Raw genomic sequence first — 144,179 nt, 5'->3', positions numbered from 1 at the left:
TTAATCCTGATCTTAGTTTGCAAGCTGCAAAAGATTATACTCCATTTAATGTCCAGGAAAGATGGAGGTCAGCAGCACTCACTGCAAGGGATGCACATCCATAATCCTCAAGGAACCCACTAGAGGAAAAGTAAAAATACAGCTTCCATGCCAGGGTGTTCAGTTGCAAAAGAGGTGTTTATAACTAGTGTTGAGCCACCCCCGTAGTGTTCGAGTTCGGTTCGGTTCGTCGAACACCCGTGTGTTCGCCGAACTGTTCGTCGAACTGTTCGTCGAACACCTTCGAACACCGTTAAAACCAATGGCAGGCAAACAAAAACACATAGAAACACATAGAAAACACCTTCAAAGGTGTCCAAAAGCTGACAAACTGCTCAGAAGACACAACTAACACATGGAAAAGTGACAAGTACATATAGTCATGCGAAAAGAAAAGAGGTGGAGGAGTAAAAGGAGGGGGAGACACAGATATAGGCATGTCATGCCCTTCTAAAATCCAAAAAGTGAGAAGCCGAGACGGCCAGTCCGCTCCTGCCCGTGCCACCTCCGTGTCGCCGGGTTTGTGCCAGAGCCGCGGTGAACCCTGACGGCCAGCCCCCCTCTCCCAATACTGGTGCCTGTCCGCTGGTGGGTCGAGAGAGCCCCCCTGTGGTGGAGGCAGCTCTAAGCTTTTTAATTTAAATTGTCCCTCTAATTTGAATGAATACACTTTAAATCCATTTACAAGGATCTATTGGAGGGCAAGTCTCATGCCAGCAGCCGCGTAATTCCAGCTCCAGTAGCGTCCACTAAAGCTGCTGCAGTTAAAAAGCTTTTATAAGGATCGAGCTCGGCTGTCCACCGCAAGGCATCCTAGTGCCAGTCCCAGCCCCTATGCCTTGGGGTGCCTCCTGATGCTCTTCACTAAGTATCCCGTGGTCCCGAAGCATTTCCTTTGAAAAAATTAAGTGTCCAAACTACAGGTGGTGTAGCTTGCTTAACAGCCGGGATAATTCGCTGACTAGCAGACACTGCTACTAGGCACAAAGTATTTCCTGGGCTAGATGCAGTTAAAAATTTGTAAGTAGATACTCTCGTTGGATGCTGAGAAAGCATTCCATAGAGTCTCCTGGCACGCCATATATGATTCTCTTAAAAAGCTTGGGGTAGGGGTCTAGGGGACCCTTTTATAGCCAAAATCACGGCCCTGTATCACAATACGTCACCTAGGCTGATGATAAATGTAGCACCGAGGGCTCGGTTGCTACAGACGTATTGCACCTCACCCAGAGGTGTGATATCTCACTCTCAGATAAGGATGGAGTGTGGATCAGGACCCGACACCTGCATGCATTACACCACATTGCCGTGGGGCAGGGCGACCAATATGCCCCTGAGATGGGCACGACAGTCCCTGTCCCTGGCTGGAGTGGGGGGAGGGAACACTGAGGAAGGGGAACCCTGCAGTGCAGGAGCAGGGAGGAAGCAGTTCTTGGGTGCATTGAGAAGGGAGTATAAAAGGTGGGCACCATCTTAGTTCAGTGCAGAGAAGTCTGAGCAGAAGTGGCAGGGAGCAGGGGCTCTGCATGAGCTCTGCTCCGGAGGCGGGCCTAGTAACAGAGGCCCAGGCCTGCAAGAGGGAGAAGGAAGGAAGAGGAGCGGAGAAGGCTCCAGGAACGAGGAATGAAGGGATCCCAGGGGTGCGGACGGGCGAGTCGCCACCGCACGCCCGAATCCACCTGCGTGGAGGGGTCAGGCCAAAGGGGGAGACCGGTCCCCGAACTAGTGGAGGCAGGAAACGACCCTCAGCTAGAAACCGGAGGCTCTGACATTTTATGTGGCGCAGCCCCTTGCTCCACCCGCTAGGAAGGCACCACATAGGGTCAGGGAAACTGGCACCAAGTTTACCAAGAGGAGGCCCGAGGCAGCCGGACAGAAGTGTTGGTAAGAAAGGCCAGACAAAGGACACACAAAGGGGGTCCTGTGAAGCGCTCCAAAGTTATCTGGGAGTTGTCTGAGCCCCTCACCTGGTGAGCACAGTACGACGTGGGCAGCCGTTACCTGCAGACGTGGTCTGGATAATAAGAACTGTGAGTAAAGGCCCTGAACTGCATCACTGACTCCGTGTCGTTACTGCTGCTGCCCTGCACCATCACCCCCATCCTCCGCATACACTGCCCTGAGGCTATACTCCTCCCGTGGGGAGTTATGCTACGCTCTGCTGCACCCACAACACCAGCCTTAGCGGTCTGCCCTGTAGCGGCGGTTCACTCTGACCGCAATCCACGGGTGGCGTAGTCGGACATTTAAACATCAAAACCACATAAATAGTTCCGCCACTGGTTTGACCGCCCTGAGCCACGGAACCGGATCGCCGCCACGAAGACTACAACCACCAGCATCCACCAAAAAGTGTCCGGCTCCGGGTGTCCCAAGGCCCAGGGGGTGCGTCAGAACATTTTCATCACCTTTCACAATCACCAATGGGACAAGGCAGGGATGTCCTCTGTCCCCTCTCTTATACATCCTAGTGACGGAGCACCTGCTCTCATCAATTCGCCATAACCCCAATATTAGGTGGATTGAGGTGGGAGGCACCGAGTACAAGTGCTCTCTATTTGCTGATGATGTCCTAGTATATATCACTCAATCACATATATCCATCCCTGCTGTTATGGCTGAAATAGATCACTTTGTTACATGGTAAAATTTTAAAATCAATGCAGCGAAGTCTGAGGCCCTCGATGTCTCCCTCCCTAAATCCATATAGGATTCCATCCAGTCCAACTTTCCCTTTGCCTGGCCCTCACAGGGTATCAAATACTTAGGAATTCCTATTCATAGAGACCTCTCCCATCTATGTTATCTTAATTTTGGGCCCTTTATTGAACAATTCCATACAGACCACGGTTGGCAAGTTAGAACTGTAAGATTCACTACGTGAACCACTGGTGTTTTGTGGAAAAGCACATGTACACCGCGTTCCAAATTATTATGCAAAAAGTGTTTAGGAGTGATAAGGGAAGAATTTGTTTGTTTGTCAGTTAAACTCATTGATGGTGATGTGTGTCAGGGCTCTTTATATCACTGTAAGCAATTGCAGACACCTGTGCTAATTAGTTTGGCAGGTGTGTCCAATGAAAGGCAAGACTACTTAAGAAGGCTCTCTCACATTATTAAGCAGCCTACATTTTCTGCCAAAATGGGAAAGAAAAAGGATGTGTCGGCTGCTGAGAAGCAACAAATTGTGGAGTGTTTAGGTCAAGGCATGACTACAATCAACATTGTGCGATGATCAGGATGAAGTGTCGTGGCAATCAAGAAGTATGTAGCTGATTCACAGTACACACGTGTGCGTGCTGATAAGGGCAAATTGAGGACTCTTTCCTACAGGCAATTACGTCAGGTTGAAACAGCAGCGGCAAAAAAGCCTTGTCATAGCAGCAGACAAGTTTTTGAAGCTGCTTGTGCCTCCAACGTCCCCCGAACAACAAGATGCAGGGTCCTTCAGAGGTTTGCAGCTGTGCATATGCCATCCTGTCGACCTCCTCTATCCACTTCACACAAGCAGAAACGGCTCCAGTGGGCCAAACATTACATGAAGACTGATTTCAAAACTGTTTTGTTCACGGATGAGTGCCGTGCAGTGCTCGATGGTCCAGATGAATGGAGTGGAGGATGGCTGGTTGATGGTCACCCCACGCAAACACGGCTACAGCGCCAACAAGGAGGAGGTGGAGTAATGTTTTGGGCTGGAATCATGGGGAGAGAGATTGTCGGCCCCTTTAGGATCCCTGAAGGCGCTAAAGATGAACTCCATAATGTATGTGGATTTTCTCAAACAGCACTTCCTGCCATGGTTCAAGAAGAAGAACCGTGTATTTCACAGCAAGATCATTTTTCTGCATGATAATGCACCATCTCATGCTGCACATAAAACATCTGCATCTCTGGCTGATATGGGCATAAAAGGGGACAAACTTATGGTGTGACCCCCATGCTCCCCTGACCTCTACCCCATTCAGAACCTTTGGAGCATCATTAAAAGGAGTGTCTATGATGGCGGGAGGCAGTTCACATCTAAGCAACAGCTCTGGGAGGGTATTCTGTCCTCATGCAAAACAATTGAAGCAGAAACCATCCAAAACCTGACAAATTCAATGGACGAGAGAGTTCAGAAGCTCCTTTCGAACAAGGGGTCCTATGTGAAAATGTAACATCACCTAGAATAAAGTTTTGAGTTGAAAACTGTTTGATTTCAGTTTCTAACAACCTGCTAATGCTTATAATTTCAAAAATGACCATTTTTTTGGTCTTTATTAAAATGAAAAGGTTGATCGAAAAGTTTGGGGGATCTAAGAGTGTGGCAACCCAGTAGTCATGATTACTTCGAATTCTGACAATATGAGGGTCATGCTGCAGGTAGTGCAGCAAGAAGGCACTTATGTGTCTTGCGCATCTCGGAGCCCCAAAATTATTTTCCGGGCTAGATGCAGCTAAAAATTATTTTTAATTTTAAATCTGGTGAAGCTTATTATAGATGGCCTAATAGGATCAGTGCTGCACACTGCTACAAAGCCCAAATTATTTTCCAGTCAAGATACAGATAAACATGATTAGTAATTTGAAAGCTTAAAACGGTTGGTAGGGTGATTTTAACCAATCATCAAGCTTTTACTCTCCCCAGGATGACACAGGGGTAGAAAAGTCGTTTCGGATCCATGATTTGTTCATCTTTATGAACGTGAGTCTGTCTACATTATCAGTGGAGAGCCGCGTGCGCTTATCTGTCAGCACACCACCAGCAGCGCTGAACACACGTTCAGACAGAACGCTGGCTGCGGGGCATGACAAGATCTCCAAGGCGTAAGTGGCTAGCTCCGGCCATTGATCCAGATTGGAAGCCCAAAAAGAGCAAGGGTCCAGTGACACAGTCGTGGCTTCAATGTTTACTTGGAGATACTCCTGTACCATCGTCTCTAGGCGTTGACTATGTGTCAGACTTCTTGTCTCCTGTGGCCTTGCAAAGGATGGGCTAAAAAAGTGGTGAAATGATTCCGCAAAATTGATGTTACCAGCAGATACTGTGGTTCTGTTACGGTTTGAGTGCTGAACACTTGACGGTCCCACGGTTGGCAAGTTGGAACTGTGAGATTCACTACGTGCACCACTGGTATTTTGTGGAAAAGCACATGTAAGATTCTGCAACAGTCTCTGCTGATACTCCTGCATGCGTGCATCCCTTTCTATGGCAGGAATAATTTCTGCAAATTTACTTTTGTACCGGGGATCTAACAGTGTGGCAACCCAGTAGTCAGGATTATTTCTAATTCTCACAATTCGAGGGTCATGTTGCAGGTAGTGCAGCAAGAAGGCACTCATGTGTGTTGCGCATCCAGGAGCACCAAGTCCCTGTTGTGTTGGTGGCGAGGTAGCAATCATGCTTCCTTCCTCTGTCCTCTCCCCCCAACCTCGCACAACAGAAATGTGATCAAGGTCTCCCTCATCTGATGAGTCTTCCATCAGTTCGTCCTCCACTTCTTCCTGGGCTCCTGCACCTTCCTCACTAGTTTGGCTGCTACCATGCGCCCTGGTAAAACCATCTCCCCCCACCCTCACATGCCTGCCGCCTTGGTGCTGCCGACCGTCTGGACCTTGCAGATGTTAGCCCTTCCGCATACAACTCATAGAATCATAGAATCATAGAATCATAGAATCATAGAATGGTAGAGTTGGAAGGGACCTCCTGGGTCATCTGGTCCAACCCCCTGCTCAAAGCAGGATTCACTAGATCATCTCAGACAGATGTCTGTCCAGCCTCTGTTTGAAGACGTCCATTGAAGGGGAACTCACCACCTCTCGTGGCAGCCTGTTCCACTCATTAATCACCCTAACTGTCAAAAAGTTTTTTCTAATATCTAATCTGTGTCTCCTCCCATTTAGTTTCATCCCATTGCTTCTAGTCTTTCCTTGTGCAAATGAGAATAAAGATGATCCTTCTACAATGTGACAGCCCTTGACATATTTGTAGACAGCTATTAAGTCTCCTCTCAGTCTTCTTTTTTGCAAGCTAAACATTCCCAAATCCTGCAACCGTTCCTCATAGGACATGGTTTGCAGACCAGTCACCATTCTGGTCGCTCTTCTCTGAACTTGCTCCAGTTTGTCTATGTCTTTTTTAAAATGTGGTGCCCAAAACTGTACACAGTATTCCAGATGAGGTCTGACCAAAGAGGAGTAAAGACCGATAATGACTTCACGTGATCTAGACTGTATGCTTCTGTTAATACATCCCAGAATTGTATTTGCCTTTTTTGCTGCTGCATCACACTGTTGACTCATGTTCAGTCTATGATCTATTAGTATACCTAAGTCTTTTTCACATGTACTGTTGCTTAGCTCTATTCCTCCCATTCTGTATATGCTTTTTTCATTTTTATTGCCCAGATGTAGTACTTTGCATTTTTCCCTGTTAAAAACCATTCTGTTGGTTGCTGCCCACTGCTCCAGTTTATTTAGGTCTTTTTGAATCCTCTCTCTCTCTTCTCTAGTATTAGCTATCCCTCCTAGCTTTGTGTCATCAGCAAATTTAATCAGTTTACCCTCAATTCCTTCATCTAAATCATTGATAAAGATGTTGAACAATACAGGTCCCAGGACGGAGCCCTGTGGTACCCCACTTGAGACATTCATCCAGCTGGATGTGAAGCCATTTACAACCACCCTTTGAGTCCGATCACTAAGCCAGTTATGAATCCACCTAACAGTTGCCTGGTCCATTGCATACTTGGTCATTTTTTCAATAAGGATGGTGTGAGATACTTTGTCAAATGCTTTGCTGAAGTCAAGATATACTATATCTACAGCATTTCCCTGATCCACCCAGTCAGTGATTCTGTCATAGAAGGAAATTAAGTTAGTCTGACATGACTTGTTAGTTACAAACCCATGCTGACTCTGGTTAATCACTTCATTCTTATCCATGTACTTACATACATGTTGTTTAATAATTTGTTCAAAGATCTTTCCTGGTATAGAAGTCAGACTCACCGGCCTATAGTTCCCTGGGTCCACCTTCTTCCCCTTTTTGAAGATAGGAACAACATTTGCTCTTCTCCAGTCTTCTGGGACTTCTCCTGTTCTCCAAGAATTTTCAAAGATTATGGAGAGTGGTTCTAAAATTTCTTCTACGATCTCCTTCAGTACTCTGGGGTGTAATTCATCTGGACCTGGAGACTTGAACTCATTTATGTTAGCTAAATATTCCCTCACAATCTTTCTGTTTACAGATAACTTGGATTCCTCTATTCCTTTAAAAGGACAGTGAAGATCAGTTGATGTTACATTTTCTTTCTGAGAGAAAACAGATGCAAAATAGGAATTAAAAAGTTCGGCCTTCTCAACATCCTCTCTTACCATTTCTCCATTTTCATCCTGTAAAAATCCTATAGCATCTTTGACTTTTCTTTTACTTTTGACATACCCCCAAAATCCTTTTTTATTGCTTTTGACATCTCTTGCAAGCCTTAATTCATTGTCAGCTTTAGCTAACCTGATACGTGCCCTGCAGGATCTGCAGACTGCATTATAATCTTCTTTAGATATGCCTCCCTCTTTCCATTTAATAAACATTTCTTTCTTTCTTTTTAGCATGTGTTTAAGTTCTGTGTTCATCCATCCTGGTTTCCTTAAATGCTTCCCATTCTTCCTACTTTTCGGGATTGTTAACGATTGTGCTTTGAGAATCTCATTTTTAAAAATTTCCCATCCTTCCTGGACATTTTTGTCCTTAAGGACATTCAGCCATTGGATCCCTCCTATTCTCTTTCTGAGCCTCTTAAAATCTGCCTTTCTAAAATCTAACCTTGAAGTCTGAGTCTTCACATGTCTTCCTCCTCTAGTTATCCAAAATTCTATAATAGCATGATCGCTGCCTCCTAGGGTCCCAGCCACCTTTACCTCCTCAACCATTTCCTCCCTGTTTATAAGGATTAGATCCAAAGTAGCAGATCCCCTTGTTTTCTCCCCTACCTTTTGGAAGATAAAGTTGTCAGCAAGAGAGGATAAGAATTTGCTTGACCTGTTAGTTTTACTTGAGAGAGATTCCCAACAAATGTCTGGATAGTTGAAATCTCCCATGACCACTACGTCATATTTTTTGGAGAACTTGGTCATTTGATACATAAAGAGTTCATCCATATCTTCAGCTTGCCCAGGTGGCCTGTAGTAAATGCCTACAATGGTGTCCTTTCCGTTGTTCTCTCCTTGTATTCTTACCCAAACAGTTTCCACAGAACTCCCAGTCTCTGAAGCTTCAATCTCTGTGCAGATATACGCTTTTCTAACATACAATGCAACACCTCCTCCTCGTTTATCAAGTCTGTTTCTTGCAAATAAGTTGTATCCTTTTAGCCTTTTATTCCAATCATGTGTATCGTCCCACCAAGTTTCAGTGATTCCAATGACATCATATTCCTTTTCCTGCATTAGTAGTTCCAATTCTCCTTGTTTGTTGCCCATGCTTTGTGCATTTGTATAAAAACATTTTAGTTTGTGATTGGTTTCTCTTCCTCCCATATTTTTATTATTTAAATTGTTTTGTCTTTGTTCTTCCTTTCCACTTCCAGTAGCAGAGATCTCAATAGTATTTGTCAGCTGTATGGCTTTTTCTGGCCTTTTGCTTCCCTTCCCACATTGTTCTAGTTTAAAGCTCTTCTGATGAGTGTAGCAAGGCGACTTCCAAATACATGTTTTCCAGTCTTCGTAAGGTGCACCCCATCTCTAGCAAGTAGTCCATCGTATAGGTAATTCATTCCGTGATCCAGAAATCCAAATCCTTGTTGACGGCACCATCGACGTAGCCAGTTGTTCACCTGTAGAATCTTATTCCACCTCATTGTTCCATGGCCATCCACTGGGAGGATGGATGAGAAGACCACCTGCGCTCCCAATTCTTTCACTTTCTTGCCTAAGTCTTCAAAGTCACTGCAGATGGTTTCCAGGTCCTTTCTTGCGGTGTCATTTGTCCCCACATGTATTAGCAGGAATGGGTAGTGATCTGTAGGTCTGAAGAGTCTTGATATCCTGTCAGACACATCTTTAATTTTTGCTCCTGGAAGACAGCACATTTCTCTTGAGGTTATGTCTGGTCTGCAGATAGCGGCCTCTGTTCCTCTTAACAGGGAATCCCCCATGACCACCACTCTCCGTTTTTTCTTCACAACATTCTTCTTTCTCCATCCAGGAGGATTCTGAGGGCTTACAAGGTTATTCATTGCTGGCAAAGTCTTATTTTGCTGTATTTCTTCATGGTTCTCCTGCGTGAGAGCCTGGTACTGGTTCCTGAGCAGTATGGGTGCTGACTGCCTCTCGATCCTCCTGCTTCTGTGGGTCACATGCTTCCATTCCTCTGTTTCGTCAGGTGCAGTTCGAATTTCTTCTCTTTCTGAATCATGAAGAGATAATTCTGCTCTGTCTAAGAACTCTTCACCTTCCTTAATGATTTTCAAGGTAGTTAACCTCTCTTCTAGATTTCGCAACTTTTCCTCCAACAGGGACACAAGCTTGCATTTCTGGCATGTGAAGTTTGGCTTTTCCACTGGCAAGTCTGTGAACATGTAGCAGGATATGCAGCTCACCAAATGGCTCCTGGACTCTTCCATGTTCTTATTGTTAATGTTCTGAAAACAGTGAAAAAAGCTTAAAAAAAAAAAGCTTCAAAATGCGCGCACCTACCGGCGCGCGGTTTACCGATGTCCTCTTTTCAGCTCCAACAGCCAAAATCCAGTGTTCTTTGAGCTCGCGGAGACTCTTCACTTACCCCAAAATGCAGTGGGAATATGCAAATTATCTCCTCAGGACTCCTCCCCTGGTTTACCGATGTCCTCTTTTCAGCTCCAACAGCCAAAATCCAGTGTTCTTTGAGCTCGCGGAGACTCTTCACTTACCCCAAAATGCAGTGGGAATATGCAAATTATCTCCTCAGGACTCCTCCCCTGGTTTACCGATGTCCTCTTTTCAGCTCCAACAGCCAAAATCCAGTGTTCTTTGAGCTCGCGGAGACTCTTCACTTACCCCAAAATGCAGTGGGAATATGCAAATTATCTCCTCAGGACTCCTCCCCTGGTTTACCGATGTCCTCTTTTCAGCTCCAACAGCCAAAATCCAGTGTTCTTTGAGCTCGCGGAGACTCTTCACTTACCCCAAAATGCAGTGGGAATATGCAAATTATCTCCTCAGGACTCCTCCCCTGGTTTACCGACGTCCTCTTTTCAGCTCCAACAGCCAAAATCCAGTGTTCTTTGAGCTCGCGGAGACTCTTCACTTACCCCAAAATGCAGTGGGAATATGCAAATTATCTCCTCAGGACTCCTCCCCTGGTTTACCGATGTCCTCTTTTCAGCTCCAACAGCCAAAATCCAGTGTTCTTTGAGCTCGCGGAGACTCTTCACTTACCCCAAAATGCAGTGGGAATATGCAAATTATCTCCTCAGGACTCCTCCCCTGGTTTACCGATGTCCTCTTTTCAGCTCCAACAGCCAAAATCCAGTGTTCTTTGAGCTCGCGGAGACTCTTCACTTACCCCAAAATGCAGTGGGAATATGCAAATTATCTCCTCAGGACTCCTCCCCTGGTTTACCGACGTCCTCTTTTCAGCTCCAACAGCCAAAATCCAGTGTTCTTTGAGCTCGCGGAGACTCTTCACTTACCCCAAAATGCAGTGGGAATATGCAAATTATCTCCTCAGGACTCCTCCCCTGGTTTACCGATGTCCTCTTTTCAGCTCCAACAGCCAAAATCCAGTGTTCTTTGAGCTCGCGGAGACTCTTCACTTACCCCAAAATGCAGTGGGAATATGCAAATTATCTCCTCAGGACTCCTCCCCTGGTTTACCGATGTCCTCTTTTCAGCTCCAACAGCCAAAATCCAGTGTTCTTTGAGCTCGCGGAGACTCTTCACTTACCCCAAAATGCAGTGGGAATATGCAAATTATCTTCTCAGGACTCCTCCCCTGGTTTACCGATGTCCTCTTTTCAGCTCCAACAGCCAAAATCCAGTGTTCTTTGAGCTCGCGGAGACTCTTCACTTACCCCAAAATGCAGTGGGAATATGCAAATTATCTCCTCAGGACTCCTCCCCTGGTTTACCGATGTCCTCTTTTCAGCTCCAACAGCCAAAATCCAGTGTTCTTTGAGCTCGCGGAGACTCTTCACTTACCCCAAAATGCAGTGGGAATATGCAAATTATCTCCTCAGGACTCCTCCCCTGGTTTACCGACGTCCTCTTTTCAGCTCCAACAGCCAAAATCCAGTGTTCTTTGAGCTCGCGGAGACTCTTCACTTACCCCAAAATGCAGTGGGAATATGCAAATTATCTCCTCAGGACTCCTCCCCTGGTTTACCGACGTCCTCTTTTCAGCTCCAACAGCCAAAATCCAGTGTTCTTTGAGCTCGCGGAGACTCTTCACTTACCCCAAAATGCAGTGGGAATATGCAAATTATCTCCTCAGGACTCCTCCCCTGGTTTACCGATGTCCTCTTTTCAGCTCCAACAGCCAAAATCCAGTGTTCTTTGAGCTCGCGGAGACTCTTCACTTACCCCAAAATGCAGTGGGAATATGCAAATTATCTCCTCAGGACTCCTCCCCTGGTTTACCGATGTCCTCTTTTCAGCTCCAACAGCCAAAATCCAGTGTTCTTTGAGCTCGCGTTCTTTGAACTCCTCCTCCTCTACTTCCTCCACCTCCTCTTGTGCCACCACCTGACTCCGAATTCTGTTTAACATGTGCTCCAGCATGTAAATCACCGGAATAGTCATGCTGATAATGGCATCGTCAGCACTAAACATCTTCGTCGCCATTTCAAAACTGTGCAGAAGGGTGCATAGGTTCCTGATCTGAGACCACTCCTCCAGCGTGATTTGCCCCACCTCTGAATCTCGTTGGCCCAGGCTATACGTCAGAACGTATTGCACCAGGGCTTGTCGGTGCTGCCACAGTCGCTGCAACATGTGCAGAGTTGAATTCCACCGGGTAGGCACATCGCATTTTAGCCGGTGAAGTGGCAGGCCCAACGACTTCTGTAGAGATGTAAGTCGCTGAGCTGCGGGATGCGAACGGCGGAAGTGAGCACACAGCGACCGTGCCCTCTGCAGAAGGCCATCTAGTCTGGGATAGTGGGCTAAAAATTGCTGGACAACCAGGTTCAACACGTGAGCCATACAAGGCACGTGTGTGACATTGCCCCGGCGAAGGGCCGCACCCAGGTTTGCAGCATTGTCGCACACGGCCTTCCCTGGTTTCAGGTCCAGTGGAGACAACCATTCATGAAATTGGTTCTCCAGAGCTGACCACAACTCCTCAGCTGTGTGACTCACATTTCCCAGACATTTCAATGTAAAAACCGCCTGATGACGTTGAGCCCTACTGCCAGCATAGTAAGGAGGTGTGAAGGATCCCTTCTGCGCAGTTAGAAAGCTTGTGGCATGACCAGACAGGCTTTGGGTGCAGGTGGAAGACCGAGAGAAGGTTGAGGAGGCAGAAGCAGTGGAGGAACTTTGACATAAAGAGGATTGACGCACAACTCGTGGGGACGGCAAGACTTGGACAGCAGCCCCTTGTCCTGCTGTCACCATAGTTACCCAGTGCCCAGTCAGCGACATGTAACGCCCCTGTCCATGCCTACTCGTCCAAGTGTCTGTGGTGAAATGCACCCTGTCACACACAGAGTTTCTCAAAGAAGCGGTGATGTTGTGTGCGACATGCTGGTGGAGCGCAGGCACACCTTTCTTTGAGAAGTAGTGCCGACTGGGCATCTGGTACTGGGGCACTGCGACGGACATAAGGTCTCGAAAATCCTCTGTGTCCACCAGGCGGAAAGGCAGCATTTCTGTAGCCAAGAGCTTGCAGATGGTGAAATTCAACCTCTTAGCTTTCTCATGGCTAGGAGGAAATGGTCTTTTACTTGTCCACATCTGAGGGACCGAGGGCTGGCTATTGTGCTTAGACGGGGTTGATAAGGGTGTCCCCGGCAAACTGCCGGTCTGTGAGGAAGATGCAGGCGGACATGTTAGGTTGCCTTGATCCAAAGGTGGTGCTATCGATGTCGGACAGCGCTCAACACCAGCTGGTGTTACCACCTCCAAAGAAAATGATGACCTGCCAATCACGCTGGCTGTTGCGGGTAAAGAGGTGGCAGGTCTGCGCCCCAAAACAGGTGTGACTGCTGTCCCCCCAGTCACAGAGGATGAAGAGGCCGCGGATGCACAAGATATGGCAGACGGTGATTGGCCCGGCCGGCTAGGCCGCATTGTAGCACACTGAGCTTCCCACTGCAACTTATGCTTCATGTCCATGTGCCGGTTCATGCATGAAGTACTCAAACTATGTATTTTTTGGCCTCTACTTAGCTTTTGCTGACAAATGTTACAGATAACACGAGTTGGGTCATCTTTATCGATCTGAAAAAATGCCCAGGCTATGCAAGGCTTAGCACCCATGCGACCTGAAGAGCCACCACGACTTGTGGTGAGAGGCAGAGTTGTGTTTGAGGATGCAGTTGTTGACGTGCTTCCAGTACTACGTCTCTGTCCAGGAAGGCGCAACCTGACCTCGTCGTCACTAGCATCTTCCTCCACCTCCTCTGCTGACCTCATCTCTTGGCTGACTGTGGGTTGACAGTAAGTGGGATCTCCGACCTCATCATCATCACCCTGTGCGTTATCACACCCGTCGTCCTCAGAGCCAACCTGTTCCTGCCCTGACAAAAAACTAAAGTTGTCGCTCCAATCAGGTATTTGAGTCTTATCATCGTCTTCCTCATTGTCTCCACCAACAGGAGTTACAGTTTGGGAATGAGGGTCTACATTATGGTCAGAACCTTCTGCGTCTGGCCCTGGATCCGACTCATAAAGATTCTGGGCATCAGTGCAGATCATTTCCTCGTCTGGATTCACAGAAGCGCTGGAGTCGACCTCTGATTCCCAGGCTATAGTATGAGTAAACAGCTCTGCAGACTCAACCATCTGTTCTACCTCATACTCAGACGGGCAGCTGGAGATTTGGGAGCTGTGAGGAAGCAAGTGCGATTTGGGTGACACCTTTGAGGACTGGAGTATTTGTGATGTTGAAGTTGATGTGGAGGAGAGCCCACTTAAAGGAGCACTTGATATCCGTTGAAGCACCTGCTGTTTTTGTGCCTCATCTGGAATTTGTAGCGATTGGCGTGGCCGTAAGAAAGGGATCTTATCACATTGTCCGCTAAAAAAAGTAGACATTTTAGTTTGGCTGGAAGATGGTCTTTCTTCTGCACCTACCCCACGGACACAACCTTTTTTCCCCTTCCCAACACGCCTATTCCCCTTTCCACCAGCAGCAGGCCTTTTTCCACTCATTTTGGTGGTTAACTAATTCACAACTCTGGAGTTGTTTGCACAAAAAAACAATGGATGGTAACCGAGCAGAGCTGAGTGGCCAAACTGTGGTATTAGGCCAAAACTATTGGCTGGGCTAGATGCAGAAAAAAATTATTTTTAATTTGCAACCTGATGGAGGTCAGTATAGATGGACTAATAGAACAAGTCCCACACGCTGCTAGAAGCCCAAATATTTTTTCAGAGATAAATGAAGAAAAAAATTATTTTTAATTTGCAACCTGATGGAGGTCAGTATAGATGGACTAATAGACCAAGTCCCACACACTGCTAGAAGCCCAAATATTTTTTCAGAGCTAGATGCAGAAAAAAATTATTTTTAATTTGCAACCTGATGGAGGTCAGTATAGATGGACTAATAGACCAAGTCCCACACACCGCTAGAAGCCCAAATATTTTTTCAGAGCTAGATGCAGAAATTTTTTTTATTCAATTTGCAACCTGATGGAGGTCAGTATAGATGGACTAATAGACCAAGTCCCACACACTGCTAGAAGCCCAAATATTTTTTCAGAGCTAGATGCAGAAAAAAATTATTTTTAATTTGCAACCTGATGGAGGTCAGTATAGATGGACTAATAGAACAAGTCCCACACGCTGCTAGAAGCCCAAATATTTTTTCAGAGATAAATGAAGAAAAAAATTATTTTTAATTTGCAACCTGATGGAGGTCAGTATAGATGGACTAATAGACCAAGTCCCACACACTGCTAGAAGCCCAAATATTTTTTCAGAGCTAGATGCAGAAAAAAATTATTTTTAATTTGCAACCTGATGGAGGTCAGTATAGATGGACTAATAGACCAAGTCCCACACACTGCTAGAAGCCCAAATATTTTTTCAGAGCTAGATGCAGAAAAAAATTATTTTTAATTTGCAACCTGATGGAGGTCAGTATAGATGGACTAATAGAACAAGTCCCACACGCTGCTAGAAGCCCAAATATTTTTTCAGAGATAAATGAAGAAAAAATTATTTTTAATTTGCAACCTGATGGAGGTCAGTATAGATGGACTAATAGACCAAGTCCCACACACTGCTAGAAGCCCAAATATTTTTTCAGAGCTAGATGCAGAAAAAAATTATTTTTAATTTGCAACCTGATGGAGGTCAGTATAGATGGACTAATAGACCAAGTCCCACACACTGCTAGAAGCCCAAATATTTTTTCAGAGCTAGATGCAGAAAAAAATTATTTTTAATTTGCAACCTGATGGAGGTCAGTATAGATGGACTAATAGAACAAGTCCCACACGCTGCTAGAAGCCCAAATATTTTTTCAGAGATAAATGAAGAAAAAAATTATTTTTAATTTGCAACCTGATGGAGGTCAGTATAGATGGACTAATAGACCAAGTCCCACACACTGCTAGAAGCCCAAATATTTTTTCAGAGCTAGATGCAGAAAAAAATTATTTTTAATTTGCAACCTGATGGAGGTCAGTATAGATGGACTAATAGACCAAGTCCCACACACTGCTAGAAGCCCAAATATTTTTTCAGAGCTAGATGCAGAAAAAAATTATTTTTAATTTGCAACCTGATGGAGGTCAGTATAGATGGACTAATAGACCAAGTCCCACACACCGCTAGAAGCCCAAATATTTTTTCAGAGCTAGATGCAGAAAAAAATTATATTCAATTTGCAACCTGATGGAGGTCAGTATAGATGGACTAATAGAATGATGCTATGCCCAAAAGATTTTACTTCACTAGGTGCAGTAAAAAAATTGGTATTCTATACACAGGTGGTATATCTTGCAACACAGATAGGCTACTCCACTGACTAACACACTCTGCAATAGGCCAAAAAGGATTAGCTTTGCTAGATTCAGCCAAATGCTGTGAAAAAAACTTGCACAGCACTGGCACAGACCTGCCTGGCAAAAACTGATAGGAACTGATGTAACCTAGTCCTGAAAAGGACTCCAATTACAATTAGTCTTTACTCCCACAATCTATCTATTTAAGAGCACAGACCTGCCTGATAAAAGTCGTAGGAAATGCTGTAACCTAGTCCTTAAAAGGACTGCAATCACAACTATTCCCTACTCCCAAGCTATCTGTATATTTGTGCGAAAATTGGCTTGAAATTAACAAGGTATAGCGCACACAGCAACAGCGGTGCCGTCTAACACGCAGCTGCAGCAGTGAGAAAATGGTGGCGACGGGGAAAATGGCTTGGTCTTATAGGGCAAGGACATGTGACATACACTGCCAATCACACATGCCCTTGCTTGTGTGAAAAAAAGCACTTCGCTCCGTGTGTGCGCTGCTGATAGGCTGACAGATTGCACCTCCCCACTGCAAATGCGGGAAAGAGAAAAAAAAATGGAGATCTTCATTGTTCCTGCAGAGATCCATCCCCTGCCCCTCCCCCCGCCCCGCTGTACACTCAAACTGCGTATTAACATTAATTTTCATCATTACTGAGAAAAAATCCAGTTATGATTTTGGTGCACGAACAGTTATCGAACATAACCTCGAACAGCCGAATTTTTCTCAAATTGTTCGTGTTCGCCGACCGGCTCGAACACCGCCCAAAACAGCTCGAATTTGAGATTGGCGAACAGTTCGAGTAGAACAACGCTCATCTCTATTTATAACGTTTCGACCCTGTGTGGGTCTTTGTCAAGTATAGGTGAAAAACACAGGGCCGTCCTTATGTAGTGTGGTTCACAATAGATCACCAATCACTGCAAAGGTTCAACCCCCACATCAATAATAATTAGAATATGGTAAAAAAATCATAGATCCATATATTAACACAGAGGTGGCATTTTGATATCTAAGCAACCACCCACCAATCACTTCATATGGGGTCATAAATATGCATGAACTCCAATCGGATCACACCAAAAGGACCTACCACATGACAGGAAAGCGATCAAATGACCGCACCCATGTGACCTGTGATCCCATCATGTTTGCACAAGCAGCGTGCATTATTGGTCTAAATGCACATTTTATTGCTAGAATAACCCCCACATTATGTGTATATACCTCTCCTAACTCCTTTTAATATAAACCTTGTAATGGAATGAATTGTAAGCGCACACTACCTGTCAGCTGCATCTGCAGAACCTGCCACATCATTAAAGGGCAGTCACATGACCGAGCCCACATGATCAAAGGTCATATGGGCTCAGCTATGGGCTCCCATTCAGCACTAGGGTAACTACCACAAGGAAAGGGGGTGGGAAAGGAGAGGGGGGAAAATCCAATTATCTAATTATTATTGATGTGGGAGTTGAACCTTTGCAGTTATTGGGGATCTATTGTGAACCACACTACATAAGGACGGCCCCATGTTTTTCCCCTATACTTGACAAAGACCCACACAGGGTCGAAACGTTATAAACACCTCTTTTGCAACTGAACACCCTGGCATAGACGCTGTCTTTTACTTTTGTATGCTGAGCGTTCCTCTAGTGGGTTCCTTGAGGATTATGGACGTGTGTCCCTTGCAGTGAGTGCTGCTGACCACCATCTTTCCTGGACGTTGTTGTGAACCCAGGTTAGCGTGCACCTGCTCTTCAAGATGGAGTTGAATTTGAATCTGGATATGAGTGAGCCATAAACCGCCATTTTTTCTTGTACCGATGATGATGCTACTAGGATTTTGTCAGGTCCAACCTCGGACATTACCTTCCTTAATAAACCGAGAGCTAAAATGCTGAGAAGGAAGTGGGAGAATGACCAGAGACTTATTTCACATGATTTGCATGTCACTACGCTTATTGAATATCATCGAGCACATAGGAAACCCACGGGGATTACGATCTCTATTAAGACTTACATTATTGCCGAACAATGTACAGTTCTGTGCAAAATTTGCAAAGTTTGCCTTTGAAATTACAGGTGCATCTGGGTGTACCAGGTGTACCTGGTTTACAAACAGTATCACTGTGCTTGATTGGCTTGATTGGCCAGCAAACTCGCCTGACCTTAACCCCATAGATTCTCTATGGGGTTAAGGTCAGGCGAGTTTGCTGGCCAAGAGAAAGATGAGAGACACCAGACCCAACAATGCAGACGAGCTGAAGGCTGCTATCAAAGCAACTTGGGCTTCCATAACACCTCAGCAGTGACACAGGCTGATCGCCTCCATGCCACGCCGCATTGATGCAGTAATTGATGAAAAAGGAGCCCCGACCAAGTATTGAATGCATTTACTGAACATACATTTCAGTAGGACAACATTTCGGATTTTAAAAACATTTTTCAAGTTGTTGTTATAAAGTATTCTAATTTACTGAGATAATGACTTTTGTGTTTTCATTGGCTGTAAGCCATAATCATCAACATTAACAGAAATAAACAATTGAAATAGAACACTCTGTTTGTAATGACTATATTTAATATATGAGTTTCACTTTTTGTATTGAAGAACTGAAATGAATTAACTTTTTGATGATATTCTAATTTAGTGAGATGCACCTGTATGTTACTAAACATTGAGTTTTTCAGTACAGAAATGGATACACTTAAAGTGAATCTCTCTGAACTGGAGAAACAGCTAATTGAACAGCTGACAGTCCAGGAATGGGACCCTTTCAAAATGAAAATTGAGGAGAGTCTCGCCAAGTACAGAGGAGAGATTGAACAGATCAAACGGACCAAATGGTTCAGGGATGTCGAGGACTATAAATCAGGTTGTATATTTAACTGGCAAACCGGAAATTCTTCCAACGCTAACAGAAAGGGTAATTTTACCCTGAATCAAAGGAGGCGCAGACCTCATGATAAACACCTCCATGAATTTGGCTTCACTACTGTGGATTCCGAGTCAACAGATGACTCTGGTGTGACACCCTCTACATCTAATCCGAATCGTTTTTTAGGAAAGAAAAAAATGGATAAAGGGGCACAATTTGGAGGCGCCGCAGAGGGGGCTGGAAACACAGGAGGAAGAGGTATGGCATGAGAACAGAGGACAATGAGACTGACTACATTGAAGACACGGACCATGGAAGAGAAACGGAAGGATGCATGAATGGCAGAGATCTGGTGGTAAATACAGTGCTCAAAAAATAAAGGGAACACTCAAATAACACATCCTAGATCTGAATGTATGAAATATTCTCATTGAATACTTTGTGCTGTACAAAGTTGAATATGCTGACAACAAAATCACACAAAAATCATCAATGGAAATCAAATTTATTAACCAATGGAGGCCTGGATTTGGAGTCACCCCCAAAATTAAAGTGGAAAAACACACTACAGGCTGATCCAACTTTGATGTAATGTTCTTAAAACAAGTCAAAATGAGGCTCAGTATTGTGTGTGGCCTCCACGTGCCTGTATGACCTCCCTACAAAGCCTGGGCATGCTCCTGATGAGGTTGCGGATGGTCTCCTGTGGGATCTCCTCCCAGACCTGGACTAAAGCATCCTCCAACTCCTGGACAGTCTGTGGTGCAACGTGACATTAGTGGATGGAGTGAGACATGATGTCTCAGATGTGCTCAATTGGATTCAGGTCTGGGGAACAGGCTGGTCAGTCCATAGCTTCAATGCCTTCATCTTTCAGGAACTGCTGACACACTCCAGCCACATGAGGTCTGGCATTGTCCTGCATTAGGAGGAACCCAGGGTCAACTGCACCAGCATATGGTCTCACAAGGGGTCTGAGGATCTCATCTCGGTAACTAATGGCAGTCAGGCTACCTCTGGCAAGCACATGGAGGGCTTCGCGGCTCTCCAAAGAAATGCCACCCCACACCATTACTGACCCACTGCCAAACCGGTCATGCTGAAGGATGTTGCAGGCAGCACATCGCTTTCCACGGCGTCTCCAGACTCTGTCATGTCTGTCACATGTGCTCAGTGTGAACCTGCTTTTATCTGTGAAGAGCATGTGACACCCCAGGGGTCTGGTTGCCACAGTAATAGAGATATTATGTTTGAGAGCAAGTGGGAGGTTTCTCTGGTCAGGAGCCCTAAGCATGCAACACTGCCCGCCCAGACCTGGGAGGGGAGGAATCTGCCCTTATAAACTGGGTCTGGGGCGAGATTAGGTTAGACAGAGACAGAGCCTGCAGAACAAGCAGAGCAGTCAGAGCCTAGAGTGAAGCTGCAGACACAGGAAAAGATAGATCAGTAGCTCTGTAGGAGCAGAGGCAGAAGGCCAGGGGCTGTGAGCAGAGATATAGCTCGCCCTGGCTGAAGTTACTAAAACCGGACACAGGAGTCCGAGGCTGTGGGGACTGATATATACCCAGCAGCAGAAACCAGCCGGCAGGGGATTCCAGGTCCTCTGGCCATAGAAGCCCGGAGGCTCAGTCACAAAGAAGGGACCAGCGCCGCCATCCAGGAGCGGAGGCTAGCAGAAGGCCCCAAGTCACCAGCCATACGGGTGAGCATCACACGGTATACTCAGGGACGTGGGCTACTTGTAACCGCTGACAGCAAGGTAGCCAGGAAGAGTGCAGATAAACGGGGAGGCCTACAACTCCACCTGGCCAGGGGAACTCCTGCTTGCTTGCAGACTGACCAGGCCCCTTATACTAGCCAGTACTCCCGGGAGGGTCTGCCTTGTACCATCAGTAAAGACCCTGAACTGCACCTCACGTCTCTGTGATTCCTTGCCGCACCAGCACCATTAGCACTGGGACCCTCACACCATCACTCCCATCTTCTCTCACATTAGCTGCCCTGAGGCAATACTTCTCCCGTGGGGAGTTATCCCATACTCGGCTGCGCAGACAACATCAGCCTCAGCGGTCGGCAGCGCAGTGGCGGTCCCCACTGACCGCAATCCACGGGTGGCGTAGTCGGACATTTGCTATACATTAAGACTGCCACTGGTTTGACCACCCTGGGCACGGACCGGGTCACCGCCACACGGAGACTACAACCCCCTGCATTCTACAACAGGCCCGGTTCCGGGTTCCCCTGCACAACACAGGCCCAGGGGGTGCGTCAAGCACAGGGCGCCAGAGGCAACTTTTCCAATCCTGGTGTTCTGTGGCATATGCCAAGCATCCTGCACAGTGTTGGGCTGTGAGCACAACCCCCATCTGTGGACGTCAGGCCCTCATACCACCCTCATGGAGTCGGTTTCTAATCATTTGTGCAGACACATGCACATTTGTGGCCTGCTGGAGGTCATTTTGCAGGGCTCTGGCAGTGCTCCTCCTGTTCCTCCTTGCACAAAGGAGGAGGTAACGGTCCTGCTGCTGGGTTGTTGCCCTCCTATGGCTCCCTCCACATCTCCTGGTATCTGCTGCATGCTCTGGACACTGTGCTGACAGACACAGCTACCCTTCTTGCCACAGCTCGCACTGATGTGCCATCCTGGATGAACTGCACTACCTAAGCAACTTCTGAGGGTTGTACTGTAGACACCACCTCATGCTACTGTACCTCTAGGAGGTGAGAGCAATGGCAAAATGAAAAAGTGACCAAAACAACAGGCAAAAAGGATGAGAACAGAGAAATGGTCTGTGGTTACCACCTGCAGAACCACTCCTTTATAGGGGGTATCTTGCTAATTGCCTATCATTTAGACCAGCTGTCTGTTCCATTTGCACAACAGCAGGAGAAGTTGATTCACCATCAGTGTTGCTTCATAACTGGACAGGTAGATTTCACAGAAGTGTTATTGACTTGTAGTTACATTGTGTTGTTTAAGTGTTCCCTTTATTTTTTTGAGCAGTGTATATCATCCACCATATTGACTGCTGCTCACTTAGATGTATTATCAAGGGGACTTTCATTTTGTCCATCAATTACTGTTGATTGGTTTCAGGTAGAGAGTGATCTATATGTGTATTATAGGAGATTGCGACTGTCATCTTATTTTTGTGATACGAGGATATCCAGACATCTATCGAGGGTCCCACTTCTGCTTTTACTTCGCGTGAAGTGGGCCTCTACAATAAAAGTAATTTTCAACCACGTTGCAGTAACCACTTTGTAGCGTCCTATATAGAACTGGTAAAAAAGGATATTGAGCTATTGAGGAATGGTTTGAGATCAGGACATATATGTCCAAACTTCAGAGACAAGTTCTTATTAATTTGACAAACAACAAATCAATAACAATCAAGCCAGCTGACAAAGGTGGGGCGGTGGTAATTATGGATAGTAAAAAGTATAAAATCGAAATATTAAGACAGCTGAGCGATGAATCGGTTTATGGGAAACTGTCTGCCAATCCTACAGTCCGATTTCAGACAGAATTACAGCTTCTTGTCAATGACTCCTTACATATTGGACTCATTGACCAGAAGCTGGCTGACTATTTTATCATTGATTCCCTCATGGTGCTAGTCCTATATACCCTTCCCAAGATACATAAGGATATGGATAACCCCCCTGGATGCCCTATTGTGTCGGGGAGGGGGCCTATATTCAATAGAGTTGGCATTTTTTTGGATCGTATCTTGCATGTTTTTGTTACGAATGTCATTTCCCTTGTCTGGGATGTGCTATAGTAATATGATTAAGGATGATACCTTTTATCACCCTCACATAGGTAAACGCTATACCTTCAAAGAAAGATATAGGTGATCCTCAAACTGTGATATACGTTTTGTCCTGCCCGTGTGGCCTATACTATGTAGGGGAGACCACAATGGAAATCCGGGCATGGATAAGTAGCGGTTGTGGTGCAGTGTAGTGCAGGGGGTGATGTCGCAGAAGTAATAATTCACAGAGACAGTGGGGTGCAGTCTTCCTGATTTATTCACAGTTCTTACTTTGCTCCTGCTTACAACTGCAGATCATAACTTCCCACGTTGCTCCTGCTCCCCTCATTGTCCTCCTCTGACTGAAACCCTTCTAGATGCTTCCATCCCTTCTTATACACCTGCTGAAGTGCTCCCCTAAACTCCTTCCTCCACCCACACCCACTACATGGTTCCCCCTCTCTTGGTTCCCCCCACTCCAGCCAGGGACAGGGCTCAGCAGAGGAGCAGCGCATCTTGCCCCTCCTGCTGGTCTGGAGTAGTGTAGTGTTGGATGCAGGTGTTTGGGTCCCGGGCAGCACTCTATCCTTACCCGAGAGTGAGATACCACACCTCTGGGTGAGATGCAGTACCTCTGTGGCGACTGAACCCGCAGGGGCGCCACATATATGTGATTTTAACACTTTTTTTTCTTTTTTTTCCTTTAGAACAGTTGTTGGGATAAATCTGGAGGTGGATCGAAGTACGGGGACGAAGACATCGGGCGTTTACACCTTTAGGGGATATGTTTTATTTTTATATAAATTTTATATGTTTATATGTAGGCTAAACTATGGCCCCCTCCCCGCACTTTGATCCTCCTATGATTGTCTCATTGTGGAGCTATTATTTTCTTTACTTGGCTTTTATGCATTTTTGGACATAGGCATATGTATTATTGCCATAATTATAATGATACTAGAGCCATTAGGTTGTGTCCCCCCCCACACTCCTTTCCCACCCCTTTTCCTTGTGGTATTTACCCTAGTGCTGAATGGGAGCCTGGGTGAATAGCTGAGCCCATATGACCTTTGATCATGTGGGCTTGGTCATGGGACTGCCCTTTAGTGATGTGGCAGGTCCTGCAAATGCAGCTGACAGGTAGTGTGCGCTTACAATTTATGCTATTACAAGGTTTATATTAAAAGGATTTAGGAGAGGTATATATACAGGTACATCTCACTAAATTAGAATATTATCAAAAAGTTAATTTATTTCAGTTCTTCAATACAAAAAGTGAAACTCGTATATTATATAGAGTCATTGCAAACAGATTGATTTATTTCAAGTGTTTATTTCTGTAAGGCTGCGTGCCCACTATGCGTTTTTCAAGCGTTTTTGCTGCGGAATTTCCGCAGCGTAAACGCTTAAAAACGCATGGTAATACGTGCCCCATGGTCCCCAATGATAATCCGCATGTGCTGTGCACATGCTGCGGAAATTTCATTGCAGAAAGATATGCAGCATGTCCATTAATTTTGCGGACATGCAGCGTAATCGCCGCCATTGACCTCCATTGGACCGCGTGACATCCGCATCTGCACAAGCGGATATCACACGGTTCAATGTGCGGATGGTACCCAGGTCTGGAGGAGAGGAGACTCTCTTCCAGACCTGGGTACCATAGAAACTGTAAAAAAAGAATTTAAAATAAAAAATAAAGATTATACTTACCTTCTTATATCCTTCTGATGTTTTCTCCCCTCCGTCTGGTCTGCTGTATGGGTCACGGTGTTGTGAAGGACCTGCCATGATGTCATTGAGTCATGTGACCTGTCACATGACTCAATGATGTCACCGCAGGTCCTTCACACCACCGCAAGCCGCCCAAGACACTGGACGCAGCAGAGAAAACACCGGGAGGACATCGGAAGGTGAGTATAATCTTTTTTTTTTATTTTTTACCATTCTTATTCTTTTTTTTTTTAACTAACTTGGTCATACTACTATAAATCCATGCCGGTTGCATGGATTTATATAGTGTGAACAAGTTGTCAAGCACTTTTCCAAGTGATGCTAAAATCTCTTGGAAAAGCGCTTGATAACCCGCATGCAGAAATGCATGCAAAAACATTTGACAAATGCTTCTACCTGGTGGGAAAATGCATGTAAAAACCGCATACGTTTTTCCTGCCAGGGAGAAGCGGAAAAAATATGCAGCATTTCTGCATCGTGGGCACATAGCCTTAATGTTGATGATTTTGGCTTACAGCCAATGAAAACACAAAAGTCATTATCTCACTAAATTAGAATACTTTATAACAACAGCTTGAAAAATGTTTTTAAAATCCGAAATGTTGGCCTACTGAAATGTATGTTCAGTAAATGCAGTCAATACTTGGTCGGGGCTCCTTTTGCATCAATTACTGCATCAATGCGGCTTGGCATGGAGGCAATAAGCCTGTGTCACTGCTGAGGTGTTATGGAAGCCCAGGTTGCTTTGATAGCAGCCTTCAGCTCGTCTGCATTGTTGGTTCTGGTGTCTCTCATCTTCCTCTTGACAATACCCCATAGATTTTTTATGGGGTTAAGGTCAGGCGAGTTTGCTGGCCAATCAAGCACAGTGATACTGTTTTTAAACCAGATATTGGTACTTTTGGCAGTGTGGACAGGTGCCAAGTCCTGCAGGAGAATGAAATTTCCATCTCCAAAAAGCTTGTCGGCAGAGGGAAGCATGAAGTGCTCTAAAATTTCCTGGTAGACGGCTGCGCTGACTTTGGTCTTGATAAAACACAGTGGACCTACACCAGCAGATGACATGGCTCCCCAAACCATCACTGATTGTGGAAATGTCACACTAGTCCTCAAGCAGCTTGGATTGTGTGCCTCATCACTCTTCCTCCAGACTCTGGGACCTTGATTTCCAATGAAAATTGGAACTCTGGGACCTTGTGGAGAGTGTCAATGACTGCCTTCTGGACATCTGTCAAGTCAGCAGTCTTCCCCATGATCCCCATGATTGTGGAGCCTACTGAAACAGACTAAGGGACCTTTTGAAATGCTTAGGAAGCCTTTGCAGGTGTTTTTTGTTAATTATTTTAATTTACCGAGATAATGACTTTTGTGTTTTCATTGGTTGTAAGCTATAATCATCAACATTGACTGAAATAAACACTTGAAATAGATCACTCTGTTTGTAATGACTCTATATAATATATGAGTTTCACTTTTTGTATTGAAGAACTGAAATTAATTAACTTTTTGATGATATTCTAATTTAATGAGATGCACCTGTACATAATGTGGGGGTTATTCTAGCAATAAAATGTGCGTTTAGATCAATAATGTACGCTGCTTGTGCAAACGTGATGGGATCACAGGTCACATGGGTGAGGTCATGTGATCACTTTCCTGTGATGTGGTAGTTCCTTTTGGTGTGATCCGATTGGAGTTCATGCATATGCTTGTGCAAATACTCCTTTGTCGCCTAACCATGGTGATTGGTCTGGAGAACCTCCATATTTATGACCCCATATGAAGTGATTGGTGGGTAGTTGCTTAGATATCGAAATGCCAAGCCTGATAGGCCAACTGAGGTACAATAATTATGAAAATAATGGTCTAATATATTTGTTTTGAGTAAGATTGCATTTTATGGATGTCGTATTTAAAATAACCTCTGTGTTAATATATGAATCTATGATTTTTGTATCATATTCTAATTATTATTGATGTGGGGGTTGAACCTTTGCAGCGATTGGTGATCTATTGTGAACCACACTACATAAGGACGGCCCCGTGTTTTTCACCTATACTTGACAAAGGCCCACACATGGTCGAAACGTTATAAACACCTCTTTTGCAACTATACTCGATTTAATGTCTGCTACTTTCATGTCAAAAATATATTCACACTTGTTTGCTGACAAATAGCATCGCTATTCCGTCAGAGGGCAAAAAAATTGGTCATTAGACGTGATCAAATACTGCGGTATTAATCCTGATCTTATTTTGCAAACTGCAAAATATTATACTTCATTTAAAGTCTGCTACTTCCATATCAAAAATATATTCACACTTTTTTACTTACCACTAACATCGGTATACCCTCACTGGACATCGTATTGTTCTTCAGACGTGATCAAATACTGCGGTATTCAGATTTTTTTTTTGCGAGCTGGAAAAGATTATACTCCATTTATAATGGGCAAGGCGCGTGGCAAAGGACATGGAAGTGGACATGATGGTGATGGCGCACACGGAGATCGAGGCCATTGGCAAGATGAAACTGTACCTGCGGAGGGAGCCCAACAAACACCCACATCATGTTGACCTACCTTCCAGTCCCAATTTCTAGGGGACCGCAGAACACCACTCTTGAAACCAGAGCAGTGTGAAAAGGTTGCTGGTTGGATAGCTGATAATGCTTTCAATCAGTTTTCCACCACCACCCTGTGTTCCACACGGTCCAATCTCAGTAGCCGTGAGTCTGGACCTCCCAACATGCCAAGCGCCCAGAGACAAGTGGTCCTACACTTGGACACTGAAGAGCTGCTCACATTTTTATTTATAGACTCTGGATGCTCGCTCGGTCCGCTTCAAGTGGGGCTAGAGGATATCGCATGAAGCGATGCCCAAATATTTGAGGAGCCACGGTCACATGAAGGTGACCATGGGAAAGTGCAATTACTGTTGCATGAGGTGGATGATGATGATGAGACACAATTGCCAGCAAGTCAGAAGGAGGCCCAGGGTGCGGACATGGAAGACAAGGTGGTGGACGATGAAGTCACTGACCCAACCTGGCAAGGTGACATGCTTAGCAAGGACAGCAGTGCAGAGGGTGAAGGATGTGTATTACCACAAAAGACAGGAAGAAGCAGTGGGGTGGCCACAGACACAAGGCGGGCAACTGTTCCCCAAAACATTAATACGAGGGAAGTTGCCAGTCCAACTGCTAGGTCTTCTCGAGTCGGGTTTTTTTTTTTGTAAAACTGTCCAGTTAACCCAAAAATCTCAATTGCAACATCGGCCATGCCAGAATCAGCAGGGGCAGCAAAACTACCAGCCTGACCACCACCCGCATGCTCAGGCGCATGACAGCAAAGCACCTGACTAGTTGAGCTGAACACAAGGGTCCATAAACAGTGTCTGCGGGTAACATCACAGCCTCTTCCCCTGTTGTACGTACACACCAAGCCTCTGTCCATGATGTAGGCAAAGATGCCTCCCACCCTGCACCTGTCATTGTACACTTGCAGCCATCACTGCCAGTAACCTCGTCCACGTCCTTGTCCCAGCGTCCCTACCCTAATCCTTTGAATGCAAGCGCAAATACGCAACCAACCACCCACAGTCCACAACACTTAACTGGAAATGTTGCCTTTAAGGCTCGTGGAGACGCAAGCTTCCGCAACCTCATGGCGGCAACCATCCCTCGGTGCTAGGTTCCCAGCTGACACTATTTCTCCCATTGTGCCATCCCCGCCTTACCCAAGTATGTGTCCCGGAACATTACCCGTGCCCTCAACAATGCAGTTACTGGGAAGGTCCACCTAACCTCAGACATGTGGACAAGTGCTCGTGGGCAGGGATGGTACATTTCACTGATTGCACACTGGGTTAATATTGTGGAAGCTGGGATCCAGTTGGACCCTGGGATGGAACACGTCCTCTCGACACTGAGCATTGCAGGCCCTGGGTCAATCGGAGTATCCCCCACATTCTACAGCTCCTGCACCTCCTCCTCCTCTTCAGTCTCCATCTCTGAAATGACCACATCAGTCGGAAGCTGGAAGCACTGCAGCACTGCCTTGGCCAAGCAGCAACAGGCTGTGCTGAAGCTAATAACCACACTCCGCTGCAGAGTTGTTGAAATCTGTAACAGAGCAGGCAGATCTGTGGCTCTCAATGCTGAACCTACAGCCAGGCATGGTTATGTGTGACAATGGCTGGAACCTGGTGCTGGCTCTGAAGCTTGGCAACCTCACACATGTACCATTCCTGGCCCATGTGCTCAATCTAGTAGTTCAGCGGTTTCTCAAAACCTACCCGGATCAGACTGAGATGCTTGTGAAAGTATGCCGCGTGTGTGCCCATTTCAGAAAGTCAGCCACAGCTTCCGCTGCCCTCATCATGCTTCAGCAGTGTTTGCAGCTTCCAGCTCACCGACTGGTGTGCGATGTACCCCACGTGTTGGAACTCAATGTTGCATATGTTGGGAAGGATTTGTGAGCAGCAGAGGGCAGTTATTGAGTACCAGCTTCAACACGCCTGCCGGTATTCAGGTCATCCTCCGCACATAAGAGCTGATGAGCAGGCATGGATGTCTGACATCTGTGCCGTCCTCCAAAACTTTGAGGACTCCACCAAGATGGGAAGCAGTGATGACGCCATAATTAGCATCACCATCCTGCTTCTCTGTCTACTGAAACTTGCGCTGCTCACAATTAAAGAGGAGGAATTGCATGTGGAGCATAATGAGATGGAGCAAGGAACTATACAGGGTGATGCTACACAGCCCAGTCTCATCTCATTTCAATGCGTATTGTGTGAAAATGAGGAGGAGGAGAAGGAGGAACTGGAGCTTGTTTCCTGAGCTACAGATGGTACTACCCACACAACATTCAAACAGTCTGTTCAGCCTGGATGGCCTGAGGAGAGGGAGAACGAGGAGGAGGACCAGGAGGAGGATGAGGAGGAGAACATGGACAGTTGTCCTCTTGGTGAGGACAGGGAAGTTTTGGCTGTTGGTAGTTTGGCACACATGGGTGAGTTTATGTCTCACTGCCTCTCATGTGACCCTCGCGTTGTACGCATTTTGGGCAACAGTAATTACTGGTTGGTCACACTTCTAGACCCATGCTACAAGGAAAACTTTCTATCTCTCCTTCCTGTGACAGAGAGGTCTAATAAAATGTTGCAATACCAGAAGGCCCTTTTTGAAGAATTATTAAAAAAAATTCCCAGCTCACAACGCTGGCTGCAGAGGTCACAGTTCCTTGGACAACCAAGGAGTACAGGCGAGGGAGACACAAACCATATGCAGTAGAGGCAGGGGAACACTGTCAAAGGTCTGGGACAGTTTTGTCAGCCCCTCCGAGCACCCAGGTCCTGATGCGTGGGGTACTCTGGGAGGGAAAAGTTTTGGAAGGTGCTGAAGGACTACCTTGGCGACCGTACCAGTGTCCTCCGTGATTCTTCTGTGCCTTACAAGTATTGGGAATCCAAGCTAGACACATGGCATGAACTGGCTCCCTATGCCTTGGAGGTCCTGGCCTCTAGCGTTTTGTCAGAGATTGTTTTTAGTGGAGTATTATAACATATACGCAATAACAGCATAGGAGACCCACTCCTTAATAATGGGATGGCCAATTCAAATTGATTCTATATTCTATAATATTACCTCTCTTATCTGAAATTCGTTTATGGGTGAGCTATTACAGTATGGACAGTGTATTACACCAATCCAGCCAGGTATTATTGCCTTATATTACGTACTGCTGCTGCTACAAAACAAAAAATTAAAAATCTATTCTATTCCCGATTGATACCGCTATTAGCTGCATTTACAATAGAGACATGTGCAAGGTATTAACAGTTGGAGATGAGTGTTGTACATTGTCGTCAAATACATCTCTTCCACAATGCATTACTTGATACTTTCCATGCACTCGTTGACCGATTCATAATTTTGAATGGTGATCTGTAATTAAAAATTGATGAAAGCAGACAGGGTTGCTTGTGTTCCTACACAATGTGGCGGTGCAACGTACCAAAAAAATATCTTCAGAGCCAGTTAACCTGTATTTTTTATTGTACTATATTACCTCTCTTATCTGAGATTCGTATATAGGTGACCTATAGCAGTTGGGATGGCGTTTTACAGGCACCTAGCCAGGGATTATTGCATTATACTCTATGCTGAAAAAAAATCTATTCCCTATTGAAAACGCTGGATTGATGGTATTATCAGCTGGAAATGAGAACTCATTCTGGTTGCATACATCCCTACAACAATCCATAACTTGATAGATTTTTTCCATGCACTTGTTGACCGATTCATAAGTTTGAACGGTGATTTGTAATTCGAAATTGATGAAAGCAGACAGGTTTGCTTGCGTTCCTTCACGGTTTGGTGGGGCAACGTACCTAAAAAACCTATTCGGAGGCGCTTAAACTCTATTTTTTTTGTACTATATTACCTCTCTTATCTGAGATTCATATGTGGGTGACCTATAGCAGTTGGGATGGCGTTTTACAGGCAAAAAAAAATAATTCCCTATTGATAACGCTGTTAGCTGCTTTTAAAATAGGGACAGGTGCTAGATTGTATTAGCAGCTGAAAAGGAGTGTTCATTCTGGATGTATCTTATCATGTCTCACACACCACATGGCCAGATAAGGTATTAAAATGTTACAATTACATTTACTGGTGAATGTATTTTTCACTGTTGAAAGAAATGCACAAGTGAAAAAAGGCTTCAAAAACACAACGTGTGAACACAGCCCAAGGTGTGGAGGAACATTTTTGTTTTTGGTTATTTATTTTGCCTTATATACAAGTCATTACCCTGGAAAGAATGTTTCTTAACATTTTTTCCTGGAAAATCCATTTTTGCTTTGTTTTTGTATGTTTTATTGTCCGTCCGTAAAAGTGGCGTAATACTCTGACAACATTGTTTACAGCAGTAACCTGGGAGTCTGAGATGCTTCCAGAGTAATTCCCATGTCATTTGAGCACTGTTTATATCAATTCAACCAATTTTTAGGCCCTCTGCAGACCTCCGGGGAATGCCGCCGGAAAAATTCTCGAGTTTACCATTGACTTACATTGGGCTTGTTACTTGGGTCGAGCACCCGAGCGTTACGATTTGTTAAACCCAAGTAATGAGCACCCAAGCAATTTTAGTGCTCGCTCATCATTAATGACAATCTAACGAACCACGCTACTTTAGCTATATTAGACTATAAAATGCTTGTTTGTACTTTTTTTTTACATTAATATATATTGAACAGTGTTATTAGAAGTCTAAACGAGCATATATTGTTGGTAAGAAATGAGTTTATAGAAAATACAAATTTTTTAAGCCTTTTGTCAATGCCAAGAAAACAAGGACATTTCCTTTACATGTACAAAAGTTCCAGAAAGAGGTAAAAGCTTGCAATATCTCTGTGGATTATAGACAATTGATCTCTTCATAATACGCAACCTTCTTTAGTTATGACAAGTCTCATATAAGGCTCTCTATAGAAATAATGGTATTTGCCTTTGTTATAAGGATATTGAATTGCTAAGTGCTTTCATTGATTTTCTATTTAGTATGCAAAGGAAGTGTACGAAGATTATTTAATATACTTGTATATATAAAGATATATTGATAAATCTACTTGCTTTATTGCTTTGTATTTCCATCCCCAGTTCCACCTTTCAATTGGAATACCTGTGTTTTTTGTATAGATCAGTTCTGCTTATTGACAAATACATGTAGCTCAACAGTTTAACCTTGGACCATCTACTTATCAGTCTTGGAATTGGTAAACCATCCAAACTAAATCCAACACAATAAACCCAACAGCTCACCACACCTGTAATGGGATCATCCAGGGTGCTCGGCAGCTTGAGCAGAGCTTGTCAATATAATCCAGTAAGAGAAAAGCCAGCACGCCATCCTTCTTGAGAAACTCTGTGTTTATTGTAACTTTACTCCATATGTGCTAAAATCACGGAACACAGGTCATCAAACATCTGACGCGTTTCGGAAGTAAACTTCCTTATTCATAGCTGATGTTTAAATAAGGAATTAACAAGCAATTAAACAGCATATCATTGAGTAAGGTCTCTGGCTTCTTGCTTTTTGTCTGAATATGCTCCTTTTTACACTCACTAACTAATTTATTTTATTGTTTGTATGTCGATATGTACATTAAAGCGAATAACTGAGGGGCAAGGACCAGGAGGGCAGACCAAAGATCAAAGAGATATGACGAATGATTCAACCAAGAGTGTGCATGTTGAAAGATGCCAACGGGAACAAACTAAATGAGACAGAACAGATGAAGGAAAGATGGGGAGTACATGAGGAATCTCTACAAGAATGACTAAGTGATGCGGGAAGAAATTGGAAATGATAGAAGGTCGAACATCCTGAAAGGCGAAGCCGTTGCTGCGATAAAGCTTCTCTCAAACAACAAAGCACCTGGATATAACAATATTATAATAGAACTAATAAAGTATCCTGAAGCAGCAGTTGATGTCATCACATGCCTGTATCAACAGATATGGACACTGGTATTCCAAAGAAGGGAGATGCTAACCTACTGTGGAAACTATTGGACTATTGCGCTCATACCTTATGCCAGCAAGATATTACTGAAGATCCTACAAAGATGGCAGCAGCCTTACTTTGACAAAGAGCTGCCAGAAAAACAAGAAGGATTCAAAAAAGGCAGAGGAACAAGAGATGTAATTGCTAACATTAGATGGATATTGGAAAAGGCCAAAGAATACAAGGAGATCTATTTTAGCTTCATCGACTACAGCAAAGCCTTCAAATGTGTTGGTCACAAGAAACTTTGGAATACCATGGAGGATATGGGTGTGACAAACCATCTGATCAGCCTCATTAGGAACCAAATTCTTCCATGATTGAAAAGTTTGTCAATGTCACTCAGGGTATTTAGTAATCAATATCTTTTCCCCCCAGCATCCTAACAAACTAATTGCTGTTTTGAAGGGTATTTCTGACACCTGCTTGCCATTTGGTCACATGTGGCGCCCCTGAGGGTTCAGTCGCCACAGAGGTACTGCACCTCACCTAGAGGTGTGGTGTCTCCTTCTCTCAGGTAAGGAGGGAGTGCTGCCCGGAACCCCAACACCTGCATCCAACACTACACTGCTCCAGGCCGGCTGGAGGGGCAACATGCATGCGTAGAGCTGAGCCCTGACCCTGGCTGGAGTGGGGGGAACCCAAAGGTAGGGGGAGCAAGTAGTGGGTGTGGGAGGAGGAAGCAGTTTAGAGGAGCACTTTGACAGTAGGTATAAAAAGGGAAGCCATTTTAGGGTGGCAGTTCAGTAGGTCTGTTCAGAAGAACAGTGAAGGAAGACAGTCAGGGAGCAGAGTCTATTTAGGAGCTCAGCTCCACAAGTAGGGCCCAGTCCTAGAGGCCCAGGTGGGGAGCAGAGGAGTGGTCTCCGTTCTAAGGAAGGGATCCCAGGGGGTACGGCGAGTGCGGGACGGCACCCGTATGCCCCGAATCTGCCAGAAGACAGAGGGATCATAGGCCGCAAGAAGGTGACCGGCCCCTGGTCCAGCCGTGTCACTCTAAGTCTCGGCTGGGAAAACTGGAGGCTTCTGGCTTATATAGTCATTTGCCGAAGCCTCATTCTAATCTCCGTCAAGCAGGTCTGGGAACTCCAGCAAGACAAGAGGGACCTCAGAGCACCCGAGCAGGATTGAGAGTGGGGAAGCGCAGGGCAGGAGGGAGAAAGACCCAGCGTGAAGACGGTCTAGCTAGGAACACGAGAAAGTGGGGTTCTGTCAGGTACTCCTAATCTGCCTGAGGAAGTGCTGAATAGAGATGAGCGTTGTTCTACTCGAACTGTTCGCCAATCACAAATTCGAGCTGTTTTGGGCGGTGTTCGAGCCGTTCGGCGAACACGAACGATTTGAGAAAAATTCGGCTGTTCGAGGTTATGTTCGATAACTGTTCGTGCACCAAAATCATAACTGGATTTTTTCTCAGTAATGATGAAAATTAATGTTAATACGCAGTTTGAGTGTACAGCGGGGTGGGGGGAGGCGCAGGGGATGGATCTCTGCAGGAATAATGAAGAACTCCATTTTTTTTTCTCTTTCCCGCATTTACAGTGGGGAGGTGCAATCTGTCAGCCTATCAGCAGCGCACACACGGAGCGAAGTGCTTTTTTTCACACAAGCAAGGGCATGTGTCATTGGCAGTGTATGTCACATGTCCTTGCCCTATAAGACCCAGCCATTTTCCCTGTCGCCACCATTTTCTCACTGCTGCAGCTGCGTGTTAGACGGCACCGCTGTTGCTGTGTGCGCTATACCTTGTTAATTTCAAGCCAATTTTCGCACAAATCTACAGATAGCTTGGGAGTAGGGAATAGTTGTGATTGCAGTCCTTTTAAGGACTAGGTTACAGCATTTCCTACGACTTTTATCAGGCAGGTCTGTGCTCTTAAATAGATAGATTGTGGGAGTAAAGACGAATTGTAATTGCAGTCCTTTTCAGGACTAGGTTACATCAGTTCCTATCAGTTTTTGCCAGGCAGGTCTGTGCCAGTGCTGTGCAAGTTTTTTTCACAGCATTTGGCTGAATCTAGCAAAGCTAATCCTTTTTGGCCTATTGCAGAGTGTGTTAGTCAGTGGAGTAGCCTATCTGTGTTGCAAGACATACCACCTGTGTATAGAATACCAATTTTTTTACTGCACCTAGTGAAGTAAAATCTTTTGGGCATAGCATCATTCTATTAGTCCATCTATACTGACCTCTATCAGGTTATTTTTTTGTCTGCATCTAGCTCTGAAAAAATATTTGGGCTTCTAGCAGTGTGTGGGACTTTCTCTATTAGTCCATCTATACTGACCTCCATCAGGCTGCAAATTAAAAATAATTTTTTTCTGCATCTACCTCTGAAAAAATATTTGGCCTTCTAGCTGTGTGTGGGACTTGTTCTATTAGTCCATCTATACTGACCTACATCAGGTTGCAAACTGAATATAATTTTTTTCTGCATCTAGCTCTGAAAAAATATTTGGCCTTCTAGCAGTGTGTGGGACTTTCTCTATTAGTCCATCTATACTGACCTCCATCAGGTTGCAAATTAAAAATAATTTATATCTGCATCTAGCTCTGAAAAAATATTTGGCCTTCTAGCAGTGTGTGGGACTTTCTCTATTAGTCCATCTATACTGACCTCCATCAGGTTGCAAACTAAAAATAATTTTTTGTCTGCATCTAGCTCTGAAAAAATATTTGGCCTTCTAGCAGTGTGTGGGACTTTCTCTATTAGTCCATCTATACTGACCTCCATCAGGCTGCAAATTAAAAATAATTTTTATCTGCATCTACCTCTGAAAAAATATTTGGGCTTCTAGCAGTGTGTGGGACTTGTTCTATTAGTCCATCTATACTGACCTCCATCAGGTTGCAAACTGAATATAATTTTTTTCTGCATCTAGCTCTGAAAAAATATTTGGCCTTCTAGCAGTGTGTGGGACTTGTTCTATTAGTCCATATATACTGACCTCCATCACGTTGCAAATTCAAAATATTTTTTTGTCTGCATCTAGCTCTGAAAAAATATTTGACCTTCTAGCAGTGTGTGGGACTTTCTCTATTAGTCCATCTATACTGACCTCCATCAGGCTGCAAATTAAAAATAATTTTTATCTGCATCTACCTCTGAAAAAATATTTGGCCTTCTAGCTGTGTGTGGGACTTGTTCTATTAGTCCATCTATACGGACCTCCATCAGGTTGCAAACTGAATATAATTTTTTTCTGCATCTAGCTCTGAAAAAATATTTGGCCTTCTAGCAGTGTGTGGGACTTTCTCTATTAGTCCATCTATACTGACCTCCATCAGGTTGCAAATTAAAAATAATTTATATCTGCATCTAGCTCTGAAAAAATATTTGGACTTCTAGCAGTGTGTGGGACTTTCTCTATTAGTCCATCTATACTGACCTCCATCAGGTTGCAAACTAAAAATAATTTTTTGTCTGCATCTAGCTCTGAAAAAATATTTGGCCTTCTAGCAGTGTGTGGGACTTTCTCTATTAGTCCATCTATACTGACCTCCATCAGGCTGCAAATTAAAAATAATTTTTATCTGCATCTACCTCTGAAAAAATATTTGGGCTTCTAGCAGTGTGTGGGACTTGTTCTATTAGTCCATCTATACTGACCTCCATCAGGTTGCAAATTGAATATCATTTTTTTCTGCATCTACTTCTGAAAAAATGTTTGGGCTTCTAGCAGTGTGTGGGACTTGGTCTATTAGTCCATCTATACTGATCTCCATCAGGTTGCAAATTAAAAATAATTTTTATCTGCATCTAGCTCTGAAAAAATATTTGGGCTTCTAGCTGTATGTGGGACTTGTTCTATTAGTCCATCTATACTGACCTCCATCAGGTTGCAAACTGAATATAATTTTTTTCTGCATCTAGCTCTGAAAAAATATTTGGCCTTCTAGCAGTGTTTGGGACTTTCTCTATTAGTCCATCTATACTGACCTCCATCAGGTTGCAAATTAAAAATAATTTTTTGTCTCCATCTAGCTCTGAAAAAATATTTGGGCTTCTAGCAGTGTGTGGGACTTGGTCTATTAGTCCATCTATACTGACCTCCATCAGGCTGCAAATTAAAAATAATTTTTATCTGCATCTACCTCTGAAAAAATATTGGCCTTCTAGCAGTGTGTGGGACTTGTTCTATTAGTCCATCTATACTAACCTACACCAGGTTGCAAATTCAATATAATTTTATTCTGCATCTAGCTCTGAAAAAATATTTGGGCTTCTAGCAGTGTGTGGGACTTGTTCTATTAGTCCATCTATACTGACCTCCATCAGGTTGCAAATTGAATATCATTTTTTTCTGCATCTACTTCTGAAAAAATGTTTGGGCTTCTAGCAGTTTGTGGGACTTGGTCTATTAGTCCATCTATACTGATGTCCAACAGGTTGCAAATTAAAAATAATTTTTATCTGCATCTAGCTCTGAAAAAATATTTGGCCTTCTAGCAGTGTGTGGGACTTGTTCTATTTGTCCATCTATACTGACCTCCATCAGGTTGCAAATTGAATATCATTTTTTTCTGCATCTACTTCTGAAAAAAATGTTTGGGCTTCTAGCAGTGTGTGGGACTTGGTCTATTAGTCCATCTATACTGATCTCCATCAGGTTGCAAATTAAAAATAATTTTTATCTGCATCTAGCTCTGAAAAAATATTTGGGCTTCTAGCTGTGTGTGGGACTTGTTCTATTAGTCCATCTATACTGACCTCCATCAGGTTGCAAACTGAATATCATTTTTTTCTGCATCTACCTCAGAAAAAAAATTTGGGCTTCTAGCAGTGTGTGGGACTTGTTCTATTAGTCCATCTATACTGACCTCCATCAGGTTGCAAATTGAATATAATTTTTTCTGCATCTACTTCTGAAAAAATATTTGGGCTTCTAGCAGTGTGTGGGACTTGGTCTATTAGTCCATCTACACTGACCTCCATCAGGTTGCAAATTAAAAATAATTTTTATCTGCATCTAGCTCTGAAAAAATTTTTGGGCTTCTAGCAGTGTGTGGGACTTGGTCTATTAGTCCATCTATACTGATCTCCATCAGGTTGCAAATTAAAAATAATTTTTATCTGCATCTAGCTCTGAAAAAGTATTTGGGCTTCTAGCAGTGTGTGGGACTTGGTCTATTAGTCCATCTATACTGACCTCCATCAGGTTGCAAATTGAATATCATTTTTTTCTGCATCTAGCTCTGAAAAAATATTTGGGCTTCTAGCAGTGAGTGGGACTTGTTCTATTAGTCCATCTATACTGACCTCCATCAGGCTGCAAATTGAATATAATTTTTTTCTGCATCTAGCTCTGAAAAAATATTTGGGCTTCTAGCAGTGTGTGGGACTGGGTGTATTAGTTCATCTATACTGTCCTCCATCAGGTTGCAAATTAAAAATAATTTTTATCTGCATCTAGCTCTGAAAAAATATTTGGGCTTCTAGCAGTGTGTGGGACTCATTGTATTAGGCCATCTATACCAAGCTCCACCAGCTTTGAAATTAATAATAATTTTTAGCTGCATCTAGCCCTGAAAATAATTTTTCCCAATAGTGGTAGCAATAGAAATATGGGGCGCGTGCCTGGCTAACAAAAATATACGCTTCATAACACAAAACACCAGCCTAGCGCACTGCATTAATAAGATGGCATCATCGTCTCTCCCAGTGCTAGGCCTACTACGCAGGCTAGCATTCCTGTGCCTAAAACACAATGTATGGGTCCGCGCTAGCCACTATGCTGAGGGGTATAAAGCTGCTGCTAACGCTTTATAACAATTCAATTGGCAGATTTTCACAGAGCTCTTCCACAAAGCCCACCCATCGGGCAACAGTTGCCCACCCTCCCTATGGGATCTAGTGGCGAATAGTTGATGCCATTAATCAGAGCGTCAGTTGCCCCGTCAACGTGGCAAGCATACGGTAAGGCATGGGAAGAGTGGACACGACTAGTAGCAGGCAGACGGGTTGACCAATGTGAACAAGCCAGATCACAAGTCACCATAGAATTTCTCCACCAGCTAATGATGAAGGGCATATCAGGAGCGTCAGCGCAGCGGTGTCTGACTGGAGTAGCATTTCACTTCCAACTACTGAATTGGCGAGATGTGCCAAAGATTCATCATCAGACAATCCATAAAAGGGTAGAAAAGGGGTCAGCCAAGTCAGGAATGTAGACGTCCCGTCCCGTGTCACTAAAACTGATTTCTCACATCATATCCCTAACACCATTAACATGACACTCACAATTTGAAGCAACACTAATGTCTACTGCATTTGTGATCGCCTTCTTCGGGGCGCTATGTATAAGCGAATTAGTCCCTCAATCCAAAATTACCACCAGTGGAGGCTTATTACACCAGGACGTAGTCATAGCCAATAATGCAATACGTCTACGCATACACCAATCGAAAACGGTTCCAGCAGGCAGGGGTACTTGGGTACTTCTACAACCCACAAACGGTACACTGAGTCGGGTAACAATAGTAAAAACATATCTAACCATCAGATCACAAAGTAATTTCTTCCTATCACACATTGATGGAACGCCATTATCAAGATACCTGTTCCAAGCTATATTTAATAAATGCATAACATCGGCAGGGAACCACCCCAAAGATTACGGGACACACTCATTCCGCATAGGTGCGGCCACGGAAGCAGCAAGAGCAGGACTGTCAGAAACGGAAGTTCAGAGGATAGGGAGATGGCGATCCACGTGTTTGGCGAGATACATAAGACCGGACTTGTTATCCTAACGTGGTTTGTTTCTTTTACAGGTGACGCTAAGCCAACAGTGTGAGTGATAGGCCACTCGTATATATATTGGGCACAAAAAAGGGCGAAAGTCCGCCCAGGCAGGAGGAAATTAGAGTTTCATAACACATATTTCAACTGGAGAGGTATTAGAGGCCTGCTATGGCCACAGGTACTAATGGAGGTAATCAAGTTAGGGAGAGAGGCAAGAGGTCCGGTCATCTTAGTTATACAGGCCGGGGGAAACAACCTAGGTCATCACAAGAGCGCATAACTAATGGCAATAATGAAACTAGACACTGAGCGCTTCAGAGAATTTTTCACAAAATTAGCTATAGTATGGTCAGAGATTGTGCCGATAGCGGTATGGCAAGGTGCGCGAGACATCACGGCCATCGAATGGACAAGGCGGGTAATAAATATTCGGATGGCAAAATTTAGAAGAGACAGAGGCGGTGTAGTGATACGACACCGACAACTGGAAGGAGATAAAGCAGGCCTCATACGGCCCGACGGTGTTCACTTAATAGATATTGGACTGGACATATTCCTGTCAGGACTCCAGGACGGAGTGGAACAAGCGTTAAGAGTGATGGGTGGGGGTCAGAGTCCTGCATACGAGTACGCTGGATCCTCCGTGGCCTGGAAATAGAAAGGACATGTTGGAGAGTTACACTTGTTGGCCAACTTGCCGGAGTGGGGACCCAGGGCATGCTGCAACAAGCTGAATTATTTTAGAAATAAAATGCCTTTCTAATGGAATGAGTATAAAGAGTTAATAAAGCTGTGACCGATCCTCACCCATCCAGTTGTAAGAGTTACATTATTGTATTGTCCATGAAAGGGGGGCGGTAGGGGGGCTGAGCGTCTGGGTTTGGTTGGGGGTCCCCACAGTCTGCCTAGGCTAGATTCATTTAAAAATTCTTATTAGATACACAGGCGGTGCAGCTTGCTTCGCAGCTGGGCTACTACGCCCAAAGTATTGCCTAGGCTAGATGCAGTTAAAAATTCTACGCTGACTAGCAGATACTGAAGATTTGGAGCAGACCTCTGAGTAAACAGCTCTTCAGACTCAACCATCTGTGTTACCCCAAGCCATAGTGTATGTAGTTTCTTACAGTTAAAAGGGGGGGTGTGCGACCCAACCCACCTGGAATTGACGATGCCAACGTCACGTAAGACACAGCAAGGGGACTCCCAAAATTGTGGCACAGACACCACTTAACCCTAGAACGCATACCTGTGGCCTTGCAGGCCCGCCCAGTTAATTGTTTTCTATTTTCTGCAAGATTACTTTAGTTAGAATTTTGAAACTCTAGGTATTCTTCATGTATATAGTTGTTTGTCATTTGAGTTTGAGTTATTCCATGTTATTTGCACACGGGCCTAAAGGGCCCCAGGTATGTGAAAGTGTAGATTTTTCATGGTCATGCGTTCTAGGGTTAAGTGGCATCAATTGCCCCACTGTTGCTTAAAACGGTTGGTGAGGTGATTTTACCAAATCCCCAAGCTTTTAGTCTCCCAAGGATGACACAGGGGTAGAAATGTCCTTGCGAATCCATGATTTGTTCATCTTTTTGAACGTGAGTCTGTCTACATTCTCAGTGGACAGCCGCGTGCGCTTATCTGTCAGCACACCACCAGCAGCGCTGAACACACAGTTCAGAGAGAACGCTGGCTGCATGGCATGACAAGATCTCCAAGGCGTGAGTGGCAAGCTCCGGCGATTATTCCAGATTGGAATACCAAAATGAGCAAGGGTCCAGTGACACAGTCATGGCTTCAATGTTCACTTGGAGATTCTCCTGTACCATCCTCTCTAGGCATTGACTATGTGTCAGACTTCTTGTCTCCTGTGGCCTTGCAAAGGATGGTCTAAAAAAGTGGTGAAACGATTCCACAAAATTGCTGTTACCAGCAGATACTGTGTTACTGTTACTGTTTGAGTGATGAAGACTCGACAGTCCCACCGTTGGCAAGTTAGAACTGTGAGATTCACTACGTGCACCACTGGTGTTTTGTGGAAAAGCACATGTAAGATTCTGCAACAGCGTCTGCAGATACTCCTGCATTCGTCAATACCTTTTTATGGCAGGAATTATTTCGGCAAATATACTTTTGTACCGGGGATCTAAGAGTGTGGCAACCCAGTAGTCGGGATTACTTTGAATTCTGACAATCCGGGGGTCATGTTGCAGGTAGTGTAGCAAGAAGGCACTCATGTGTCTTGTGCATCCAGAAGTACCAAGTCCTTGTTGTGTTGGTAGCGAGGTAAGAATCATGCTTCCTTCCTCTGCCCTCTCCCTCCAACCTCGCACAACAGAAATGTGATCAAGGTCTCCCTCATCTGATGAGTCTTCCATGCCCATCGCCAGTTCGTCCTCCACTTCTTCCTCGGCTCCTGCACCTTCCTCAACAGTTTGGCTGCTACCATGCGCCCTGGTTAATCCCTCTCCCCCACCCTCCCATGCCTGCCGCCTTGGTGCTGCCAACCGTCTGGACCTTGGAGATGTTATCCCTTCCGCATACGACTCCTCCTCTACTTCCTCCACCTCCTCTTGTCCCACCACCTGACTCTGAATTCTGTTTAATGTGTGCTCCAGCATGTAAATCACCGGAATAGTCATGCTGATAATGGCATCGTCGTCAGCACTAAACATCTTCGTCGCCATTTCAAAACTGTGCAGAAGGGTGTGTGGCGCCCCTGAGGGTTCAGTCGCCACAGAGTTACTGCATCTCACCCAGAGGTGTGGTATCTCACCCTCAGGTAAGGAAGGCGTATGGCTCGGGACCCTGACTCCTGCATCCAACACATACCCGCAGTGGGGGTAGGGCGAGATTGCTCCTAAGAGAGAGCACAGTCCCAGGTCCCTAGCTGGTTTGAGGGTCCTATGTAGTGGGTGCTTAGGGGAGCAGCTTAGGGGAGCACATGACAAGGAGAGTATAAATAGGAAGCCATCTTAGAAAGAGCAAGCCAGACAGAGGAGGAAAAGTGACAGGAGCAGAGACTAGGCATGAGCTCTGCTCCGGAGGTGGGCCTAGCCTGGGAGGCCCAGGACTGAAGGAGAGAAGAGAGGAGTGGGAGCTGGAAGGCTCCAGGAACCGAAGGGACCCTACGGCTACGGGCCGTGCAGAAGGCCACCCGTACTCCCGCTGCTACCAGGAGGTAGAGGGGTCAGGCCAGATAAGGGGAACCGGTCCCTCAACTAGCGGTGAAACAGCAAGGCTCAACTAGAAACCGGAGGCTGCTGCATTTCATGTACTGCAGGCCAAAGTCCACACCAGTCTCACTAAGAAGGTAGCCACATAGGACCCAGGGGACGGAACACACGTCACCCGCCAAGGCCCGAGGATACCGGATAGAAGTGTCACTGGGTGTGAGGTGCAGGGAGAAGGCCAGAGAAAGGACACACAGAAGGGGGTCCTGCTAAGTACTCCAGAGCTATCTGGGGGTGGACTGAGCCCCTCACTGAGTATGCACAGCACGACGGGGGAGATTGCTCTGGTACCTGTAATCTGGACTACAACAACTGTGAGTAATATCTTGAGACGGCATCACACGGACTCTGTGTTCATTACTGACTCCCTGCACTACAACCACCATCATCCACCCACACTGCCCTGAAGCTACACTCTTCCTGTGGTGAGTAATAATACCGTTGCTGCAAAACCACCAGCTTCAAAGGACTGTTCCGCAGCGACGGCCCCTTTGGCCGCACTCCACAGGTGGCGTAGTCAGACATTATAAAATCCATATATACAAATTACCCTTGGATTGACCGCCCTGGGTCACGGACTGGGTCACCGCCACAGTGACTACAACCCCCAGCGTCTACCGGCCCGGCTCAGGGTACCCCATGGCCCAGGGGGCGCGTCAACTTCATAGGTCCCTGATCTGAGACCACTCCTGCAGCGTGATTTGCCCCACCTCTGGATCTCGTTGGCCCAGGCTATACGTCAGAACGTATTGCACCAGGGCTTGTCGGTGCTGCCACAGTCGCTGCAACATGTGCAGAGTTGAATTCCACCGTGTCGGCACATCGCATTTCAGCCAGTGAACTGGCAGGCCCAACGACTTCAGTAGAGATGTAAGTCGTTGAACTGCGGGATGCGAACGGCGGAAGTGAGCACACAGCGACCGTGCCCTCTGCAGAAGGCCATCTAGTCCGGGATAGTGGGCTAAAAATTGCTGGACAACCAGGTTCAACACGTGAGCCATACAAGGCACGTGTGTGACATTGCCCCGGCGAAGTGCCGCACCCAGGTTTGCAGCATTGTCGCACATGGCCTTCCCTGGTTGCAGGTCCAGTGGAGACAACCTTTCATGAAACTGGGTCTCCAGAGCTGACCACAACTCCTCAGCTGTGTGACTCACATTTCCCAGACATTTCAAAGTAAACACTGATGCCGTTGAGCCCTGCTGCCAGCATAGTAAGGAGGTGTGCAGGATTCCTTCTGCGCAGTTAGAAAGCAGGTGGCATTACCAGACAGGCTTTGGGTGCAGGTGGAGGACCGAGAGGAGGTTGAGGAGGCAGAAGCAGTGGAGGAACTTCGAGATAAAGAGGATTGACGCACAACTCGTGGGGACGGTAAGACTTGGACAGCAGCCCCTTGTCCTGCTGTCACCATAGTTACCCAGTGCCCAGTCAGCGACATGTAACGCCCCTGTCCATGCCTTCTCGTCCAAGTGTCTGTGGTGAAGTGCACCCTGTCACACACAGAGTTTCTCAAAGAAGCGTTGATGTTGTGTGCGACATGCTAGTGGAGCGCAGGCACACCTTTCTTTGAGAAGTAGTGCCGACTGGGCATCTGGTACTGGGGCACTGTGACGGACATAAGGTCTTGAAAATCCTCTGTGTCCTCCAGGTGGAAAGGCAGCATTTCTGTAGCCAACAGCTTGCAGATGGTGAAATTCAACCTCTTAGCTTTCTCATGGCTAGGAGGAAATGGTCTTTTACTTTTCCACATCTGAGGGACCGAGGGCTGGCTGTTGTGCTTAGACGGTGTTGAGTAGGGTGTCCCCGGCAAACTGCCGGTCTGTGAGGAAGATGCAGGCGGACATGTTAGGTTGCCTTGATTCAAAGGTGGTGCTCTCGATGTCGGAGAGCGCTCAACACTAGCAGGTGTTTCCACTTCCCAATGAACTGACGACCTGCCATTCACACTGGCTGTTGCTGGTAAAGAGGTGGCAGGTCTGCGTCCAAAAACATGTGTGACTGCTGTCCCCCCAGTCACAGAGGATGAAGAGGCTGCGGATGCACAAGATGGGGCAGACGGTGGTTGGCCCAGCCGGCTAGGCCGCATTGTAGCACAGTGAGCTTCCCACTGCAACTTATGCTTCATATCCATGCGACGGTACATGCATGAAGTACTCAAACTATGGATTTTTTGGCCTCTACTTAGCTTTTGCTGACAAATATTACAGATAACACGAGTTGGGTCATCCTTATCGATCTGAATAAATGCCCAGGCTATGCAAGGCTTAGAGCCCATGTGACCTGAAGAGCCACTACGACTTGTGGTCAGAGGCAGAGTTGTGGTTGAGGATGCAGTTGTTGACGTGCTTCCAGTACTCCGTCTCTGTTCAGGAAGGCGCAACCTAACCTCATCGTCAATAGCATCTGTGATGCCCTGCTGCGCTTGGTATCACAGATCCTAGAGGAGTGCATTGATGGAATCCTCCACAAGAGGCCCCCATAAACATTCACACATCTCCACCTTCCACCTCAGACCAGCAGAGGGAGCCCGTTAGGGATATAAATAGGGAAGGTGGAGCTAGGCAGTTCAGCTCCTCTGAAGAGTTCCTGCAGTAGAGAAGCCTAAGAGGTCAGTCTGCAGTGGAGCTCAGTCTAGTCTAGAGAACGCAGTTAATAGTTCAGCAGTGAAGCACGAGGCTCCTGCTTGCTAGATTCAGGGAGCCCAGATAGAGCTTAAGGTGTGCCGGTGCCGTAAGATCAGTGAAGCGCGGCAAGCTGCCGTTAGTGTGTATAGCCTAGTGAGGGCCTGAGTAGGCCGAAGGCGAGTGGCGAGTTAGTACATAAGGGGCAGAGGAGCTTAACCAGCTCACCCCGAAGCATTTACCGGACACAGGATCCGAGCTTATCGGTATCTCTATGACCCAGTAAGGCATAACCGGAATCCCTGGAGAACTACAAGTCCCAGGATCGCTAAGGTGCTGATATGTAACAGAGCCAGGAGACGCTTAGGCCCCGCATACTGGGAGCGTGAACTCCAAGAGAAGGCCCTACCACAAGGTCAGCCAGCGCAGGACAGAGACAAAGTTAGGCCTAGCTCCAGGCAGGTCAGAAACTTACTACGCAGAGGCAAGAAACAGGAGGCCCTACACCAGCTCATTGGGGAGGATCCTGATATGCACCCTTCACCCTACAGTGCTCCGGGATGTGCCTGAATTTCCACCAGTAAAAGGTACTGAAGTGACTACCGTGTCCGTTCCCGTTCTTGCTCTGACCCAGCTGGGTCTCGCCTGTCCTGCATTCCCCCTGCATACGCTGCCCTGAGACCTAGGTCCACCTGTGGGGAGCTATACCATCGAGCTGCCTTATCACCGGCCTCAGTTGGCTGCTGCAGCGCTGGTGCTTGTCACCAGATACCACAGGTGGCGTCATGAACTCTTATAAAATTAACAATTATCCACCCTTTTAAAGAGAGACCCCAGGGTACGGGCCAGGGAGCCGACCACCGCGACATCCCCAAGGCCAGGCAAATGCCCGGGTACCGAGTCATCCCCATCCCCAGGGCTAGTCACATCCTCCTCCACCTCCTCTGCTGACCTCATCGACTGGCTGACTGTGGGTTGACAGTAAGTGGGATCTCCAACCTCGTCATCATCACCCTCTGTGTTATCACACCCGTCGTCCTCAGAGCCAACCTCTTCCTGCCCTGACCGAAAAGTCAAGTTGTCACTCCAATCAGGTATTTGAGTCTCATCATCGTCTTCATCATTGTCTTCACCAACAGGAGTTACAGTTTGGGAACAAGGGTCTACATTATGCTCAGAACCTTCTTCATCTGGTCCTGGATCCGACTTATAAAGATTCTGGGCATCAGATCAGATCATTTCCTCATCTGGATTAACAGAAGCTCTGGAGCAGACCTCTGTTTCCCAGGCTATAGTATGAGTAAACAGCTGTGCAGACTCAACCATCTGTGCTACCCCATACTCAGACGGGCAGCTGGAGACTTGGGAGCTGTGAGGAAGCAAGTGCGATTGGGGTGACACCTCTGAGGACTGGAGTATTTGTGATGTTGAAATTGAGGTGATGGAGAGCCCACTTGAAGGAGCACTTCATATCCGTTGAAGCACCTGCTGTTTTTGTGCCTCATTTAGAATTTGTAGCGATGGGCGTGTTCGTAAGAATGGGATCGTATCACATTGTCCACGAAAAGAAGTCGACATCTTAGTTTGGCTGGAAGATGGTCTTTCTTCTGCAGATGTTACTCCCCCCCCACCGTGGGGGGCCTCGACCCACCGGCGGACAGGCACCAGTATTGGGATAGGGGGGCTGGCCGTCAGGGTCCACCGTGGCTCTGGCACAAACCCGGCGACACAGAGGTGGCACGGGCAGGAACCGACTGGCCGTGTCGGCTTCTCACTTTTTGGATTTTAGAAGGGCATGACATGCCTATATCTGTGTCTCCCCCTCCTTTTACTCCTCCACCTCTTTTCTTTTCGCATGACTATATGTACTTGTCACTTTTCCATGTGTTAGTTGTGTCTTCTGAGCAGTTTGTCAGCTTTTGGACACCTTTGAAGGTGTTTTCTATGTGTTTCTATGTGTTTTTGTTTGCCTGCCATTGGTTTTAACGGTGTTCGAAGGTGTTCGACGAACAGTTCGACGAACAGTTCGGCGAACACGCGGGTGTTTGACGAACCGAACCGAACTCGAACACTACGGGGGTGGCTCAACACTAGTGCTGAACCCCTGCCTGGTGAACGCAGCGGGACGTGGGAGTCTGACATCTGTACAGTGCACCAGTGGAACTCTCATAAGAACTGTGAGTAAAAACTCGGATGACTGCACCGCACTGCCTCCGTCCCTTCTTTCATCTGCGCCATCTTTCCCTCCCTGCACTACAACGCCCAGCGCAACCTACACTACCTACACTGCCCTGGAGCTAGCTCTACCTGTGGAGAGCCACACCATCCCAGCTGCCGTAAGACCAGCTCCCAGGGACTGCTCCGCAGCGGCTGCTCCCTTTATCCGCAATCCACAGGTGGCATCACGAACTTTCCAAATCCCCTATAAATACCCCCCTTTTCACTGACTGCCCTGGGTCACGGACCGGGCCAGCCACCGTGATATTCCCCATACCGGCATCCATAGGCCCGGCTGCCGAGTACCCCACGGCCCTGGGGGCGCGTCACACACAGTCCACCTTCATAACTTAGCAAAGTGCCTACTCAAAAGAGAGGTGCAATAATAAAGCATCCTCTGGAAGAATCTCATCACTTACAAGTTATGTATCTCCTGGTGGATCCTCAAGGCCCTTTTTCCAGATAAGATTGAAAGCAGCATTGATAGATGACGTTGATGCAGTGAGGTGAACCAGTTGGAGCAGCACAGTGGTCTCACTATGGCTGTGTAAAGTAAGAGTTACATTAAGAGCACAGTGCCATCGAGAGGGTTCCGGAGCGCTTGTGGGAACAACAAAAAGGCAGTCTGTGGGCCTGTTAACATGAACAACTGTAGTGTGTTTTCTTCTATAAAAGTGTGTATAGAGAACACGCTGCAGTCGCATTGAGAGGACTATGCACACCCAGCTCATGTACACCTTTGACTATGGCTGCCATATACAGTGAGATTGTCCGTACGTTGTGAAGACTGCTCAACCCAGAACTAATTGTTGGGAGATCGGTACTCAGGATATGGAGTTATGATCTATGCACTTGGTAAAGCACAGAGGTCATGTGAGCCTTTTATAGCTGATGCAATCTTCTGCAATATAAATGCTTTGGCAATTTTACATGAATCACAAATTTGCTGGTTCAATGAATTCCTAAATATTCAACACAAATACAATTTACATCAACCTGACTCACTCATTTTTTAAAAAGATGCATATACAGTATGTATGTAGCCTGTATAATACAGACGATAAAGATAGGTCATCAATATGGTAGTCTAACAAAGCTCCTTTGAAGAAAGGCGGGGTGAGAGCCTTGGTAATATTTGAAAAGAATACGGGGCTTAAAATAATTGATGGATGATGAGACCAAACTATTACCTGAAATTAAGGTGGATTTGCTAAGGTTCAAGGGTTTAGGGGCATTATACAATTAGCCATGTATGCCTAATTTCTGTAATGCCAATGCCAGTGTCCCTGCGTCGTCCCTCTCAATCCTCCATGCAGCGTTTTCGCCAGTCCCTGATGTGGCTTCACTGGCCCTGTGCACTTTGGAAATGCCCCCAGCCAATTACTGAAAGACATCAGGTATATAAGGCACGCTCCCCAGTAGGGAGGTGTCTGAGTAATCCCTGTAGTTTCCCCTCTTAGTTTGTGCAACTAGTATGTTGTCAGGTCCCTGTCCTTGAGTCCCGCATTGTCTGAACCTAAACCTGTTCCTGAAACCCGTGCTGCCTGAACCTGAAACCGCTTGTTACGATTCCGGGTGGTGGAACCTCTGTGCTTCGGTGCAAGGAGAGACCAGAGGGGCGTGACTAAGTGCCTTCTCGGCCTGACCAGGTCACACGGCAGCTTAGTCGACTCCGTGAACCAGGGAGGGACCGGGCAGGTGAACCAGGTGCCACTCTGGGACCGACCTTGTGTAAGAGCAGGTGACTCCCATGGGTCAGATGACAAGAACTGACCGGTACAGCGGATGAGCACGGCAGGAAGGCAGACGGGTGGTCCGGGTAAATCAGCAGACAGGTGCGGCAGATAGTCAGACAAGTGCTCCGGGTAGGCAAGCAGGCGGGCACGGCGGATAGCCAGACAGGTGCTCCGGGAAGGCAAGCTGGCGGGCACAACAGGTTACTTGGCAGGTGCTTCAGGTAGGCAAGATGGCGGGCACGACAAGTTACTTGGCAGGTGCTCTGGGTAGGCAAGCTGGCGGGCACGGCAGGTAACTTGCAGGTGCTCCAGGTAGGCAGGTTGGCGGGCACGGCAGATAACTGGCAGGTGCTCCAGGTAGGCAGTCTGGCGGGCTGAACTGTAGACAGACTGGCGGGCTGGACTGTAAGACACACTGGTGGGCTGGACTGACAGGCAGCAGGACCTGAGGGCTGAAGCAAGTGTTAGCACACGGAACAACAACCTTGCACAGGCACCTCCATTTTGGAGGAGGTGCCTTATATAGGAGAAGTCCTCTGGCCACTGCAGCAGGGGAGCAGGAAGACACCAGACCGGTACCGCGGCCCCTTTGAGCGTGAGGGAGCGTGCGCGCGCCCTAAGCACAGTGCCCGAGAAGCAGGGTAGCAAGGAGACGCCGAACCAGGAACGCTGCAGTGAGGGGAACGGCGTCTTTGCCCGGCAGGAGGCAGAGACTCCGATGCTACAGTCCCCCCCCACCCCTTTACGCCCTCTCTTCTTTAGGCCCGTGGGAAATTTTTTAAGATGGGGCATGAATGCTCTCCCTGGGTTCCCAAGACCTCTCCTCTGGGCCAAAACCCTTCCAATCCACAAGAAAGAAGGTCTTTCCTCTTATCCTCTTGGTGGCCAAAATGTTTTCTACCACAAAGACGTCCTCAGAGGAGATTGGAGCTGGAGTAGCACCTGGATCATCAGAGAAAGAATTAAGGACAACTGGTTTGAGGAGGGATACACGAAAGGAGTTGGGAATCCGTAAGGTGACCGGGAGTTTCAGCTTGTAAGCCACGGGATTGATTTGGTTGAAAACCTCGAATGGACCGATGAACCACGGACCCAACTTATAAGAAGGTATCTTGAGACGGACAGATTTGGAGGAAAGCTAGACCTTGTCTCCCGGATGGAATTGAGGCGGATCCAGATGTCTCTTATCAGCATGTCTCTTCATCCGCTCGGAGGACTGAAGAAGTGCAGATCTAGTGTCTTCCCAAATAGCCAAAAATTCGCTGACAAGAGACTCCGCAGCAGGATTGTCCACTGAAGAGGAGATGGGAAACGGAATCCGGGGGAGTCAACCGTAGACTACAAAAAACGGGGATTTAGAAGAAGACTCGCTCTCATGGTTGTTATAGGAGAACTCGGCCCAGGGCGGGAGCTCAACCCAATTGTTATGGTGAGCGTTGACAAAGTGTCGAAGAAAGCTGGTAAGGATCTGGTTGATACATTCCAATTGACCATTGGACTGGGGATGATAAGCAGAAGAGAAATCCAAAGAGACATCCAGCAGCTTGCACGTGGCTCTCCAGAAGCGCGAAGTGAACTGAACCCCGCGATCAGACACAATGTGGAGGGGTAGGCCGTGAAGACGGAAGATGTGATGGATGAAGTCCTTAGCCAGCATAGATGCCGACGGAAGACCAGGCAAAGGGATGAAGTGGGTCATTTCAGAAAAGCGGTCATCGACCACCCAAATGACAGTACAACCGGCAGAAACAGGGAGATCCATGATGAAGTACATTGCAATGTGTTGCCACGGAGCGGAAGGCACAGGAAGAGGAAGAAGACGGCCGGATGGAAGGTGCCTGGGAACCTTGTTACGGGCACAAGAGGAACAAGCTGCGACAAAGTCCGCAACATTCTTGCGCAGGGAAGGCCACCAGTAATGTCAGGCGATGAGCAGAAAGGTCTTCCTCTGGCCAGCATGACCGGCTAGTTTAAATGAATGGCCCCAGAGTAGAACCTTCTTTCGATCCAGAACCACTACAAAGGTCTTACTGGGTGGAAGATGAGACAGGAGAAGAGCTTGGAGAAGAATCCGCAGGTTACCATTCTCCCGGACGAGGATTTCTGGGTGAGCACCGCTCCGGCTCCGGAGGAGGATGCATCAACCTCCAGGAAGAACTGCTTGTTGCAATCCAGATGGTGTAGCACAGGAACGGAGGAGAAGGCTTGTTTTAGGGAGATGAAGGCCTTCTCAGGCTCGGAAGTCCATTCCCTAGGATTTGCTCCTTTACGGGTGAGCGCGGAGATGGGAGCTGTCCGGGAGGAGAAATGAGGAATGAAGAGGCGGTAATAGTTTGCGAAGCCCAGGAATCGCTGAATCACCTTTAACACCTCCGGTCGGGGGACCGAGTACCGAGGGACGGCCGCCGCCATCAGGTTGCGGAATGCTTCCATCTCCATGAGCCTAAAAGGCACCATTTCGAGCGCAAGCAGTCGTGAAATGTGAGGATTTAGTAGTGTGGCCTGTGGGGCGTTGGCTTGCGTTCCAAGGACTGGGGTATGGACAACTGAACGCTGCGCTGGGACAAGGACATGGACGTGCTTGCTGATGCTGCTACTTGAGAGTGTGCAATGACAGGTGCAGGACAGGAGGCATCTTCGCATGCACCATGGACAGGGGATTGGATTGCATGCACAACAGCGGAAGAAGCAATGGTGCCACTCAGACACTGTTCCTGGATCCTGGGGTTCGGCCCACAAAGTCGGGTGCTTTGCTGCCATGTGCATGATTATGCTGGTGGTGGTCAGGCTGGTTGTTTAGCCACCCCTGATGATGCTGGCCTTGCAGGTGGTGAAAATGGCCTGTTTGTGGTTATCGGCAGAGTATTTAAAAAACAACCAGACTCGGGAAGACCTAACAGTTGTACTGGCTACTTCCTTCGTGTTGGTGTTACGGGGAATGGTTGCCTGCCTTCTGTCTGCGTCCACCACACTGCTTCTTCCTGCCTGTTGGTGTGCTCTGCCTCCCTCCCCCTGTGTGCTGCTGTCCTCGCTCTGCATGTCCTCCTGTCAGGTTGGGTCAGTTCTATATCATCCACCACCTCGTCTTCCACTTCCGCACCCTGGTCCTCCTCCTGAATTTTTGGCAATTGTGTCTCATCATTGACGCGCCCCCTGGGCCGTGGGGATACACGGAGCCGGGCCTTGTAAATGCTGGGGGTTGTAGTCACCGTGGCAGTGACCCGGTCCGTGACCCAGGGCGGTCAAATCAGAGTAGTCTATGTGTATCTAGTTTAAATAGTCCGACTACGCCACCTGTGGGATGCGGTTATTGAGAACCGCCGCTGCGGAGCAGTCCGCTGAAGCTGGTGATATGCGCAGCAAGGTAGTGTAACTCCCCACAGGAAGAGTGTAGCTTCAGGGCAGCGTGTAGGGATGATGGGGGTGATGGTGCACGGTGTCACGGTGCAAGAAGAATCACAGAGTCCAGATGATGCAGTCCCAGAGCTTTTACTCACGGTTAAGCAGTTCCACTTACAGGGCCAGTGTAAGAGCCCACGGCATCCTGTGCTCATGCAGTAAGGGGCTCGGTCGACCCTCAGGTATCTCTGGAGCATTTAGCAGGACCCCCTTCAGTGTGTCCTCTCTGGCCTCTCTCCTTGTACCTCACACCTAGCGGCACCTCTGTCCAGTGTCCTCGGGCCTTGGCGGGTGACGTGTGTTCCCTCCCCTGGCCCTATGTGGCTACCTTTCTAGTGGCTGGTGTGGACGGCTTGCTGTACTTGAAGTGCTGCAGCCTCCGGTTCCCAGTTGAGCCCTGTAGTCTCTGCTGGTTGAGGGATCTGGTTCCCTTCTCCTGGCCTGACCCCCTACCTCCTGGCAGTGGGGGGCGTACAGGTGGCGGTTGCACGGCCCGTACCCCTAGGGTCCCTTCGGTTCCTGGAGCCTTCCTGCTCCCTCTTTCTCTCTCCCAGGCTCAGGCCTGCTGACTAGGCCCGCCTGTGGAGCAGAGCTCGCACAGAGCCTCTGACCCCTGTCAGCACCTCAGTCTGACTCTACCCACTTCTCACCATGAACCAAAATGGTTCCTTACTTTTATACCTCCTACTCCAGTGCTCCCAGGATCTACGTCCTTCACCCATCCACTACCTAGTTCCCCCTCTCTAGGTGGTCCCCCCCCACTCCAGCCAGGGATCAGGGACAGTTGTGCTCTCCCGTAGGAGCATTGTCGCCCTGTCCCCCGGAAATGTGGTGTAGTGGATGTAGTGTTAGGGTCCTGAGTCATACTCCTTCCTTACCTGAGAGTGAGATACCACACCTCTGGGTGAGATGCAATTCTTCTGTGGCGACTGAACCCTCAGGGGCGCCACATCATCGTCCACCTCTTGTGACACTTTCCCACCGTTGCCTTCATGTGACCGTGGTTGCTCAAATATTTGGGCATCGCTACACGCGATCTCCTCTTGCCCCGCTTCAAGTGGACCGGGCGAGAGGCCCGAATCTATAAATGGAAAAGTGAACAGCTCTTCAGAGTGTCCAAGTGTGGGATCAGTTGTCTCTGGATAGTCGGTATGGTGGGAGGAAGGAGGATCAGGGTGAGGAATATGCGGTCCAGACTCACAGCTACTGAGACTTGACCGTGTGGAAGACAGGGTGTTGGTGGTGGTGGCAAAGTGACTGGAAGCATTATTCGCTATCCAACCAATAACCTTTTCACACTGCTCTGGGTTCAATAGTGGTGTGCTGCGGTCCCCTAGAAATTGGGACAGGAAGGTCAGTCGAGACGATGTGGGTGTTTGTTGTGGCAAAATTTCGGCTTGCCCATGGCCTTGTCCTCAGCCTCTGCATGCACCATAGATAGAATCATAGAATGGTAGAGTTGGAAGGGACCTCCTGGGTCATCTGGTCCAACCCCCTGCTCAAAGCAGGATTCACTAGATCATCTCAGACAGATGTCTGTCCAGCCTCTGTTTGAAGACGTCCATTGAAGGGGAACTCACTACCTCTCGTGGCAGCCTGTTCCACTCATTAATCACCCTAACTGTCAAAAAGTTTTTTCTAATATCTAATCTGTGTCTCCTCCCATTTAGTTTCATCCCATTGCTTCTAGTCTTTCCTTTTGCAAATGAGAATAAAGATGATCCTTCTACAATGTGACAGCCCTTGACATATTTGTAGACAGCTATTAAGTCTCCTCTCAGTCTTCTTTTTTGCAAGCTAAACATTCCCAAATCCTGCAACCGTTCCTCATAGGACATGGTTTGCAGACCAGTCACCATTCTGGTCGCTCTTCTCTGAACTTGCTCCAGTTTGTCTATGTCTTTTTTAAAATGTGGTGCCCAAAACTGTACACAGTATTCCAGATGAGGTCTGACCAAAGAGGAGTAAAGACCGATAATGACTTCACGTGATCTAGACTGTATGCTTCTGTTAATACATCCCAGAATTGTATTTGCCTTATTTGCTGTTGCATCACACTGTTGACTCATGTTCAGTCTATGATCTATTAGTATACCTAAGTCTTTTTCACATGTACTGTTGCTTAGCTCTATTCCTCCCATTCTGTATATGCTTTTTTCATTTTTATTGCCCAGATGTAGTACTTTGCATTTTTCCCTGTTAAAAACCATTCTGTTGGTTGCTGCCCACTGCTCCAGTTTATTTAGGTCTTTTTGAATCCTCTTTCTCTCTTCTCTAGTATTAGCTATCCCTCCTAGCTTTGTGTCATCAGCAAATTTAATCAGTTTACGCTCAATTCCTTCATCTAAATAATTGATAAAGATGTTGAACAATACAGGTCCCAGGACGGAGCCCTGTGGTACCCCACTTGAGACATTCATCCAGCTGGATGTGAAGCCATTTACAACCACCCTTTGAGTCCGATCACTAAGCCAGTTATGAATCCACCTAACAGTTGCCTGGTCCATTGCATACTTGGTCATTTTTTCAATAAGGATGGTGTGAGATACTTTGTCAAATGCTTTGCTGAAGTCAAGATATACTATATCTACAGCATTTCCCTGATCCACCCAGTCAGTGATTCTGTCATAGAAGGAAATTAAGTTAGTCTGACATGACTTGTTAGTTACAAACCCATGCTGACTCTGGTTAATCACTTCATTCTTATCCATGTAGTTACATACATGTTGTTTAATAATTTTTTCAAAGATCTTTCCTGGTATAGAAGTCAGACTCACCGGCCTATAGTTCCCTGGGTCCACCTTCTTCCCCTTTTTGAAGATAGGAACAACATTTGCTCTTCTCCAGTCTTCTGGGACTTCTCCTGTTCTCCAAGAATTTTCAAAGATTATGGAGAGTGGTTCTAAAATTTCTTCTACGATCTCCTTCAGTACTCTGGGGTGTAATTCATCTGGACCTGGAGACTTGAACTCATTTATGTTAGCTAAATATTCCCTCACAATCTTTCTGTTTACAGATAACTTGGATTCCTCTATTCCTTTAAAAGGACAGTGAAGATCAGTTGATGTTACATTTTCTTTCTGAGAGAAAACAGATGCAAAATAGGAATTAAAAAGTTCAGCCTTCTCAACATCCTCTCTTACCATTTCTCCATTTTCATCCTGTAAAAATCCTATAGCATCTTTGACTTTTCTTTTACTTTTGACATACCCCCAAAATCCTTTTTTATTGCTTTTGACATCTCTTGCAAGCCTTAATTCATTGTCAGCTTTAGCTAACCTGATACGTGCCCTACAGGATCTGCAGACTGCATTATAATCTTCTTTAGATATGCCTCCCTCTTTCCATTTAATAAACATTTCTTTCTTTCTTTTTAGCATGTGTTTAAGTTCTGAGTTCATCCATCCTGGTTTCCTTAAATGCTTCCCATTCTTCCTACTTTTCGGGATTGTTAACGATTGTGCTTTGAGAATCTCATTTTTAAAAATTTCCCATCCTTCCTGGACATTTTTGTCCTTAAGGACATCCAGCCATTGGATCCCTCCTATTCTCTTTCTGAGTCTCTTAAAATCTGCCTTTCTAAAATCTAACCTTGAAGTTTGAGTCTTCACATGTCTTCCTCCTCTAGTTATCCAAAATTCTATAATAGCATGATCGCTGCCTCCTAGGGTCCCAGCCACCTTTACCTCCTCAACCATTTCCTCCCTGTTTATAAGGATTAGATCCAAAGTAGCAGATCCCCTTGTTTTCTCCCCTACCTTTTGGAAGATAAAGTTGTCAGCAAGAGAGGATAAGAATTTGCTTGACCTGTTAGTTTTACTTGAGAGAGATTCCCAACAAATGTCTGGATAGTTGAAATCTCCCATGACCACTACGTCATATTTTTTGGAGAACTTGGTCATTTGATACATAAAGAGTTCATCCATATCTTCAGCTTGCCCAGGTGGCCTGTAGTAAATGCCTACAATGGTGTCCTTTCCGTTGTTCTCTCCTTGTATTCTTACCCAAACAGTTTCCACAGAACTCCCAGTCTCTGAAGCTTCAATCTCTGTGCAGATATACGCTTTTCTAACATACAATGCAACACCTCCTCCTCGTTTATCAAGTCTGTTTCTTGCAAATAAGTTGTATCCTTTTAGCCTTTTATTCCAATCATGTGTATCGTCCCACCAAGTTTCAGTGATTCCAATGACATCATATTCCTTTTCCTGCATTAGTAGTTCCAATTCTCCTTGTTTGTTGCCCATGCTTTGTGCATTTGTATAAAAACATTTTAGTTTGTGATTGGTTTCTCTTCCTCCCATATTTTTATTATTTAAATTGTTTTGTCTTTGTTCTTCCTTTCCACTTCCAGTAGCAGAGATCTCAATAGTATTTGTCAGCTGTATGGCTTTTTCTGGCCTTTTGCTTCCCTTCCCACATTGTTCTAGTTTAAAGCTCTTCTGATGAGTGTAGCAAGGCGACTTCCAAATACATGTTTTCCAGTCTTCGCAAGGTGCACCCCATCTCTAGCAAGTAGTCCATCGTATAGGTAATTCATTCCGTGATCCAGAAATCCAAATCCTTGTTGACGGCACCATCGACGTAGCCAGTTGTTCACCTGTAGAATCTTATTCCACCTCATTGTTCCATGGCCATCCACTGGGAGGATGGATGAGAAGACCACCTGCGCTCCCAATTCTTTCACTTTCTTGCCTAAGTCTTCAAAGTCACTGCAGATGGTTTCCAGGTCCTTTCTTGCGGTGTCATTTGTCCCCACATGTATTAGCAGGAATGGGTAGTGATCTGTAGGTCTGAAGAGTCTTGATATCCTGTCAGACACATCTTTAATTTTTGCTCCTGGAAGACAGCACATTTCTCTTGAGGTTATGTCTGGTCTGCAGATAGCGGCCTCTGTTCCTCTTAACACGTTCCATCACGTTCAGTTCCCCATCCCTTGCCACGTGACTTGCCCATTTTAAATGCAGGACAGTATCTTCCACGCTCCCTACAAATGACTGAGTTTGGAGCGAAATTATATGTGATCCTTGTGATGGAGAAAACAGAGTTTTAAATACCTGGCCTGTAGGTAAGTAGTTTGAACAGCAAACTGCTGTGAATTGCTTCACTGACACACTAAAGGAAATGTTTAATGGAGGCCAGAAATGGCAGTATTTTCTGACAACGTATATGTGATCCGTGTGACGGGGAAAACACAGCTTTAAATAGCTGGATTTCTAGCGCTGTAATATGGAAAGGACCTTGCTGTATTCTGCAGTGCCAACAAGCAAATGGAGCAGAAAAACGGTGTTCTCTGGATTGCTTTTTAGGCAAATAATGAGGATTAAGATCCAAAGAAAAGTATTCCTGGCCCCTGAGACCTGGGCCTTTGTATAGAAATATCTAACAGCTGGAGAAGGCAGAATTGGAATGGAGCCTCTTGTGCTATATGCACTGCAGTCTGCTATATACCCTGCCTGCCTATACACCCTGCTTGCCTGATATCTCTGCAGATGGATTAGTCCTCAAAAGGACTGTTTGTTAAGATTGATATGTGTAATGTACAGTTTTTCTACACTACCTAATACACACGCAAATCTCTCCCTGACACAGCAGCAGCTCTCCCTACACAGTCTGATCCGGAGTGACTGTGACGAGCATGGCGGCGCCAGGTCTGATATAGACCTGATGACGCTGTGTGGCCAGTCAATCACTGTAATGCCCACAACCAACATGGCTACGGCATTACAGTGCATGGCAGGCAATCCCTGCATGTTCATTGGCTCTCTAAAGAGCGCCAAACATGCAGGGAGGGGACCCGAGTTCCCGCCCGAGCATCCCCGGAAATACTCGGCGAGCGCCGAGCATCTCGAGCAGTGAGATGCTTGGGCGAGCACCGAGCAGCAGCGAGCATGCTCGCTCATCACTAATGAATACTGTTGAGGTAAAATATAGACTGATGCTGTTTGATACTTTCCGCCAGTATAGTTTGTTTTCTATAGAATTCTGAAATGCTATTTTGCAATAAAGACTGCCCATACTGTCTTTAGGGGTTATAGATCTGTGAATCCCTGTTGGTTATGTCAGAAAAACTTGCAACCACTGTTTTTTTTTCACTCTGGTTTTCATCTTTTGCAGTGGCCTCAGATCAATGACTAGTCAAAAAAACATCTGCTTGTGGATTGATTCGAAGAGGAGATAGGGGACATATTTGCCACCCGCAAGGCACAATTTTTCATGCTGTGTCTGTCTGTGTTCTAGATTGCTATGTGATATGCATGAGATGTACAGTATGTGGTATACATTATATCTATGACTACAGTTACAATATTTGTCAAGAGCTATAAGTTCAATAGTATTCCGGTATTTTTGTTAAAGTAACCATTACTGTTTTTCATCTGTTAATGCTCAAGAATATGGCCTTGCACACATCAAGTTTTAGCTCTACGTTTAGCATGCACAAAGGGAGAGAAATTGATATTCAAGGTAATCATGTCCATATAGTTATACTACCAGATGGAGGCCAGAACAGTATCCCTTTGGTCTCAGTCTGATTAGTTTAAGCCAATATGTCGCAAAAAAATGGAATATTGAAGTAGATGAAAAAATGTATCATTTTTAACCGAGGCCATAATAGCCTATAAGTAACTAGTTTCATGTATGGTATTTGTCATAGACCTCTGTTAAACTTCAGTGATATCACTTTCCATACATGGACAGTTCACTGGAGTGCCACAGTAAAAAATAGAGCATGAGGCTAAGTGTGTATACTGTATATATTCACAAATGGAAACAATTCAATATACTATAATACCCTTCCCAGGAGTGGTCGAACAACAAATATCACTCCAAGATCATGGCGTATAACAGTCCATGAGATCAGAAAAGGAGCCAAAGGTAAAACTCTATGCAACTAAAGGTTTCTCTCACATTAGCTAATGTTATTTTATGACACCACCCTCAAGAGGACACTGAACAAAAATAGTGTGCATGGAAGGAATGCAAGGAGAAAGCCACGGCTCTTCAAAAGGAACATTGCTGCCCATCCGTAGTTTGCTAAAGATCAATTACAGAAGCCAGAAGGCTAATGAAACAATGTCTTATACAAAGATGAGTCCAAAATAGAGGTTTTACTTTAAATGAGAAGCATAATGCTTGGAGAAAGAAGAATACTGCATTATAGTATGAAAACCTCATACCAACTGTGAAACACAGTGGGTGTGGCAGTATTATGGTTTTGGCCTATATTGCTGTATCTAGACCAGGATGTCTGACCATCATTGATGGAAAATGTATTTTGAATTATATCAGCAAATTATAAAGGAAAATATCAGGACATCTGGGAATGAGCTGAAAGTGGGTCATGCAGCAAGACAATGATCCAAAGCACATAAGATATTCTACAAAAGAATGGTTAAAAAGAACAACGTTAAAGTTTTGGAATAGCCAAGTGAAAGTCCTGACCTTAATCCTATAGAAATGTTGTAGAAGGACCTAAAGTGAGCAGTTTATGAAAGAAAATCCACCAACATAACAGGGTTGAAGTTCTTTTGAAGGGAGGAATGGGTAAAAATGTTCTCAAAATGATGTTTAGGACTAATCAACAATTAACAGAAACATTATGAATGGGGCATTGTGTACAAATTAGCAGCAGCTTTCTAGATATTCTTGTCATTGTTTTCTCTATAATCTCTTTTGTTGCATTTCATCTTAGGTCTATGGCAAAGAGTAATATTTTTTTGTATGATTCCATATGAACTCAACATACAAAATACTCTGAATGTCACTTTAAAAACCATATAGATGAACATATTGGTTCTATGGATTCTGCACAATTTGTACATACTCATAATATGGACATACAGTGGCGAACAAAAGTTTAGCATTTTTTAAAAAGTGTGATTGCTTCTTTCTGGTTGTTGTGATGACATTTCCCTGGTGATGAATTGAAAGTGCTTGAAGTTGTCATCATGCAAGACCTTAATTTTAACCAAAATGCTTTTGAATATAGGTATGGTAATTTAATTGAAGAAAACTGACGGCCAAAAGTTTTGCATATACTATTTATTGATCACAACATAGAGAGTAATTCATTGTTTACAATGCCATAACTTAGTATTTTGTAACATAACCTCTTGATTTAATTACTGCACTACACCGACGGGGCATTGAAGCCAATGGGCTATTTAAGACATCTTGAGGGATCTTGCTCCATTCCATTTGCAAATGTACAAAAAATTCATCTTTATTGGGTATGGGCCCAAACTCATCACCCTAACTCATCCCAAAGATGCTCTATAGGGTTTTAATCAGGTCATTGGCTTGGCCATTGCAACAGGAAAATATTTTTGTTTGCAATCCCCTGCCTACTTTGGTTTTACCATGTGGCAGCATTACATTCTCCAGTAAATCCTTATACATTGTAGCATTCATATTTCCATCAATTCTCTGTAAAGGGCCAATGGCAAATGAAGAAAAGCATCTCCAAAGCATGACATTGCCACCATCATGCTTCACTGTAGGTGCTTGGTACCTTACATCATTACATTTTCCAACTGGGCGGTATATATAGTGCTTGCCATCACTACCAAACAAATTGAACTTGGATTCATCCGACCACAACACCTTAGACCAATCTGTCTCTTTCCATTGGCTGTGTTTTTTGGCAAACTCAAGTTGGACCTTCCGGTTCTTTGCAGAGATGAAAGGCTTCTTGACTGGAACTCGTGCATTCAACCACACTTCTAGGTTTGTCAGCTGATCTATAACCTTCTTTTTCTTTCTTTAATGTACGTGACACTTAACACTGAGAACAGTAGAATTCCATAGCTACCTCTTTTTGGTTTTTGCCTGACTTCACTCAGAATTATAAGCTTCCTGACATCGAGCAAATTTGGCTTTGTCTTTGCCATGTTTTAACCTAAAAACACACACATAAAATAACAATTTAGGCAAAATTCGACTATGCATGACGACAAAATATGCAAACATTTGGCCCAGCAAATGTTGAAAACGAACACATAAAGGGATAAAACAATGTCAAACATAATTTTCGTCCTTATAGCTAACAACTATTGGCTTCCGGTTTACTAAAATCACCAGGAAAATAGCATCACTACAACCAGACAAAAGTAATCACACTTTTAGAAAAAATGCAAAATTTTTGGTTAAAGTTACCTTATAACTTCCTGTTTACTTGGGATCCAACTGAGGGGGCCCCACTGATTTCAAGAACTATGACACTTTAGCACTGCTGTTGAATTCATTGTTATGCAAGTGCCGAACATCAGCTGAGTGCAGCACTCCTCTACCTCCTATACCTCCTATGGGCCCATTAAGAATGAATGGAGCAGTAGTGCACATGATCGACCACTGCTTTAAAGAAAGGGGTCTTCAGAGCCACAGTTCTTTGGATTGGTGGGGGTCCCAACAGTTTGACCCCCAATGACAGGAACATTATTTATTATCTACTGAATAGGGGATAACTTTCAAACTTCAGAATACCCCTTTAAGAGCTACAAATTAATAATCTGAGAAGTTAATAATGTAATAAATAGGTAGAAAGAAACTTATAGAAATGTTTATATTTAAGATAATCATACTGTAGCATAGTAATAAAATACTTTATTGTCTTAGCTTTGCTGGTTACAACTTTAGGTATTTCCTTTTATGATTTTAAATTTCCTTATTCAACCCTTTCATTAAACTCAGGAGGAATCGTCTGTGTTTTAATAACTGACCACATTTGGTCAGAATTTCTATTTGAAGTTAAATTACGTTTAAGAATTTTCTTGATGAATTGTAAAAAGCACAGAATAAAAGTTATTTTTGCAATGGTAGTTTCACACATAGCATTTTTAGGTTTCCCTAACATTTTGCAACAATTTAGGCAAAAAAAACATTAAATAGATTTGGGCTTTAGAACAATAAGGATGGTGTTGGATTAAAGTGCCTAGGGCTGACAAGTAGAATTTATTCTAGGGGACCATACTAAAGCTATATGCAAATACGTTAAGCGTTATCCACATTAGAGTGGAATGTCGACTGTAAAATACAGGTGGTTCCTGTACAGCTATTGTGCCCACACCATTCCTGTAATGTACAGTGTGGGCCATTTATATGGATACACATAAATTAAATGGTAATGGTTGGTGATATCAACTTCCTGTTTGTGGCACATTAGTATATGGGAGGGGGAAAACTTTTCCAGATGGGTGGTGACCATGGTGGCCATTTTGAATGTGGTCATTTTGGGTCCAACTTTATTTTTTTCAATGGGAAGAGGGTCATGTGACACATCAAACTTATTGAGAATTTCATAAGAAAAACAATGGTGTGCTTGGTTTTAACGTAACTTTATTCTTTCATGAGTTTTTTACAAGTTTATGACCACTTATAAAATGTGTTCAAAGTGCTGCCCATTGTGTTGTATTGTCAATGCAACCCTCTTCTCCCACTCTTGACACACTGATAGCAACACCGCAGAAGAAATGGTAGCACAGGCTTCCAGAATCCGTTGCTTCAGATGCCGCACATCTCATATCTTCACAGCATAGACAATTGCCTTCAGATGACCCCAGAGATAACAGTCTAAGGGGGTCAGATCGGAGACCTTGGTGGCCATTCAACTGGCCCACGACGACCAATCCACTTTCCAGGAAACTGTTCATGTAGGAATGCTTGGATCTGACACCCATAATGTGGTGGTGCACCATCTTGTTTGAAAAATTTAGGGAACGTGCCATCTTCAGTGCATAAAGAGGGCAACACATCATCATGTAGCAATTTCAGATATCCAGTGGCATTGAGGTTTCCATTGATGAAGAATGGCCCCACTATCTTTGCACCCCATATACCACACCATACCATCAAGATACGAGATGTGCAGCATCTGAAACAATGGATACCGGAAGCCTGTGCTAGCATTTCTTATGCGGTGTTGCTATCAGTATGTCAAGAGTGGGAGAAGAGGGTTGCATTGACAATACAACACAATAGGCAGCACTTTGAACACATTTTATAAGTGGTCATAAACTTGTAAAAAACTCATGAAAGAATAAAGTTACGTTAAAACCAAACACACCATTGCTTTTCTTATGAAATTCTCAATAAGTTTGATGTGTCACATGACCCTCTTCCCATTGAAAAAAATAAAGTTGTATCCAAAATGGTCGACTTCAAAAAGGCCGACATGGTCACCACCCATCTGGAAAAGTTTTCCCCCTCCCATATACTAATGTGCCACAAACAGGAAGTTGATATCACCAACCATTACCATTTAATTTAGGTGTATCCATATAAATGGCCCACCCTGTACAATTATGGTAATTTGCATTAAAGACAAAGACGTTCTTCTGTGAAAACAAGTTATCATCTATCTATTGGATAAGTGATAATTTGTAGATCGATGGGGGTCCAACCACCAGAGAACTTCTCTGATGGTGCACTTTTATCCTCATTTTAAATTGGAATGACAGGTCAGATTACTGACCGCTGCTCCATGCACACTCTTTGGGGCTGCCAGAAAGAGCCAAGCACAGTACTTGGCAGCCTAATAGGGAATGAATGGAGAGGTGGTTGAGTCGAACATGCCCTATCATTCTAAAGGAGATAAAAGTTCCACATTCTGCCAATTGATGCGGGTTCCAGCAGTAGGACTCCAACCAATCAATAAGTTATTACTTATTCTGTTGATAATAACTTGTTTTCATTGGAGAATCCCTTTAAATTTGTATTTGCCATTATGTAAATTATATGTCACATGACAAGTAGGGGGTAAACTTTTTAGTATTTAATCTCTAATGGAATTAAAGAATCCTGGCAGCATAGAGAACAAGTGATCTCCATACACAACACTAATCTACTATACTAAGACCAATATACCAGTAATATCACATATAAGGAATAAATACCACCACACCATTACCAGACCACATATTACCCCTGCATAATGACTGCTTAACACCACAAACATAGTGACTGAATATTATCACATACAAGGGACAGATACTGCCAAACCATGACCAGCCCACATATTATCACCACATAGTGACAGAATACTACTACCATACTGATCATTAACATGAACACGAATATCACAACCAGTAACATTATACACGGAACCTCTGTAGATAGTATATCGTGTATGGTGTAAATAAACAGGTAATACAGTGATCATCCATGACATTATATATAATATAGATGTATTATCTGTATATTGTTTATAGTGTACAGATAACACAGTGATCACCAGTAATATTATACACAGAGCTCTATAGATAGTACATAGAGTATATTGCACAGGTATAAAGTGATCCCCAGTGACATTAAAAACAGCAGCCCTGTGTTCAGTATACAGTAGGGAAAAAAAGCATTTAGTCAGCCACCAATTGTGCAAGTTCTCCCACTTAAAAAGATGAGCGAGGCCTGTAATTGACATCATAGGTAGACCTCAACTATGAGATACAAAATGAGGAAACAAATCCTAAAAATAACATTGTCTGATTTGGAAAGAATTTTTTTCAAATTTTGGTGGAAAATAAGTATTTGGTCAAATACAAAAGTTCATCTCAATACTTTGTTATATATCCTTTGTTGGCAATGACAGAGGTCATACGTTTTCTGTAAGTCTTCACAAGGTTGGCACACACTGTTGCTGGTATGTTGGCCCATTCCTCCATGCAGATCTCCTCTACAGCAGTGATGTTTTGGGGCTGTCGCTGGGCAACACAGACTTTCAACTCCCTTCAAAGGTTTTCTATAGGGTTTAGATCTCCAGGACCTTGAAATGCTTCTTATGAAGCCACTCCTTCGTTGCCCTGGCGGTGTGCTTGGGATCATTGTCATGCTGAAATACCCAGCCACGTTTCATCTTCAATGCCTTTGCTGATGGATGGAGGTTTGCACTCAAAATCTCATGGTACATGGCCCCATTCATTCTTTCATTTACACGGATCAGTCGTCCTGGTCTCTTGGCAGAGAAACAGCCCCAAAGCATGATGTTGCCACCCCAATGCTTCACAGTAGGTATGGTGTTCTTTGTATGCAACTCAGCATTCTTTCTCTTCCAAACAGGAGTTGTGTTTCTAGCAAACAGTTCTACTTTTGGTTTCATCTGACCATATGACATTCTCTTAATACTCTTCTGGATCATCCAAATGCTCACTAGCAAACTTCAGATGGGCCCGGACATGTAATGGCTTAAGCAGGGGTACACATCTGTCAATGCAGGATCTGAGTCCCTGGCGGCGTAATGTGTTACTGATGGTAGCCTGTATAACGTTGGTCCCAGCTCTCTGAAGGTTATTTATTAGGTCCCCCCGTGTGGTTTTGGGATTTTTGCTCACCGTTCTTGAGATCACGGGGTGAGATCTTGTGTGGAGACCCAGATCGAGGGAGAAAATCAGTGGTCTTGTATGTCTTCCATTTTCAAATTATTGCTCCCACAGTTGATTTCTTCACACCAAGCTGTTTGCCTATTGCAGATTCAGTCTTCCCAGTCTGGTGCAGGGCTACAATTTTATTTCTGGTGTCTTTCAACAGCTCTTTGGTCTGTATAGTGCAAGTGTACAGGTAATACAGTTCTCACCATTGACATTATACATAGAGCTCTATAGATTGTACATAGTCTATAAGTAATACAGTGATCACTAGTGACATTATACACAGGAGCTTTGTATATACTACATACAGTGGCATGTAAGTTTGGGCACTTCTGGTCAAAATTAGTGTTATTGTGAACAGTTAAGCATTGAAGATTAAATGATCTCTAAAAGGGTTCAAGTTAAAGATGACACACATCCTTTGTATTTTGGGCAAAAAAAAAATTCATCTTTTACATGCTAAAAATGACAAAAAGGAAAATGGGCCAATGCAAAAGTTTGGGCACCCTGCATGGTTAGTGCCTAGTAGCACCCCCTTTAGCAAGTATAACAGCTTGTAAAAGCTTTTTGTAGCCAGCCAAGAGTCTTTCAATTCTTGTTTGAGGGATTTTCATCCATTCTTCCTTGGAAAATTATTCCAGTTCTGTGAGATTCCTGGGACGTCTTGCATGCACTGCTATTTTGAAGTCTAGCCACAGATTTTCAATGATCTTCAGATCAGGGGACTGTGAGGGCCATTGTAAAACCTTCAGCTTGCACCTTTTGAGGTAGTCTATTGTGGATTTTCACGTGTGTTTAGGATCATCATGCATTCATAGAAGCCATTCTCTTTTCAACTTTAGATTTTTTTACAGATGGTGTTATGTTTTCATCAAGAATTTGTTGAAATTTCATGGTATCCATTCTTACCTCTACCGGTGAAATATTCCCCATGCCCGGCTGCAACACAATCCCAAAGCATGATTGATCCACCCCCATGCTTAATGGTTGGTGAGATGTTCTTTTCCTGAAATTCTGTGCCCTTTTTTCTCCACACATACATATGATCTGTTACGCACACGCCCGGACTGACTGGCGTGTGCATGATTAGTGATCCCACTGGACCATGAACCGAGGAGTGCCTGGAGGGGCGTGACTAAGTATCAACTCGGTCCGACCAAGGTTGCACGGTGGCTCAGTCGACTCCGTGAACCAGGGAGGAACCGAGCAGAGGGACCAGGTGCTACTCCAGGTCAGACCCCGGTCACAGCTATTGACCCACACCGGGGAATGCAGGAACAGGCAAGTTAGGCTGGCATACTGACAGGTGGGTACTGGTAGGCACGGCTGGTATGCAGACAGGTGGGTACTGGCAGGCACAGTTGGTATGCAAACAGGTGGGTACTGGCAGGTATGGCTGGTATGCAGACAGGTGGGTACTGGCAGGTAGGAACGCAGACAGAATAGGGACCAGTACAGACTGGGATATAGGAACAGAGCTGCAGGTGCGGCAGACAAGCAGAGCAAAACCCACAGGTGCGGTAAACGAGCAGAGCAGAGCAAAACCCGCAGGTGTGGTAGACAAGCAGAGCAGAGCAAAACCCACAGGTGCAGTAGACAAACAAAGCAGAGCAAAACCCGCAGGTGCGGTAGACAAGCAGAGCAGAGCAAAACCCGCAGGCGCGGTAGACAAGCAGAGCAGAGCAAAACCCGCAGGTGCGGTAGACAAGCAAAGCAGAGCAAAACCCGCAGGTGCGGTAGACAAGCAGAGGAGAGTAAAACCCGCAGGTGCGGTAAATAAGCAGAGCAGAGCAAAACCCGCAGGTGCGGTAGACAAGCAAAGCAGAGCAAAATCTGCAGGTGCAGTAGACAAGCAGAGCAGAGCAAAACCCGCAGGTGCGGTAGATAAGCAGAGCAGAGCAAAACCCGCAGGTGTGGTAGACAAGCAGAGCAGAGCAAAACCCACAGGTGCGTTAGACAAGCAGAGCAGAGCAAAACCCGCAGGTGCGGTAGACAAGCAGAGCAGAGCAAAACCCGCAGGTGCGGTAGACAAGCAGAGCAGAGCAAAACCCGCAGGTGCGGTAGACAAGCAGAGCAGAGCAAAACCCGCAGGTGCGGTAGACAAGCAGAGCAGATACACACTAGTTACTTACAATGAAGCAGCGAGTGAACACCAAACTCACAAACAGAAGTACAGAGACAACGAATTGGAGTTAGGTGCAGGTTCAGACACTGCAGGAAAAGGGAAGATACGAACATAGAGACAAACAAGTAATGGGCTAGGACACTGTTCAGACAGGAACTGAACCAGGAACAAGATACAGGAACGAGCCTGGGAACTCAGCCCCCAGGGTGGCAGAAACAGACTAGAAGTCACAGATACAGGTAACGGGCCTGGGTATACAGCCCCCAGGGTGGCGGAAGAGACTAGAAGTCACAAATACAGGTAACAGGCCTGGTTACTCAGCCCCCAGGGTGGCGGAAACAGACAAGATACAGGACAGGACCTGGCAACTCAGTTGCACTGAACAAACTGAAAGAAAGTGTTGCTCAGGCACCTCCTAATTGGTGGAGGAGATTTAAGTATCCAGTGACTCACAACAATAGGCTGGGGACTCATTAGGAGTACGCACACAGTAACTATAAGAATCAAACAGTAACAGCGCCGCCGCCCTAAGCAATCAGACAAGAGACATGCACACAGCAGATACTGGAGCAAAGTGCAACCAGGACTGATAGGTAAGATGGCGGTCTTGCATGGTGGGAGGTGGTAAGCCATGCCAGCACGCCGCCAGGGATGTTACATGATCATTGTAGCCAAAGAAATGTATTTTAACCTTATCGGTCCACAGGACTTGTTTACAAAATGCATCATGCTTGTTTAGATGTTCTTTTGCATCTTTCTGATACTGAATTTTATGGTGAGGATGCAGGAGAGGTTTTCTTCTGATGACTGTTACATTAAGGCCATATTTTGTCCGACTATGAAGGACATATCCATGAAGGCAGGTGTCTCTGAGCAGTAGAACAATGTACCACAACTCCAGAGTCTGCTAAATCTTTCTGAAGGTCTTTTGCATTTAAGATGGGGTTCTGATTTGCCTCTCTAGCAATCCTACAAGCAGCTCTCAGTGAAACTTTGCTTGGTCTTCCAGACCTTATCTTGAACTTCACTCTTCTGTTAACTGGCATTTCTTAATTACATTTCAAACTGAGGAAAGGGCAACTTGAAAAAGCTTTGCTATCCTCTTATAGCCTGCTTTTTTGGCCTCCACCATTTTCATTTTCATAGTGTTAGGCAGCTGCTTTGAGAATCTATGGCTGCTGTTTTTTGGCACAAGGTTAGAGGAGGCGGGTTTTTTATAAAGCTGGGAAATTTGCATCACCTGGCCTTTCTTAACGATGATAGTGAAGAAGCCATAACTCCAACAGGCTAATTAAAGTCTGAAACCTTGGACAAAGTTATCTGAGCACACAAGCCTCTAAGGGTACCCAAACTTTTGCATCAGCCCATTTTCCTTTTTGTAATTTTTAAAATGTAAAAAATGACAATATTTTTTTTTTGCCTAAAATATAAAGGGAATGAGTCATCTTTAACACTAGCCCTTTTAGAGATCATTTCATCTTCAACTTGCTTAATTGTTCACAATATCAGTAATTTTGAACAGGGGTGCCCAAACTTTTACATGCCACTGTAGCCTAAGTGTCCAGGTAAAACAGTGATTCACTAGCAATTCTAATTGAAGTAATTCATCTTCGCTGTTCTTCATCCGGTGCAGACTGATATGACTTCTACCAACCATGACTCATATTTGCAGAATGAAACAGAGACATCTAAAGATGGCCACTTCAAGAGCACCATTTTTTCCCCAATTCTACACTGTGACAGATGAAGAAAAAAAAGTGACATAGTGCCCCTATGCACAGTAACAATATTCCCCTTTTATGCACCCCACAGTAACAGTATTGCCAAAAATAAAATACTGTATATTTCAGACTTGATGTCTACTTTTATCACCATTTCAAGAGGGTGTGACATAAAGTATAAGAATTCCCAGTGCTATGTGGCATTTGTGCATGTAGATTGCCATCTATGGTCCAAAGGGGACCCAGCTGAACCGACCGGAAGTGGGAGAGTTTCAGGAGGGATGAGGTTAGATGGACTTTCTGGTAAGGTGACCGTGATTATAATTCCCTGGTATAAATGGCCTGAGTGGCAAAACAGGAGAGAGATTTGGTGCCAAAAGAAAAGACGGACAGTATGTGTGTCACAGGAGATGCTGAGGCCAGGGTGCAAGGCCATGACAGGAAGCGTGAACCAACGGCTTGTGTTGCACCTAGAAGCAAAACCCATGTGGTGCCAGATGAGCCTCGAAATCCAGACTAGACTGGTAAAGCCCCGAAGACCAGACCCACACCAGTCAAGACTCAGAGTTCATGTAAGGTGCCCCAGCGAGGTAGTGGTGGGTGAGCTGTAGCCCCCTCTCTCTCTGGCACCCTACAGACAATACGTGTCCTCCCTCTGAAGTGTGGCTGTGTATGTGATGCTCTTCACTTACTTCAAGCCATCTGATCGCGGCTGTCTCCAGGCATTTCTCTTCTGGGACCAGGGCAGCAATAAATTCAGAGGACACGAGGTTCTTAACCAGAACTTGAACTTTACTTGGGAAAGAGGAATATATACAATATTTACAGGCAGATATAATGGATAAGGCCGGACAGGTTATCATCTCTCTCACAGGCGCTGGCAACTCCTTCAGCCCTGGTTCCCTCTTTAAGTGAAGCATCTCTGTGACTCTAATCTCTGGCCCAAGAGACTCTTCTGAAATACCAACAGTGATCTGGATCCAATATCTCTCCCCCATGTCTTAGCCTGGAGTCCTATTTATCTTCCTCTGCTTCCTGCAGACTAGAAGTGCCCCGGGTCCTCACTACCTTTGATGAGTTTCTCCGGCCGGCTAACAGGACTCTTGCTCTTGCGTAGGGAGACTATCACACTGGTGATCCCACTGTCTGAGGGTATGGAGCTCCCGTCTACCCTAGCAGCCACATATATTAGCTGTCCTATCTCTTACTGCCCTCTGGACACTAAAACAGAGGCTTTTTGCTAATGTGCCCACCCTCTGTGAGCTGTCATCACAGAACTTTAACCCATCACTGTCTATAACACTGCTAGCAGACTCAACCTGACATCTGCACCCAGGACAGTGGCATCTTGTGGCTGATTACAGGTACTGCAGCCCACAAGGAACTATGCCAGAGCTAACCCCTTAGCTTGGTCTACCACAGTTCAGAGAGGATTAATTAAGGGAACACTTTCCTTAACTACTTCAGTGCCTAGGGAAGGCTATGTACTTCCCCACTTTTACATTCCCCAACACTTTAATGTTGGTCGTCCCCGACCACACTAAGCAATCATTGCATATCAGCAGCTATGACATCATATACATTTACTAAAACATTTTAGTATATGACTGGTCCTAAAGTCTTCTTCTTGAGTAGGATACCGGCCCTTCTCGGCTAAGGGCCCCGGAACTGCAATTCAGGACAGTCCATTATCAAGTTTCAAACTTCTCAAAGATACCAGTCCTTCTTGGTAAGGACCCTGGAAACACAATGTCCATGTCCATATCTTTAAGACAAGTTACACACCATTAGCCCTCAATCTTCTTCAAGGGCTGCATTCTGAGGCACACAGTCACAGGTAACACCCCGTGAGTCTCTTTCTTCTTGGCCCTAGCGGGGGTCACCGGTTCTTCCCACTAGGCCGCAAGTCTCTTAGATTTAGAGGACAATCATCCTCACAGTGTGCCTCAGTGTTTCAAATTCCAGCAGAAAAAGGCGCAACAAGCGCAACAAAAATAAAAATAAAAGTAAAAACAAAAAGAGCAGCTCTCTTGGGCACACAACTTTTAGTGCTGCTTAAGGCCTTTCTGGCCTGGGAGGTAGGGAAACAGTCCTCCATATATATATTTTTTTTTTAACTTACTTCGACATGGGGTACTCCACCCCTATTGGGAAACAGTTCCAAAAAAAACCACAGGACCACAGCTGGTGGGTCCTAGTAAGGGAAGAGGTGAAAGATCAGCGGACCTTCTAGCCAGCTAGCTCACTTCTTCCGGGCCTCCCTCCGCTCCTTCATGAAGGCGGCCCATGCTGCAGACGAAGGTGGCTCCTTCCACCTCCAAGGCTGGTCAGGATATCGGCTCCGCACGGGGTCCTCATCCGAGGATGTAGCGCTGCCACAGCCGACTTGAGTAGGGCCGTAGCTAGTCACTGTGAAGCTGTGGACTTCCTGACTTACAGCAGCCTGAGCCCTTCCGACGGCTCCTTGCTTAACCGCCTCAGCCCCTTCTGGGTGTTTGGTTGCGGAATCAGCCTCGCTGGGAGAGTCGGCTCCACTGCAGCTCGGGAAATCTTCCTCCTCTTCACCTACTACATCTCCCCAATGCTGTTTCTTGGGTTCATCCTTCTGCAGGACGCCGGACTTGGTAGGGGGCAAGAGTCCTTTAGGGGCTTCCCTAGCCCAGCGCTGCAGGGCCTCTCTCTTGGCCCTTCGCCGAAAGACCTCCTCGTCCTTCTCAAGGATATCTTCCCACTTGTACGGTCGGGTGAGTGCAGCCGCATACCACCCTCTAGAGCATTCACATTTCACAAAATGCACGATGTCTCCTACACGTAAGTTGTGAAGGCGGTCAGGCAGATAGTCCCGTTTTATCACTTCACGGGTCACAAACACTTCATGCCCAGTCCATTCCTCTTCTAAGAATCCATACCCCTCACGGACATGGAACTCGAGGACTCGTCCCAGAGTCTGGGACGCCTCCACCGACTCCCTCCTTGCTGCGTTGGACCCCTCCAGCCAGCCCCTTAGGAAGATATCGGTCCATCGCCGCTGCTCTTGTGGCGGCATCGGGGGGTTGCGGGTAGTCCACTTCAGACTCCTGAGCTTGGCATAACGCTTTGCCGAAGGGGAGTTGATGGCCTCCATTGCCAGCTGCCAAAAACTCTCCCGTGCGGCCTTCCATTTAGGGGGCCTCGCCTCCGCACCATCCCCTTCAGGCCTTGGGTCCCCTGTTGCTGCGGAAACTCTCGCGGCAGGCGCCGCAGGCGAAACCGGCCGCTGGGGCATAGACCGCTCACCTCCTTCAAGCTACACTGCAGTTGTTGCTTCGGCCCCACTGGAATGTTCTCCTCCCTCAGCCGAGGGGGACGTGTCTTCCGGCATCCGGCTCCAGCACCACATATGAAGCTCATGGACGAGCAGGCCCAGCTCCAGATCGGGCCTAGTGGTCCACTGAACAGCCACTGGGGGCAAAGGCTCACAGGCTGCATCCGCGGGTGAGCGACTCCCAGCTGCGATCCCTGGGGTGGTGAACTCCAGAAGTTCCTCCTCACTGCTCGAATCGCACATATCATCAGATCCTCTGACTATCATCTTCCCAAGACGTCCACTGCAGCACCTCCTTCCTCTCGTGTGCCGGACAGAAAATGGCGCCGGTCGCTTACCGGTGACTCGCGTCCTGCGCGTCCAACTCCGCCTCTTCCTGGGCCGGCCTTCTGACGCGACCGCCGCGTCACTCGTCACTCTCGGCAGCTCCGCCTTCAGCCGCGCCCCTTCTCTGTGTGCGCTGATACTCACGGGGTCGGACTTCACTTTACGCAGCGCCCTCTTCCTCACTGGACGTCCCATCCTGGGACGCATCTTCACCGCTGGGCCCGTCCTTCTTAGGGCCGGAACTCGTAGGGGCTGGACATCTTTTCGCGCTCTCCAGCGCCGTCCACTCCCACGATAGGCGGTTCTTCTCCCAGACTTTACCGCCATTGTCACGATCTTGGAATCAATGCTTCGGGCCGCCATCTTGGGCCGCATGCCTTCCAACACTTTCTCCTCTGTGTTCTGCATCGGCTCTTCCCCGCTTTCTTCATGCGAGGAGCTCGCATCCTGCCAACTACGCCAAATGTAAGGTGCCCCAGCGAGGTAGTCATGGGCGAGCTGTAGCCCCCTCTCGCTCTGGCACCCTACAGACAATACGTGTCCTCCCTCTGAAGTGTGGCTGTGTATGTGATGCTCTTCACTTACTTCAAGCCATCCGATTGCGGCTGTCTCCAGGCATTTCTCTTCTGGGACCAGGGCAGCAATAAATTCAGAGGACACGAGGTTCTTAACCAGAACTTGAACTTTACTTGGGAAAGAGGAATATATACAATATTTACAGGCAGATATAATGGATAAGGCCGGACAGGTTATCATTAGTGTTGAGCGAGCACTAAAATGCTCGGGTACTCGAAGCTCGGGCCGAGCTCGCCGTGATACTCGGGTGCTCGACCCGAGCAACGAGCCCAATGCTAGTCTATGGGAGACTCGAGCATTTTTGCGGTGGCACCCCCGGCAGTCTTTAAAAGCCTAACAAGTGCCCAAAACGATAGTGACAGTGCTCAAATGACATGGGGACAGCATGGGGATCGCCCCAGGAAGCATTTCTGACCCCCAGGTCACTGCTGTCAATAACGTGGTCAGAGGTATTAAGCCACTTTTATGGGCTCACAATAAAACGTTCAAAAACGAAAGTGAAACTTTTTTCCTGTGAAATATGTTAAGGATAGTGTTGAGCGATACCTTCCGATATCAGGAAACATTGCATCGGATTGGATCGGACCGATACCCAAAAAGTATCGGATATCGCCTATTCCGATACCGGAAACCAATGCAAGTCAATGGGACACAAATTTCGGAATGAAAATAAACCCTTTCTTTCCTTGTAGGTTAATTCTACATGAAGTAAAACAGCTAAGAATAATGTAGAATGTATTACGCGAAAAGCCGGCAATTCATCAGCGGCATACACCGGTACCCGACAATTTACAACAGAAAGAATAGAGCTTCACACATAGATTAGATAGATAGAAACATGTCAGTCACATATATATGAAGTACAGTGACAGTGTTGCTTACTGTACTTGTCATTTAGTGTAAAGGATTTATTTAAAAAAATAATTGTGTTTTCATGCACTGTCTCTTTAAAAAAGCCGGCCGGCAATTCAGCAGCGGTACCCGACAATTTATAACAGACAGAATAGAGCTTCACACATAGATTAGATAGATAGAAACATGTCAGTCACATATATATGAAGTACAGTGACAGTGTTGCTTACTGTACTTGTCATTTAGTGTAAAGGATTTATTTAAAAATATAATAGTGTTTTCATGCACCGTCTCTTTAAGAAAGCCGGCCGGCAATTCAGCATCTGTACCCGACAATTTAGAATAGAAGGAATAGAGAATCATACATAGATTAGATAGATAGAAACATGTCAGTCACATACAGTGCCTACAAGTAGTATTCAACCCCCTGCAGATTTAGCTGGTTGACACATGCGGAATTAACTTGGCATTGTGACATTTGTACTGTAGATCAGCCTGGAAGTGGGAAATGCACTGCAGCAAATTTTGTTTTTGTTTTTTTATTTTTTATTTTTTTAAAACGTTAAAAGTTAATTCAGAGTGTCATTTATTATTCAACCCCTCAAACCACAAGAATTCTGTTTGGTCCCCCAAAAGTATTAAGAAGTAGTTCAGGCACCAAGAATAATGAGCTTCACATGTGTGGATTAAAGATCTCTTTTGCCAGCCTTTTCTGACTATTTAAGACCCTCCCCAAACTTGTGAACAGTAGTGTTGAGCCACCCCCGTAGTGTTCGAGTTCGGTTCGGTTCGTCGAACACCTGTGTGTTCGCCGAACTGTTCGTCGAACTGTTTGTCGAACACCTTCGAACACCGTTAAAACCAATGGCAGGCAAACAAAAACACATAGAAACACATAGAAAACACCTTCAAAGGTGTCCAAAAGCTGACAAACTGCTCAGAAGACATAACTAACACATGGAAAAGTGACAAGTACATATAGTCATGCGAAAATAAAAGAGGTGGAGGAGTAAAAGGAGGGGGAGACACAGATATAGGCATTTCATGCCCTTCTAAAGTCCAAAAAGTGAGAAGCCGACACGGCCAGTCCGCTCCTGCCCGTGCCACCTCCGTGTCGCCGGGTTTGTGCCAGAGCCGCGGTGAACCCTGATGGCCAGCCCCCCTCTCCCAATACTGGTGCCTGTCCGCTGGTGGGTCGAGCGAGCCCCCCTGTGGTGGAGGCAGCTCTAAGCTTTTTAATTTAAATTGTCTCTCTAATTTGAATGAATACACTTTAAATCCATTTACAGGGATCTATTGGAGGGCAAGTCTCATGCCAGCAGCCGCATAATTCCAGCTCCAGTAGCGTCCACTAAAGCTGCTGCAGTTAAAAAGCTTTTATAAGGATCGAGCTCGGCTGTCCACCGCAAGGCATCCTACTGCCAGTCCCAGCCCCTATGCCTTGGGGTGCCTCCTGATGCTCTTCACTGAGTATCCCGTGGTCCCGAAGCATTTCCTTTGAAAAAATTAAGTGTCCAAACTACAGGTGGTGTAGCTTGCTTAACAGCCGGGATAATCCGCTGACTAGCAGACACTGCTACTAGGCACAAAGTATTTCCTGGGCTAGATGCAGTTAAAAATTTGTAATTAGAAACTCTCGTTGGATGCTGAGAAAGCATTACATAGAGTCTCCTGGCACGCCATATATGATTCTCTTAAAAAGCTTGGGGTAGGGGTCTAGGGCAGGGTTCCCCAACTCCAGTCCTCAAGGCCCACCAACAGGTCATGTTTTCAGGATTTCCTTAGTATTGCACAGGTGATGTAACTATTGCCTGTGCTGATGATGGAATTATCACCTGTGCAATACTAAGGAAATCCTGAAAACATGACCTGTTGGTGGGCCTTGAGGACTGGAGTTGGGGAACCCTGGTCTAGGGGACCCTTTTATAGCCAAAATCACGGCCCTGTATCACAATACGTCGCCTAGGCTGAAGATAAATGGAACTGTAGCACCCTGAGGGCTCGGTTGCTACAGAGGTATTGCACCTCACCCAGAGGTGTGATATCTCACTCTCAGGTAAGGATGGAGTGTGGATCAGGACCCGACACCTGCATGCATTACACCACATTGCCGTGGGGCAGGGCGACCAATATGCCCCTGAGATGGGCACGACAGTCCCTGTCCCTGGCTGGAGTGGGGGGAGGGAACACTGAGGAAGGGGAACCCTGTAGTGCAGGAGCAGGGAGGAAGCAGTTCCTGGGTGCATTGAGAAGGGAGTATAAAAGGTGGGCACCATCTTAGTTCAGTGCAGAGAAGTCTGAGCAGAAGTGGCAGGGAGCAGGGGCTCTGCATGAGCTCTGCTCCGGAGGCGGGCCTAGTAACAGAGGCCCAGGCCTGGAAGAGGGAGAAGGAAGGAAGAGGAGCGGAGAAGGCTCCAGGAACGAGGAATGAAGGGATCCCAGGGGTGCGGACGGGCGAGTCGCCACCGCACGCCCGAATCCACCTGCGTGGAGGGGTCAGGCCAAAGGGGGAGACCGGTCCCCGAACTAGTGGAGGCAGGAAACGACCCTCAGCTAGAAACCGGAGGCTCTGACATTTTATGTGGCGCAGCCCCTCGCTACACCCGCTAGGAAGGCACCACATAGGGTCAGGGAAACTGGCGCCAAGTTTACCAAGAGGAGGCCCGAGGCAGCCGGACAGAAGTGTTGGTAAGAAAGGCTAGACAAAGGACACACAAAGGGGGTCCTGTGAAGCGCTCCAAAATTATCTGGGAGTTGTCTGAGCCCCTCACCTGGTGAGCACAGTACGACGTGGGCAGCCGTTACCTGCAGACGTGGTCTGGATAATAAGAACTGTGAGTAAAGGCCCTGAACTGCATCACTGACTCCGTGTCGTTACTGCTGCTGCCCTGCACCATCACCCCCATCCTCCGCATACACTGCCCTGAGGCTATACTCCTCCCGTGGGGAGTTATGCTACGCTCTGCTGCACCCACAACACCAGCCTCAGCGGTCTGCCCTGTAGCGGCGGTTCACTCTGACCGCAATCCACGGGTGGCGTAGTCGGACATTTAAACATCAAAACCACATAAATAGTTCCGCCACTGGTTTGACCACCCTGAGCCATGGAACCGGGTCGCCGCCACGAAGACTACAACCACCAGCATCCACCAAAAAGGGTCCGGCTCCGGGTGTCCCAAGGCCCAGGGGGTGCATCAGAACATTTTCATCACCTTTCACAATCACCAATGGGACAAGGCAGGGATGTCCTCTGTCCCCTCTCTTATACATCCTAGTGATGGAGCACCTGCTCTCATCAATTCGCCATAACCCCAATATTAGGTGGATTGAGGTGGGAGGCACCGAGTACAAGTGCTCTCTATTTGCTGATGATGTCCTAGTATATATCACTCAATCACATATATCCATCCATGCTGTTATGGCTGAAATAGATCACTTTGTTACATGATCAAATTTTAAAATCAATGCAGCGAAGTCTGAGGCCCTCGATGTCTCCCTCCCAAATCCATATAGGATTCCATCCAGTCCAACTTTCCCTTTGCCTGGCCCTCACAGGGTATCAAATACTTAGGAATTCCTATTCATAGAGACCTCTCCCATCTATGTTATCTTAATTTTGGGCCCTTTATTGAACAACTCCATACAGACCACGGTTGGCAAGTTAGAACTGTAAGATTCACTACGTGAACCACTGGTGTTTTGTGGAAAAGCACATGTACACTGTGTTCCAAATTATTATGCAAAAAGTGTTTAGGAGTGATAAGGGAAGAATTTGTTTGTTTGTCAGTTAAACTCATTGATGGTGATGTGTGTCAGGGCTCTTTATATCACTGTAAGCAATTGCAGACACCTGTGCTAATTAGTTTGGCAGGTGTGTCCAATGAAAGGCAAGACTACTTAAGAAGGCTCTCTCACATTATTAAGCAGCCTACATTTTCTGCCAAAATGGGAAAGAAAAAGGAAGTGTCGGCTGCTGAGAAGCAACAAATTGTGGAGTGTTTAGGTCAAGGCATGACTACAATCAACATTGTGCGATGATCAGGATGAAGTGTCTTGGCAATCAAGAAGTATGTAGCTGATTCACAGTACACACATGTGCGTGCTGATAAGGGCAAATTGAGGACTCTTTCCTACAGGCAATTACGTCAGGTTGAAAGAGCAGCGGCAAAAAAGCCTTGTCATAGCAGCAGACAAGTTTTTGAAGCTGCTTGTGCCTCCAACGTCCCCCGAACAACAAGATGCAGGGTCCTTCAGAGGTTTGCAGCTGTGCATACGCCATCCTGTCGACCTCCTCTATCCACTTCACACAAGCAGAAACGGCTCCAGTGGGCCAAACATTACATGAAGACTGATTTCAAAACTGTTTTGTTCACGGATGAGTGCCGTGCAGCGCTCGATGGTCCAGATGGATGGAGTGGAGGATGGCTGGTTGATGGACACCCCACGCAAACACGGCTACAGCGCCAACAAGGAGGAGGTGGAGTAATGTTTTGGGCTGGAATCATGGGGAGAGAGATTGTCGGCCCCTTTAGGATCCCTGAAGGCGCTAAAGATGAACTCCATAATGTATGTGGATTTTCTCAAACAGCACTTCCTGCCATGGTTCAAGAAGAAGAACCGTGTATTTCACAGCAAGATCATTTTTCTGCATGATAATGCACCATCTCATGCTGCACATAAAACATCTGCATCTCTGGCTGATATGGGCATAAAAGGGGACAAACTTATGGTGTGACCCCCATGCTCCCCTGACCTCTACCCCATTCAGAACCTTTGGAGCATCATTAAAAGGAGTGTCTATGATGGCGGGAGGCAGTTCACATCTAAGCAACAGCTCTGGGAGGGTATTCTGTCCTCATGCAAAACAATTGAAGCAGAAACCATCCAAAACCTGACAAATTCAATGGACGAGAGAGTTCAGAAGCTCCTTTCGAACAAGGGGTCCTATGTGAAAATGTAACATCACCTAGAATAAAGTTTTGAGTTGAAAACTGTTTGATTTCAGTTTCTAACAACCTGCTAATGCTTATAATTTCAAAAATGACCATTTTTTTGGTCTTTATGAAAATGAAAAGGTTGATCGAAAAGTTTGGGTGATCTAAGAGTGTGGCAACCCAGTAGTCATGATTACTTCGAATTCTGACAATATGAGGGTCATGCTGCAGGTAGTGCAGCAAGAAGGCACTTATGTGTCTTGCGCATCTTGGAGCCCCAAAATTATTTTCCGGGCTAGATGCAGCTAAAAATTATTATTAATTTTAAATCTGGTGAAGCTTTAGTATAGATGGCCTAATAGGATCAGTGCTGCACACTGCTGCAAAGCCCAAATTATTTTCCAGTCAAGATACAGATAAACATGATTAGTAATTTTAAATCTGGTGGAGCTTATTTTAGATGGCCTAATAGAATCAGTGCTGCACACTGCTACAAAGCCCAAATTATTTTCCAGCCAAGATACAGATAAACATGATTAGTAATTTGAAAGCTTAAAACGGTTGGTAGGGTGATTTTAACCAATCATCAAGCTTTTATTCTCCCCAGGATGACACAGGGGTAGAAAAGTCGTTTCGGATCCATGATTTGTTCATCTTTATGAACGTGAGTCTGTCTACATTATCAGTGGAGAGCCGCGTGCGCTTATCTGTCAGCACACCACCAGCAGCGCTGAACACACGTTCAGACAGAACGCTGGCTGCGGGGCATGACAAGATCTCCAAGGCGTAAGTGGCTAGCTCCGGCCATTTATCCAGATTTGAAGCCCAAAAAGAGCAAGGGTCCAGTGACACAGTCGTGGCTTCAATGTTTACTTGGAGATACTCCTGTACCATCGTCTCTAGGCGTTGACTATGTGTCAGACTTCTTGTCTCCTGTGGCCTTGCAAAGGATGGGCTAAAAAAGTGGTGAAATGATTCCGCAAAATTGATGTTACCAGCAGATACTGTGGTTCTGTTACGGTTTGAGTGCTGAACACTTGACGGTCCCACGGTTGGCAAGTTGGAACTGTGAGATTCACTACGTGCACCACTGGTATTTTGTGGAAAAGCACATGTAAGATTCTGCAACAGTCTCTGCTGATACTCCTGCATGCGTGCATCCCTTTCTATGGCAGGAATAATTTCTGCAAATTTACTTTTGTACCGGGGATCTAACAGTGTGGCAACCCAGTAGTCAGGATTATTTCTAATTCTCACAATTCGAGGGTCATGTTGCAGGTAGTGCAGCAAGAAGGCACTCATGTGTGTTGCGCATCCAGGAGCACCAAGTCCCTGTTGTGTTGGTGGCGAGGTAACAATCATGCTTCCTTCCTCTGTCCTCTCCCCCCAACCTCGCACAACAGAAATGTGATCAAGGTCTCCCTCATCTGATGAGTCTTCCATCAGTTCGTCCTCCACTTCTTCCTGGGCTCCTGCACCTTCCTCACTAGTTTGGCTGCTACCATGCGCCCTGGTAAAACCATCTCCCCCACCCTCACATGCCTGCCGCCTTGGTGCTGCCGACCGTCTGGACCTTGCAGATGTTAGCCCTTCCGCATACAACTCCTCCTCCTCTACTTCCTCCACCTCCTCTTGTGCCACCACCTGACTCCGAATTCTGTTTAACATGTGCTCCAGCATGTAAATCACCGGAATAGTCATGCTGATAATGGCATCGTCAGCACTAAACATCTTCGTCGCCATTTCAAAACTGTGCAGAAGGGTGCATAGGTCCCTGATCTGAGACCACTCCTCCAGCGTGATTTGCCCCACCTCTGGATCTCGTTGGCCCAGGCTATACGTCAGAACGTATTGCACCAGGGCTTGTCGGTGCTGCCACAGTCGCTGCAACATGTGCAGAGTTGAATTCCACCGGGTAGGCACATCGCATTTTAGCCGGTGAAGTGGCAGGCCCAACGACTTCTGTAGAGATGTAAGTCGCTGAGCTGCGGGCTGCGAACGGCGAAAGTGAGCACACAGCGACCGTGCCCTCTGCAGAAGGCCATCTAGTCTGGGATAGTGGGCTAAAAATTGCTGGACAACCAGGTTCAACACGTGAGCCATACAAGGCACGTGTGTGACATTGCCCCGGCAAAGGGCCGCACCCAGGTTTGCAGCATTGTCGCACACGGCCTTCCCTGGTTTCAGGTCCAGTGGAGACAACCATTCATGAAATTGGTTCTCCAGAGCTGACCACAACTCCTCAGCTGTGTGACTCACATTTCCCAGACATTTCAATGTAAAAACCGCCTGATGACGTTGAGCCCTACTGCCAGCATAGTAAGGAGGTGTGCAGGATCCCTTCTGCGCAGTTAGAAAGCTTGTGGCATGACCAGACAGGCTTTGGGTGCAGGTGGAAGACCGAGAGGAGGTTGAGGAGGCAGAAGCAGTGTAGGAACTTTGACATAAAGAGGATTGACGCACAACTCGTGGGGACGGCAAGACTTGGACAGCAGCCCCTTGTCCTGCTGTCACCATAGTTACCCAGTGCCCAGTCAGCGACATGTAACGCCCCTGTCCATGCCTACTCGTCCAAGTGTCTGTGGTGAAATGCACCCTGTCACACACAGAGTTTCTCAAAGAAGCGGTGATGTTGTGTGCGACATGCTGGTGGAGCGCAGGCACACCTTTCTTTGAGAAGTAGTGCCGACTGGGCATCTGGTACTGGGGCACTGGGACGGACATAAGGTCTCGAAAATCCTCTGTGTCCACCAGGCGGAAAGGCAGCATTTCTGTAGCCAAGAGCTTGCAGATGGTGAAATTCAACCTCTTAGCTTTCTCATGGCTAGGAGGAAATGGTCTTTTACTTGTCCACATCTGAGGGACCAAGGGCTGGCTATTGTGCTTAGACGGGGTTGATAAGGGTGTCCCCGGCAAACTGCCGGTCTGTGAGGAAGATGCAGGCGGACATGTTAGGTTGCCTTGATCCAAAGGTGGTGCTATCGATGTCAGACAGCGCTCAACACCAGCTGGTGTTACCACCTCCAAAGAAAATGATGACCTGCCAATCACGCTGGCTGTTGCGGGTAAAGAGGTGGCAGGTCTGCGCCCCAAAACAGGTGTGACTGCTGTCCCCCCAGTCACAGAGGATGAAGAGGCCGCGGATGCACAAGATATGGCAGACGGTGGTTGGCCCGGCCGGCTAGGCCGCATTGTAGCACACTGAGCTTCCCACTGCAACTTATGCTTCATGTCCATGTGCCGGTTCATGCATGAAGTACTCAAACTATGTATTTTTTGGCCTCTACTTAGCTTTTGCTGACAAATGTTACAGATAACACGAGTTGGGTCATCTTTATCGATCTGAAAAAATGCCCAGGCTATGCAAGGCTTAGCACCCATGCGACCTGAAGAGCCACCACGACTTGTGGTGAGAGGCAGAGTTGTGTTTGAGGATGCAGTTGTTGACGTGCTTCCAGTACTACGTCTCTGTCCAGGAAGGCGCAACCTGACCTCATCGTCACTAGCATCTTCCTCCACCTCCTCTGCTGACCTCATCTCTTGGCTGACTGTGGGTTGACAGTAAGTGGGATCTCCAACCTCATCATCATCACCCTGTGCGTTATCACACCCGTTGTCTTCAGAGCCAACCTGTTCCTGCCCTGACAAAAAACTAAAGTTGTCGCTCCAATCAGGTATTTGAGTCTTATCATCGTCTTCCTCATTGTCTCCACCAACAGGAGTTACAGTTTGGGAATGAGGGTCTACATTATGGTCAGAACCTTCTGCGTCTGGTCCTGGATCCGACTCATAAAGATTCTGGGCATCAGTGCAGATCATTTCCTCGTCTGGATTCACAGAAGCGCTGGAGTCGACCTCTGATTCCCAGGCTATAGTATGAGTAAACAGCTCTGGAGACTCAACCATCTGTTCTACCTCATACTCAGACGGGCAGCTGGAGATTTGGGAGCTGTGAGGAAGCAAGTGCGATTGGGGTGACACCTTTGAGGACTGGAGTATTTGTGATGTTGAAGTTGATGTGGAGGAGAGCCCACTTAAAGGAGCACTTGATATCCGTTGAAGCACCTGCTGTTTTTGTGCCTCATCTGGAATTTGTAGCGATTGGCGTGGCCGTAAGAAAGGGATCTTATCACATTGTCCGCTAAAAGAAGTAGACATTTTAGTTTGGCTGGAAGATGGTCTTTCTTCTGCAGATGTTACTGTTGCTTTAACACCTACCCCACGGACACAACCTTTTTTCCCCTTCCCAACACGCCTATTCCCCTTTCCACCAGCAGCAGGCCTTTTTCCACTCATTTTGGTGGTTAACTAATTAACAACTCTGGAGTTGTTTGCACAAAAAAACAATGGATGGGAACCGAGCAGAGCTGAGTGGCCAAACTGTGGTATTAGGCCAAAACTATTGGCTGGGTTAGATGCAGAAAAAAATTATATTCAATTTGCAACCTGATGGAGGTCAGTATAGATGGACTAATAGAGAAAGTCCCACACACTGCTAGAAGGCCAAATATTTTTTCAGAGCTAGATGCAGATAAAAATTATTTTTAATTTGCAACCTGATGGAGGTCAGTATAGATGGACTAATAGAGAAAGTCCCACACACAGCTAGAAGCCCAATATTTTTTCAGAGGTAGATGCAGAAAAAAATTATTTTTAATTTGCAACCTGATGGAGGTCAGTATAGATGGACTAATAGAGAAAGTCCCACACACAGCTAGAAGCCCAATATTTTTTCAGAGGTAGATGCAGAAAAAAATATATTCAGTTTGCAACCTGATGGAGGTCTGTATAGATGGATTAATAGAACAAGTCCCACACACAGCTAGAAGCCCAATATTTTTTCAGAGGTAGATGCAGAAAAAAATATATTCAGTTTGCAACCTGATGGAGGTCAGTATAGATGGACTAATACAACAAGTCCCACACACAGCTAGAAGCCCAATATTTTTCAGAGGTAGATGCAGAAAAAAATATATTCAGTTTGCAACCTGATGGAGGTCTGTATAGATGGATTAATAGAACAAGTCCCACACACAGCTAGAAGCCCAATATTTTTTCAGAGGTAGATGCAGAAAAAAATATATTCAGTTTGCAACCTGATGGAGGTCTGTATAGATGGACTAATACAACAAGTCCCACACACAGCTAGAAGCCCAATATTTTTTCAGAGGTAGATGCAGAAAAAAATATATTCAGTTTGCAACCTGATGGAGGTCTGTATAGATGGATTAATAGAACAAGTCCCACACACAGCTAGAAGCCCAATATTTTTTCAGAGGTAGATGCAGAAAAAAATATATTCAGTTTGCAACCTGATGGAGGTTTGTATAGATGGATTAATAGAACAAGTCCCACACACAGCTAGAAGCCCAATATTTTTTCAGAGGTAGATGCAGAAAAAAATATATTCAGTTTGCAATCTGATGGAGGTCTGTATAGATGGATTAATAGAACAAGTCTCACACACAGCTAGAAGCCCAATATTTTTTCAGAGGTAGATGAAGAAAAAAATATATGCAGTTTGCAACCTGATGGAGGTCAGTATAGATGGACTAATACAACAAGTCCCACACACAGCTAGAAGCCCAATATTTTTTCAGAGCTAGTTGCAGAAAAAAATTATATTCAATTTGCAACCTGATGGAGGTCAGTATAGATGGACTAATAGAATGATGCTATGCCCAAAAGATTTTACTTCACTAGGTGCAGTAAAAAAATTGGTATTCTATACACAGGTGGTATATCTTGCAACACAGATAGGCTACTCCACTGACTAACACACTCTGCAATAGGCCAAAAAGGATTAGCTTTGCTAGATTCAGCCAAATGCTGTGAAAAAAACTTGCACAGCACTGGCGCAGACCTGCCTGGCAAAAACTGATAGGAACTGATGTAACCTAGTCCTGAAAAGGACTCCAATTACAATTAGTCTTTACTCCCACAATCTATCTATTTAAGAGCACAGACCTGCCTGATAAAAGTCGTAGGAAATGCTGTAACCTAGTCCTTAAAAGGACTGCAATCACAACTATTCCCTACTCCCAAGCTATCTGTAGATTTGTGCGAAAATTGGCTTGAAATTAACAAGGTATAGCGCACACAGCAACAGCGGTGCCGTCTAACACGCAGCTGCAGCAGTGAGAAAATGGTGGCGACGGGGAAAATGGCTTGGTCTTATAGGGCAAGGACATGTGACATACACTGCCAATGACACATGCCCTTGCTTGTGTGAAAAAAAGCACTTCGCTCCGTGTGTGCGCTGCTGATAGGCTGACAGATTGCACCTCCCCACTGCAAATGCGGGAAAGAGAAAAAAAAATGGAGATCTTCATTGTTCCTGCAGAGATCCATCCCCTGCCCCTCCCCCCACCCCGCTGTACACTCAAACTGCGTATTAACATTAATTTTCATCATTACTGTGAAAAAATCCAGTTATGATTTTGGTGCACGAACAGTTATCGAACATAACCTCGAACAGCCGAATTTTTCTCAAATTGTTCGCCGAACGGCTCGAACACCGCCCAAAACAGCTCGAATTTGAGATTGGCGAACAGTTCGAGTAGAACAACGCTCATCTCTAGTGAACAGCACTCAGGCATGGTCAACATGGGAAAGACAAAGGAGCATTCCAAGGCCATCAGAGTCAAGATCGTGGAGGGTCACAAGGCTGGCAAGGGGTACAAAACCCTTTCCAAGGAGTTGGGCCTACCTGTCTCCACTGTTGGGAGCATCATCCGTAAGTGGAAGGCTTATGGAACTACTGTTAGCCTTCCACGGCCAGGACAGCCTTTGAAAGTGTCCTCCCGTGCCGAGGCCAGGCTTGTCCGAAGAGTCAAGGCTAACCCAAGGACAACAAGGAAGGAGCTCCGGGAAGATCTCATGGCAGTGGGGACATTGGTTTCAGTCAATACCATAAGTAACGTACTCCACCGCAATGGTCTCCGTTCCAGACGAGCCCGTAAGGTACCTTTACTTTCAAAGCGTCAGGTCAAGGCTCGTCTACAGTTTGCTCATGATCACTTGGAGGACTGTGAGACAGACTGGTTCAAGGTTCTATGGTCTGATGAGACCAAGATCGAGATCTTAGGTGCCAACCACACACGTGACGTTTGGAGACTGGATGGCACTGCATACGACCCCAAGAATATCATCCCTACAGTCAAGCATGGTGGTGGCAGCATCATGCTGTGGGGCTGTTTCTCTGCCAAGGGGCCTGGCCATCTGGTCCGCATCCATGGGAAGATGGATAGCACGGCCTACCTGGAGATTTTGGCCAAGAACCTCCGCTCCTCCATCAAGGATCTTAAGATGGGTCGTAATTTCATCTTCCAACAAGACAACGACCCAAAGCACACAGCCAAGAAAACCAAGGCCTGGTTCAAGAGGGAAAAAGTCAAGGTGTTGGAGTGGCCTAGTCAGTCTCCTGACCTTAACCCAATTTAAAACTTGTGGAAGGAGCTCAAGAATAAAGTCCACATGAGACACCCAAAAAACCTAGATAACTTGGAGAAGATCTGCATGGAGGAGTGGGCCAAGATAACTCCACAGACCTGTGCCGGCCTGATCAGGTCTTATAAAAGACGATTATTAGCTGTAATTGCAAACAAGGGTTATTCCACAAAATATTAAACATAGGGGTTGTATAATAATTGACCCACACTTTTATGTTTAAAATTTAATAAAATTCAACTGAGCAACATAACTTTTTGGTTTGTAAAATTTATGCTTCTGTTCATAAAACCTACTCACGTTTGCAGTTTGAAGGCTCTAACTTATTTGCATCTTATCAAACCAGTTAAATCTGCAGGGGGTTGAATACTACTTGTAGGCACTGTATATATGAAGTACAGTGACAGTGTTGATTACTGTACTTGTCATTTAGTGTTAAAATAAAGGATTTATTTAAAAAAAAATTGGCGTGGGGTTCCCCTTAATTTTAGTCTCTAGCGGTGGTTAAGCAGACGGCTGGGGCAGACGTTTGAAGCCTGGGAAGGGGGTAATACCCACGGAGCTTCCCAGGCTACTAATATGAGCCCCCAGCTGAATACCTAGCCTTTACTAGCTATTAAAATGGGGGACCCCCTCAAAAAAATGACGTGGGGTCCCCCCTAATTTAATAGCTAGCAAAGGCTAGGCAGACAGCTGGGGGCTGATATTAATAGCCCAGGAAGGGTGCCATGAATATTGGACCCCTCCCAGGCTAGAAACACCAGCCGTCAGCCGCCCCAGAAATGGCGCATCCATAGGATGCGCCAATTCTGGCACTTAGCCTCGCTCTTCCCACTGCCCTGTAGCGGTGGCAGTGGGGTAATAGGGCTGGGGTTGATGTCAGCTTATGCCAGCTGACATCAAGCCCAGGTTAGTAATGGAGAGGCGTCTATAAGACACCCCCATTACTAACCCCATAGTCAAAGTTAAAAAAAAAAACACAAACACCCAGAATAAAGTCCTTTAATTGAAATAAACACACAATTCTTTATTGTTCTAAATTAAACTCTACTTACCATCACGCCCATTCCAGCTGAAGCCAACGATCTCCTGCAATAAAAGAAAAATAATAAAGCAACCTCATCCTTACCTTTCCATGGTTCCCAGGACAGCTTCAGCTCTGCTACATCGAGATGACAGGCTGGACCGCAGCAGAACGCTGCCATCTAGCCTGTCATCCCGCAGACACTGAGAAGCGCAGGCATGCTTGCGCTCCTCAGTTTCTCTCTGTGACGGCATCCAGATGAGCCGAGTTCATGTCCAATGAACTCAGCTCACCTCATGCACGTCACTGACAGCGTGGGAGAATTCTCCTGCACTCAGCGCTTCAGCGTGAGAATTTTCCCACGCTGTCAGTGACGTGCATGAGGTGAGCTGAGTTCATTGGACATGACCTCACCTCATTCACGTCACTGACAGCGTGGGAAAATTCTCACGCTGAAGCGCTGAGTGCAGGAGAATTTTCCCACGCTGTCAGTGACGTGCATGAGGTGAGCCAAGTTCACTGGACATGACCTCGGCTCATCTTTATGCCGTCACAGAGAGACACTGAGGAGCGCAAGCATGCCTGCGCTTCTCAGTGTCTGCGGGATGACAGGCTGGATGGCAGCGTTCTGCTGCGGTCCAGCCTGTCATCTCGATGTAGCAGAGCTGAAGCTGTCGTGGGAACCATGGAAAGGTAAGGATGAGGTTGCTTTATTATTTTTCTTTTATTGCAGGAGATCGTTGGCTTCAGCTGGAATGGGCGTGATGGTAAGTATAGTTTAATTTAGAACAATAAAGAATTGTGTGTTTATTTCAATTAAAGGACTTTTTTCTGGGTGTTGTGTTTTTTTTAAATACTTTACTAGAAATTCATGGTGGTCATGTCTAATATTGGCGTGACCCCATGAATTTCGTGCTTAGGGCCAGCTGATAAAGCCAAGCTGGCCTTAACCCCTTTATTACCCAGTGAGCCACCGCACCAGGGCCCTGGATGAGTTGGGTACAGCGCCAGAAGATGGCGCTTCTATGAACGCGCCATTTTCCGGGGTGGCTGCGGACTGCAATTTGCAGCGGGTGGGGCCCAGAAAGCTTGGGCCTCCCTGCGCTGCGGATTCCAGCCCCCAGCTGCCTAGTTGTACCTGGCTGGACACAAAAATAGGGCGAAGCCCCACGTATTTTTTTTTTTAATTATTTCATGAAATTCATGAAATAATTAAGAAAAAAAGGGCTTCCCTATATTGTTGTGTCCAACCAGGTACAAATAGGCAGCTGGTGGTTGGGGGCAGCCCGTTCCTGCCTGCTGTACCTGGCTGGGCACAAATATAGTGCGAAGCCCCACGTCAATTTTTTTTAAATTATTTCATGAAATAATTTTTTAAGAAAAGGGCTTCCCTATATTGTTGTGTCCGGCCAGGTACAAATAGGCAGCTGGTGGTTGGGCGCAGCCCGTTCCTGCCTGCTGTACCTGGCTGGTGGTTGGGCGAAGCCCCACGTCAATTTTTTTTTAATTATTTCATGAATTTCCTGAAATAAATTCATGAAATAATTTATTAATAAACACTCGCAGACACACGCACAGACACCCACACACACCAATCATGACGGGCTGATCGTCTGGGAGGTGAGGCTGACCTGTGCGGCCGTGGGAAAGTTCATGTGAGTTCATGCAATGCAGTCAAGCATGAACTCACGTGAACCCTCTGAGGGCACCGCGGCTACTTCAAATGAAGTACCATCACCTGATACCTCAGCTGTTCATTTGAAATAACCGGCGGGAAAGCGCAGCATAGAACAGGAAAGCCGGCGGTGAAGTCTTTTCACTGCCGGCTTCCCCGCCCGGGTCCTTCGCTCCCCGCTCCTTGGTGCTGCGCTCCCCGCCCGGTCCTAACTTACGATCGGGATGGGAGGTGGCGAGGGGAGCGGAGGATCGGGGTGGGAGGCTGCGGGGAAGCAGTATGGGGCTGTGTGATGGTTTAAAAGCCGGCGGCATTTTACCGCCCGCCGGCTTTTAAACAATCAGGAGAATTCTCCCACGCTCGGATGGCATTCTGATGACAGGCTGGATCTCAGCTGAGCGCTGCCATCCAGCTTGTCATACTTCAGAGACACTGCAGAGCGCAGGCATTATGGGAACTTCCGATTCCGGTATTCGATATTGTAAAAGTATCGGAATTAAGTATCGGAATTCCGATACCGCGAATATTCGCTGATACCCGATATTTCAGTATCGGAATGCTCAACACTAGTTAAGGAACCTCCTTTCCAGGGAAAAGACTTGTGTATAAGTTAAAATAAATGACCAAAAACAAAAATACTCCTCCACACCTTCGGCTATGTTCACAAGTAGCATTTTTTATGCGTTTTTGCACTTTTGTATTGCTTTCAACTATGACAAATGCATTCACCGTGAAATGTCATTTTAACATTTTACAACCTTATCTGGCCATGTGCTGTGTGACACATGCATAAAGTGCTTAAAAGACAAAGGAACAGCATGGGGAAAACCCCTGGAAGCATCTCTGACTCCCAGGTCACTGTCTAAAAGTGTGCCCATCATAAGTGATCCTTACCGCATCAAAAGATGCAGACTTGCGACTATCCCCATGCAAGTTCTAGTCCCAGGGCAGTGTTCAATTGTACCTCCCCCATTCCTTGCAATACAAGCTCAAGTATGCTGCCTGCCACCCACCCACCCCCAGGCTGCAATACCATACTGCTTGCTTGCTTGCACTTTAAATTGGGCCTTTTAGGCATGTGGAGGCAGAATCTGGCCACCACGCCATGGCTGTGTCGGCGGCCTGGTATCCATACTCAGTCCCCAGCCGCCTGGTGGCCGGGTGTCCCCGCTTGCTCCCCAGCCTCCAGGGGGTGGCCGGGTGTCCATACTCGGTCCCCAGCCACCCCTATTTGTCCCAGTAACCTTTCCCACACTTTTCTTAGCCTGGCCTGCTTTAGGGCAGCATTGGCCAAGCCCACCGGACGATCAAACTCCTCCGGTGGGCCCTGGCTTCTCCATCAGGGGAGTTGAGAGTGCCAAGGTGAGGAGCATGATGAGGATGATAGAAGTTAGCATCTGCTTTGTTTTGTTGTAATGCAAGCGCATGTATGTAGCAGCAGCTAGGCCTGAGGTGGTCAGCGTTTTGGCGCATATCCTACCTCCTCCGAGGATTGCTGGATGTTCTCCTGCTACTATCCAAGTTCTATGACTCCCGTTAAAACAAAGCTTCAGGTGATAAATGATGGATGAGGTAGTGGCAAAGGAGAAAGAGCAGGAGGAACAGGGACCATTCACATCAATATCAGGCCAGTCAACCAGATATGTCTTGTAGGATATGTTTCTGTAACAAAAGGAGCGGTTTGGCTACACATTTATAGGGCATACAGTGAGTGCAATGCCTACCAAAAATTTCGAGCAACTCCATTGCCCCTTGGAAATGACATGGAGGTCAGAGGGCGTTAACTAAACCTTTTTTTCCATTTATAGCAACTGGGACTCCCGTGCACTGTTGGCCTAAGCAGTGAATGGAATGCTTTCCAAAAATTATGAGGAACTGCAATGCCCCTTACAAGAGCCATGTGTGGCACCCCAGGGGTCTGGTCACCACAGTAATAGAGATATTACGTCGGAGAGCAAGTGTCAGGTTTCCTGGTCAGGATCCCTTAAACATGCAACATCCTCCTGCCCCAATCCTGGGAGGGGAGAATTCTGCCCTTATAAACTGGATCTGGGGCGGGGTTGAGTGAGTCAGAGAACAGTCAGAGTCAGAGTGAAAGCAAGGGAAAGTATCAGCAAGGAGCTCTGTAGGAGCTAGGAGCTAAAGACCAGGGACTGGAAGCTGAGCAGAGCTCGCCCTGGCAGAAGACAATAGGAACCGGACACAGGAGTCCGAAGCTGTGAGGACTTATATATCCAGCAGCAGAAACCAGCTGGCAGGGGATTTCAGGTCCTCTGGCCATAGAAGCCCGGAGGCTCAGTCACAAGCTAGGGACCAGCACCGCCGTCGTGGAGCGGAGGCTAACAGAAGGCCCCAAGTCACCAGCCATACGGGTGAGCACTACACGGTACACTCAGGGACGTGGGCTACTTCTACCCGCTTACAGCAAGGTAGCCAGGAAGAGTGCAGACAGACGGGGAGGCCTACAACTCCACCTGGCCAGGGGAACTCCTGCTTGCTCACAGACTGACCAGGCCTCTTATGCTAGCCAGTACTCCCGGGAGGGTCTACCTTATAATCATCAGTAAAGACCCTGAACTGCACTGCAAAGACTCTGAGTCATTCCTGCTGCGCTCGTGCACCATCACCCCCATCATCCACACTCACTGCCCTGAGGCTATACTCCTCCCGAGGGGAGTAATCCCATTCTATGCTGCGCACACAACACCAGCCTCAGCGGTCTGCCTCGCAGCGGTGGTACTCCCTGACCGCAATCCACGGGTGGCGCAGTCGGACAATTAACCTTAAAACCTAAGAAAGACTGCCACTCATTTGACCAGCCTGAGCCACGGGACCGGGTCACCGCCACGGAGACAACAGACCCCAGAGACCCGGCACCGGGTATCCCACACACGTGTACACACGGCCCAGGGGGCGCGTCACATGCAGTACAGCATATTACAAACATAAGTCCCATTATTGGGGAGTGGGTGTCCCATGGTATTTGCTTATGCTTTCCAAGCAAAATTGCCAAAAATTAGGACGGAGCAGCTTGCAATGCCCCTTACAAGAGCCATGCAGTACAGCATATTACAATCATAAGTCCCATTATTGGGGAGTGGGTGTCCCATAGTATTTGCTTATGCTTTCCCAGCAAAAGCTGCCAAAAATTAGGATGGAGCAACTTGCAATGCCCCTTACAAGAGCCATGCAGTACAGCATATTACAAACATAAGTCCCATTATTGGGGAGTGGGTGTCCCATAGTATTTGCTTATGCTTTCCAAGCAAAAGCTGCCAAAAATTAGGACGGAGCAACTTGCAATGCCCCTTACAAGAGCCATGCAGTACAGCATATTACAAACATAAGTCCCATTATTGGGGAGTGGGTGTCCCATAGTATTTGCTTATGCTTTCCCAGCAAAAGCTGCCAAAAATTAGGACGGAGCAACTTGCAATGCCCCTTACAAGAGCCATGCAGTACAGCATATTACAAACATAAGTCCCATTATTGGGGAGTGGGTGTCCCATAGTATTTGCTTATGCTTTCCCAGCAAAAGCTGGCAAAAATTAGGACGGAGCAACTTGCAATGCTGGCACCCTGGTGGTATAGTGGTGGTGGAGGCTGAGGATAAGGAGAAGAAGATTAAACAGCCGAAACAAGGAAGCGTATACCCATGTGTGGGTGTGAAGCTGTGCATGTGAATACACCTCCCGAAATAACACAGTGGATTTGACTTTATGTTACTCTGCTGTCATTTGGTGGTGATGAGAAGTCTGGCCCAATCCAGCCCTTGTTCATTTTGATAAGGGTCAGCTTGTCAGCATTGTCAGTTGACAGGCGAGTGCGCTTATCAGTTATAATTCCCCCAGCGGCACTAAAAACACGCTCCGATAACACGCTAGCGGCAGGGCAAGGCAGGACCTCCAAGGCGTACAGAGCGAGTTCATTCCAAGTGTCCAGCTTGGATACCCAATAATTAAAAGGCACAGAGGAATCACGGAGGACGCTGGTACGATCGGCAAGGTACCATCTTTTGAAACTTTCCACTCCTTGTGAGAGTACCCCGCGCCTCAGGGCCTGTAAGCTGGGCGGGTGTCAGAAAACTGTCCCAGAACGTTGACAGTGTTCCCCTGCCTCTGCTGGATTGGAGTTGCATCTCTCTCGCCTGTAAGCCTTGGTTGGGCAACGAACTGTGACCTCTGCCGCTAGCGTGTTCAGATGGGAATTTTTTTAAGAGTTCTGCAGCAAGGGCCTTCTGGTATTGCCCCATTTTTGTAGACCTCTCCACCTCAGGAATAAGAGAGTGAAAGTTCTCCTTGTAGCGGGGGTCTACAAGTGTCACCAACCAGTAATGACTGTCACCCAACATTTTGACAACGCGAGGGTCACGGTTAAGGCAGCGTAACATAAAGTCAGCCATGCGTGCCAGACTGCTAACGGGCAAGATTTCCGTGTCCTCACCAAGATGACGACTGACCATGCTCTACTCCTCCTCCTCCTCTTCCTCCTCCCCCCTGTCCTCAGGCCACCCACGCTGAACCGACGGTATGACACTTGTACAGGTACTACCGTCTACAATGCATGATAGCAGCTCCTGTTCTTCCTCCTCCTCCTCCTCTCCCTCATTGTCCCCCAATGCACGTTGGGATGAGATGAGGCTGGGCTGTGTGTAATCGCCCGCTATGGCTTCTTGATCCATCTCATCATACTCTGGCTGCAATGCCTCCTCTTTAATTCTCTGCAGAGAGCGTTGCAAAAGACAGACAAGTGGGATGCTGACACTAATGATGGCGTCATCGCCACTCACCATCTTGGTGGCCTCCTCAAAGTTTGTCAGGATGGTACATATGTCAGACATCCAGGTCCACTCCTGAGGTCTTATGTGTGGAGTCTGACCTGAATATCGACGGCCTTGTTGCAGCTGGTACTCCACAACTGCTCTCTTCTGCTCACAAATCCTTTGCAACATGTGAAGGGTAGAGTTCCAACGTGTGGGGACATCACACACCAGTCGGTGTGCCGGAAGCTGCAAACGCTGCTGCAACACAGCAAGGGCGGCGGAAGCTGTAGCCGATTTGCGAAAATGAGCTGACAGGCGGCGTACTTTCACGAGCAGATCTGGCAACTCGGGGTACAATTTAAGAAACCGCTGAACTACGAGGTTAAGCACATGAGCCAGGCATGGTACGTGCGTGATCTCACCTCGCCTCAGAGCCGCCACCAGGTTACGGCCATTGTCACACACGACCATGCCGGGATGTAGGTTCAGCGGTCTCAGCCACAGATCTGCCTGCTCTTTCACAGCTGTCCACAACTCACAAGCAGTGTGAGGTTTATCACCTAAACTTATGAGTTTCAGCACAGCCTGTTGCTACTTGGCGGAGGCAGTACTGCAATGCTTCCAGCTTGTAACTGATGTGGTGATATCTGAGATGGAGGCTGAACATGAGGAGAAGGAGAAGGAGGAGGATGCGCAGGAGCTGTACACTGTGGGGGCAACTCTGACTGACATAGGGCCCGCAATCCTCGGTGTGGGGAGGATGTGTTCCCTCCCAAGGTCCGACTGGGTCCCGGCTTCCACTATGTTTACCCAGTGTGCCGTCAGAGAGATGTACCGTCCCTGGCCACAAGCACTTGTCCACGTGTCCGTTGTCAGGTGGACTCTCCCAGTAACTGCGTTGTTGAGGGCATGGCAGATGCTTTGGGACACGTGCTTGTGTAGTGCGGGGATGGCACACCGGGCAAAATAGTGTTGGCTGGGGACCGAATACCGAGGGACGGCCACCGCCATAAGATTGCGGAAGGATTCCGTCTCCACCAGCCTAAAAGGCAGCATTTCCAATGCAAGCAGTCGTGAAATGTGCGAATTTAGGACTGTGGCATGTGGGGCGTTAGCAGCGAATTTCCGCTTTCGTTCAAAGGTCTGGGACAATTGAACGCTGCGGTGGGACGTGGACGTGGACGTTGATGCTGTTTTTGAGAAACTGCCATAACAAGTGAAGACTGAGAGGAGGGGGGCATCATTACATGCAGTATGGACAGGAGATTGCCTTGCACACACAACAGGGGGTTCTATTGCACGCACAACAGTGGAAGAAGCAGTGGTGACACCCGCTGACACTGGTCGTGGACCCTGGGTTTCGCCCCACAAAGTCGGGTGCTTTGCTGCCATGTGCCTGATCATGCTGGTGGTGGTCAGGCTGGTAGTTTTGTCACCCCTGCTGATGCTGGCATGGCAGGTGGAACATATGGCCTTTTTAGGGTTATCAGCAGAGTCTTTAAAAAAATTCCAGACTCTGGAAGACCTACCGCTTGTACTGGCAACGTCCCTCGTGTTGGTGTTACGGGGAACGGTTGCCTGCCTTCTGTCTGCGGCCACCACACTGCTTCTTCCTGCCTGTTGGGGTACTCTGCCTCCCTCCCCCTGTGTGCTGCTGGCCTCACTCTGCATGTCCTCCTTCCACGTTGGGTCAGTTACTTGATCATCCACCACCTCCTCCTCTTCCACTTGCGCACCACGATCCTCCTCCTCACTTCCTGGCAATTGTGTCTCGTCATCGTCCACCTCTTGTGACAGATTGCCAACGTCGACTTCCTGTGGCCGTGGCTGTTCAAATATTTGGGCATCGCAACATGGGATCTCCTCTTCCACCACTTCAAGCGTATCAGGCGAGGGGCCCAAATATGGAAATGGACCAGTGAACAGCTCTTCAGAGTGTCCAAGTGTGGGATCACTTGCTGTCTGACGACACTCGGCATGGTGGGAGGAAGGAGCATCAGGGTGAGGAGGAGTATGCGGTCGAGACTCACGGCTACTAAGAGTTGACCGTGTGGAAGACAGACCGGAGGTGGTGGTGCCCAGGTAACTGGAAGTATTGTCTGCTATCCAATTAATAACCTGTTCACACTGATCAGTTCTCAATACTGGTGTTGTTCTGTGCTTCCCTAGTAATTCGGTCAAAAAGTGGGAGCGAGAAGATGTGGCTGTTGGTTGTGGCACATTTTCACCTTGGCCACGGCCCCGTCCTCTGCACGAACCATCACCAGAACGTCCACTTCCATGTCCCTTGCCACGCGCCTTGCCCATTGTAAATGAAGTAAAATAGCTTACACTTGCACTATCAATGGAAAAAGGGTAATAAAGAGTAGATTAGAACCGTGGAAGAGGAAAACCACAGTTATTGTTTACTGGGGTATACCACACTTTTTTAAATAGAGATATTTGCGGCTGAACAGTGAGCGACACACTCAAACTGCTTTTTTTTTAGATACCAAAGGCCCAAAACTGGATAGTACAGCGATTTGACCCGTGGAACTGCGAAACCACACTGGGATGTCGGGCCTACACAAGACTATTTTCAACAGATATATTTTTGTGTTACAACAGTCAGGAGACACTACTGTTTTTCTTTACGGAAAAAACTACCAAAACCTGAATAATATAGATTTTTTACCGTGGAACAGATATATTTGTGTCTGAAAAATCAGGGAGACACTATTTTTTTTTTTTTACAGCAAAAAATGCAAAAAGCAGGATAATAGAGATTTTTTACCGTGGAACAGCAAAAGCACAGTAATAATTTACTGGTGTATACCAGGCTTTTTAAAATATATATATATTTGCGGCTGAATAGTGAGCGACACACTCAAACTGGTTTTTTTTAGATACAAATGGCCCATAGAACTGCAAAACCACACTTCTATTTCTCTGGGCTACACCAGACTATTTTCAACAGATATATTTGTGTCTGAAAAATCAGAGGCACACTTTTTTTTTTGTTGGGGGGGGGGGGGGGGGCACCAAAAGGTTAATAAGATGGGTATTTGTACATTGTGAAGGAGGAAAAAAAAAAGAGGATTTAGATAAAAAAAAAGGATTTTTCCTGGCCCCCGGGACCTGGAGCTAAGTCCAGCAATTTCAGCAACAGGAGCAGCACACAGGACTGTAATGCAGCGTTTGCTGGTATAACCACTGCGTCTCCTATACAGCCTGCCTGCCTGCCTGCCTGATATACATGGGATGGATATTAGTCCTGAGAAGGACTGTTTGTTTGATCTGGCAGCCTTTACAGACCCTACACTAACTATTTTGCAGGATATATCTCTCCCTAAATCAGCAGCGCTGTCCCTACACTGTCTGATCCGGAGTGACTGTGTCCAAGATGGCGGCGCCCGGTTTTAAATACTCGAGGTGACGCTGTGCGGCCAGCCAATCACTGTAATGCCCACAAACAACATGGCTGCGGCATTACAGTGACTGGCTGGCAATCCCTGCATGTTCATTGACTCTGTAAAGAGCGCCAAACATGCAGGGCGGAGACCCGAGTTCCCGCCCGAGTAACCCGGAAATGCTCGGTGCTCGCCGAACATCCCGAGTAGCGTGATGCTCGGGTGAGTACCGAGCAGTGTCGGGCATGTTCGCTCAACACTAGTTACCATCTCTCTCACAGGCGCTGGCAACTCCTTAAGCCCTGGTTCCCTCTTTAAGTGAAGCATCTCTGTGACTCTAATCTCTGGCCCAAGAGACACTTCTGAAATACCAACAGTGATCTGGATCCGATATCTCTCCCCCACGTCTTAGCCTGGAGTCCTATTTATCTTCCTCTGCTTCCTGCAGACTAGAAGTGCCCCGGGTCCTCACTACCTTTGATGAGTTTCTCCGGCCGCCTAACAGGACTCTTGCTCTTGCGTAGGGAGACTTTCACACTGGTGATCCCACTGTCTGAGGGTATGGAGCTACCGTATACCCTAGCAGCCACATATATTAGCTGCCCGTACAATTCACTGTCCTATCTCTTACTGCCCTCTGGACACTAAAACATAGGCTTTTTGCTAATGTGCCCACCATCTGTGAGCTGTCATCACAGAACTTTAACCCATCACTGTCTATAACACTGCTAGCAGACTCAACCTGACATCTGCACCCAGGACAGTGGTATCTTGTGGCTGATTACAGGTACTGCAGCCCACAAGGAACTATGCCAGAGCTAACCCCTTAGCTTGGCCTACCACAGTTCAGAGAGGATTAATTAAGGGAACACTTTCCTTAACTACTTCAGTGCCTAGGGAAGGCTACATCCTTCCCCACTATTACATTCACACAAAACCAGTCAATAGCCGAGGCCCAGTCCTTATGCCACCGGGTACAAGAGACATCCACCATTGGTGAAACACTAAAGATCTGTGAGGAAACTATGGGGGTGGACACCTGCTGTGGTGAACAGGAGGCATGTGACATACACTACAGGGGTTGGCCTGTGCTAGTACAACAGACAGAGCGGGGGCCGGTTGAAGCAAAGGAGGCCCAGTGAGCCTTGTTAGACTTTGTCAGGAGGACTTGCGGCCTAATGGAAAGAACTGGTGACCCCCGTTAGCGTCTGTGCTAGAGGAAAAAACAGTACAGTGACGTTTATGTTATCCGGATCACCATCCCTGCTAGAATGCTATAAGAATATATAACAAGAGACTGTAATAGTTAGAGTGAACCTGAGGATTCATTGTATATCTGATATTGTTTTTTTCCTGTTGTAATTACCAAATTCTGCATTATTTTCTGTTGCTATAATTACTAGGGTTGAGCGAGTATGTTCTGTCCGAGTATGCTCGGGCCGAGCTCCGAGTATTTACAGCTGCTCGGTGATATGTTTGAATCGCTCCCGTGTGCATGATTTGCAACTGTTTGACAGCTTTATTACATGTGAGGAATATGTAAGAAACAGACATTCCTCACATGTAATAAAACTGTCAAACAGTTGCAAATCATGCACACGGGAGCCGATTCAAACATATCTCTGAGCAGCTGTAAATACTCGGAGCTCGGACCGAGCATACTCGGTGAAAGGGTTAATAGAACATACTCGCTCAACACTAATAATTACTGCAATTTTTCTGCCACATTAGCGAAATAAACAGTTTCATTAGTTACTTCCGCCTTGTCCTTGTCTGCGTGTTGCATCCGGTCACCTGCTTACATCAACTCATAGTAGAAATGTCCTCTCTCACTCTGTGGCCCTCATATAGTATTAATCAATATGTCTTTTTTTGTGGGCACTGTGCAGTAATAAATTCCTCATCATATTCACTTACAGTAGTAATGTCCATCTTTATGTATCCCCAGTGGCAACCACACAGTACTAACACACACCTTTTATGGCTTGATACATTCGGAACATCAATATTGTGGCCCCATAAATTAATAACTAATTGTTAATGTATGGGGCCACAATGGGCAGCATTGTTAATGTCCCACGAGTATGGCCCCATACATTAATAAAGTCCTCCCTTGTGGCCCCATCATTGTACTCATCTGTGGTACCCATACATTAAAATGTCCACTTTCTGATGTCTCCCATTTTCGTCCCAATACAGTATAATGCTCCCCATTCTGCCCCCCATATTATATAATGTCGCCCAATCTGGTCCCCATACAGTAAAATATTTCTATTCTGACCTTCATACTGTATCATATCCCCCATTCTGGTCCCCGTACAGTATAATTTATCCTGTTCTGGCTCACATATAGTATAATGTCCCCTATTCTGACCCCCATGTAATATAATGTGCCCCATTCTGGCCTTCATACTGTATAATGTCCACCCATCCTGGCCCCTATACTGTATAATGTCCCCCATTCTGCTCCCCATACAGTGTAATGTCCCCCATATTGACCTCCATGCAATACAATGTCCCCCATTCTGGTCCCCATATAGTATAATGTTCCACATTCTGGTTCCTATACATTATGATGTCCCCCATTCTGATCCTCATATAGCATAATGTCTGCCTTTCTGGCCCCCATACTGCATAATGTCCTTATTCTGGCCCCAATATGTATACGGTTCCCTATTCTAGCCACTATATCTTATAATGTCCCCTATTTTGGTCAAACTATTGTATAATGTCACAATTCTGGCCCCCATACTATGTGGTGTCCCCATTCTGACTCTCATTTAGTATATTGTCCTTATTCTGGACCTATTCTGGACCCTAAACTGTATCATGCCCCTCTTAGGTCACCATATAGTATATTGTTCAGATTCGTGCCCCCATATTGTATAATGCCCCCATTCTAGCCCCCATATGGTATATTTTCCCCATACCATATCCCATATGGTATATTGACATCAAGGACCCGGGGATCACCAGGGGATTCCCTGGTTCCATGGCAGACCAGTATAAGCCTGATTAGGGAAATAATTGTCTGAATTAGTTTTCATATATTACATGTCCATATAAACTATCATACATTTCATTCCCCTACCAATGAATAGTGACTTTTGGTTATCTCAGGCTGATGCCTTGGACACTTCTGGGAGTTCTGCAAATTGGTACTAGTTTTCAGTTCACATACTGTACCTAATACTGGCTTATACTACATAGATATACAGCATGAAATGACTTTCAAATTTACAGCACATCTGTGGCAGAATTTCAAGGTTCATTTAAAATGTTACACTTTTAATCACTTAAATGTTTACGTAATTCTTTTTTGGTCTGATTGAGTATTTGAGCTCTGCAACCAATTACTTGTCACACCAATGACTCTCGATAATCTCAAGAAAGTGGTCCACAATGCCTGATACTGGACATGGACACACAGGCTCAATGTGTTGTGGTCACTGGAGCTGGTCAGCGACCACGCCACACTAGATAAAATTTAATGAAGGGAGGCTGAAAACACTCAGCTGAAATATACAGAAACATTGAAGTGACAAACACTGGCAGGCCCAATAATTTCCCGGGTTCAAAGGAACTCTGCTTACTGAGCAACAAATACTGTTAGGCTCAAGAAGTCTCCACCGGTCACCACCAGCTGATAGATCATTATTTGTTGTGCTACAGCGCCACCTTCCATCTGTGAACTTGATGGCTGACTGCATTCCTCTTTTGCTCAGCTATTGCTAATAGAACACAACATAAGCCGTAGAAAGACAGCAATGGACTTAGAGAAGCTAAAATGAATATGGGAAAGACTGAAAAACACATGGAACTACCGAGAGGAATAATAAAAATACTGCATACCAGACGGCAAGGCAGATATGTGAAGTAACTTCAACCATGGTGCATATCTGATAACGTCAACTAATGTTAGCCATACTGTACAGCCGTGGCGAAAGATTTTGTGGATGACACAAATTTTGGTTGGGTCATGGACCCAAAATGTCAATGTTTTGTACACTGAGCCTCTTATTTATCACTTTTGCCTTGATATGGTGCTCTATTATGCAGGAAAAAGCATTGTTCATGTTCAAATTGCTTCTAGATTGTTGGGAGAAGTTGGTCTTTGAGGATCTTTAGATACCATTCTTTATTCATGGCAGTGTTCTCAGTAAAAATTGTGAGTGAGCCCACTCCCCTCAATGAAAAGCAATCATTCTTCCAAATCTCCCAAACAATCTGAAGGGGGCTTCATCAGAGACAATAACTTTAAATATGTATAGAGACTGCAGAGGCTTGGTGTGAAATTATTTTCTCTGCAATAAAAAAAATAGGTTCAGAGTCTGTTCATTGTGACTAATGTGCAGGAAGTTAGATTTTTTTAAAAAGCCCCATTGGCCAGGGGGGAAATAACATTGCTAAAAAGAAATACATTTAGCTCAAAAATCGGATTTAAACAAATGGTAATTTTCTGATAGTTTCCCTTTTAAAGTCAGCTGTCTTGTAAAAAATATTTAAAACTATAACTGTTTCTAGGGATGGTTTCTCTATTAATTTAGATGAACTGATGCTTCATTCTAATTACCTTGTATAGGTCTCTGAACAATTGTACGCAGCAATTCCTGGTCTAACTACATAAACCTAAACCATAACTATAGAATGGTAAGACGAGAAGATGTTTGTAGGATGTTCAATATGTCCACATGGGTTCTTATAGTAAAATTCTGAAATACCCTACCAAAAGAAATATAACTAAAGGGGCAACCTAAAAATGGTCACCTCCGCTAAGGGACTTATTATGGTATTCCGCAATAAAATAAAACTTTAAGCCTTATTAAGAGCTGGTCTGAACTTTCACAATTTCGTAACCTATAATAGTTGAGGATTTTTAGGCTTGGTTTATGAGGATATTATATTTTTGTTTGTGTCTGTATTACTGAAATAAATAGTTTTAATTTTACACCAGAATTCCTTAGGGGAATGCATAATATACGGTAATCAGAGAAGATGAAATAGGAATATATGAGAGAATTATCTAAATGCAAGTAATTCAAACCAATGTTGCAGCTGGTCATTCATCATCATAAATGTAATCTGAAGATCGATCCCCACATCTGTAATATATTACCGTATGGGAGTTTTTGTGGTGTGTGATCTAATTTTGGAGGCTTAAGAAGCTGCTATTGCTTAGATATAGGCTGTGTTCTGTTTTTTGTCTGCATGACAGCCTATACTTTACCCTTTTAAATGTGATGCTTGCTCTGTTTAAAGAGTTACATTGAACAGGTATAAATAGCAGTCGAAGACCTAAGTGAGCAGATTCACTTTGCTAACGCTGTGACAGAGAGGATCACTTCCAAACCAGGAAAGATGCTTAGATAAAATCCTTACGCTACGGGAGACCTTAATGCAAGGGATTATTATTTCTCAGCTTGCAGACAAAAGAAACTACATTTGGGGTAACATACAGAGGAGTAGCTACTAAGGTTAGTATCTGAGCATCCTGGTCACTACATCCAAGGAACAGCTTTATAGGTTAAAAATGTTCATTACTGGATTATTGCTATGGATACATTACTTTTCTTGCTCTTTAGTTACATTCTACCTTAGGAACCAATCTTCTAAAACATAATAAACTACTTTGTATTCTGCTGTTGCACATTTACACCAGAGATCCTGCTTTTTGTGTGTTCTGACCGCCGCATTCCCTAGAATTGTCAATCAATTTCTATATTGTTGACCACGATGTGACACATTTATCAATAAGGTCATAAAAATGACATTTTACATATGCAGAGTATGTTATTTGACTTGGTGCAAATTGTGATATATTTATCTAGATGGCGTTCTCTTCACAATTCATTTAGTATAACTTATAGCATCTATTTAATTACAGATGAGCAGATTGATCTAAGGAACCGAATTTTCTGAATTTCATGGTTCCACGTTAATTCGAACACTTTGAGAAAACTAGCCAGACACTGGAGAAACATCAGAGAGCGGGATAATGTAGTTTTGCACAGCTGAGTGGGTTCCTCCATAATGCCAGCAGCTATGACATCACTTCCCAGATTCTCAAGCGGATTATCATACCTTTCACAGAGGTGATCAGTACATGATGGGATTATTGGAAATTAGCGGTTCCCAGTGCAGTACAGTCGGCTGCAAGACAGGTAGTATGTACAACAAAGTTGGATTCGATCTCCAGATTTACCAGGTAAGAGGATTAGACAGATCATATTGAACCTAAATGTATTATTCTTGTTTCTAGTCTCTCTCATCTCCTTTCCAGTATTGAGATTAGTGTTGAGCCACCCCCGTAGTGTTCGAGTTCAGTTCGGTTCGTCGAACACCCGTGTGTTCGCCGAACTGTTCGTCGAACTGTTCGTCGAACACCTTCGAACACCGTTAAAACCAATGGCAGGCAAACAAAAACACATAGAAACACATAGAAAACACCTTCAAAGGTGTCCAAAAGCTGACAAACTGCTCAGAAGACACAACTAACACATGGAAAAGTGACAAGTACATATAGTCATGCGAAAAGAAAAGAGGTGGAGGAGTAAAAGGAGGGGGAGACACAGATATAGGCATGTCATGCCCTTCTAAAATCCAAAAAGTGAGAAGCCGAGACGGCCAGTCCGCTCCTGCCCGTGCCACCTCCGTGTCGCCGGGTTTGTGCCAGAGCCGCGGTGAACCCTGACGGCCAGCCCCCCTCTCCCAATACTGGTGCCTGTCCGCTGGTGGGTCGAGAGAGCCCCCCTGTGGTGGAGGCAGCTCTAAGCTTTTTAATTTAAATTGTCCCTCTAATTTGAATGAATACACTTTAAATCCATTTACAAGGATCTATTGGAGGGCAAGTCTCATGCCAGCAGCCGCGTAATTCCAGCTCCAGTAGCGTCCACTAAAGCTGCTGCAGTTAAAAAGCTTTTATAAGGATCGAGCTCGGCTGTCCACCGCAAGGCATCCTAGTGCCAGTCCCAGCCCCTATGCCTTGGGGTGCCTCCTGATGCTCTTCACTAAGTATCCCGTGGTCCCGAAGCATTTCCTTTGAAAAAATTAAGTGTCCAAACTACAGGTGGTGTAGCTTGCTTAACAGCCGGGATAATCCGCTGACTAGCAGACACTGCTACTAGGCACAAAGTATTTCCTGGGCTAGATGCAGTTAAAAATTTGTAAGTAGATACTCTCGTTGGATGCTGAGAAAGCATTCCATAGAGTCTCCTGGCACGCCATATATGATTCTCTTAAAAAGCTTGGGGTAGGGGTCTAGGGGACCCTTTTATAGCCAAAATCACGGCCCTGTATCACAATACGTCACCTAGGCTGAAGATAAATGGAACTGTAGCACCGAGGGCTCGGTTGCTACAGACGTATTGCACCTCACCCAGAGGTGTGATATCTCACTCTCAGATAAGGATGGAGTGTGGATCAGGACCCGACACCTGCATGCATTACACCACATTGCCGTGGGGCAGGGCGACCAATATGCCCCTGAGATGGGCACGACAGTCCCTGTCCCTGGCTGGAGTGGGGGGAGGGAACACTGAGGAAGGGGAACCCTGCAGTGCAGGAGCAGGGAGGAAGCAGTTCCTGGGTGCATTGAGAAGGGAGTATAAAAGGTGGGCACCATCTTAGTTCAGTGCAGAGAAGTCTGAGCAGAAGTGGCAGGGAGCAGGGGCTCTGCATGAGCTCTGCTCCGGAGGCGGGACTAGTAACAGAGGCCCAGGCCTGCAAGAGGGAGAAGGAAGGAAGAGGAGCGGAGAAGGCTCCAGGAACGAGGAATGAAGGGATCCCAGGGGTGCGGACGGGCGAGTCGCCACCGCACGCCCGAATCCACCTGCGTGGAGGGGTCAGGCCAAAGGGGGAGACCGGTCCCCGAACTAGTGGAGGCAGGAAACGACCCTCAGCTAGAAACCGGAGGCTCTGACATTTTATGTGGCGCAGCCCCTTGCTCCACCCGCTAGGAAGGCACCACATAGGGTCAGGGAAACTGGCGCCAAGTTTACCAAGAGGAGGCCCGAGGCAGCCGGACAGAAGTGTTGGTAAGAAAGGCCAGACAAAGGACACACAAAGGGGGTCCTGTGAAGTGCTCCAAAGTTATCTGGGAGTTGTCTGAGCCCCTCACCTGGTGAGGACAGTACGACGTGGGCAGCCGTTACCTGCAGACGTGGTCTGGATAATAAGAACTGTGAGTAAAGGCCCTGAACTGCATCACTGACTCCGTGTCGTTACTGCTGCTGCCCTGCACCATCACCCCCATCCTCCGCATACACTGCCCTGAGGCTATACTCCTCCCGTGGGGAGTTATGCTACGCTCTGCTGCACCCACAACACCAGCCTTAGCGGTCTGCCCTGTAGCGGCGGTTCACTCTGACCGCAATCCACGGGTGGCGTAGTCAGACATTTAAACATCAAAACCACATAAATAGTTCCGCCACTGGTTTGACCGCCCTGAGCCACGGAACCGGATCGCCGCCACGAAGACTACAACCACCAGCATCCACCAAAAAGGGTCCGGCTCCGGGTGTCCCAAGGCCCAGGGGGTGCGTCAGAACATTTTCATCACCTTTCACAATCACCAATGGGACAAGGCAGGGATGTCCTCTGTCCCCTCTCTTATATATCCTAGTGACGGAGCACCTGCTCTCATCTATTCGCCATAACCCCAATATTAGGTGGATTGAGGTGGGAGGCACCGAGTACAAGTGCTCTCTATTTGCTGATGATGTCCTAGTATATATCACTCAATCACATATATCCATCCCTGCTGTTATGGCTGAAATAGATCACTTTGTTACATGGTAAAATTTTAAAATCAATGCAGCGAAGTCTGAGCCCCTCGATGTCTCCCTCCCTAAATCCATATAGGATTCCATCCAGTCCAACTTTCCCTTTGCCTGGCCCTCACAGGGTATCAAATACTTAGGAATTCCTATTCATAGAGACCTCTCCCATCTATGTTATCTTAATTTTGGGCCCTTTATTGAACAATTCCATACAGACCACGGTTGGCAAGTTAGAACTGTAAGATTCACTACGTGAACCACTGGTGTTTTGTGGAAAAGCACATGTACACCGCGTTCCAAATTATTATGCAAAAAGTGTTTAGGAGTGATAAGGGAAGAATTTGTTTGTTTGTCAGTTAAACTCATTGATGGTGATGTGTGTCAGGGCTCTTTATATCACTGTAAGCAATTGCAGACACCTGTGCTAATTAGTTTGGCAGGTGTGTCCAATGAAAGGCAAGACTACTTAAGAAGGCTCTCTCACATTATTAAGCAGCCTACATTTTCTGCCAAAATGGGAAAGAAAAAGGATGTGTCGGCTGCTGAGAAGCAACAAATTGTGGAGTGTTTAGGTCAAGGCATGACTACAATCAACATTGTGCGATGATCAGGATGAAGTGTCTTGGCAATCAAGAAGTATGTAGCTGATTCACAGTACACACGTGTGCGTGCTGATAAGGGCAAATTGAGGACTCTTTCCTACAGGCAATTACGTCAGGTTGAAAGAGCAGCGGCAAAAAAGCCTTGTCATAGCAGCAGACAAGTTTTTGAAGCTGCTTGTGCCTCCAACGTCCCCCGAACAACAAGATGCAGGGTCCTTCAGAGGTTTGCAGCTGTGCATATGCCATCCTGTCGACCTCCTCTATCCACTTCACACAAGCAGAAACGGCTCCAGTGGGCCAAACATTACATGAAGACTGATTTCAAAACTGTTTTGTTCACGGATGAGTGCCGTGCAGCGCTCGATGGTCCAGATGAATGGAGTGGAGGATGGCTGGTTGATGGACACCCCACGCAAACACGGCTACAGCGCCAACAAGGAGGAGGTGGAGTAATGTTTTGGGCTGGAATCATGGGGAGAGAGATTGTCGGCCCCTTTAGGATCCCTGAAGGCGCTAAAGATGAACTCCATAATGTATGTGGATTTTCTCAAACAGCACTTCCTGCCATGGTTCAAGAAGAAGAACCGTGTATTTCACAGCAAGATCATTTTTCTGCATGATAATGCACCATCTCATGCTGCACATAAAACATCTGCATCTCTGGCTGATATGGGCATAAAAGGGGACAAACTTATGGTGTGACCCCCATGCTCCCCTGACCTCTACCCCATTCAGAACCTTTGGAGCATCATTAAAAGGAGTGTCTATGATGGCGGGAGGCAGTTCACATCTAAGCAACAGCTCTGGGAGGGTATTCTGTCCTCATGCAAAACAATTGAAGCAGAAACCATCCAAAACCTGACAAATTCAATGGACGAGAGAGTTCAGAAGCTCCTTTCGAACAAGGGGTCCTATGTGAAAATGTAACATCACCTAGAATAAAGTTTTGAGTTGAAAACTGTTTGATTTCAGTTTCTAACAACCTGCTAATGCTTATAATTTCAAAAATGACCATTTTTTTGGTCTTTATTAAAATGAAAAGGTTGATCGAAAAGTTTGGGGGATCTAAGAGTGTGGCAACCCAGTAGTCATGATTACTTCGAATTCTGACAATATGAGGGTCATGCTGCAGGTAGTGCAGCAAGAAGGCACTTATGTGTCTTGCGCATCTCGGAGCCCCAAAATTATTTTCCGGGCTAGATGCAGCTAAAAATTATTTTTAATTTTAAATCTGGTGAAGCTTATTATAGATGGCCTAATAGGATCAGTGCTGCACACTGCTACAAAGCCCAAATTATTTTCCAGTCAAGATACAGATAAACATGATTAGTAATTTGAAAGCTTAAAACGGTTGGTAGGGTGATTTTAACCAATCATCAAGCTTTTACTCTCCCCAGGATGACACAGGGGTAGAAAAGTCGTTTCGGATCCATGATTTGTTCATCTTTATGAACGTGAGTCTGTCTACATTATCAGTGGAGAGCCGCGTGCGCTTATCTGTCAGCACACCACCAGCAGCGCTGAACACACGTTCAGACAGAACGCTGGCTGCGGGGCATGACAAGATCTCCAAGGCGTAAGTGGCTAGCTCCGGCCATTTATCCAGATTGGAAGCCCAAAAAGAGCAAGGGTCCAGTGACACAGTCGTGGCTTCAATGTTTACTTGGAGATACTCCTGTACCATCGTCTCTAGGCGTTGACTATGTGTCAGACTTCTTGTCTCCTGTGGCCTTGCAAAGGATGGGCTAAAAAAGTGGTGAAATGATTCCGCAAAATTGATGTTACCAGCAGATACTGTGGTTCTGTTACGGTTTGAGTGCTGAACACTTGACGGTCCCACGGTTGGCAAGTTGGAACTGTGAGATTCACTACGTGCACCACTGGTATTTTGTGGAAAAGCACATGTAAGATTCTGCAACAGTCTCTGCTGATACTCCTGCATGCGTGCATCCCTTTCTATGGCAGGAATAATTTCTGCAAATTTACTTTTGTACCGGGGATCTAACAGTGTGGCAACCCAGTAGTCAGGATTATTTCTAATTCTCACAATTCGAGGGTCATGTTGCAGGTAGTGCAGCAAGAAGGCACTCATGTGTGTTGCGCATCCAGGAGCACCAAGTCCCTGTTGTGTTGGTGGCGAGGTAGCAATCATGCTTCCTTCCTCTGTCCTCTCCCCCCAACCTCGCACAACAGAAATGTGATCAAGGTCTCCCTCATCTGATGAGTCTTCCATCAGTTCGTCCTCCACTTCTTCCTGGGCTCCTGCACCTTCCTCACTAGTTTGGCTGCTACCATGCGCCCTGGTAAAATCATCTCCCCCACCCTCACATGCCTGCCGCCTTGGTGCTGCCGACCGTCTGGACCTTGCAGATGTTAGCCCTTCCGCATACAACTCCTCCTCCTCTACTTCCTCCACCTCCTCTTGTGCCACCACCTGACTCCGAATTCTGTTTAACATGTGCTCCAGCATGTAAATCACCGGAATAGTCATGCTGATAATGGCATCGTCAGCACTAAACATCTTCGTCGCCATTTCAAAACTGTGCAGAAGGGTGCATAGGTCCCTGATCTGAGACCACTCCTCCAGCGTGATTTGCCCCACCTCTGAATCTCGTTGGCCCAGGCTATACGTCAGAACGTATTGCACCAGGGCTTGTCGGTGCTGCCACAGTCGCTGCAACATGTGCAGAGTTGAATTCCACCGGGTAGGCACATCGCATTTTAGCCAGTGAAGTGGCAGGCCCAACGACTTCTGTAGAGATGTAAGTCGCTGAGCTGCGGGATGCGAACGGCGGAAGTGAGCACACAGCGACCGTGCCCTCTGCAGAAGGCCATCTAGTCTGGGATAGTGGGCTAAAAATTGCTGGACAACCAGGTTCAACACGTGAGCCATACAAGGCACGTGTGTGACATTGCCCCGGCGAAGGGCCGCACCCAGGTTTGCAGCATTGTCGCACACGGCCTTCCCTGGTTTCAGGTCCAGTGGAGACAACCATTCATGAAATTGGTTCTCCAGAGCTGACCACAACTCCTCAGCTGTGTGACTCACATTTCCCAGACATTTCAATGTAAAAACCGCCTGATGACGTTGAGCCCTACTGCCAGCATAGTAAGGAGGTGTGCAGGATCCCTTCTGCGCAGTTAGAAAGCTTGTGGCATGACCAGACAGGCTTTGGGTGCAGGTGGAAGACCGAGAGGAGGTTGAGGAGGCAGAAGCAGTGGAGGAAAAATGACATAAAGAGGATTGACGCACAACTCGTGGGGACGGCAAGACTTGGACAGCAGCCCCTTGTCCTGCTGTCACCATAGTTACCCAGTGCCCAGTCAGCGACATGTAACGCCCCTGTCCATGCCTACTCGTCCAAGTGTCTGTGGTGAAATGCACCCTGTCACACACAGAGTTTCTCAAAGAAGCGGTGATGTTGTGTGCGACATGCTGGTGGAGCGCAGGCACACCTTTCTTTGAGAAGTAGTGCCGACTGGGCATCTGGTACTGGGGCACTGCGACGGACATAAGGTCTCGAAAATCCTCTGTGTCCACCAGGCGGAAAGGCAGCATTTCTGTAGCCAAGAGTTTGCAGATGGTGAAATTCAACCTCTTAGCTTTCTCATGGCTAGGAGGAAATGGTCTTTTACTTGTCCACATCTGAGGGACCGAGGGCTGGCTATTGTGCTTAGACGGGGTTGATAAGGGTGTCCCCGGCAAACTGCCGGTCTGTGAGGAAGATGCAGGTGGACATGTTAGGTTGCCTTGATCCAAAGGTGGTGCTATCGATGTCGGACAGCGCTCAAGACCAGCTGGTGTTACCACCTCCAAAGAAAATGATGACCTGCCAATCACGCTGGCTGTTGCGGGTAAAGAGGTGGCAGGTCTGCGCCCCAAAACAGGTGTGACTGCTGTCCCCCCAGTCACAGAGGATGAAGAGGCCGTGGATGCACAAGATATGGCAGACGGTGGTTGGCCCGGCCGGCTAGACCGCATTGTAGCACACTGAGCTTCCCACTGCAACTTATGCTTCATGTCCATGTGCCGGTTCATGCATGAAGTACTCAAACTATGTATTTTTTGGCCTCTACTTAGCTTTTGCTGACAAATGTTACAGATAACACGAGTTGGGTCATCTTTATCGATCTGAAAAAATGCCCAGGCTATGCAAGGCTTAGCACCCATGCGACCTGAAGAGCCACCACGACTTGTGGTGAGAGGCAGAGTTGTGTTTGAGGATGCAGTTGTTGACGTGCTTCCAGTACTACGTCTCTGTCCAGGAAGGCGCAACCTGACCTCGTCGTCACTAGCATCTTCCTCCACCTCCTCTGCTGACCTCATCTCTTGGCTGACTGTGGGTTGACAGTAAGTGGGATCTCCGACCTCATCATCATCACCCTGTGCGTTATCACACCCGTCGTCCTCAGAGCCAACCTGTTCCTGCCCTGACAAAAAACTAAAGTTGTCGCTCCAATCAGGTATTTGAGTCTTATCATCGTCTTCCTCATTGTCTCCACCAACAGGAGTTACAGTTTGGGAATGAGGGTCTACATTATGGTCAGAACCTTCTGCGTCTGGTCCTGGATCCGACTCATAAAGATTCTGGGCATCAGTGCAGATCATTTCCTCGTCTGGATTCACAGAAGCGCTGGAGTCGACCTCTGATTCCCAGGCTATAGTATGAGTAAACAGCTCTGCAGACTCAACCATCTGTTCTACCTCATACTCAGACGGGCAGCTGGAGATTTGGGAGCTGTGAGGAAGCAAGTGCGATTTGGGTGACACCTTTGAGGACTGGAGTATTTGTGATGTTGAAGTTGATGTGGAGGAGAGCCCACTTAAAGGAGCACTTGATATCCGTTGAAGCACCAGCTGTTTTTGTGCCTCATCTGGAATTTGTAGCGATTGGCGTGGCCGTAAGAAAGGGATCTTATCACATTGTCCGCTAAAAGAAGTAGACATTTTAGTTTGGCTGGAAGATGGTCTTTCTTCTGCACCTACCCCACGGACACAACCTTTTTTCCCCTTCCCAACACGCCTATTCCCCTTTCCACCAGCAGCAGGCCTTTTTCCACTCATTTTGGTGGTTAACTAATTCACAACTCTGGAGTTGTTTGCACAAAAAAACAATGGATGGTAACCGAGCAGAGCTGAGTGGCCAAACTGTGGTATTAGGCCAAAACTATTGGCTGGGTTAGATGCAGAAAAAAATTATTTTTAATTTGCAACCTGATGGAGGTCAGTATAGATGGACTAATAGACCAAGTCCCACACACCGCTAGAAGCCCAAATATTTTTTCAGAGCTAGATGCAGAAAATTTTTTTATTCAATTTGCAACCTGATGGAGGTCAGTATAGATGGACTAATAGACCAAGTCCCACACACTGCTAGAAGCCCAAATATTTTTTCAGAGCTAGATGCAGAAAAAAATTATTTTTAATTTGCAACCTGATGGAGGTCAGTATAGATGGACTAATAGACCAAGTCCCACACACCGCTAGAAGCCCAAATATTTTTTCAGAGCTAGATGCAGAAAAAAATTATTTTTAATTTGCAACCTGATGGAGGTCAGTATAGATGGACTAATAGACCAAGTCCCACACACCGCTAGAAGCCCAAATATTTTTTCAGAGCTAGATGCAGAAAATTTTTTTATTCAATTTGCAACCTGATGGAGGTCAGTATAGATGGACTAATAGACCAAGTCCCACACACTGCTAGAAGCCCAAATATTTTTTCAGAGCTAGATGCAGAAAAAAATTATTTTTAATTTGCAACCTGATGGAGGTCAGTATAGATGGACTAATAGACCAAGTCCCACACACCGCTAGAAGCCCAAATATTTTTTCAGAGCTAGATGCAGAAAAAAATTATTTTTAATTTGCAACCTGATGGAGGTCAGTATAGATGGACTAATAGACCAAGTCCCACACACCGCTAGAAGCCCAAATATTTTTTCAGAGCTAGATGCAGAAAAAAATTATATTCAATTTGCAACCTGCTGGACGTCAGTATAGAAGGACTAATAGAACAAGTCCCACACACTGCTAGAAGCCCAAATATTTTTTCAGAGCTAAATGAAGAAAAAAATTATTTTTAATTTGCAACCTGATGGAGGTCAGTATAGATGGACTAATAGACCAAGTCCCACACACCGCTAGAAGCCCAAATATTTTTTCAGAGCTAGATGCAGAAAAAAATTATTTTTAATTTGCAACCTGATGGAGGTCAGTATAGATGGACTAATAGACCAAGTCCCACACACCGCTAGAAGCCCAAATATTTTTTCAGAGCTAGATGCAGAAATTTTTTTTATTCAATTTGCAACCTGATGGAGGTCAGTATAGATGGACTAATAGACCAAGTCCCACACACTGCTAGAAGCCCAAATATTTTTTCAGAGCTAGATGCAGAAAAAAATTATTTTTAATTTGCAACCTGATGGAGGTCAGTATAGATGGACTAATAGACCAAGTCCCACACACCGCTAGAAGCCCAAATATTTTTTCAGAGCTAGATGCAGAAAAAAATTATTTTTAATTTGCAACCTGATGGAGGTCAGTATAGATGGACTAATAGACCAAGTCCCACACACCGCTAGAAGCCCAAATATTTTTTCAGAGCTAGATGCAGAAAAAAATTATATTCAATTTGCAACCTGCTGGACGTCAGTATAGAAGGACTAATAGAACAAGTCCCACACACTGCTAGAAGCCCAAATATTTTTTCAGAGCTAAATGAAGAAAAAAATTATTTTTAATTTGCAACCTGATGGAGGTCAGTATAGATGGACTAATAGACCAAGTCCCACACACTGCTAGAAGCCCAAATATTTTTTCAGAGCTAGATGCAGAAAAAAATTATTTTTAATTTGCAACCTGATGGAGGTCAGTATAGATGGACTAATAGACCAAGTCCCACACACCGCTAGAAGCCCAAATATTTTTTCAGAGCTAGATGCAGAAATTTTTTTTATTCAATTTGCAACCTGATGGAGGTCAGTATAGATGGACTAATAGACCAAGTCCCACACACTGCTAGAAGCCCAAATATTTTTTCAGAGCTAGATGCAGAAAAAAATTATTTTTAATTTGCAACCTGATGGAGGTCAGTATAGATGGACTAATAGACCAAGTCCCACACACTGCTAGAAGCCCAAATATTTTTTCAGAGCTAGATGCAGAAAAAAATTATTTTTAATTTGCAACCTGATGGAGGTCAGTATAGATGGACTAATAGAACAAGTCCCACACGCTGCTAGAAGCCCAAATATTTTTTCAGAGATAAATGAAGAAAAAAATTATTTTTAATTTGCAACCTGATGGAGGTCAGTATAGATGGACTAATAGACCAAGTCCCACACACTGCTAGAAGCCCAAATATTTTTTCAGAGCTAGATGCAGAAAAAAATTATATTCAGTTTGCAACCTGATGGAGGTCAGTATAGATGGACTAATAGAATGATGCTATGCCCAAAAGATTTTACTTCACTAGGTGCAGTAAAAAAATTGGTATTCTATACACAGGTGGTATATCTTGCAACACAGATAGGCTACTCCACTGACTAACACACTCTGCAATAGGCCAAAAAGGATTAGCTTTGCTAGATTCAGCCAAATGCTGTGAAAAAAACTTGCACAGCACTGGCACAGACCTGCCTGGCAAAAACTGATAGGAACTGATGTAACCTAGTCCTGAAAAGGACTCCAATTACAATTAGTCTTTACTCCCACAATCTATCTATTTAAGAGCACAGACCTGCCTGATAAAAGTCGTAGGAAATGCTGTAACCTAGTCCTTAAAAGGACTGCAATCACAACTATTCCCTACTCCCAAGCTATCTGTATATTTGTGCGAAAATTGGCTTGAAATTAACAAGGTATAGCGCACACAGCAACAGCGGTGCCGTCTAACACGCAGCTGCAGCAGTGAGAAAATGGTGGCGACGGGGAAAATGGCTTGGTCTTATAGGGCAAGGACATGTGACATACACTGCCAATCACACATGCCCTTGCTTGTGTGAAAAAAAGCACTTCGCTCCGTGTGTGCGCTGCTGATAGGCTGACAGATTGCACCTCCCCACTGCAAATGCGGGAAAGAGAAAAAAAAATGGAGATCTTCATTGTTCCTGCAGAGATCCATCCCCTGCCCCTCCCCCCGCCCCGCTGTACACTCAAACTGCGTATTAACATTAATTTTCATCATTACTGAGAAAAAATCCAGTTATGATTTTGGTGCACGAACAGTTATCGAACATAACCTCGAACAGCCGAATTTTTCTCAAATTGTTCGTGTTCGCCGACCGGCTCGAACACCGCCCAAAACAGCTCGAATTTGAGATTGGCGAACAGTTCGAGTAGAACAACGCTCATCTCTAATTGAGATCAGTGCAATTTTATTCACCAGAAATAGAATTTATGGGGAAAATTACACTGTTGTACATATTTTCAAAAGTTGTCAGGTTCAGTTATGAAATGAGTCACTTTCCCAATGATTTTTACCTCCTGAATTCAAATCGGACAATGAAAATTTTTAGTTGGTTCTTGTTTCAATGATATCAAAGAGTTTTCCTTTTACTGTTACATATAATTAATGCATAAAAGCTTCAGTACTTTGAAACATTATTACTTTTGAAAATATAAAGATGCAGAATATTTTGTTATGCCAATTTTCTGATATTTATTTACAGGAAACTTAGCAATAATTCAAATAACTAAAACATGTCTAAACACTATTGCTAATTATAAACAGTTACAGAAGTTGCACTCCAAATTTGGTCCTCATTCTGTGACAACTTTTTTTTTTGCTTGTCTCTTGTACTCTTGCATCGGATCATCACTTACAATTGTCCAACAGTAATCTGAAAGCATTGATGGATTCCATTTTCCTTGATATATTTTCTCCATAGGTGCAATATCTTGGTGAAATATCTCACCATGCTCGTCACTCACTGCTCTGCAGTTTGGCTGCGAACAGTCTAGATGTGAGCATAAGAAATGGATCTTTAAAGGGAACCTGTCACTACAGGCAGTGTCATGTTGGGGTGGTTACACTGGTTAAAATGATACCTGGAGTGAAGAAATCCGTCTTGTGGTTCTTGTGTAATCAGTGTTTGCAGTTTTGAGTTAATGAGAGTTTTGTGCTCCGGGGCGGGACTGTAGGCAGGGTCTTATCTTGGTGCTCTAGGCCAGATCACCAAGAAAAGACCCGCCAACAGGCCTGCCCCGAAGCACAAGTATGTTTCTCAACATACAGATAGACAGAGAGACAGACTGTCTCTCTCTTTGTCTTATACATCAACCACTCATACCTGCACAGCCCCCTCCAGAGACTCTGCCACAGTTGCACTGAGTATGTTAGCGACTCCATCACAGCAGCACAGAATATGTCAGAGAATCCATCACAGCATCACAGAGTATGTCAGCGATTCCACCACAGCAGCATAGAGTATGTCAGCGTGATCCCCGCAACAGCAGTACAGAGTGAGTCAGTGACTCCACCACAACAGCACAGAGTATGTCAGCAACTCCACCACAGCAGCACGGAATATTTCAACGACTCCACCACAGCTGCCATTATGCACTCATTATTGTAGGGATAGGATGCAGCTGAAGTGAGGGACAGATTCTGACTGCACACTCTGTAAAAAAAAACACTGGGTGTACTCTACAACCCCTATATGTGCTAGTACTGTGCTAAAAGCTGTGGTGTGTACTCTGCAAACTTATCTGTGAGAATACTGTGCTAAAAGCCGCTGTGTACACTCTGCACTATCTGCCTGTGGGAGTGCTGTGTCTTTAACCCCTTTCTGATGTAATCAGTAATAGTACATCTTACTGACCTGGGCGTATTGGTCCAGGTATGTACTACTACGCATCACAGGATCGCGCCCGCACACAAGCGGTGCGGGGCGATCGGCGCTGGGTGTCATCTGATTCTCACAGCTGACACCCGGTGCTATGTGCAAGGAGCGGTCCCGCACCGCTCCTGGCACATTAACCCCCAAAATGCTGCGATCTAAGTCAATCGCAACATTCCGGGTGCAAGGAGAGGTAAGCGCCGCTTACTTACCTCCTCTCCGGCATCCCGTGCTGTCTGTGTCGGGTCCCGGAAGTTGTCATGGTGACCCGATGTCGTCATGATGATATCCGGGTCACCAGACAGCAGGAAGTTACTTTTATTTTGCGCATTCCGCGATCACAGTAACTTCTGCCTGTGCATCGCTGACAGGCTGTATAGCATAGAGATGTTGCTGCATCTCTATACTATATAAGCGATCAGCCTGCAAAAAGTGAAAGTCCTATAGTGGGACAAAGTGTAAAAAAAAGTATCATAGTGAAAAAAAAAAAATTGTAAACATATTTAAAAAAAATGTAAAAAAATAATCCCCAAAAAATAAAATATACTGTACCCATAAATAAATATTATTAAGAAAAAAAAAAAAAAGTACACATATTTGGTATTGCTGCATCCGGAACGACCTCACCTATAAAGCTGTCCCACTAGTTAACCCCCTTTAGTGAGCACAGTAAAAATAACGAAATAAAAAACGAAGCAAAAAACGATGCTTTATCATCATACTGCGAAACAAAAAATGGAATAAAACGCAATCAAAAAGACAAATGTAAATAAAAATGGTACCACTGAAAACGTCATCTTGTCCTGCAAAAAACAAAGCTGCCATACAGCTCCTTCAGCCGAAAAATAACAAAGCTATAGCTCTCAGAATAAAGCATACAAAAAAAATGATTTTTTCTATAAAATTGTTTTTTTTGTGTAAAAGCGCTAAGACATAAAAAAACTATATAAATTTGGTACCGCTGTAAATGTACTGACCCGAAGAATAATGCTGCCTTATCAATTTTACCACACGCAGATCGGCATAAAAAAAACCCAAAAAAATAATTCCTGAATTGTTGGTTTTTGTTTATTCTGCCTCCCAAAATTCGGAATAAAAAATGATCAAAAAATGTCATGTGTCCGAAAATGGTATCAATAAAAACGTCAACTCGTCCCGCAAACAAATTGTCACATGACTCTGTCGGCCGAAATATGGAAAAATTATAGCTCTCAAAATATGGCAATGCAAAAACTAGTCTTTGCAAAAATTGTATGACAGCTGCCAATCATAAAAATCCGATATGAATCTGGCATCATTGTAATCGCACCGACCCGTAGAATAAAGTCATAAAATCACTTATACCGCATGAGGAACGGCGTAAAAAATAAACTCTAGGGTTAGAGTTGTGCCAGGGTTAGGGTTGTGCTAGGGTTAGGGTTGTGCTAGGGTTAGGGTTGTGCTAGGGTTAGGGATGTGCTAGGGTTAGGGTTTCGGCTTGTGCTAGGGTTAGGGTTGTGCTAAGGTTAGGGTTAGGGCTGTGCTAGGGTTAGGGTTGTGCTAGGGTTAGGTTAAAGATTGTGCTACGGTTAGGGTTGTGTTGGGGTTGGGATTTTTTCAAAGGTAAAGAAAAAAAAATGATGACGATATGGTGATTAGTGTTGAGCACAAGTGCTCGCTACTTGAGTTTGCATCGGGTGCTCGAGTATGCACTGAGTATCGTGGGTGCTCAAGTGACATGCTCGAGTCTCCGCTCCATATGCTTCACGGCCAAAAAAATCTCACGGTGATTGCCTGCCATACACGAGACTCAAGCATGTCACTCGAGCACCCGCCATTCATGGTGCATACCCGAGTACCTGATGCAAACTCAAGTAGCGAGCACTTGCGCTCAAGACAATTGACAACTTTTTCAATATAATGACCTAATGTTATCAAATTCTGTGTTGTACCTCTGGGTTCAAAATGTTCACTATACCCCTTGATAAAATCCTTGAGGGGTCTAGTTTCCAAAATGGTTCACTTGTGGGGGTTTTCACTGTTTAGACACATCAGGGGCTCTCCAAGCGCAACATAGAGTCCACTCTCGATTCCATCCAATTTTGCATTCAAAAAGTCACACAGCGCTCCTTCCCTTCTGAACCCTGCCGTGCGCCCAAACAGTGTATTTTCCCCACATATTGACATACTCAGGAGAAATTGCACAACAGTTTTTGGGGTCCATTTTCTCTTCTTACCCTTTGAAAATCAAAAATTTGGAGCTAAAAGATCATTTTTGTGGAAAATGTTTGATTTTTTTATTTTCACGGCTCAATGTTACAAACTTCTGTGAAGCACCTGGGGGTTCAAGGCGCTCACCACACACCTAGATAAGTTCCCTGAGGGGTCTATTTTCCAAAATGGTGTCACTTGTGGGGGATTTCCACTGTTTAGGCACATGAGGGGCTCTCCAAACGCAACATAGCATCCGCTAATTATTCAAGCAAATTTTACATTCAAAAAGTCAAATGGCGCTCCTTCCCTTCTGAACCCTGCCGTGCACCCAAACAGTTGTTTTCCCCCACATATGGAGTATTGGCGTGCTCAGGAGAAATTGCCCAACAAATTCTGGGGTCCATTTTTTCCTGTTACCCTTGCGAAAATAAAAAAAATTGGGGTCTAAATTAACATTTTTGATAAAAAAGTTAAATGTTCATTTTTTTCTTCCACATTCCAAAAATTCCTGTGAAGCACCTGAAGGGTTAATAGAATTCTTGAATGTGGTTTTGAGCACCTTGAGGGGTGCAGTTTTTAGAATGGTGTCACTTTTGGGTATTTTCTGTCATAAAGGCCCCTCAAAGTTACTTCAAACTTGATGTGGATCCTAAAAAAATGGTTTTGTAAAATTTGTTGGTAACATGAGAAATTGCTGGCCAACTTTTAACCCTTATACAGTAACTTCCTAACAAAAAAAAATTTGGTTCCATAATTGTGCTGATGTAAATTAGATATGTGGGAGATGTTATTTATTATCTATTTTGTGTGACATACTGTATCTGTCTTATTTAAGGGCATGAAAATTAAAATTTTGAAAATTGCTAAATTTTTCTAAATTGTCGCCAAAATTCCGATTTTTTTCAATAAATAAGCACAAGTCATATCAGAGAAATTTTACCACTATCATGAAGTACAATATGTCGCGAAAAAACAATCTCAGAATCAGTGGGATGCGTTGAAGCGTTCCAGATTTAATACATCATAAAGTGACAGTGGTCAGAATTGTATAGATTGGCCTGGTCATTAACGTGCAAACCACCCTTAGGAATAAAAGGATTAAGCTGCTGTGTGTACTCTCTACCCTCTGCCTGTGGGAGTATTGTGCCTTTAAGCTGCTGTGTGGACTCTGTACCCTCCGCCTGTGGGAGTACTGTGCCGTTAAGCCACTGTGTGTACTCTGAATACCCCCCACCTGTGGAAGTACTGTCCTTTAAGCTGCTGTGTGAACACTGCACACCCGCCTGTGGGAATACTGTCGTTTAAGCCGCTGTGTGTACTCTAGTTGCCATTTCTAAGCCCCCAAATTTTTTTTTCTGGACTAGTGTGTGTTTTTTAGTAGTCTGGGAAATAAATAATTGGCATCAGCCATATAGTTGCCATTTCTAACCCAAAAAAATAATTTTTCAGGACTGCTGTGTGTTTTCTAGTAGTGTGGAAAATAAATAAATCTCAGCAGCAGTCGTCTCTTTTCCATTTGTAGGCCAAACAAATTATTTTACTATACCGCTGTGTCTATATGAGTAGTGTGTGTAAAAACGTGTACTGAAACGCTGGGGAGGGGAGGTGAATGAGAGCAATGATGGGGATGGTGGGGCTGGGGAGAGCAATGATGGGGCTGACAGGGCTGGGGAGAGCAATAATGGGGCTGGGGAGAGCAATGATGGGGCTGATGAGGCTGGAGGGGGCAATGGCGGGGCTGGGGAGAGCAATGATGGGGCTGGGGAGAGCAATCATAGGGCTGGGGAGAGCAATGATTGAGCTGGGCAGAGCAATGATGGCTATGGTGGGGCTGGGGAGAGCAATAATGGGGCTGATGGGCCTGGGGAGAGCAATGATGGGGATGGTGGGGCTGGGGACAGCAATGATGGAGCTGGTAAGAGCAATGATGGGGCTGATGGGGCTGGGGAGAGCAATGATGGGGATGGTGGGGCTGAGGATAGCAATGATGGGGCTTCGGAGAGCAATGATGAGGATGGTGGGGGTGGGGAGAGCAATAATGGGGCTGGGGAGAGCAATGATAGGGCTGGGGAGAGCAATGATGGGGCTGATCAGAGCAATGATAGGGCTGGGTAGAGCAATGATGGGGATGGTGGGGCTGGGGAGAGCAATGATGGGGCTGATGGGGCTGGGGACAGCAATGATGGGGATGGTGGGGCTGGGCAGGGCAATTATGGGGCTGGGGAGAGCAATGATGGGGATGGTGGGGATGGGGAGATGAATGATGGGGCTGGGGAGAGCCAATGATGGGGCTGGGGAAATCATTGAGGGGTTGATGGGGCTGGGGAGAGCAATGATGGGGCTGATGGGGCTGAGGACAGCAATGATGGGGCTGAGGAGTGCAATGATAGGGATGCTGGGGCTGGGGAGAGCATTGATGGGGAGAGCAATGATGGGTTGCTGGGAGAGAGCAATGATGGGGGTGCTGGGATAGAGAAATGATAGAGGTGCTGGGAGAGAGCAATGATGGGGGTGCTGGGAGAGCAATGACGGGGGTTGCTGGGAGAGAGCAATGATGGGGGTGCTGGGAGACAGCAATGACGGGGGTGCTGGGAGAGAGCAATGACAGGGGTGCTGGGAGAGAGCAATGACAGGGGTGCTGGGAGCGAGCAATGATGGGGGTTGCTGGGAGAGAGTAATGATGGGGGTGCTGAGAGACAGCAATGATGGAGGTGCTGGGACAGAGCAATTACGGGGATGCTGGGAGAGAGCAATGATAGGGGTGCTGGGACACAGCAATGATAGGGGTGCTTGTATATTTTCTGTGTGCACATAGCCTTACAGTTAATTGGGGAGAGTAACAGAGACTGAATAATTTCTATTATTGGTCGGTGGAGATTATAGTTAATGGAGGGCACAGTGCTGCTTATCACTTTAGATTTTGATTACTAAGTGGCTAATAGTATATTAATGGAGGGGGTACATATCTGTATTCAGGGGTACAGTGCGGGGGAGACACATGTATATATACAATATATGTGACCTTGTTATTTTCTAGGCTGGAGATCATTGTGACAAGACAAGTCGTGACTGGTAGATGTGGACATGAAGGTCTGACCAGATGGAGAAGAAGCAGCAGTAACCGACTCTGATCAGATGAGACGTCAGCAGTAAGCTCCTGGATGTAAATATTATTCTGTATCTGCACTGTGTGACATGGAGTGATAATGTTATCTGTAAAATCCCTTAGACTGCATTCTCACATTTGTGTGAAATGTCCGTGTGCTGCCAGATTTTTTTATCAGATGGTCCACGGACTCATAGAATTTTATAGATCCATTCACACATTCATGAAAATCACGGATCTGAGAATGAGATCTGTGAGGGTCAGAGAATGTTCTGTTCTGCTCCGATTTTGAGGATTAGAATAGGACATGCTCAATGCGTCTGGAAAACAGGGCAGCACACCGACACTGCACACAGATGCAGGAATGTAGCTGTACTCCCTTATTATATATATTCCCATCCTTAGTTATATAGTTTCATCTTTTATTATGTATAACACCCTCCCTTATTACCTACCATCCTCTCTAGCGCTAGGGGGTCACAGTTGGGGGATCATACTGTGTTGGGGTCACCATACTTTGCCTTGGGAGATGAGCTGTGGTACAGTAGGGTCATTATACTTCGCATGTGGAGGAATTCACCATGGGGGTATCATACTGTGTTTGGGGGGACATTTCGTCATACTTTATGGGGGCATTGAAAGAGGAATCTAGGACTTCAGCAGGAGGAAAATTACTATGTAAAGGCTGGAAAGTTGTGAGATCTGCTCTTGTGTGACCCCGACAATTATTTACATTTTTTTTGGAGGGTGGTGGGAGGCCCAATTAGAACTTCTGCTATGGGGCCCCATGATTCCTTTGTATGCCCCTGACTGTGCCTAAAAGAAGTGTGCCTTTACACCTCTGCATCCCTGCCTTTGAGAGTACTGTGCCAAAAAGCTTTTGTGTGTACTGTGCCAAAAACCCTCTCTGTGTACTCTGAAGCTGTGTTTGTGCGAGTAGTATGCCTAAAAAATAATTATACTCTAGAGCTGTGTCTGTACGAGTTGTGGGCACAAAAAATAGTTATACTCTGCACCCATATCTGTGGAAGTACTGTGTGTAAAAACAATTTTTCTACTCTGCAACCATGTCTGTGGGACTACTGTGCTAGAAAAAACTGTGTGTGTACTCTGCATGCGTATCTGTGGGAATACTCTGAAAAAAAGCCTTTGTGGGGGCTACGCAGTAAAACAATGCATGTAAGAGTAAAAAAACATCTCTTCTTTTTTTTTTTTATTTGGGTAGGTACTAGTGATGTGCGAACGTGCTCATCAATGTGTTCGATGAGCTTGGCGCTCGGCGAGTATTTCCCGGTTGCTTGGGCGGGAACTCGGGTTCCCTCCCTACATGTTTGGTGCTCTTTAGAGAGCCAATGAACATGCAGGGATTGCCTGCCATGCACTGTAATGTCGTAGCCATGTTTGTTGTGGGCATTACAGTGAGTGGCTGGCTGCACAGCATCATCAGGTGTATATAAGACCGGGCGCCACCATGTTCGTCACAGTCTACTCCGGAACCAGGCAGAGTAGGGAGAGATTTGCTTCTTCATAGTTAGTATAGCTATTCCACAATATATATAAGTATATAGATATATATCCAACTGAACTGACAGTCATTCTGAGGACTAATCCAGCTGCATATATTCAGTGGTGATAGCAGGAATTAGGCAGGCAGGCAGTGTATGTGGCAGACTGCAGTGCATGATACAGCATTGAACGTCCTGTAAGTATAGCCCCAGATATCAGGGAAAAATTTTTTTTGATCTTAATCCTGGTTATTTGCTTAAAAAGCAATCCAGAGTACACAATTTTTCTGCTCCATTTGCTTGTTCTCACTGCAGAATAAATCCAGATCTGTTCCATATTTCAGTGATAAAAATCCAGAAACTTAGACTGAACATGGAAAATATTGGCCTCCTTTTCCATTGTGCTGCAGTGTGTCTGTCAAGCTATTCACACTAGGTGTCTGTGAAGGATAGTATTAGCAAATAACAGGCTTGCTATTTAAAACCGTGGTTCTCTGTTAAACATAACACCTATAAGAGTGTTCCAAAATCAAACATTTCTTCCATTTTCATTCCGTTGCAGTGTGTCGGTCAAGCTATTCACACTAGGTGTCTGTGAAGGATAGTATTGGCAAATTACAGCCCTGCTATTTAAAACCGTGGTTCTTTGTCAGACATAACACCTTTAAGAGTGTTTCAAAATCAGACATTTCTTCAATTTTCATTCTGTTGCAGTGTGTCGGTCAAGCTATTCACACTAGGTGTCTGTGAAGGATAGTAGTGTTGAGCGAACATGCTCGACACTGCTCGGTACTCGCCCGAGCATCACGCTACTCGGGATGTTTGGTGAGCACCGAGCATTTCCGGGTTACTCGTGCGGGAGCTCGGGTCTCCGCCCTGCATGTTTGGCGCTCTTTACAGAGCCAATGAACATGCAGGGATTGCCAGCCAGTCACTGTAATGCCGCAGCCATGTTGTTTGTGGGCATTACAGTGATTGGCTGGCCGCACAGCGTCACCTCGAGTATTTAAAACCGGGCGCCGCCATCTTGGACACAGTCGCTCCGGATCAGACAGTGTAGGGACAGCGCTGCTGATTTAGGGAGAGATATATCCTGCAAAATAGTTAGTGTAGGGTCTGTAAAGGCTGCCACATCAAACAAACAGTCTTTCTCAGGACTAATATCCATCCCAGGTATATCAGGCAGGCAGGCAGGCAGGCTGTATAGGAGACGCAGTGGTTATACCAGCAAATGCTGCATTACAGTCCTGTGTGCTGCTCCTGTTGCTGAAATTGCTGGACTTAGCTCCAGGTCCCGGGGGCCAGGAAAAATCCTTTTTTTTTATCTAAATCCTCTTTTTTTTTTCCTCCTTCACAATGTACAAATACCCATCTTATTAACCTTTTGGTGCCCCCCCCCCCCAAAAAAAAGTGTGCCTCTGATTTTTCAGACACAAATATATCTGTTGAAAATAGTCTGGTGTAGGCCAGAGAAATAGAAGTGTGGTTTTACAGTTCTATGGGCCATTTGTATCTAAAAAAAACAGTTTGAGTGTGTCGCTCACTGTTCAGCCGCAAATATATGTATATTTTAAAAAGCCTGGTATACACCAGTAAATTATTACTGTGGTTTTGATGTTCAACGGTAAAACATCTTTATTATCCTGTTTTTGGCATTTTTTGCTGTATAAAAATAATAATAGTGTCTCCCTGATTTTTCAGACACAAATATATCTGTTGAAAATAGTCTGGTGTAGGCCAGAGAGACAGAAGTGTGCTTTTGCTGTTCCACGGTAAAAAATCTCTATTATCCTACTTTTTGCATTTTTTGCTGTAAAAAAAAATAAAGTAGTGTCTCCCTGATTTTTCAGACACAAATATATCTGTTTAAAATAGTCTGGTGTAGGCCCGAGAAATACAAGTGTGGTTTTGCAGTTTCATGGTACAAACCTCTGTATTATCCACTTTTGGGCCATTTGTATCTAAAAAAAACAGTTTGAGTGTGTCGCTCACTGTTCAGCCGCAAATATATATATATTTTAAAAAGCCTGGTATACACCAGTAAATTATTACTGTGGTTTTGATGTTCCACGGTAAAACATCTTTATTATCCTGTTTTTGGCATTTTTTGCTGTATAAAAATAATAATAGTGTCTCCCTGATTTTTCAGACACAAATATATCTGTTGAAAATAGTCTGGTGTAGGCCAGAGAGACAGAAGTGTGCATTTGCTGTTCCACGGTAAAAAAAATCTCTATTATCCTGCTTTTTGCATTTTTTGCAGTAAAAAAAAAAAAATAGTGTCTCCCTGATTTTTCAGACACAAATATATCTGTTGAAAATAGTCTGGTGTAGGCCCGAGAAATACAAGTGTGGTTTTGCAGTTCCACGGTACAAACCTCTGTATTATCCACTTTTGAGCCATTTGTATCTAAAAAAAACAGTTTGAGTGTGTCGCTCACTGTTCAGCCGCAAATATATATATATATTTTAAAAAGCCTGGTATACACCAGTAAATTATTACTGTGGTTTTGATGTTCCATGGTAAAACATCTCTATTATCCTGTTTTTGGCATGTATTGCTGTATAAAAATAATAATAGTGTCTCCCTGATTTTTCAGACACAAATATATCTGTTGAAAATAGTCTGGTGTAGGCCCGAGAAATACAAGTGTGGTTTTGCAGTTCCACGGTACAAACCTCTGTATTATCCACTTTTGGGCCATTTGTATCTAAAAAAAACAGTTTGAGTGTGTCGCTCACTGTTCAGCCGCAAATATATATATATATTTTAAAAAGCCTGGTATACACCAGTAAATTATTACTGTGGTTTTGATGTTCCACGGTAAAACATCTCTATTATCCTGTTTTTGGCATTTTTTGCTGTATAAAAATAATAATAGTGTCTCCCTGATTTTTCAGACACAAATATATCTGTTGAAAATAGTCTGGTGTAGGCCAGAGAGACAGAAGTGTGCATTTGCTGTTCCACGGTAAAAAAAATCTCTATTATCCTGCTTTTTGCATTTTTTGCTGTAAAAAAAAAAAAATAGTGTCTCCCTGATTTTTCAGACACAAATATATCTGTTGAAAATAGTCTGGTGTAGGCCCGAGAAATACAAGTGTGGTTTTGCAGTTCCACGGTATACACCTCTGTATTATCCACTTTTGGGCCATTTGTATCTAAAAAAAACAGTTTGAGTGTGTCGCTCACTGTTCAGCCGCAAATATATATATATATTTTAAAAAGCCTGGTATACACCAGTAAATTATTACTGTGGTTTTGATGTTCCATGGTAAAACATCTCTATTATCCTGTTTTTGGCATGTTTTGCTGTATAAAAATAATAATAGTGTCTCCCTGATTTTTCAGACACAAATATATCTGTTGAAAATAGTCTGGTGTAGGCCCGAGAAATACAAGTGTGGTTTTGCAGTTCCACGGTACAAACCTCTGTATTATCCACTTTGGGGCCATTTGTATCTAAAAAAAACAGTTTGAGTGTGTCGCTCACTGTTCAGCCGCAAATATATATATATATTTTAAAAAGCCTGGTATACACCAGTAAATTATTACTGTGGTTTTGATGCTCCATGGTAAAACATCTCTATTATCCTGTTTTTGGCATGTTTTGCTGTATAAAAATAATAATAGTGTCTCCCTGATTTTTCAGACACAAATATATCTGTTGAAAATAGTCTGGTGTAGGCCCGAGAAATACAAGTGTGGTTTTGCAGTTCCACGGTACAAACCTCTGTATTATCCACTTTTGGGCCATTTGTATCTAAAAAAAACAGTTTGAGTGTGTCGCTCACTGTTCAGCCGCAAATATATATATATTTTGAAAAGCCTGGTATACACCAGTAAATTATTACTGTGGTTTTGATGTTCCACGTAAAACATCTCTATTATCCTGTTTTTGGCATTTTTTGCTGTATAAAAATAATAATAGTGTCTCCCTGATTTTTCAGACACAAATATATCTGTTGAAAATAGTCTGGTGTAGGCCAGAGAGACAGAAGTGTGCTTTTGCTGTTCCACGGTAAAAAATCTCTATTATCCTGCTTTTTGCATTTTTTGCTGTAAAAAAAAAAAAAAAATAGTGTCTCCCTGATTTTTCAGACACAAATATATCTGTTGAAAATAGTCTGGTGTAGGCCAGAGAGACAGAAGTGTGCTTTTGCTGTTCCACGGTAAAAAATCTCTATTATCCTGCTTTTTGCATTTTTTGCTGTAAAAAAAAAAAATAGTGTCTCCTTGATTTTTCAGACACAAATATATCTGTTGAAAATAGTCTGGTGTAGGCCCGAGAAATACAAGTGTGGTTTTGCAGTTCCACAATACAAGCCTCTGTATTATCCACTTTTGGGCCATTTGTATCTAAAAAAAATAGTTTGAATGTGTCGCTCACTGTTCAGCCGCAAATATATATATATTTTAAAAAGCCTGGTATACACCAGTAAATTATTTCTGTGGTTTTGATGTTCCACGGTAAAACATCTCTATTATCCTGTTTTTGGCATTTTTTGCTGTATAAAAATAATAATAGTGTCTCCCTGATTTTTCAGACACAAATATATCTGTTGAAAATAGTCTGGTGTAGGCCAGAGAGACAGAAGTGTGCATTTGCTGTTCCACGGTAAAAAAATCTCTATTATCCTGCTTTTTGCATTTTTTGCAGTAAAAAAAAAAAATAGTGTCTCCCTGATTTTTCAGACACAAATATATCTGTTGAAAATAGTCTGGTGTAGGCCCGAGAAATACAAGTGTGGTTTTGCAGTTCCACGGTACAAACCTCTGTATTATCCACTTTTGGGCCATTTGTATCTAAAAAAAAACAGTTTGAGTGTGTCGCTCACTGTTCAGCCGCAAATATATATATATATTTTAAAAAGCCTGGTATACACCAGTAAATTATTACTGTGGTTTTGATGTTCCATGGTAAAACATCTCTATTATCCTGTTTTTGGCATGTTTTGCTGTATAAAAATAATAATAGTGTCTCCCTGATTTTTCAGACACAAATATATCTGTTGAAAATAGTCTGGTGTAGGCCCGAGAAATACAAGTGTGGTTTTGCAGTTCCACGGTACAAACCTCTGTATTATCCACTTTTGGGCCATTTGTATCTAAAAAAAACAGTTTGAGTGTGTCGCTCACTGTTCAGCCGCAAATATATATATATATTGAAAAGCCTGGTATACACCAGTAAATTATTACTGTGGTTTTGATGTTCCACGGTAAAACATCTCTATTATCCTGTTTTTGGCATTTTTTGCTGTATAAAAATAATAATATTGTCTCCCTGATTTTTCAGACACAAATATATCTGTTGAAAATAGTCTGGTGTAGGCCCGAGAAATACAAGTGTGGTTTTGCAGTTCCACGGTATAAACCTCTGTATTATCCACTTTTGGGCCATTTGTATCTAAAAAAAGCAGTTTGAGTGTGTCGCTCACTGTTCAGCCGCAAATATCTCTATTTAAAAAAGTGTGGTATACCCCAGTAAACAATAACTGTGGTTTTCCTCTTCCACGGTTCTAATCTACTCTTTATTACCCTTTTTCCATTGATAGTGCAAATGTAAGCTATTTTACTTCATTTACAATGGGCAAGGCGCGTGGCAAGGGACGTGGAAGTGGACGTTCTGGTGATGGTTCGTGCAGAGGACGGGGCCGTGGCCAAGGTGAAAATGTGCCACAACCAACAGCCACATCTTCTCGCTCCCACTTCTTGACCGAATTACTAGGGAAGCACAGAACAACACCAGTATTGAGAACTGATCAGTGTGAACAGGTTATTAATTGGATAGCAGACAATACTTCCAGTTACCTGGGCACCACCACCTCCGGTCTGTCTTCCACACGGTCAACTCTTAGTAGCCGTGAGTCTCGACCGCATACTCCTCCTCACCCTGATGCTCCTTCCTCCCACCATGCCGAGTGTCGTCAGACAGCAAGTGATCCCACACTTGGACACTCTGAAGAGCTGTTCACTGGTCCATTTCCATATTTGGGCCCCTCGCCTGATACACTTGAAGTGGTGGAAGAGGAGATCCCATGTTGCGATGCCCAAATATTTGAACAGCCACGGCCACAGGAAGTCGACGTTGGCAATCTGTCACAAGAGGTGGACGATGACGAGACACAATTGCCAGGAAGTGAGGAGGAGGATCGTGGTGCGCAAGTGGAAGAGGAGGAGGTGGTGGATGATCTAGTAACTGACCCAACGTGGAAGGAGGACATGCAGAGTGAGGCCAGCAGCACACAGGGGGAGGGAGGCAGAGTACCCCAATAGGCAGGAAGAAGCAGTGTGGTGGCCGCAGACAGAAGGCAGGCAACCGTTCCCCGTAACACCAACACGAGGGACGTTGCCAGTACAAGCGGTAGGTCTTCCAGAGTCTGGAATTTTTTTAAAGACTCTGCTGATAACCCCAAAAAGGCCATATGTTCCACCTGCCATGCCAGCATCAGCAGGGGTGACAAAACTACCAGCCTGACCACCACCAGCATGATCAGGCACATGGCAGCAAAGCACCCGACTTTGTGGGGCGAAACCCAGGGTCCATGACCAGTGTTAGCGGGTGTCACCACTGCTTCTTCCACTGTTGTGCGTGCAATAGAACCCCCTGTTGTGTGTGCAAGGCAATCCCCTGTCCATACTGCATGTAAAGATGCTCCCTCCTCTCAGTCTTCACTTGTTATGGCAGTTTCTCAAGAAACAGCATCAACGTCCACGTCCACGTCCCACCGCAGCGTTCAATTGTCCATATCCCAGACCTTTGAACGAAAGCGGAAATTCGCAGCTAACGCCCCACAGGCCACAATCCTAAATTCGCACATTTCATGACTGCTTGCATTGGAAATGCTGCCTTTTAGGCTGGTGGAGACGGAATCCTTCTGCAATCTTATGGCGGTGGCCGTTCCTCCTCATTTTCAGCCTCCATCTCAGATATCACCACATCAGTTACAAGCTGGAAGCATTGCAGTACTGCCTCCGCCAAGCGGCAACAGGCTGTGCTGAAACTCATAAGCTTAGGTGATAAACCTCACACTGCTTGTGAGTGGTGGACAGCTGTGAAAGAGCAGGCAGATCTGTGGCTGAGACCGCTGAACCTACATCCCGGCATGGTCGTGTGTGACAATGGCTGTAACCTGGTGGCGGCTCTGAGGCGAGTTGAGATCACACACGTACCATGCCTGGCTCATGTGCTTAACTTCGTGGTTCAGCGGTTTCCTAAATCGTACCCCGAGTTGCCAGATCTGCTCGTGAAAGTACGCCGCCTGTCAGCTCATTTTCGCAAGTCGGCTACAGCTTCCGCCGCCCTTGCTGTGTTGCAGCAGCGTTTGCAGCTTCCGGCACACCGACTGGTGTGTAATGTCCCCACAAGTTGGATCTCTACCCTCCACATGTTGCAAAGGATTTGTGAGCAGAAGAGAGCAGTTGTGGAGTACCAGCTGCAACAAGGCCATCGATATTCAGGTCAGACTCCACACATTAGACCTCAGGAGTGGACCTGGATGTCTGACATATGTACCATCCTGACAAACTTTGAGGAGGTCACCAAGATGGTGAGTGGCGGTGACGCCATCATTAGTGTCAGCATCCCACTTGTCTGTCTTTTGCAACGCTCTCTGCAGAGAATTAAAGAGGAGGCATTGCAGCCAGAGTATGATGAGATGGATCAAGAAGCCGTAGCGGGCGATTACACACAGCCCAACCTCACGCATGGCTGACTTTATGTTACACTGCCTTAACCGTGACCCTCACGTTGTCAAAATGTTGGGTGACAGTCATTACTGGTTGGTGACACTTGTAGACCCCCGCTACAAGGAGAACTTTCAATCTCTTATTCCTGAGGTGGAGAGGTCTACAAAAATGGGCCAGTACCAGAAGGCCCTTGCTGCAGAACTGTTAAAAAAATTCCCATCTGAACACGCTAGCGGCAGAGGTCACAGTTCGTTGACCAACCAAAGCGTACAAGATAGAGAGAGGCAACTCCAATCCAGCAGAGGCAGGGGAACACTGTCAACGTTCTGGGACAGTTTTCTCAGACCCTCCCTTCGGACAGACCCTGAGGCACGGGGTACTCTCACAAGGAGTGGAAAGTTTCAAAAGATGGTGAGGGAGTACCTTGCCGACCGTACCAGCGTCCTCCGTGATTCCTCTGTGCCTTTTAATTATTGGGTATCCAAGCTGGACACTTGGAATGAACTCGCTCTGTACGCCTTGGAGGTCCTGGCCTGCCCTGCCGCTAGCGTGTTATCGGAGCGTGTTTTTAGTGCCGCTGGGGGAATTATAACTGATAAGCGCAATCGCCTGTCAACTGACAATGCTGACAAGCTGACCCTTATCAAAATGAACAAGGGCTGGATTGGGCCAGACTTCTCATCACCATCAAATGACAGCAGAGTAACATAAAGTCAAATCCACTGTGTTATTTCGGGAGGTGTATTCACATGCAGCGCTTCACACCCACACATGGGTATACGCTTCCTCGTTTCGACTGTTTAATCTTCTTCTCCTTATCCTCAGCCTCCACCACCACTATACCACCATGGTGCCAGCATTGCAAGTTCCTCCGTCCTAATTTTTGGCAGCTTTTGCTGGGAAAGCATAAGAAAATACCATGGGACTCCCACTCCCCAATAATGGGACTTATGTTTGTAATATGCTGTACTGCATGGCTCTTGTAAGGGGCATTGCAAGTTGCTCCGTCCTAATTTTTGGCAGCTTTTGCTGGGAAAGCATAAGCAAATACCATGGGAGACCCACTCCCCAATAATGGGACTTATGTTTGTAATATGCTGTACTGCATGGCTCTTGTAAGGGGCATTGCAAGTTGCTCCGTCCTAATTTTTGGCAGCTTTTGCTGGGAAAGCATAAGCAAATACTATGGGAGACCCACCCCCCAATAATGGGACTTATGTTTGTAATATGCTGTACTGCATGGCTCTTGTAAGGGGCATTGCAAGTTGCTCCGTCCTAATTTTTGGCAGCTTTTGCTTGCAAGGCATAAGCAAATACCATGGGACACCCACTCCCCAATAATGGGACTTATGTTTGTAATATGCTGTACTGCATGTGACGCACCCCCTGGGCCGTGTGTACACGTGTGTGGGATACCTGGTGCCGGGTCTCTGGGGTCTGTAGTCTCCGTGGCGGTGACCCGGTCCCGTGGCTCAGGCTGGTCAAACCAGTGGCAATCTTTCTTAGGTTTTGAGGTTAATTGTCTGACTGCGCCACCCGTGGATTGCGGTCAGGGAGTACCACCGCTGCGAGGCAGACCGCTGAGGCTGGTGTTGTGTGCGCAGCATAAAATGGGATAACTCCCCTCGGGAGGAGTATTGCCTCAGAGCAGTGAGTGTGGATGATGGGGGTGATGGTGCACGAGCTCAGCAGGAATGACTCAGAGTCTTTGCACTGCATTTCAGGGTCTTTACTGATGATTATAAGGTAGACCCTCCCGGGAGTACTGGCTAGCATAAGAGGCCTGGTCAGTCTGTGAGCAAGCAGGAGTTCCCCTGGCCAGGTGGAGTTGTAGGCCTCCCCGTCGGTCTGCACTCTTCCTGGCTACCTTGCTGTAAGCGGGTAGAAGTAGCCCACGTCCCTGAGTGTACCATGTAGTGCTCACCCGTATGGCTGGTGACTTGGGCCTTCTGTTAGCCTCCGCTCCACGACGGCGGTGCTGGTCCCTTGCTTGTGACTGAGCCTCCGGGCTTCTATGGCCAGAGGACCTGAAATCCCCTGCCGGCTGGTTTCTGCTGCTGGATATATAAGTCCTCACAGCTTCGGACTCCTGTGTCCGGTTCCTATTGTCTTCTGCCAGGGCGAGCTCTGCTCAGCTTCCAGCCCCTCGTCTTTAGATCCTAGCTCCTACAGAGCTCCTTGCTGTTACTTTCCCTTGCTCTCACTCTGACTCTGACTGTTCTCTGTTCTTTGACTCACTCAACCCCACACCAGACATAGTTTATAAGGGCAGAATTCTCCCCTCCCAGGACTGGGGCAGGAGGATGTTGCATGTTTAAGGGATCCTGACCAGGAAACCTCCCACTTGCTCTCCGACGTAATCTCTATTACTGTGGTGACCAGACCCCTGGGGTGCCACACATGGCTCTTGTAAGGGGCATTGCAGTACCTCATAATTTTTGGAAAGCATTCCATTCACTGCTTAGGCCAACAGTGCACAGGAGACCCAGTTGCTATAAATGGAAAAAAAGGTTTAGTTAACGCCCTCTGACCTCCATGTCATTTCCAAGGGGCATTGGAGTGCCTCGAAATTTTTGGTAGGCATTGCATTCAGTGTATGCCCTATAACTGTGTAGCCGAATCGCTCCTTTTGTTACAGAAACATATCCTACAAGACATATCTGGTTGACTGGCCTGATATTGATGTGAATGGTCCCTGTTCCTCCTGCTCTTTCTCCTTTGCCACTACCTCATCCATCATTTATCACCTGAAGCTTTGTTTTAACGGGAGTCATAGAACTTGGATAGTAGCAGGAAAACATCCAGCAATCCTCGGAGGAGGTAGGATATGCGCCAAAACGCTGACCTCCTCAGGCCTAGCCGCTACTACATACATGCGCTTGCATTACAACAAAACAAAGCAGATGCTAACTTCTATCATCCTCATCATGCTCCTCACCTTGGCACTCTCAACTCCCCTGATGGAGAAGCCAGGGCCCACCGGGGGAGTCTGATAGTCCGGTGGGCTCGGCCAATGCTGCCCTAAAGCAGGCCAGGCTAAGGAAAGTGTGGGAAAGGTTACCGGTACAAATAGGGGTGGCTGGGGACCGAGTATGGACACCCGGCCACCCCCTGGAGGCTGGGGAGCAAGCGGGGACACCCGGCCACCAGGCGGCTGGGGACTGAGTATGGATACCAGGCCGCCGACACAGCCATGGCGTGGTGGCCAGATTCCGCCTCCACATGCCTAAAAGGCCCAATTTAAAGTGCAAGCAAGCAAGCAGTATGGTATTGCAGCCTGGGGGTGGGTGGCAGGCTGCATACTTGCGCTTGCATTGCAAGGAATGGGAGAGGTACAATTGAACACTGCCCTGGGACAAGGACTTGAATGGGGACAGTTGCAAGTCTGCAACGACAGGTGCAAGTTGGGAGGCATCTTCGCATGTACCATGAACAGGGGTTTGGCATGCACACACTACAGCGGAATAGGCTCTCCTTCCCACTAAATGCACTGGGGAGGGCACAGGTAATGTTTTGGTATACGCGCTTAATCTTATGTATAAGGCACACCAGGACAAATAGGGGCGGCTGGGGACTGAGTATGGATACCTCGCTGCCGAAGCAGCCATGAGGTAGTGGCCAGCTTCGGCCTCCTCTAAACTAAAAGGCCCATTTCAAGTGCAAGCTAGCAGTATGAATTGCAGTCTGGGGGTGGGTGGGTGGCAGGCTGCACACTTACACTTGCATTAAAAGAAAACATAGCAGATGCTAACTTCTGTCATCATCATCATGCTCCTCACCTTGGCACTCTCAACTCCACCGATGGAGAAGTCAGGGCCCACCGGAGGAGTCTGGTTCTCTGGTGGGCTCGTCCAATGCTGCCTAAAGCAGGCCGGGCTAAGAAAAGTGTGTGGGGGGATGTTCCAAAGAGAAAAGGGGGCGGCTGGGGACCGTTTATGGACACCCGACTGCCCCCAGGCGGCTGGGGACCGTGTGGACACTCGGCTGCGGGGCGGCTGGGGACTGAGTATGGACACCCAGCCGCCGGGCGGCTGGGGACTGAGTATGGATTCCAGGCCGCCAACACAGCCATAACGTGGTGGCCAGATTCCGCCTCCACATGCCTAAAAGGCCCAATTTCAAGTTCAAGCAAGCAAGCAGTATGGTATTGCAGCCTGGGGGTGGGTGGGTGGCAGGCTGCATACTTGCGCTTGTATTGCAAGGAATGGGGGAGGTACAATTGAACACTGCCCTGGGACTAGAACTTGCATGGGGATAGTTGCAAGTCTGCATCTTCTGATGCGGCAAGGATCACTTATGATGGGCACACTTTTAGACAGTGACCTGGGAGTCAGAGATGCTACCAGGGATCTTCCCCATGCTGTTCCCATGTCTTTTCAGCACTTTATGCATGTGTCACACAGCACATGGCCAGATAAGGTTGTAAAATGTTAAAATGACATTTCCCGGTGAAAGCATTTGTCATGGTTGAAAGCAATACAAAAGTGCAAAAACGCATAAAAAATGCTACTTGTGAACGAAGGTGTGGAGGAGTATTTTTGTTTTTGGTCATTTATTTTAACTTATACACAAGTCTTTTCCCTGGAAAGGATGTTCCTTAACATATTTCACAGGAAAAAAGTTTCACTTTCGTTTTATTGTGAGCCTGTAAAAGTGGCTTAATACCTCTGACCATGTTGTTGACAGCAGTGACCTGGGGGTCAGAAATGCTTCCTGGGGAGATCCCCATGCTGTCCCCATGTCATTTGAGCACTGTCACTATCGTTTTGGGCACTTGTTAGGCTTTTAAAAGACTGCCGGGGGTGCCACCGCATAAATGCTCGAGTCTCCCATAGACTAACATTGGGCTCGTTGCTCGGGTCGAGCACCCGAGTATCACGGCGAGCTCGGCCCGAGCTTCGAGCACCCGAGCATTTTAGTGCTCGCTCAACACTAAAGGATAGTATTAGCAAATTACAGGCCTGCTATTGAAAATTGTGGTTCTCTGTCAGATGTATCACATATAACTGCGTTACAAAATCAGCTATTTCTCGTGAATGTGGAAAATATTGTCCTCCATTAAAAACGGGCAAGGTGCGTGGCAAGGGACGTGGAAGTGGACGTGATGGTGATGGTGCATGCAGAGGCCAAGGACGTGGCTGTAGGCAAGCTGAAATTGTGCCACAACAAACAAACACCTACACCTTGTCGCATGACCTTCCTGTCCCAATTACTAGGGGACCGCAGAACACTACTATTGAACACAGAGCAGTGTCAAAAGGTTACTGATTGGATAGCAGATAATGCTTCCAGTCACTTAGCCACCAACACCACCACCCTGTCTTCCACACGGTCAAGTCTCAGTAGCCGTGAGTCTGGACCGCATATTCCTCACCCTGATCCTCCTTCCTCCCACCGTGCCGAGTGCCCGGAGACTACTGATCCCATACTTGGACACTCAGAAGAGCTGTTCACTTTTCCATTTGTAGATTCGGGCCTCTCGCTCCCGGCCAGCTTCAAGCGAGTCAAGAGGAGAACGCGTGTAGAGATGCCCAAATATTGGAGCATCCACGGTCACACGAAGGCGACAGTAGGAAAGTACAATCACTGTCGCAAGAGGTGGATGTTGATGATGATGATGAGACACAATTGCCAGATAGTCAGGAGGAGGACCAGGGTGCAGAAGTGGAAGACGAGGTGGTGGATGATATAGTAACTGACCAAGCTTTTCAGGGGGACATACAGAGCAAGGACAGCAGCACAAAGGGGGAGGGAGGCGTAGCACCACAAAAGGAAGGAAGAAGCAGCGTGGTGGCCACAGACACAAGGCGAGAAAGCATTCCTCGTAATGCCAACACGAAGGAAGTTGCCAGTGCAACTGTTAGGTCTTTCCGAGTCTGGTTGTTTTTTATCGACTCTGCAGATAACCCCAAAAAGGCCATTTGCACCACCTGCCAGACCAGCATCAGCAGGGGTAGCAAAACTACCAGCCTGACCACCACCAGCATGATCAGGCACATGGCAGCAAAGCACCCGACTAAGTGGGCCAAACCCCAGGGTCCAGCAACAGTGTCTGCAAGTGACACCACTGCTTCTTCCGCTGTTGTGCGTTCACGCCAATTCCCTGTCCATGGCGCATGCCAAGATACCTCCCACCCTGCACCTGTCGTTGCACACTCTCAAATAGCACCATCAGCAAGCACGTCCACATTCTTGTCTCAGCGCAGTGTTCAGTTGTCCCTACCCCAGTCCTTGGAATGCAATCGCAAAACGCAGCCAACACCCCATAGGCCACACTACTGAATTCACACATTAGGCGAATGCTTGCGCTCGAAATGTTGCCTTTTAGGCTCATGGAGAAGGAAGTTTTCAGCAGCCTGATGGGAGTGGCCGTCCCTTGATACTCGGTCTCCAGCCGCCACTATTTCTCCCGATGTGCCGTCCCCGCATTACACGAGCACTTGTCCCACAACATTAGACGTGCCCTCAACAACACAGTTAATGGGAAAGTCCACCTAACAAGTGGACAAGTGCTTGTGGGCAGGGACGGTACATCTCAAGCTGGAAGCACTGCAACACTGCCTCGGCCAAGCGGCAACAGGCTGTGCTGAAGCTAATATGCTTAGGTGACAAACCGCACAATGCTGAGGAGTTGTGGACAGCTCTGAAAGAGCAAGCAGATCTGTGGCTGACACCGCTGAACCTACAGTCAGGCATGGTCGTGTGTGACAGTGGTCGGAACCTGGTGGCGGCTCTGAGGCGAGGCGAGCTCACACACGTACCATGTCTGGTCCATGTGCTTAACCTCGTGGTTCAGCGGTTTCTCAAAACCTACCCAGATCTGTCGGAACTGCTTGTCAAAGTACGCTGCCTGTGTGCCCATTTTAGAGAGTCACCTACAGCTTCCAACAACCTTGCCGTGTTTCAGCAGAGTTTGCAGCTTCCAGCTCACCGACAGATCGGTGATGTCCCCACGCGTTGGAACTCTACATTGCAGATGTTGGGAAGGATTTGTGAGCAGAAGAGGGCATTTGTTGACTACCAGCATCAACAAGGCCGTCGGTATTCAGGTCAGACTCCACACATAAGACCTCAGGAGTGAACATGGATTTCAGACATATGTACCATCCTCCAAAACTTTGAGGACTCCACCAAGATGGTGAGCGGCGATGACGCCATAATTAGCTTCACCATCCCGCTTCTCTGTCTTTTGAAACACTCTCTGCTCATAATTAAAGAGGATGCATTGCAGGCGGAGCACAATGAGATGGAGCAAGGAACCATGCAGTGTGATTCCACACAGCCCAGCCTCATCTCATCCCAATGTGGATTGGGTGACAATGAGTAAGAGGAAGAGGAGGAGGTGGTAGAACAGGAGCTAGTTTCCTGCGCTATAGACGGTACTACCTGCACACCTGTCATACCGTCTGTTCAGTGTGGATGACCTGAGGACAGGGAAGAGAAGGAAGAGGAGGAGGATGAGGAGGAGAGCATGGTCTGTCGTCCTCTTGGTGAGGACACGGAAGTCTTGCCTCTTTGCAGTCTGGCATACTTGGCTAAGTTTATGTTACACTGCCTTTCTCGTGACCCTCGCGTTGTCCAAATTTTGGGTAACAGTCATTATTGGTTGGTGACACTTCTAGACCCACGCTACAAGGAGAACTTTCTGTCTCTTATTGCAGGACAGGCCTAATAAAATGGATCAGTACAAGAAGGCCCTTGTTGTGGAATTATTTAAAAAATTCTCATCTGAAAACTCTGGCGGCAGAGGTCACAGTTCTTTGGACAACCAAGGAGTACAGGCGAGAGAGACACAAATGCAATCGAGCAGAGGCAGAGGAACACTGTCAAAATTCTGGGACAGTTTTCTCAGACCCTCCCATTGCGCAAGCCCTGATACGCAGGGTACTCTCTCAAGGAAGGAAAAGTTTCGGAAGATGGTGTGGGAGTGCCTTGCTGACCATACCAACGTCCTCCGTGATTCCTCTGTGCCTTATGATTATTGGGTATCCAAGATGTACACGTAGCATGAACTGGCTCTCTATGCCTTGGAGTTCTTGGCCTGCCCTGCCGCTAGCATTTTGTCAGAGTGGGTTTTTAGTGCCGCTGGTGGAATTATAACCGATAGGCACATCCACCTGTCAACTGAAAGTGCTGACAGGCTGACTCTTATAAAAATGAACAAGGGCTGGATTGGGCCAGATTTCTCAACACCACCGAATGATAGCAGCATAACATAAACTCAAATACAGTGTCTTTTTTTTGGGAGGTCTAACTCTATTTCCATGCACCTCTGTCTTCACACCCAGACATGGGTATACGATTCCTAATTTCATCTATTTGCTCTTGTTTTCCTCCTTCTCCACATCCTCATCCTCCACCACCATATCACCACCATATGTAAACATATCTACGTCTCTTGCAAAGGGCACTGGAGTTCCTCCAAATTTTTGACAGCCGTTGCTACACTGCATAGGCAAACAGTATGGGAGACACATTTCTTAATAATGGGAGCATTTTTTTCAGGAGGCTCTCCGATCTCTACATCTCTTGCAAGGGGCATTGGAGTTCCTCCAAATTTTTGGCAGCAGTTGCTTCACTGCATAGGCAAACAGTATGGGACACACACTTCCTAATAATGGAACATTGTTTTCAGGAGGCCCTCCTACCTCTACGTCTCTTGCAAGGGACATTGGAGTTCCTCCAAATTTTTGTCAGCCATTGTTTCACTGCATTGGCAAACAGTATGAGAGACACACTTCCTAATAATGGGAGCATTTTTTGCAGGAGGCCCGCCGACCTGTACGTCTCTTGCAAGGGGCATTGGAGTTCCTCCAAATTTTTGGCAGCCGTTGCTTCACTGCATAGGCAAACAGTATGGAAGACAAACTTTCTGATAATGGAAGCATTTTTTGCAGGAGACCCTCCGACCTCTACGTCTCTTGCAAGGGGCATTAGAGTTACTTCAAATTTTTGTCAGCCATTACAGTCACTGCATAAGCAATAACAGTATAGGAGACCCACTCGTTAATAATGGGAACAGCAAAGCATAGCCGACTGCTGGCCCTTTAAGAATAGTAAAGGCCACCTGATGGCCCTATAAAAATAGTCTTTGTGACTTTCAGAGTCCCTCCATCATAAATGAAACAGGATGTATCTGATGATGTGTCACACACCACATAGCCAGATAAGGTAGTAAAATCTTAAAATGACATTTACTGGTAAATGTTTTTTCACCTTTGAAAGTAATGCAAAAGTGCAAAAATGCATCAATAACGCTACGTGTGAACATAGCCCAAGTTGTTGCGGAGCATTTTTCTTCTTGTATATTTATTTTGCCTTATATACAAGTCATTACCCTGGAAATGATGTTCCTTAACATATTTCCCAGGAAAATCCATTTTGGTTTTGTCTTTGTATGTTTTATTGTGAGTCCATAAAAGTGGCGTAATACCTCTGACAACGTTGTTGACAGCAGTGACCTGGGAGTCAGAAATGCTTCCAGGGATCTTCCCCATGCTGTTCCCGCCGGAAAAATGCTCGCATTTCCCATAGATGTACATTGGGCTTGTTACTCGGGCCGAGCACTCGAGCATTCCAATTTGCTTGACTCGACCAACAAGTACCCAAGAATTTTAGTGGTTGCTCATCACTAGTAGGCACTAAAACATTGTGAATGGAAAATGGAACAAACAAACTGTGTTGGAGTCTAACAATGTCTGGGTGTGGCTGGTATACTTCTATATTCAGCCAAAGTCCTATGGGATCCACACCTGGTTCATTTTAATGAATGCGAGCTTGCCCACGTTGGCTGTGAACAGGCGCATGCGTCTATCTTTAATCACACCTCCTGCCATGCTGAACACATGTTCCCACAATATACTTTCCGCAGGGCAAACCAGCACCTCCAAGGTGTAGAGGGCAAGCTCAGGCCATGTGTCAAATTTGGAGACCCAGAAGTTAAGTGGGCCAGACCCCTCAATCAGTATGTGGAAACGTGTGGACATGTACTCTTCCACCGTGTTGTTGAAACTGTCTTGCTCATGGATTTGATCCCTTGAACTTGTGTTTTGTGATTGACTTCTCTTTCTGCCGAGCCACAGGAGACACACCTTTTGTCTGTATGTTTGGGTTCCGTTTTCTGGCTGCAGTCTGTTTAGCATAAGACAGGTGTTTTCCTTTGTTAACATATCACCTTTTGGGCGCAGCTTTAAATTCTGTCCCCCAGCAGGCGTTTCCTAATGGTGATAGATTCATTTAGATGTTATGACATTGTATTAATGTTTGGAGCCAGTCGGTGAACTTTGAGCTAAGGATTTTCACCTTGTTGTTTCTTTGCTATACTTTCACCTCTCTTCTGTTTAACTTTAGTAAGTAGGCTGTATATTTTTTAATAGTAATTGCTTTATTATTTGCTTGGTATTTAGTTATGTACTTTACTCACTGTAACATCTTTCCTTTCTTCAGCACACTGCTCCTCTTGCTAATTCACACTCTGGTCTGCTGTCCGATTCTTTAGGAGACGTGTGAAGCAACTCCATGGCTGTTTAGGGAGTTTAGGTTCAAGTTGCCATCTAATAGTTATTTAGTTCTTTGGTTAGGACTATTTCTGTACCTGCAGGCACCACTAGGGACTGCAGTGTCAGGATATCTAGTCTGTACAGGAACCGGCAGGCTCACTTGGGTTTTTTTCAGTGTCTAACCTATTAATCCCGAGTGAGTTGCTACACAGGCATAACATCAACACTGCCTCCTGCTAATATGAACCGTAACAGATGGTGATGCTGGATGTTGCTGAGTAAGGTGCTGGTGCCCCAACTGCAATGGCAACTATCTCCCCTTCCTATGCCTTGTGCTTCCACTGAGCCCCCGCTGTTAGGTGAGGATTAGTGTTGAGCGATACCTTCCGATATCAGGAAATATCGTATCGAATTGGATCGGGCCGATACCCAAAAAGTATCGGATATCGCCGATTCCGATACCGGAAACCAATGCAAGTCAATGGGACACAAATATCGGAATGAAAATAAACCCTTTCTTTCCTTGTAGGTTAATTCTACATGAAGTAAAACAACTAAGAATAATGTAGAATGACATGAAAAGCCGGCAATTCATCAGCGGCATTCACCGGTACCCGACAATTTACAACAGAAAGAATAGAGCTTCACACATAGATTAGATAGATAGAAACATGTCAGTCACATATATATGAAGTACAGTGACAGTGTTGCTTACTGTACTTGTCATTTAGTGTAAAGGATTTATTAAAAAAAATATTAGTGTTTTCATGCACCGTCTCTTTAAAAAAGCCGGCCGGCAATTCAGCATCTGTACCCGACAATTTATAACAGACAGAATAGAGCTTCACACATAGATTAGATAGATAGAAACATGTCAGTCACATATATAAGAAGTACAGTGACAGTGTTGCTTACTGTACTTGTCATTTAGTGTAAAGGATTTATTTAAAAAAATAATAGTGTTTTCATGCACCGTCTCTTTAAGAAAGCCGGCCGGCAATTCAGCATCTGTACCCGACAATTTAGAATAGAAAGAATAGAGAATCACACATAGATTAGATAGATAGAAACATGTCAGCCACATATATATGAAGTACAGTGACAGTGTTGCTTACTGTACTTGTCATTTAGTGTAAAGGATTTATTTAAAAAAATAATAGTGTTTTCATGCACCGTCTCTTTAAGAAAGCCGGCCGGCAATTCAGCAGCGGTACCCGACAATTTAGAATAGAAAGAATAGAGAATCACACATAGATTAGATAGATAGAAACATGTCAGTCACATATATATGAAGTACAGTGACAGTGTTGCTTACTGTACTTGTCATTTAGTGTTAAAATAAAGGATTTATTTAAAAAAAAATTGGCGTGGGGTTCCCCTTAATTTTAGG

This window comes from Phyllobates terribilis, unplaced genomic scaffold (assembly GCF_046119375.1).
Source record: "Phyllobates terribilis strain yellow unplaced genomic scaffold, ASM4611937v1 Scaffold_2__4_contigs__length_985480577, whole genome shotgun sequence".
In the NCBI taxonomy this organism is placed as follows: Eukaryota; Metazoa; Chordata; class Amphibia; order Anura; family Dendrobatidae; genus Phyllobates; species Phyllobates terribilis.
Note: the sequence above shows the minus strand (reverse complement) of the source record.